We start from the raw sequence: 144,179 nt of genomic DNA on the forward strand, positions 1-144,179 counted from the left end.
AGGCACCCAAGTAACAAACTTTGTCAGGAGAAGGACAAGAGATGCACAGGAGGGATTCAGACTGCGGAATACAAAGTAAGAATGGCTGACAAGGCAGCAGAAAACAAGATAAGCTTCATCAACAGTGCATTCTCCTTTGCAGGAGGAAAAATGTAGTATAAACACATCAAGTGTAAGCAAGGAAAAGGGGAGAACAATGACAACTCATTCCAGTTTGGCCTTTCCTCTTGGATGAGCTCTCCAGAATGTTGGCCTGCACCTCAGCCACCAGCAACAACAGGCACCACGGCCATCAGCACAACAGAGCACTGCCTCCCTGCTCCTTTGTAATCACAGACAGCTTAGAGATTAATTATTAAGACTGTGGCTTTGTGTGCTTAGAGTTAATAGTTGTGCAAAAAAGTGAATGCCAGCCAGGAGTGTGCTGCAAATGAATGAATTTAGTAATCTCTGCTTTGTCAGTTTTTGAAGTACCCCATGACAGTAATCACTGATTGCCTAATTGAAATCTACATATAACAAAAGCTGTTGATCTCTTACCAAAATATTGTACTTGGGAAATATTTTGCACTCAGTCCCTCCCTGCCTCCTTCCTCCTCTGCAAGAGGGGGAGTAAAGAACCTCCAGTTTCACAGCGCTCATACATCTCATCCATTTTGATCTGAACTGTCTCTTACAAAGTGTGTGGCAGCCACAGCGCTTTTGAGTTGAATATGCAAAATTGCCTGGCTGAAGAAGCATCCCAGTGTAATTTCAGTATACCATCGAAATTAGAGTTAATAGACAGTAGGAGTCCTTCTGAGACAGCTTAGAAACTCCATCTCAGAAATGACAATAGGATATTATCATCTCTTGGTAAAGATAAAAGCTGTATTCATGCTGTGGTCATCATAAAATCTTTCTCTCTTTTGGTTTCTGATGTTATTCCACATATTTCTAAAGAAATTTTCTAACAGATTTTCATCTCTCAGTTTCCTCTTGGTTTCCTCTCCAAGTTTTATTTGTCTAAATTTTATCACAGAGGGACATGAATGACATTTCTAGCTGAGTTGCTATCTTTCTGGATATGTGCTACCAGATAAATGAGCACATAAATGTGCTCTCTGGGGCTGCAGAAAATCCAGGTGAATTTCTGATGGGTAATTTGTACATGCATCACACAGTGACATGCTGGAGGTGCATCTAAAGCAGTATTTAAGAGTGAGAAAGGAGCTGGTAGCTTAGCTTCACAAACAGCAGCAAGCAAACCTAAATGCCAGTGCCTGGAGTTTGTTGAGGAAACTTTCGATTAAAACAGTTGTAATAAAATTATGTTCTTTACTTCAAGACTAAATAAGACATCGTACTTAGATTTCCAATATCAGCTGAAGAATGTAGGTCCATGTCATCTGTTTCTTTCAGTGGAAAAGTAATATCTGTATTTGCCTGTATGGTCTGAAAATCCATAGTGGAGCTTGTGCAGAAGTGTGCATCTAGATGCACTCATGGTCTAGAAATCCATACATGAAAGGGAAGGCTATTTGCAAGGAACAATATATAAACACCATCATAGAGAGTTGAGATGTCCTATTTTAAGTCCAACGTGCACCTCACACCAACATTCTGACATCCTTTACAATACATTTACTTGGCTGCAATGCCCAACTCTCCAGTTCTATCTGAATGGCCTGATAGAAAACATCTTTCCCATGCAAACAAAAGAAAGGTCTAATCAACTATTGTATATGAAGTTATGTTTATAATCATAGCATTTTTTAAAGAGGTGGAGGTCTGGGAACTTGTCAAAGACAAACCTGCCTGACAAGGGCAGGTGATTTGTGTAGTGAAAATTGTCACCTGTTATGTTGCACTAATGAGAAGCTGCTAAGTTAAACCACTCTCCAGTGGGGTAAACTGGAGTGATTAGAACAGATTTAATGCCTATTTATACTGATGAAGAATCTGACTCCAGCACTAACTGTCAGAAAAATATATATATATATATATATATATTTTTTTTTAATAAAAGCAGAGGTGGTGGAGTGATGTAATTTCACAAAAAGCAGTTCATTAATAGTGAGGTGCTGAGAGTGAAATATCTAATTATCCGGTGTTGTAGTAACCTCCTTGCTCACAGAGGTCGAAGTGTGAAAGGGAAGCAGTGCATCTGGCACAGTGAAATGTTCCCTGAGCCCCCATCAATGTGGAACGTTATCAGCTGCCTCCAGCAGACAGCATTTTGGTTTGCTCTGAAGGTTGTGCTCTGTAAAAACCCCTGGAAATCTTAACCTGAGGTTTCTGCAGCAAAAAAAAATATGTATTGGCAGAAATATTTTTGAGCAAGTTAAAAACAGGAAGAGCTTCAACTGCTTGACCACAAGTTAGGATAACCCAAAACCCAGTATACCCCAGACTGCTGAGGTGAGGAGGCCCTAACCCAGCTCACCTCTCACATGTCTAGGGTCTGAAATGCTGAATCTTAAGTGCTCTTTTTCTTCCTATTTTCCTGGGGAAAAATAATTACAGTTAGATGCTAAATGTCATTCACAAGAACCCAGATTTACCTTAAGTGGTAAAGACATAGGCCTCGTTGATTTCTTGACTACTAGCAATGTTTCTATAATTCCTATGTTTTAATTGGCATTTGAGGGCAGGACTTGATGTGGGCTATTTTTTATTTTAATTTTTTGTATTTTTATTTTTTAATTAAACAAAGCAGACAATCTGCCCTAAGTCTGTAATTTCTGCCCACTGGCTTTGTATAACAATTGCTTCTTCCAGTTTTCTCCAATTTGCCTGTGAACCCAAAGCTGACTTTCCTTTATTGCTGACAAAGTGAACTTGAGCAATGGGAAGCCAGTAAATCTTTAACAGCAGTGACGTTTCATGTACCTTAAGTACTGCAAGATTAAAAATGCAGTTTTATCACAGTGTAATACCAATGTTAATAACTATTCCAGAGCAAAAATTCAAGAACTCAAAGCTTTCAATATTCTGTAATTGAAAGTAAGTAACGTGGTTGCAGATGGATTCTATCATTGAAGCAGCTCAGACCTTACCCAGTATTTCACATAAGCAGCAAGTCTGAATAGGAAGCAAAGCTTTCCATCCGTCAGCTGTGTGTTATCAGCACTGGCACACAAAATGAGGCTCTTGCATTTGCCAGTGAAGCTACATTCAAGTAAGTCTGACACCAACTGGTTACAAAGGTCAGGCGTGCAGAAAGAATCATTCATGGCACTTGGTGAAAGCAGAGCAAACACTAGAATTCTAGAGTTCCAGCCCTCAAACCATAACTTTACCTAGCGTTACATCACCTGTTGTCATAGTATCAAGCAATTATTTTTCTTTCAGCTTCTTTTTGTTTCTCCTTTCCACTATGTTTTTGTTAAAGACAGTAATTTCATAAATGTTAATTGTTCTTTGATTTTAAATCTTGGCTGAAATCAAGAGCTAATAACATCATGTTATGGATTGCCCATCCCTCACAAGCACCTAAACAGATGCCGTGCTACAGAGCTGGCCTGCTGCTGAATTACCTGCACGTCTAATGCAAAGTGATTGGAGGAACAGGAACAAGGGAGACCTGAAGAACCATACATCAGGGAAAAGGACCACCAGCCCCACATGTGCACACAGCCAGGGAAGTATGAGAAAGAAATACAAGCCTGTGTGCAGACATGGAACTGCAGCATCACAGGAACAAAAGGGACAGGCTGGAACAGTGTGGGAGTTAGACCAGCTTGTCAGTAAAAGGGCAATGAGGAAGGAAAAGAGCTCTGGCCCCACCATGCTGTACAACATCCATCTGAAGAAGCTGCTGTTACTAAATTCAAGACAAAAGATAGAACAGAAGATATAATATGAAATGATTTCCACAAAAACAACACTTCGATTTGTGCCTTTTAGAATTGTAGCCACTTTCAGTGATGGGGACTGCAAGTTAATTTTTTTGTTTTGCTTAATAGGTTGCAGCTAGAAAGCAAGCTGTTCTCTGCATGCCATGTGTGCTGTGCTCAGCAGCATGCAGTGCAGTCTTCTGCTCATGCTACTGTTCCAAAAACATTGTATTGGCCTGGCACATGTTTCTTCCCCAGCATTTCCTGAAGTTCACACTGCTATTACATCTTTTACTTCTTCTTCGTTCTCTAGTTCTTCATTGCTGTAAGAGAAGTGCATCTCCTTTTGCTTTTAAGGGTTAACTGAAACAATCAGGAACCTAAACACTGCTATTTTGCAGCTGCAACCATCTGGAAGCAGTTGCTTCTCTTAAAAAGTCTTCTGGTGCAAACTATCACTATTCTTATTTTGTAAATCATTAATGCTTATAAGCCTGTGTAAACGGCTCTTGTGCTCACACACTCTTTGCTCCCTGCGTGGTTTTTCTGATACTCCATTGCATTTGGTCAGAAAAGGCTGTGTGTGCTCTTGTTGCACAGCAGCCTGCAGAGGACCAGGATGCAGACAAGAGAGCTTCAGCACAGAGGAGAAAAAATGCAATTCAATCCACCCTCATAAATTGTGATGAAATTAGATGTTATAATGAAAAATAAACCCAGACAAATTCCAATATTTCTGATGAAAAAAGCCTAAGGGCGTCAACCAGAAATTCGCCAGATATCCACAGTAATAAAGAAGAAAATAAAAGTCAACTTATGCAGACAATTAGACTTTTTAAACAATTCTGCAGAAATATTTAAATGAAGTGGGCAGAAGTCCTAAGGTGGAATTAGAGGAATATTATCATTCAGCCATTTTGAATAAAAAGACTCTGCTCTCATTTTACAGTTGCTGGAAATACCTTCAAAACAAAATACTACTCACCATTTCTAGATGTATGTGTTTATCTTTTATAGTTACTTTATCCCAAGGAATTGCCATAGATATTAAAAAGAGAAGTACTTTCAATTTCAAAACTGCATAAGAATTTATGCTCATTTTCTGTTAGAAGCATTTGACTTGGTCTGTAAGAATCCAGATGGAAAATTTTCAGTCCTTTATGGGCAGGAAAATATCCTCTTGAGTAGTTTTAGACCATGCTATAGATAGGATTCAAAGCCAAAAATACCTCTTCCATACTAAAGGAACTGACTTGCAGATGGCACTTGCAGTTCTAATATCTAATACTGTTTTACAAGCAGCCTGCAGCAGCCTCACACTTAGGGCAGGTTGGATTAGGAGAGATAAGGTCTCCAGGCCAGGAGAACCCTTTCCTCTTGAGAAGCTCTGTGAGTTTTCAGCTTTCATTGGTTTCCACAGGACTGTTTTGCCCTCAGCCTGATGTCTGATGGTTAATATGTTTTCTGTTGCCCATTTGTGATAACAATTCCCATCAGAGATTTCTATGAAGAGAGGTGAACACTTATTCCAAGCAAAATCTTTCTTCTTTGATAACCCAGACAGTTGTATAGATATTGAAGGCAGCCTCTGTGCATTTAGAAAAAAAAATGCTTCTATGAAACCTTAGAAACATTCTCAGGTATATTTACTACTGTACATCACATTTTAAGATCAGTGTGTTTGCAAAGTAGACATAAAGTAATAACAATCATGGTCACTCCTGCCAAAAGAAAGTGCAAATGATTGTGTGAAGCTCTCACCCGCTGGACTGAAAGGGAAAGCATTTAGTCAGCTTGGCTGAAGCATAGATTTATAGAAAAGCACAGGTACATACGACGAACTTGAATTTAGGTCAAAATCAGTTAGCTCTTTAGCTAAATCCATAGCATGCCTGCTGTTAGTGCAGGTCAGGAGTCTGGAAAAGTTGCAAGGCATTGTCACAAAACAGTTCAGTCTGTGTTATTTTACCATTTTACAGCCTTAAAAGTTAAAAGAATTCAAAGCTCTTTTACTTCTCTTTCCTTTTAAAAGTGTAACAATTAATTAAAGCTTTGAGTAAGTGGAAGAAAGAGCAAAATCTCTTCTGACCATCAATAAAACAGGGTCATGCTGCCAAAATGTTCAAAAATGGCTTCTAATTTCTTCTTCTAGTTAGCTTGTGACCAAGTCCAGGGGTTAGCTACCTGCTGAGAGTGAGAGGCCAGGAGTGCCTGGAACTGTTAGTCTATTCTCCCTCTTTTAAAATACAAGTACAGACAAGCAAATCCAAGAAGCTTCTCCACTACTTAGCAAGCATTGTGATATTATAAAAACAAAAACAACACATGAAAAACAGCTGGATATTTTTATTTGCCCATTGCAATAAATAGGCTCACTATCAAAATTAAACATCAGTCTTATATATAAAAATAAGGGGGGAAATGCTTAAAAATCCATCCCAGCTGCAAGGAGCATTCTCATCTCAGCATTAAATGGAAAAAATAAATAACATAAACCTATCTCAGCACATCCTTAAGTACACAGCTGCGTCAGTAAGGTTACCAACTTTTGCTCTCCCCATCCCAGCCTCCTGCAGGTGGAGAACAATATCCCCAACCCACAGACTTCCCATGATGGAGAATTGTGCTATGGATGTGTCTATGATCCCACATAGAGAACAAGGTCGAAAAGTCACCTCCTCCTGTTTAAGCCATTAACCTGAAAATCAACATCAAAATCAAATGACACATGGCATAATCTGTGATAGTCTACAGGTAGGGAAGGTACTGTCCATGCAGTCAGGAAGAATCCCTCCTAAAATGCTGACAGATAAAAGAATCAGGAAAAATATTCAAAGATTATCTTCTTGCTTGCTTTTTTTTTTTTAGGCAATGAAACTCTACACTATGTTCTGATCATGTAAAAAACTGTGGAGAGAAATAAGGAACTTCACTGCATTGCATGAAAGGGGCAGACTATTTCTCTAAGATTATTCTTTAAATTGCTTGATTTTTAATGCATTGGGCTAAAATTAAAAAGCAAAAACGTATGCTTGGAGAAGTATTTCATGAGCTTGAGGGATCTGCTATTTGACAGGCATAACTCAGCTATTTGGAGAGGGGAGATGAAAAAGCGATGAAGTGAAAAAGTTATTCCGACATTTTCTTCACCCATTTTTGACAGTAGTATTCTTAGAAGATGCAGGAAAAACTCAAATCCATAGTAAAATTGAAAGCCTGCAAGCCTCTGCCAGCAAGCAACAGTTACATAATTTAATATTATGGGTAAACTTTTACCTAGTAGAAATCTGTAGCTCAGTAGGATTTCAAAGGCTATGTTGCACCTAAAGTCAAGGACAAAGTGAGATACCCATGGATTATAGCATTCTCACCAAAAATCCTCCTTTGTTACAAAGTGCAGCCTTCTCCCTTTTCTTTGGCACAGCACTCGACACATATATTCCCACTTCACCAGTTTTGAACTCTCAAATATTATAGCATAAATATGCTGGGGAATAAGACAAGGAAATAACCCCAACACTGAATGACCTGGAGACCTTTGCTTACATAAATGCAGAAATAATTCATTTGGATAGTAAAAAAAAACCTTGTTTTTATTGCTTGCTTTCTGTTGCCATCACTGCCTAGCCAAACCTTCAGGGCTATCACCAACAAAATACATCTCCCAACATTTAATCATAGTCTTGATGATGACTTCGGAAAACATCAAGATTTAAGAGACTAAATCTAACATAAAATAAATTGAAGTAAACATGCAGAAGGTACAGTTTGTCTCTCTATCCTACATGTTTACATTTTTCTGGCATTTTCTGCACTGTTTCAACTCCTGTTCTGTGAGACAAGAAGCCAGCCATTGGAATCATAATGCAATTGCAGAATTTAAATGTTACCATGCAAGTGTATTTTCATTTACCCTATTTATCTTTGAAGGATACCACAAAGCTGCTAATATCTGATAATCCATTTATAGAAGCTGAATGTTATCTGTAAAAATTAAAGTGTTTACAGTAACAGTGTCATAAAGTAAATATAAATACTCATTCATTATTTAAGATGTATGTCTCTTCACGGCATATTTTCATCACTGGAAATTTTATGTTTTCCCTACTCCACTTTGGCTAACCAATGCTGCAGATACATTAGCACCATCTTTTGGTTAAACCGTATCCAAGCCTACATTTACATCTTTTTATTACAAAGCATCTTACAAATAAGATTTTTTGTATGGGGCAGGAGTTAGAGTCTGCATACAAACTGATGCTGCTGAAATAAACATTTATTGAGAGTTGTTGAAAGTTTTGGTAGCAAAGGTCCATGTTGTCTCTTTAAATGAAAGATTTTAACCTAGGCCATGAAATGAGGACTGACACGGAGAACCACTATCCACCACACTACTATACCTGATATTTCCACAGAAAACAACTTTTGAATGTGAAAAAGAGCCAGAATGAATGGTGGAGCTTCTCTCTGTGGCACTGACCATTACAAAGCACTCCAGTGAACTTCAGTGAGAAGCAATCTCCTCTAAGGGGGATCTCCAGAAACACCTAGAACTGTGTAAAGGAGAATTTTTGTATAAATGGAAATCAGGTCCACTTAATCAGATATAGATCCTTCCTTGTATCATATAATTTTCATAAACCACATAATGTGAGCCTACTCTTGTGATTTCCTGTTTCTTTGGCATTCATTTGTACTTTGCATTTCTTATTATCCAGTATGAATCTCTAAATTCACACTAAAGATGACTTATAAAACTATTTTTCCTTCTGCATTTTTTGCATAAAAAAAAGTGTATATTGAAATCAGTTAAAAAGGAAAATGAAAACATTTCCTATTTCAACAGAAAGCTCCTTTCCTAAATTAATACTGTCCTTTTCCCAACTGATATCACATTATGAAAATAATTTATTGTATGCCACATCTCTCTGACGGATCTCTCAACCGCATCATATAACAGGAAGGATACCTACTTGTGCAATGATCAGTACAGAGGGAATTTATGCCAAATAATGCATAATTTCAGGACTTTGGAACACTGCACATGTGGGATTGATGGATTTTGCGAGATTTTTTGATAATATTCTAAAAGTGAGAAAATGAATTACTATTTCTAGAACAATTTTTCCTCTTCCAGATCTGTGTTTTCCCAACACCAAAACTTTGGACTAGTATAGCAAAGGCTGAGAAGCACAATGGACATTGTAGAATGCAAAATCTCCTTTCTGTAATGAGAACAGAAAACCCTCTCAGTCCAATCCTAGGATGTCATCAAAGTGAGATAAAGTTTCTGATTCTGATGTGGTATTTGGAGTTTGCTCAACATGGAAATGTGTGGGCTAATCTGAACCTGCAAAACACATTTATGACTAAGGTCCATAACTACTTAATTAGGCTTTAGGAGTTCTATCCTCTACATATAAATTGAAAAAGTGTCTTATCTGTCACAGCATATCACCACACACACTCAACTAAATGCACCACCATGTATGGGAGGAAGTGCAATTTTGGAGCAAGGCAAAGGCAATAAACTGCAAACATAGTTGATTTCTGGATAGATAAGGACAGAATTTGACTTCATTTTTTGCTGAGTTCATGTCATCTGCAGAGCCATTCATGCCATTAGAATCCCCTTTACCTCACTTGAAAAACAATATTCTCCGAGGGCAAAACAACATTAAGCATCATGTCTTTTTATTATGATGCTTTATATTCTAACTACTGCAATATGTAATCAATTTTGCATTCTGCTTTGCAAAGCAGTCATCATTCATTGCCACGCCGATCTGTGAGTGTAGATACATCATGATTTTCCTATGGCATTGAGTATTGCATCTTTGTTAATTTATAGCAGAAAGATAATATAGTGCATGACAGCAGCAATACCAATGCAAAACTTAAAATGAAAGTAATAACACTTAGAGAGAAAGATGTGCTACTTGTATATTTAACATTAAGCCTATACATTTGCCAGCATCTATCACTGGCACAAGATAAGATTCTGGCAGCAGTACTACTTCGGATTAGTGCCTTACCACACAACTTAGGTAGACTAAGCTAGACTTTTTATGCTGAATCATTTCAATGAAATTGTTCTTTGTATACTACAATTGCAAGTCAGAGCATAGCCTGGTATTCTGGGCAACTTTGCCCCAGTCTGCAACGTGACTATGTTCACAGCAAAGAGGTGTTTTACACAAAACTGTCTGAAGCTGTCCAATCTAAAGGCAACTTACTTTCTTTGACTTCTTCCTCTGGAGTTATTTAGAGACAATACTGCAAGAAAAAACTGTAAATAATTTGGAAAATTATAAGCCATGTGTAAAGTCATGCAATTTGATAATCTCCTTTATCCTTTTTCTAGTTTTATACATGTGCTTGGAGACAGTTGTTGTAACCAAGCACAACAGAATAGGCAGGAGTGCTAGACAAGAGGTATGTACCCTGAAGGAAGTCAAATGAATTTCTGTAAGGAGATTTAATAACTACTGACAATGTTGCTACCACCAAATGCCTATTAAGATCTGAATAAAAAGTACTTAGAAAGGCATTCTATGTATAACAACTCTATATGAAAAGATATTTTATGTCTTTTACTTTAGATATTTTATATCTGTAAAATGCAATATATATATACCAGAAGGCAATCTTTTGCCTCTGTTACGTAATTTCTGGGGCTAGGAGGTCTGCAAGACCTGAAATAAAAATATACCCATGAACAAGAATGGTTTAAGGTCATGTGGAACTACATTTGGAAAATCTAGTAATGTAACCACACCTTAAAATAATATCAATTTGTACTGGAACAATAACATATCAAAATGTGTAGTAAAAAGACAGGCTTTTATGAAAAATACATTGATGGACATTACCTTGAATGGATATGCTACCTGGGAGTCTTCTGTAGCAAACCAGCTACTTGTGTAGGGAATCACATAAGAGCAAATCTGGCACTGCTTCATGAGTCTTAATGTGTACTATGGACTGGAGGACACACATCCCAGGGTCCTGAAGAATGATGTGGTTGCCAAGACACTCTACATCATATTTGAAAAGTTGTGGCTGTCAAGTGAAGTCCCTGCCAACTGGAAAATGGGAAACACCACTCCCACTTTCACTGAATCACAGAATTGTAAAGGGCTGAAAGGAACCTCTAGAGATCGTCAAGTCCAACCCCCCTGCCAAAGCATCTCCGTACACCAGGTTGCACAGGTAGGCATCCAGGTGGGTCTTGAACATCTCCAGAGAAAGAGACTCCACCGCCTCTCTGTGCAGCTGTGCCAGTGCTCTGTCACTGTACTATGAAGAAGTTCCCATGCACATTTGTGCAGAACTTCCTATGCTTCAGTTTGTGGCCATTTCCCCTTGTCCTATCACCACACACCACTGAGAAGAGCCTGACCTCAACCATTTGCCTCCCACCTCCCTTCAGATATTCATCAACATTTATACTTAGGTAAGGTCATTAAATCTGGATGCTACAAGGAACTCTCCCAAGTCTTACCAAAGCCTGTCTGTGGTATCAGCCTTCTGCACTTCAAGAATTATTGTGAATTATCTGCAGGTTGTGATACCAAGAGTGAACCAGAAAGCAGACAAATCAACAAACATTTCATTCTATCTGGTCTCAGTTGAATTAATTGGGAACTGTAAAATACCATAACAGGTGATTAAGAGGATAAAATAAAAGAGTTCAACTTGAAATCCCAAAGGTGGAGGAGTTTTGATCTCCCATTATTCAGCAAATAAGAGCATAGAGCGGTTACAGAGCTACATTGTTTATATGTTTATATTGCTTTTGTTTTCCACCAAAGGAAAAAATCTTCAAGGGACAAGTAACTTTTTGCTTGCCTATTAAAGAACCAACATATTGTAACCTTGCATCATTGACTGTAAAAATACAGTGTTCATAAAATGATTATCAAGGGACCCAAACTAGCTGAATCTCATTCTAGTTTCTTCCAACTACATCTAACAGAAAAGCTGCCCTGAAAACATACACAGATAATAAAATCTACTATGGCAAAATTTTATGTAAGAGAAGAACAAAAGTGAAGAAAAACATTTATCATTATATGTCCAACATCGGGGCAAAATTTGAAATCGCTTAAGGTGAGATAAAGCTGCTAGAACTGAAAAATCAGGTTTTTCTGTGAATTTTGCAGGCCAATAAATCTTTCACAATATATTGGTGAATCCACTTTATTGAAAGGTCTCCTTAAAATTGAAAGGAGTGGCATCTAGCAGTTGAGAGGTAAAGCAGCATAGTGTAAAGTAAAGACTTACTTACATGAGAATGTTTAAGGAGAGATTTTGGAAAGATAAAAGGAGGTATTAAAAACTACATGTTTAAAGGTATTCCAAGTTGTCACAATTAACTTAAAACGATTTAAAAACAGCTTTACAAACACACACACACACACACACAGAAACAAACAAAAACCAACCAAACAAAAAACACATTCCAAGTGGAAATACACTGCAATAAAGAGGAGAAAGAGATTGTGAACTTGCAAGAGGGATTTTTTTTCTTTCTCCATCGCACTAACTTTAATGGTTATTTTTGAAAACTTCTGCAAGGCTTCTGAATCTAGTTTATTAATTTTTTGTGTGAAAATTTTGAAGCTACAAAACATAACCTTTTTTCACCTTCCCAGTTAATATTTTATAATTGGCTGTGAAAGCATATCTTTGAACAGAATCCAGGCAATCTCAAGTACTTTGGGTATCAGTTGTTAAAAGCAGTATTGTTTTGCAACTTAGAAATGGCAATTTTCCAATGCCAACAGCAAACTATTTTTAACAGTCATTTGGCACAGTGTGTGTCAGCTGTATCATTATCATGGTAAATGTTTTGTTTATTGAAAACCCACTCTCTGAGAACAAGAAAGTCAACTAATATCAGGAATTAAATAGCACTCTTCACATTGGTCCCCAAGCATTTGCTTTGCACTAATGTATTCAACTAGATGATTGCAAGCAGCAGAATATTTGCTTCTGCCAAGCAGTTAGGTATTCCTAAACCAGCTATGAGTATCTTGGAGAAGCTACCTTGTCTGAAAAATTCAATGTCACTATACTGTTGAGATGGTGTGTAATTGCCACTGTCTCCTTTGCATGGAGGGTCACAGCCTAGGGAGACAAAGCAAAGGCTGTGACTTGAGGTGCTGCATTTCTCAAAGGCTACACTGCTTTTAGCTGAGAGGCCTTCATACAGAGAACTGACTTCATCCACTGCTTGTCATCATCCTTCCCAGATGCATTCAGCAAGAGAGAAAGATGGGAGAGGGAGCTTATCTTTCTGGGTAAGACAGAAAGTATAACCACATATTTCATATGTGCAGTGAGGGAGAGCTGTAAGAACAGGCTGTCTCTCTACCATGTCCTACTCCATCAAAAAATAAATAAATAAAGAGAGAGAAAGAGAAAAAGGAAAAAATAAATAAATAAGGAATGAATTGGAAAACCTTAAAAAAAAAAAAAAGACACCACAAGAATCTTTGCTTCCCTTCAGCCAAAAAAAAAAAAAAAAAAGGATCACATTCCTAGGCTTAAACATTCCTAGCAGACATGTTTCACTGCTCAACACTGGTTTTCTTACCATATAAAACCATATAAAATAATATAAAATATCTAACACAGTTCAGTGAAGACCCAGGTAAAGATGATATACGAAGTGGGATGAGATCTCCCTGCTTTTAAAAATCAAGTTGAACATGATGAGAGATATCAAACTGCTCACAACTTTCCATTTCACAGGCTAAACGATAAACGTATTCAACCAAGTCAGTCTTTGAAACTTTTCATTTAGCTCTATGAAGATAAAGAGCAGATTAGCATTTTCATTAAAAAAATAAAGTCATGGCTTATTCCTTTCTGTTATTGAAGAGGATGCATCAACATTTTTAAAACTCAAGACAGAAACATATGTTTGCAATAAAAAAATATATAAAAATGTGATTGTTGTTCCATTAAATGTTTCAGTCTGTGATTATAATTACTTCCTCATCAGGAAGAATTCCCATGTTAAAAACCAAAAAAGTTTACTGAAAATAAACTCTTCACATGGTAAATCCAGCTTTTCAGAAAGCAGGACTTGTGAGAATTTGGGAATTCAAAACACACAGAAAATGTCTCAACTTTTCTGTTGTTGAATGGCTGAAACATGAAGGTATCCAATTTCCTGTTCTTGAGAAGTAAGACAGACTCTGATTACTGATCAAACATTGCAAAACTGGGATCATTCAGAGCAATTTAAAGCCAGAAGGAAGTTTCTAAAGTTTATAATTTCTCACTGCTAGCCCAGGCTTCTTGCCCAAGTAGTATTTTTGCAGTTAAAAGCAGAAAACACTAGTAATCTTCAGAAAGCTTCTTTCAGTGGGAGTCAGAGCCCAGATTTGCAAAGCAAAGTGAAGGCATAAAAGAGTTTGGGTTGTTTACAAAGGACTGTCCTCCAGCTCATTAGTACAGTAATGTAGTATATTAGAAATTTAACTGTAATATACAAATGTAAATAAAAAGTATATGTGATGACACTCAAAAAGCATTCAAGAAACAAAAACAAGGTATTGGAAATCTCAGGTGTTGATCATGACTACTTTCTTTGTGTTAGCTTTAAAATAGTAATGATTTTCTTTTATCTTAAATACACGAACAATGAAATAAAACAATGTCAAGTTAGATGAGAAAATCCTGTCACTTCAAACAACTGAGATCTGATGCATACTGCGCAGTTCTACTTTCAACAGTTTAGACTTTAAAGGACTCTCAGATCTATTTTTTGTCCTAGTCAAAGAAAGACACATTGCATAAAACATCAGGGGGCTTTCTTTGATCACATACATATCTTTACATTTCTTGTTAAACAGTTATAAAATAAAAAACTTATAAGGTTTATAAGAATCAGAAGATTCTTATACTTTCAGAATGGCATCTCAGTCATGCTCTGGAATTTAGTATCACTCTCAATACATGAAAATATTTATTTGTACAGTAAGTTTGGAGTTCCATCTCTAGAGGAGATAAAGAACTAATCTACTGCCCTGTGCAAAACAAGGCCCACCTGGAGGGGGTTGTTACCTTCATTGAAATAAACCTCTCAGTATCGCTGGATTCAAATAGTGAGAGTCTCTGAGCAATAATAGAGCATTTTTGTGCCACTCTAGAAGTTCACAGGAATGATAAAACTGCCTTAATTAAGTCTAAAGATTTCCTCAGCATAAGGGATTATCCCTCTGAGAGACAGTCAGATAGTTCTTTGTCTTGTTCAATTAGATCAGATCTTAGCTACGAACAGCAAAGCCCAGAACAGGAGCTTCTAAAAATAAAGCATGACAAGGATGGGGTGGATTTCAGCCTTAGCCTATAGCCTCATTTATCATCTTTTTAAGGTTTTCCAAAACTAAGAATGAATTTGAGCCATCAGGTTTTTTCTACTGATTTTTCTCTGCAGTATGAAAAAAAAAATGTTAATCAGTTGTTAAGAAATTGGAAAGAGATTAACCATAGAAAAGAACTTATAATACAAAGGAAAATGGGGCTGCTAAGACCATAATGCCTAGCCTGAGTTAAAGTATCTTGCTGCTTCATAGACCTCAGCACCCAGAAAATAAATCTAACCACACAATGAAAGACTGCCTTTCCTTGAACTCTATTTGTTTGTCAGAGCACTGAGTTGCATGGAGCACCACAAATGCACCATAACAGTTTTCTTTTTCTCTGTTACCTAGGCAACTCACTTTTAACAGCCAGTGGAAAGCAGAAAGAATCTTCTAAAAACATCAATCAAATAGCATTCTAATAGATTAAAGAACTTTTATCCTCATTTATCTATACTACTTGTCAGTGTACTTAAAGAGATTATGTGGGTCAGCTTGCTTTCCTGTCCTTTATTGAGCCATATCTGAAACCATGACAGGACAGACACTTTGAACAGCATCTTCCCCATGTCTGCTTGCCAGTTCTCCCCCTCATCTTCAGAATTGCAGCTCTTAGCATGTGAGACATTTACATGTTTTTCAGGAGGATCCTGCTTTTGTTTTAAAAGGTGCATTTATTTCTTTTAGCAGCAAGATGTCGACCACCAGTTAACACACCTAAAGGCTCAATTTTTCAAGAAAATGCTTAATCCCTATGCATCTCAAGGGCATATGTTTTGGTTAATGAAAACAGAGAAATATATATGAATAAACAATTTGTTCAGACTGCAGAAAGCAATTTCAATCATGATTTGAAAGACCACAAGTAAGAGCTATGTAGTCTCATTATGCTGGTTCACTCCCTGCATAATTCCCACACCTGTTTTAACACGTGTAAAGACATGATATTAGACCTATATAAATTCCAAACTTACATGTAGAGAAACTACATACACAGAGCACATACATGTAGTACAGCTAAAAATTTCTGGAATTTTCATATTTTCTCAAATTGAGTGCAACATCTGTACTTTGGGTAGGCTTTCTATTAAACTCTTGTAAGAAGTAAGAAATTATTCCATGTGGTTTGCATGTGGCAATTTTTCTCCATATCACTATAGGACTGGAATTTGTATGGTCTACTAATATTCATAGAGATTTTCAGTAGCCATAGGAGGATATTTTTTCTGTGCAGGTGAGGCTTTGAACTATCAGCCAAGACTGAGGGCAAAGTGGTAAATTCATAGCATACACTGCTGTATATTTGTGTGTGTTATGAGGTGAAAATTTCATAAGTGCCCACTGACACTTTTGGTTCATCTTTCAATTGCATTTCAAGCATTCAATCTTAAACAAATGCCTTCAGTAGCACACCTTGGGAAAAAACAGCTTCATCATGACAGCTTCTAATATTAGACATTTTGTCTTGTCCACCTTTGTCCAAAATAACCTGCAAATACCAGGTATAAGGAGTAGAGGTGAATGATGAGAAAACTCTTTTTTGCATTCATAGGCTTCAATGTGTTCTTTTCAAGTAGTTTAACATGACTATGTGTTAAAATGCTAATGGCAACCATTTGCATATTCTTCTCCGAATAATAAATAGCTGAAACTCACTGAATAAGAATCGAAGAGTAAACTCCTTGTCTGCACATACACACCACTGATATTACAGTTTCCTATTACAGTTTCAGGACAAATTGTTGCTTCTTCTCCTTCAGAAACCTTGGTGATATTTTGCTTCTCATTTAATGCTTATATATCATGATTTATTCCTTTCTGCACCAATCCCCACTACTTGTGTGTGCCTTGGAAAACGTCTTTCCACACTCTGTGCCTTGGTTTTCACACTGGGTTTGACAGTTCTTTTATGTATCTGCCTGATTTCATAGAATCACAGAATTGCTCAGGTTGGGAAAGTCCTTAAAGATCATCAAGTTCAACTGCAACCAAACCATACTGCCCTAACTCTAACAACCCACTGCTAAATCATGTCCCCGAGCACCACATCCAGAAGGATTTTAAACACATCTAGGGATAGTGACTCAACCACCTCTCTGGAGATCCTGCTGTTGTGCTTAACAACCGTTTCTGTAAAGTAGTTTTTCCTCATATCCAACCTGAACCTCCTCTGGTGCAACTTGAGGCCATTTCCCCTTGTCCTGTCACCTGTCACCAGTGAGCAGAGACTAACCCCACTCTCACTGCAATCGTTTTTCAGGTAGTTTTAGAGAGCAGTAAGGTCTCCCCTCAGCCTCCTCTTCCCCTGACTAAAAAGCCCCAGTTCCTTCAGTTGCTCCTCATAGGGCATATTCTCCAAGCCTTTTTCCAGCCTTGTTGCCCTCCTTTGGACCTGCGCCATCACCTCAATGTCCTTTCTATATTGAGGTCCCCCAAACTGAACACAGTACTCAAGTGAGGCCTCACCAATGCCAAATACAGTGGAAAGATTACTTCCCCAGTCCTGCTTACCACACCATTCCTGATACAAGCCAGGATGCCATTGGCCTTTTTGGCCAGCTGGTCACACAGCTGGCTCATATTCAGCCCACTGTCCATCAGCACACTAAGGTCTCTTTCCACCAGACAGCTTTCCAGCCATTCCTCCCCAAGCCTGTAGGGTTGTCTGGGATTCTTGTGAACAAAATGTAGGACCCAACACTTGGCCCCATTGAAACTCATACAGTTAACCTTGGCCATCGATCCAGTCTCTCCAGGTCCCTCAGTAGTACCCTTTTACCCTCAGGCAGATCAACACTCCCTCCCAACTTGGTGACATCTGCAAACTTACTGAGAGTGCACTTGATCCCCTCATCAAGACCACGATGATAAAGATGTTGAATGGGAGTGGCCCCAGTACCGAGCCCTGGGGGATGTTGCTCATGACTGACTGCCAACTGGATTTAGCTCCACTGGCCACAGCTCTTTAGGCCCAGCCACCCAGCCAGTGTTTCACCAAGAATAGCATATGCCCATTCACAACATGTGCAGCCAGCTTCCTCATATGTATTATGTGGGGAACAGTGTCAAAGACTTTACTGAAGCCCAAGTAGACCACATTGACAGCCTTACCTTCATCCACGAAGGGGGTCATTTTATCATAGGATGACATCAAGTTTGTCAAAAAGGATCTACCATTCACGAAGCAGGGGCTGATCTCCTGGTTGACCTTTAATTGATCCGCTAACCATTAATTAACCCTTCCATAAACATTCCCTGACACCGAAGTGAGACTGATATGTCTTTAGCTAAAGACTGATAGATCTGTAGCTAAGACTAATAGGTTTGTAGGTAAAGACTTCTGCAGGACTCACAGGATGTGGTCCCTTACTCACCAGGCTCACTCTGCCAGAGGACATGCTGTTTTGCAACATTGGGCTTAACAGATTTCAGGAACACATTTCAGGTGTTAAGAGTATTAGACTTTGACGAGATACAGATTTGGGTCTCAACAGTAAGAACCTCACAGATGCAAACACATAGCATAACCCAGAGCCAATTTAACTGTACTAATTACAGCTAATGAAGCAGTGCAGATAAAAATCACTTAGACAACTGTTAAACAGACAAACCCTTCAGTAAAGCTTTGCATAAAGACTGAAACACAAGTCTACAACTCACCCCTTCATAGATATGAGTAAGCCAGGACAGGATATCATCCTAAATCTTTAGTCTTCACATCAAAAAATCATTACAAAGTTTGTGTCATGCCTTAAAACTATAGGAAGTATTGATGCTCTGGAGGTTTTGTGGCGTGGGAGACTCCTTATTTTCCAAAGACAGTTCATCCATATGTCCACCAGGTTAGAGGAAGATGTGGCCTCTAATCCAGGTTGATCACCTCTCATACCACCAATTACATATCAGAGAGTATGAAAGCACAGAATCAGCATCTAAACTTACATAGAAAAAAAAAAAGGAAAAGGAAGAATGGAAATTTTAAACTGTGAGGTCATTAAGTAGGAAGATATTTTTATTTTTTTGTGAACTGGGAAATGAGACTGGATTCAAGAGGAGGAGTGTCCTGTTCCCATCTGGGCATAGACTTCCCATGCACTCAGACATCTTATTCTCAGTTTCCTCTTACCCAAGTATCAGCTGGCAATATTTATGTGCTCCAAAGGAGTGATGGAAAATGCATTTATAACTGAAGTATCCAGGTATTTCCCTTATCAGAAAGTTTTGATTAAGACCCATGTATGGCTTGACAAATTAACTAGTATGACACAAAAATCACCACAGCAGCTGCTACATCACTACCTGGCAGCTCTTGAAATATGCCTTAAAAGGGGAAGGAAACAGAATAGAGTAGGAATGTTTTCAGCAAAATCCCACAAGGATGAATTCTTACTTTTTATGTTTTTAGTAGTGATAGTGATTAGATTCAACAGTAGTATGAGGAGAAGATCTTACATCAAACCACTGCAAGCATTTTCAGGAGAAATAAAGAATAGGGGTGGGGGAAATCACTTAAGAGGAGCAGTTACAGATAAAGAATGACTTTACAAGGTGAAACTCATAAGAAATGCCATTCTTTCCTATAAAAAAGTGGCATATCTAACCTGAAGGTTGCAAATCTACCATCACCATCTAAAATATTTATATAAAATATTCTCCAATTTTCTCTTTAAAGTATGAGGAGGAATAGCAAGCTAGCCAAGACCATCAAGATACTTCAAAAGTGTTCTAAGTACAGAGCCAAGAATTGCTGAAGTTTGCAGTCAAGGGTTTTAACTTAGCATGATCCCAAGTAGAGGTGTCAGCAAAGCCTGAAGTGCTCATTTCAGGTAGAAAGTGACTTGTTATAAAAGGAAGCAGAAAGAAATATAATAATACTTTGACTGACATTCAGATTGAACCCTAGTTAATTTATGCACAGTGATATTACCTTTCAAAGGATATAAAAGTTATTTCTGACACTGATACATCAGAGCCAAATGTGCACAAATCCCAGAACTGATAGGATGCTCAATATTGCCTGAATGAGGGAGCAGAAATTACAAATGGCCAGAAAATACTCTATTCCTGATTTGGATTCTCCTCTAAGCCTGTGGGAAATATCTGAAATTTCAGTTCAATTTATTCTTGACCAAAATTTTCCATCAAGGCACCATCTTCAGTGATGAAATTCTCATCCAGTTCTAATTTCTAACACAAATGAAAACAAACCAAATAAAAATTATATTTGTAAAGCAGCTAGATTACAGTACACAGCTTCAAAATATTGAAGTCCTTTCTCATAAACAATAACATTATTCATCAGATTATGTTTTTACCCTGAATAAAATGTCCTCTGGGATGGTTTAGGACAGCCACTTGCAGTAAAATAAATAAATAAATAAATTTAACAAGATGATAATAATAATAAAAATTAAAAAAAAAAAAAGCAAAAAAAAAAAACCAGTCTCCCTGACCCATGTTCCCAAGGCATTGTCTCCAAGATATTCAATTTTTACCTTTGGGAGCAATTGTGAATCTGTTGGTCACTTTACCAACTGCAGGTATGCTTCTCTCAGTGGATCTGGGCATGCACATGTACTGTGCAGTCAGATACAGATGAGACAGACAGAAGGATAAGATCAAAAAAATTCTGATACAAATGAGCATCTCTGAATCATTCTCCTTCATTTTCTTCCATGATTTTCTGGAGGAACTAAATGACTTCCAGTGATGGGAATGAAATCCAGGACCTTTGCATGGACTTTTCCTTGGAGCACGCAGAAAGAAACTAGGTTCTCAGCCAGGTGACAAAATCAGAGTAACTATCTTAGAAAAGAAGAAACTGAAGGGCTTTAAGCACTTTTCTTAAATGAAACAGGGTATACCACGGGGTGGTGCCTAAACATAAAATATAAGCAAAGAAACTTGTTCACAATCTTGGTTTTTGCTTATAGAGTGATGGTAGTAAGGAAGGAAAGATGTTTCAACATGCATCTGAGTTCCTGAATGTTGTGCAATGGTTTGCTACAGGGTTGGAACCAGCAGGGTCACACCCAATGCTTCTCTCATCCTAGTAAATATTAAACATTTAGAGCTGGTAGGCCATGTGTATGTGCATTTTTTCTGATGTTTTGAAAAGAATTTAAGAGCTTGAATGCCATTGAAATTGATGTGGTGGTGAGTGCTAGCTGTTATTCATGTTCAGTTTCCAAGCAGAGAAGAGAGAAACAAGACCAGGGAAGGCACTGTTCTTGGAAGCATGAGTTGAAAACCTTTCAGATAGAAGAGGATGCTATACCCAAGTCTCCCACACCAGAGGAGCATGAATGCTGTCACATTTTTACACTGGATGAGTTTTATGGAAAAGAGATTCCACGGGCTTCTCACAACCAAAGACAGTTTAAGGTTAAGGTGCTGCTGTAACCCTTCTCTGCCTAGCACAACCTAAGTGTTCCCAAGATTCTCTGCTTTGCCTTTCACCTCTATCGTGGCCTCCTCTGTCAAAACCAGTCTCTCAAACCATCTGCCAGTTACCTACCCCATTTCAGATATGTCCAGACATTATATTGTTTCTTGTAAATATGTGGTTGACTTGGTCAAGGCAATTTATTGAATTGTTCGTACAAATAGTGAGAATTTATGAACAGCTTTGGATTAATTTCGTACTTTATAGATATAAGGTATTTATGCAAGGCAACACAGTAATAATAATAATAATAATAACAACAACAACAACTAGGAATGGGAAGAAAAACCTCTAGGATATTTTGTGAGAGATAAACAATTTTCCACTGAAAGCATGTACTAGGGACCCCAGGATTTGTACCACGTGTAAGCCATGGCTACTCAGGGAGAGCTTTTGTGACTTTTGTTCTAAGTTCCTCTGAAACAACCACTCTCTCTGAGGTCTCTGAGGGCCTGAATGAAGAATTTGGTGTGCATGCCTTTTTTGTCCTTTGAAAGGAACATTCAAATTTGTGCAGAACCACGTCTTGCACAATATGAGTTGTCTATCAATAATTAACATTGGTACCATGCTCAGTTGAGCCCTCAAGACCGTTTCCCTGGTGATAATGACACAGACAGGCTGATGAAGTGATTAACAAGTGAGTCTGGAGAGGCAGGGCACTATCAGGTCACTGTCTGACACAGGAGTGCAATGCAGTCAGACTGAGGCCAGCATCTATCTACACACTGAGGCCTGGAACAAACTGATAAGCCACTGCTGTGCCTTAGCACTTTGGTTGTGGAGCTAACCTTCGATTTGTGATGCAAATACAGGCAATGCAACATCACGTTCCTGAGTCTGCAGAGAGCCAGAAACCATCTCTGGGCCACTAAACAGGCTACATGGAGAGATGATCTTTCCTAAAACTCAACTGCAGGAGCAAGAATGACTGTAACTGCTCCAGGAGTGACTGCCTGCTATCCCTAGCCACCAGCATTCCTTGAAGGCCAGGGGAGGACAAAATCCCAAAGGAGGTAGAGGAGGTACGAGTTGGGGTTCACTCCCCCACTTCTGAGTGAGCGTTTATCTACCAAAAAGTTCACTTCTTCAATAGAAATAGTGGAATTCCGTTTTATCGTTTTTATTTATTTATTTATTTTAGATTTGTAGAGTATTTTTTGTACTGGGGTTGTTTATGTTTTGTTCTGTTCTGTTTTGTTTTGTTTTTAGCTGCAGTATTAATGACAGCATGAGTGAAGTATTGAAGCTGATGAAGTGTTGAAGCATGTCTGCACTGCAGTAAGTGGATAAGGTAGTGCTAGCCCTACTCATGTGGCCATATTCTTACATGAGGAGAGAAAAGGAGAATAAACACCGTGGAAGAGCTGAAAAGACACAGTAATTTTCTTTAAAACAAATTTTTGTGAGTGTTAATACAACAACAACAACAAAAAACAATGAAACAAACAAACAAAAACAAATAGAAAGTTGGAAACATGACTTTCAAAAGTCAAAAATAATGACAAACTTTACAATTTATTTCTCTAACTCCTGCATTAACAATAGAGAATTTAGTGATTTTCAGCAATCCTTTCCAGGATTGAAGCCACGGAAGAGTTAAAAAAGATATACTTAGTTTTTGTTGTTTTGCTTCTTAAAGTGTTGCCATATACTGGATGCATTTAATGTGCTTAGAAAAAGGGCAAAAGGGGTCTCCACAAGTAGGAGATTTAGAAGGAAATTGCCATTTTCTACTCTTAAGTGACAATTTTGTAAATTCTAGATGTGACAGTAACAATTGGAAAAGTAAATTATGGATGGGGAAGAGGTTGTAGGTGATGGGTAAAGGTTTGGCACAGAAAGAGCTACACATAGAGTTACAGAGGTTGCTCAGGAATTTAGTAACTTACGTACTGTACTTCTACAGTGCAACAGTAGCATCTAGTGGATGTGGGGGAAACTTCAGCAGAATACTGCAGCTCCGCTCTCACAGTCACAAATGGAAACAGATTTAAGAAGCAGCTCAGGCTATGCCTTTCTCAGTTATCCGTTCTTCTTCTTTTCTTTCTTTTCCTTTTATTTCTTCTTTTTATTTTTCCTTTTCTTTTTCCTTTTCTTCTCCTGCAAACCATAGCAGAAGATCATCTGGAGAAAACATTCACATCTGGAGAAAGGATTTTGTGATACTTAGATACTGTATAGAAAATAGATAACATGACAGATACTGGGACAAGCCCCTGCATTTTCTCCAGTCCCTGCAATAGGCCCTGCAGGTGTTCCAGTTCTTCTGATGGACCCTGCTGTTGCTCTAAACCTTCTGATGGGTCCTATCGTTGCTCAAACCCCTGCAACAGGCTCTGTAGGCACTTCAGTCTCTGTGACAAGTCCAGAGATCTCAAAAAACACAGCAAGTGGATTGTGTTGATAGGATTGGAATCAGTCAGGTAGGTCTAGACTGGTAACTCAAGGGTGAATTATTTCTGACTCAGTGGGCCCGTGATACTCCAGGCCATCAAGGAAGAGATGCAACCTATAGCTCAGGGCTCAGGATCAAGGGGTAGACTTGACCATGGATGCCATTGCACAGATTATCCATGACTGTGAAACATGTGCTGCAACTATGCAGGACAAATGGAAAAAGACTCTTTGGCATGGAGGATAATGGCTGAAATATAAATATGGAAATGCCTGGTAGATTGATTATATCACACTCCCACAAATCCTCCACAGCAAGCACCACATGCATACAATGATGGAAGCACCTGTCAGATGGCTGGAAACATATGCTGTGCCCTATGCCACTGCCCAAAACACTGACCTGGGCCCTGAAAGGCAAGTCTTGTGTGGGTATGGCATCCCAGAAATAAATGAGTCAGATAAAATGGGACCCCTTTCCAAAACAGCCTCATAGACACCTGGGCAGAAAAGAATGGCAATGAGTGGATGTATCACACCCCTATCATGTTCTAGCCTCCAGAAAAATCCAAACAATACAATGGACTGTTAAAGACTACAGTGAGAGCAATGGGTGCTGGGATACTCAAACACTGGTACACTCATTTAGCAAAAGTTGCCTGGATCTGCCAAGCTGGGAGGGAGTATTGATCCACCGGAGGGTAGAAAGGTGCTACAGAGGGACCTGGATAAACTGGATTGATGGGCCAAGGTAAACAGCATGAGTTTCAGTCGGGCCAAATGTCGGGTCCTGCATTTTTGGTGACAAGAACCCCAGGCAAACCTACAGACTTGGAGAGGAGTGGCTGATAGAAAGGGATCTCAGTGTGCTGGTGTACAGATGGCTGAACATGAGCCAGAAGTATGTGCAAGTGGACAAGAAGGTCAATGGCCTTTGTCAGGAATGGTGAGGTGATGAGGACTAGGGAAGTAATCCTCCCCCTGTAATTGGCTCTGGTGAGGCCCCACGTTGAGTTCTGTGTACAGTTTTAGGTACCTCAATACAGAAAGGTCATGAAGGTGCTAGAGGAGGTCCAAAAAAGGGCAAGGCTGATGAAGGGCTTGGAGAATATGTCCTACCAGGAGCAAGAAGAAACTGGGGTTGTTTAGTCTGGGGAAGAGGAGGCTGAATGGAGACATTAGTACTCCCTTCAAATACCTAAAATGTAATTGCAATGAGAACAGGATTGGTGTCTTCTCACTGGTGACAGGTGACAGACCAAGGGGAAATGGGCTCAAGTTACACCAGAGGAGGTTTAGGTTGGATATCAGGAAGAAATTCTTTACAGAAAGTGTTGTTAAGAATTGAAATAGGCTCTCCATGGAGGATGTTGAGTCACTGTGCATGAACATGTTTAAAAACCATCTGGATGTGGTGCTCAGTGACATGATTTATTAGTGGGTTGCTTGGGTAGTATGGTTAGGTTGCGGTTGGATTTGATGATCTTGAAGGTCTTTTCCAACTTGAGCAATTCTATGATTCTATGATTCTATGGTTTGAGCTGGCCCTGCCCAGTCAGACTTCTTATGTACTGTAGAAGGGGGCAAAGTACCTGTAATACATATGAAAAACATGCTGGGGAAGACAGTCTGGGTTATTTCTTGACAGTCTAATCTAAGATTTATTATTAGCATAATCACAAGGATATGAACCTTTATAATAAATAAATAAATAAATTACAATGTCTCTTTTACAATAATGATATGATTAAAAATGATACACACAAAGCTTTCAGATATTATGCCTACCCTTCACCGGATATTGTTAAATTTGCATCAGCACTCCATGCTCCTCTCACCAGTACAATTAGAAAGCTGATAATGAGATTTCTTCCTCTTCACTCTTGAGTCTGCATCATTTATTTTTATGGCTTTCTTAGCATGGTTTTCTCTAGAGGAATCACTTAAAGCACATAAATCCCATGTTATAACAAGAGATGGCAGAGATACCTCATGTTGGAAACTTGTTCTTTACTATACCTAAAATCAGCTTTAGCCAGCGTTCAGGGTTACATCCTTTAAGAAACAGCAATGACCTCTTCTGACATGTTTATAACTATTTATCATTCTGTGCCCCTCACTCTCAGGGCCTCCGTAGCACCTTGTGCTTGCATTTTTGTGGCCTTCTGCTGTAGTATCTTATTGTTTTTGTATCATCTAGTCAGTTTTCCTAGCACAGGCTCCATACATATGCAACTTGGTTCACCTCATAAAAATAGTGATCTATCAGAAAGTACATATACAAATGTATACACAAAGTCACAAGTTTTTGAGGAAATATTACATTTCTCTCCTTTACACATTTAACCAAACATCTATAAATTGCCACAAACACATTCTACAATTAGGATCTTCAGTCTTCTGGCAAATTAAGACTTCTTTTCTAATCAATCCAGATCATTCCCCAGACCATTCAACCTACACTAGTTTCTGGCTTTTGACCATTTTAAAGATCTAAAGAAATAAAGCTGAAAAACTCAAGTTGCTTTCTTTGAGAAAACTTCTGCGGGATCAGTAGATTTGGGTTCATTTGTTCATCTTCCTATATATTCATTGTTGTCTGATCTAGGTTTTGCTCTATCTCCTTCTAAATTCCAAAGTTTCTGGCACTGCTAAAAGAAGCATCCAGAAGGATTTGCATTTGTTCCGTATGTTTTAACAAGGTTACTAATTTCTAAGACTTTCTCTTGAAAACTAGATCCCATCCACACTTGTTCGTTCCAGTTCTTAAATACAGATAGGCTTGTCAGCTGATTTTGTCAGGAGACTGTTGGTGGGATGTGTTACTTATTGGTAGTTTCTCATTGGAGAAGTAAGACCTCTGCAGTCTAGTTTTCCCCCACAGGACTTCTAGGCAAGTGGACTATTTAGAAAGGCAACAAAGGACATGCCACACAATCCTTAACTTGTTCTCTCCTTACAATAGCAGTCTGAGGTTTGATGAGCTATTTTGGCTGGTTTTAATTAATGGGTAGTTTTCCCTCCTCAATTTTTCTTTAACTGAAAGCAATGAAATTGAAGACAAAAGGCACTACCCCACATTTTTACCTGACCTGTGACTTAACAACTCCAGAATCCAGATTTTTCTTTTGGAGAGGGGAAATTTCAACTTTTTTTTTTAATATTTTTTGCCTTTCAATTGTGTCACACAATGAACCCATTACCAACATTTTAAATAGTTCACCATATCATCACTCTGATGTTTTCAACATAAATAACATATTAAGTATCATCCCTTTCTCTTTGAACTCTCCCTGCCATTCACATCAATATATTAAACTAGCTCATAATAAGTGATTACTACTTTCTAAATTTCCCGAAGCGAAGAAAAAACCTCATTAAGTTGGTCACAAGGATTTTACCATCAGGATAAATAGGAAATGGCATTCAGAAATAGCAATCAGCTGTGTCAGCAAGCAGGCCTTCAGGGAAAGTCCTGCTGTCAACCCTGGGTAATGTACTTTGTCCCCATGTATCTGGGGACACAAATGTTCCAGGCCTGGCAAGCTCCTGAGTACTGAGCTACCAAAAAAGAGGTCAATAGCAGTGCTAAAGTTAGAGACTACCTGCAGTGAGAGACACCCAGAAGAGTCTGTGCAGTCTTAGTTTCCACAGAAAAATCATGTGTTTCAGTACGTTAGCCAAGGAAATTGCAACTGAATACGTTCCTATCAGGAATTTCTCTACAGCTCCATCCACTGGGAAAGCCTTAAAGCTTTATATTAGCTTGGAGGCAGCCCCAGATACTTCATGAAAGCTTGGGCCTGACTGATAGTACAGCCTTGAAAGTAAATTCCCTAACACTCTATTTGAGCACCATCCAACTTAATATTCAAGGTTCTTCAGCTCACTTTAAATCTCTGACGGTTAACAGTGTGTCACATTTTACTCCTTAAGCTTTAGAGATCTATGTGTTATCTAGGATAGGCTGAATTTTCATGCAGTGCAAGACCAATTTAGCAACCTGAAGGGCTCTGTGCAAATAAAAACTCCAATGGCATCAATATCCCAGTATCCAAGACAGGCTTGAGAGGCCCTGAAGTGACATATTAGCATCATTCCCATCTCAATCCCTCTGCCTCCCTCCCCTCGAGAAATAAAAATTTTAGACAAGATGCTATGAATTGACATTACTGATAAAGGAAATTTCAGTTTGTATGAGGCCCAGGATAAGTATCCAAACTTTTACAATCCTTTATGACATTACTGACTTCTTCAGCCTGAGCTTTGACTTACATTTCTTCCCCCTTTTCCAAACCCCTCCCTCTGCCTCCACCCCCAGAAGAAAAAAAGAAAAAAAAATGGTAGGGAAAAAAAATGAAAACGAGGAGATTTGATGGAATAATTTTAGTGCTTCACCACAGAGGAGCTAAAGAAGGACAAATCAAATACTCAGAAAAATATATGGCAGTTACCATGGCAGAAGCTTTGTGAGTGGGTGGGTGGACAGAGAGAAAAATACCAGCAAACCTAACAGCTTTTGTATTTATCAGCAAGATAATGAGAATAGAAATCCTCAAGACAGTGTATGGAAAATGGGCAATGTCATGTCCCCTAATAGGGGAGGAAACAGGAGTGGTTCTCTAGGACAACACTGCTGAACATGCCCTGATATTAGTTTCTCATAAATATTTTATAATTACATAAACTCCCTGCGCTGTTCAGAAGTATAGCAGTATATATTCATCAATATTCAACAATAAAGAAATTAAATTAATCAAGGTGGACAGTGTTCTCTTTAAATATGTCTGTTTAAATAATGATGAAAACCAGTTTGCATTCCATGCCTCAAAGTTCAACACCAAACATAATCCGTTCTCAACAATTTTACTTTGTACACTGGGACAAGGAAAAAATTTGGTCACTTAAATTATGACCGAACTGCAACAAAATGAATAAGACAATTATAGAGGTTTGCAGAGGGGACAGGGACCCAGATCACTCCTTTTCATTTCTTCAAGAAAAAAAATAAGAGGAAAAAAATCTAATCTTCACTTTATCCCCCAGTGTTTTGATTTAACTGTGTCGGTCTAGCTATCCTAGTTAATTCAGGTTGTACTGAGAACAAATTATCAATAGTCAGACATGTACTGATTTCTAATTTCTTTCTTTCTTAATGGCTGTGCTCTCTGGACATACATTGAAATGGATTCTGCTCAGTGTGTTCTGAAAGAGAAATACCCCCAAAAGCATTGCTGCCACTGCAAGTTATGTATGTAAACAGTGGTCTATATCTGTGACATTCTGGCTCATTCTCAGGTGTGATGGATACTTCTGAGGAGAGTGATGACTGCATGAGGAAGAGGAACAGTTAAACTAGAATTTCACTGGTGGATACTGCCTAAACCCCTTTATTTTTTTTTTATTGGTCTTCATTGCTTGTACTTTCCAACCTACCCTTAAAAAATGTGTAGGTCTTTTTCCCATCATTTAGACGTTTCTGTTGCTTCTTTTCATGTTTCTTTAACACCTTGTTAAGAAAGTCTGATGTGAAGGCATATATGCATGCTTATCCAAATCAACCCACTGTCCTACAGACTCATATGGTTTTTAGTTGAGCAGTTCTCACTGTACCTCTTGGCAATTAATATTGTAGTCCACAGGTAGAGCCAAACTGCAAATAAGGAGTAACCATAAAATGTCAACATCCTATTCATAACAAAATGCAATGTTGGCACCCCTTGTTACTGCAATTTATGTGCTACTTTTTATTTTTATCCTTTCATCTTCCTTTAATGCAAAATCAGTTAATCCTGGGTGACATCATAAAACTCACAAACAGAGGCAGCCCATAAGTCAACAGGTCGTTTCTAGAGCTCTGCAGCACAATTCCCCCACTGTAAAAAGCAGCAGCAGTTAACTCCTTCAATTTCTGTTGCTCTTTCAAGGCTGCAAAACTGTTATTTACCTAATTAGCACTACTGACTGTGCTGCAACTCCTGCTGCTGTGCCCTTCATTGGAGGAAAACTGTCTGAAGGCACGGTTCCCTTAATTAGTAAGGAAAGTATGTTTCACTTTAGAACTTGGAGGTGAACCTGTTTGATGAGAAACTCGATGGCTCTCATCCGGAGACAGCTTGGATGCAGAGTTCTTTTAAAACTAAAATAACTTCATGGCATAACTTCCACTCTGCCATAATTTCACTTGCAGTGCCTCATACAATGCCATGAGAATCACTCAAGCACTCCACAGTATGGAACTAACAAATGTGATTTTCATCCAGATGTTATCATGGGGTCCCATGGGAAAGGACACATCCATCTGCTTTGCATTTACTCTACATGCTACCAGGGTCTCACAGGCAGTTTCAGAAACACTCGAACACACACTGTGATGATGTGTTTCTGTTTTCACAGTTCTGATTCTTCCACAGCTGCTTGAAATGTATAAAGCTTTTCTGAGCACAGATGAAGGACGCAACAAGATTAACCCCAATTAGCAGCACAGAAAATATCCTGTAAAACCACCCCATGATTTTATCAAGGGAAAGGAGCTTAGGTTGAAGCAATTTTTTAATAACTTTATTAAGCTCTTTTTGTTCAAATTCATAGCAGTCTTCCTGACTGCTGTCTCGTGCTGAAATAAATGAATAAATGGAGGTTTCCCCATATTTAAATGTGCTTCTGAGCAAATCCCTGAATTTTCATCCTGTACAGAACCCAGCGGACCATCTCTCTCTTGAAAGAACAAGAGCTCTGGAGGTTTCACACTTTGTACACCTGCTTTAAAGCTGTGTTCCATCTGGAGTGCTATAAGAGCTTTAATTAAGCTGTTTTCGTGGTATAATAGTAAGACAACAGAGCAGTGAAGTCAAATACTGCTTCTCTGTCTTCTTGCTTTTCAGATAATTCATACAATGCCTATAGTTTCTTTACAACTCCCAGCATAATCTTTTTCTCTGCCCACATGACACACTTTTATTTTTCTACCTTTTCCCCTTCTTTTGCTCTCTACTTAACAGCAGGACAGCAAGAGACTCAAAAGCCATTAGCACTCTTGTGACTACGGTAAAAACCAACACAGACATAAGTAGCTGCTTTGCCAGCAAGGTGCTGATTTAACTAGAAATTCTGCAAACAGAAAAGTATATTCATTCTTCCCATGAAGCTGAAAAATACAGTTGAATTATTTAGCTTAAGCAAAGGGAGTCTTTGATGCTTATATTAATACAGTTAAAGCTTTTATACTCTTCCATTCTTTATAGCATACTCCTTAGCTTGTGTTTAAAGTCATCACAAGTTGCCTTCATAATTTGCTTGATCTTCTTACCAGTAAGCAGTAAATGGAAAACAGTTGCTTTTTGTGCCTTCTATGTTTTCTTTCTAAGCATAAATTACTTCAGAAGAGCACTTTTGGTCTTCGCTACGAGATTTTCAAGCACAGGAAAATTAGCCTCTCATACAACATAGTGCATGTTCTGTATTTATTTACACCACTTTTTTTGAGTGCCAAGCAGTGTAGCAGATAAACAAATTTCTTGCAAAAGTGATATTTAAATTTAAATGCTTCGCCTACCAGGATAAAGAGTCTTTAGAGAGGCTTGACTGATGTTTCACACTACATACCCACCCTCATCCATATTACAAGGTCTTCCTTGTTCTTCCTATTACAATGATATGGATGACAACATACAATTGCAGAGCAGAACACTTCTGGAAGGATCAACAAGATGGACTTTGGAGCTACACAGTATGGCTGAATTGTTCTGTTTAAGAGGAAAAGGAGCAAAATGGATGCATTGCTGCAAACACAGGATCTGGTAAAGCTTACAAAGGAAAGAGAGTTAAAAGTTGAACCTCTGGATAGATTTTTATTTCCACAGTTATGAACTACTTCAAGTGGGGCTACATATGGCATGAATAGCTGTTGGAATAGCACCAGTTCCCCCCATGCAGCCCAAAAGAGGAGAAAGATCTGGGGCTCCACTCAGTGATACAGCAGCAGCTCTTGTCTCATGAGACACAGGGCATGGCCCCAATCTCACCATGGATCTAACTCCCCCCAATCTCTTGTTCCATCCTCAACAAAAATAACAAGCAACACTTAGAGAAGCATAGTGACTTCTTTGCTAATCACAGAATCACAGAATGGTAGGAGTTAGAAGGGATCTCTGGAGGCCATTGAATCTGATTTTCCTGCAGACTCCCTACAGTAAGTTGCTCAGGAAAGCATCCAGATGGGTCCCGAATATCTCCAGGGTGGGAGACTCCACAGCCCCTCCAGGCAGCCCGTCCCAGTGCTCTGCGACTCTGACAGTGAAGAAATTCTTCCTCATATTAATATGGAACTTCCTGTGTTCCAGTTTCTGGCCATAGTCCCTTGTTCTATAGTTGCTCACCATCAAAATGAGTTCACCCCCATCGACCTGTCTATCACATTTTAGATGTTTACAGTGATGAGATCCCCTCTTAAACTTCTCCAGCCTGAAAAGTCCCAGGTCCCTCAGCTTTTCCTTGTATGGGAGATGCTCCATGCCTCTATCTCATCTTTGTGGCCTTCTGTTGGACTCTTTCTAGGAGAACTCTACCTTTTTTTTTTTAACCGGGGAGCTCAGAACTGGACATAATAATCCAAATGTGGCCTCACCAGGGCAGAGTAAAGAGAGAGGATCACCTCCCTCAACCTGCTGCCCATGCAGCAGCTCCCCATGAAGCAACTGCATTTCAATATCAGAGGTCAACAGGCAGTGTTGGCCTAGCTCTGGCAGCACCTGTATTCAGCTGGAGAGTAGTCTCCTGCAGGAAGTCCTATATCCAGACAAGCCCTGAAAGCACCAACGTCTGTGGAAATGCTCTCTGATTTCCTCCCTATAGAGCTGGGGCAGGAATTCACCAGACTTAAGTTGCAGACTCCCATTTATACCTATTTCAGAGCTAAAACTGATCATAATGAATACTTTCGCTATTATAGTTATAGTGGATAAACCACTTTAGTACTGACTAAAGCATTTGTAAAAGTAATTCAGGAAAAGCAGTGTAACCTGTCATTGTTCCTTCCAAGTTCACCACTGTATTTGTGTTTGCAGGACATTAAGGACTTGTGGAGCTTTTGAAGGAGGTCCAGAGGAGGGTGGGCCTCAAAGTTAACCCAAGGGCTGGAGCAGATCACCTTTGAAGAAGAAGGCTGAAGGAACTGAGCTTGTTCAGCCTGGGAAAGAGAAGCTGCAGGGAGACCTAATTGCAGCCTTCCAAAATATTACAGGAGTTTATAAACGCAAGGAAAATCATCTTTTTATATGTGTAGATAGTGACAGGACTAGGAATGGTTTTAAACTAAAGGCAGGGAGATTGGATGTTGGGGAAGATTTTACTGAGAAAGTGATGACATGCTAAAACAGGTAGTCCAGAGAAGTTGTGGATGCCCCATCCCTGGAGATGTTTAGGGCCAGGTTGAATGGAGCTCTGGGGTATCCTATTTAGTACTTGATCTAGCAATTGGCAACCCTGTCTGTGGCAGGGGATCTGGAACGTGATGATCCTTGATGATCCTTGGGGTCCCTTCCATCCCAGACTGTTCTATGATTCTATGATTCTATGACTTGAAATTTCAGCACCAAGACTTTCAGCATCTCAATTGACCTATCAGGTCAAACTCTTACCAAGAAACATTACAAGGAATTAAGAAAATGAATTAAAATCCTAATCTTGAAAATGAATTAAAAATTCAGGTGTAAAATTAAATTACATTCACTGGCAAAATCACATGCTTTATTTTTCTGTTAAAAAAAATTATTCTGTTTTAATTCAAAACAATAGAACTGTAGAAGGCATTGTTAAAATCTCACCCTCATAAAATTCATGACCTTTGTAAATATTTCTAGTTATTAAACATTTCTGATTTTTTTCTTAAATTCTGAAGCAATTCTCATCTTTGAATCACAGAATCATAGAATGGGTTGGGTTGGAAGGAACCTTAGAAATCATCTAGTTCCAACCCCCCTGCTATAGGCAGGGTGGCCTCCCTCTACACCAGGTTGCTCACAGCTTCATCCAGCCTAGCCTTGAATACTTCCAGGGAGCACCTCACTGGAAAACATGTTCCAGTATCTCATCACATTCACAGAAAAGAATTTCCTCTGATATCTAGTTTACATCTACCCTCTTACAGTTTAAAATCATTTCCCCTCACCCTGTCACTACTTGCTTTTATAAAAAGTCCCTCCCAAGCTTTCCTGAAGGTCCCCTTCAGGTCCTTGGAAGGATGCTATATTGACTCCCTGGAGCCTTCTCTTCTCCAGCCTGAAGAGCCCCAGCTCTCTCAGCCTGTCCTTGTAGGGAAGGTGCTCCAGCCCTCTGATCATCTCCGTGGTCCTCCTCTGGACCTGCTTCAACACCTCCATGTCCTTCTTGTGTTGTGGACTCCAGAGCTAAATCACAGAACTGTAGGGGTTGGAAGGGACCTCTAGAGATATCTGCCCAACTTGTATCTGTGCTTGAGACCCTGACCCCAGTGCAAAAACTTGGACTTTGCCTTGCGTGAGGTTGGCATGGACCCATTTCTCCAGGCCCTTCTGGATTGCATCCCTTCCTTCTGGTGTGTCGACTGTACCAACAGCTTGGTGTCTGCAAACTTGCTGAGGATGCACTCGATCCCAGTGTCCATGCCTCCTGCAAAGATGTTGCATAACATTATTCCCAACACTGATCCCTGAGGAACACTACTCATCACTGGTCTTCCACTTGGACATTGAGCTGTTGACTGCAACTCTCAGAGTGTGACCAGCGAGTGGTCCATCAATCAAATCCATTTTTCTCCAATTTGATGACCAGGATGTCATGTCAGACAGTATCAAACGCTTTGCACAAATCTAGGAAGATGACATCAGTTGTTCATCCTTTGTCCACGGATGCTGTAATTTCATCATAAAAGGCCACCAAGTTTGTCAGGCATGACTTACCCTTGGTGAAGCCACGTTGGTTACCATCAATCATCTTATCTTTATTTTCCATGTGCCTTAGTAGGGCCTTCAGGAGGATCTGTTCCATGATCTTGCCAGGCACAGATGTGAGACTGACTGGCCCGTAGCTCCCTGGATCTTCATTCTTTCTTCCTCTTCTTAAAAATGAGTGTTACGTTTCCCATTTTTCCAATCAGTGGGAACTCCACCAGTCTGCCATAACTTTTCAAATATGATGGATAGTTGCTTGGCAGTTTCATCCACCAATTCCATCAGAATGTGTGGATGGATCTCATTGGGTCCCATGGACCTGTTTACCATCAAGTTCTTTAGATCATCTTAGTGTATTCCAAAACAAATCAAGCTATTAACCAGAAACAAATTGTTTTGCATACAAATACAGATCCCAGCATGACTATCCTTAAGCAGAAATACAGATGAAAACGAACTACAGTTTGATAGATATTTTACAGTCTTGCAGCCTCAGAATTTTGTAATTCACTGTCAGGAAGATAAAATATAAACAGGAAACAATTTCAAGAAACCCTGGGAAATAATCACTGACTTATTTGCATGGGTAAATATTAACTAAGAAGGAACTGAAAGTTTGTTTGGTTCTGGGTTGGAGACTTAGAACAATGCTATACACACCTGGAAATAGCTTGATGGCAAATCAGTATTCCTGCTTGGCTGACAAATAGGGGATTTTGAAAGTGTTACTAGGTAACAACCAGAAAAATATACCAGGATGACTTTCATTAGACTTTTGGTGGGTACTGTAGATACCTAGGCAGGTACACAGACCAGTGAATATCCAAACACAGCACTTTATACCTCTGTACATACATGCACCCTATCAAGTTTGCATATATGGCTGTAACAGCATTGAGTTAGGATTGCTGCTGAAGGTACTCCTGTTTTGAAAAGGGATTTAAAGAAAATCACAGCAGTCAAATGCAGTCTGAAATGGAGCAGAAATCAGCTCCGTTTGAAGGCAATATTTTCTAAGTTCTTTTATCCTTGTGTATGCCATCATGTTCCAAATCCCTCTCAAGATGTGCCAACAGGCTTATGGCAAAGCCTTGGTCATTTGGCCTACTCTTTCCTCCCCATCCATGTGTGCCACTACTCCGTGATGAAATCCATATCAGTTCCCCTGACTGCTCACATTATCATGGAAACTACTCTTGACAGGCACCACAAGAAGGAAATGCAACACTGGTAGACATTCTTTACAAACAGATCTGGCCACAGTCTGTAACAACAGATAATCCTTAAAGAATTCAGTAACAGTGATGTTGGATCTGAATTATATTTTTTCTCAAAACTACTGGATTTTGTCTGAAATCTATTCTCCTTTGCTTGGTTGACATCCTTTGTTGCAACTCTTCCTCCACCCTTGTATTTGCATGACTTATATCATCGTATATGTGTATATGAAACTAGAGATTCTCAACAATGGCTTACAAAATGTGAATATTTCCAGAGGCCAGGAGGTAGTATATTCAGTTTTCATAGCTCTGATAGAATTGAGAGCAGAAGATACATGTGGGGAAGAGATGGGCAGAGAAACAGTGGAATTTTTATTGCTGGTAAAATATAGGATTGGGATCAAACCTCCCGTTATATTATCAGCATGTGCATTTCATAGAATTATAGAATTGTTTGAGTTGGAAGGGACATTTAAAGGCGATATAGACCAACTCTCCTGTGATAAACTGGGACACCTACAGTTTGGTCAGGTACTCAGAGCCCCACACAGTCTGGTCTCGAATGCCTCCAAGGATAAAGCATCCACCACTTCTCTGGGAAACCAGTGCCAGTGCCTCACCATCATTTAATCTACATTCTAACTGAATCAACTTTCTTTTTATTTATTTTTTTTTACAGCTAACCTATGAATTTCTGGTATGAAAATATGGCATGTCAATGACTGCAGTAGAAGCTGTCACAAGCTGCAGTAAGATCATGCCCAAAAAGCATTGCCTGGGACACGAGCCAAAGTGCATGAAAAGCTGAGGATTTCTCCACCATCTGATATAAAATGTGATACATCTTGAATACAGTGTTTGATCTATCCCTTCTGAAGAACATCTGCTAGATTTATATGATATTGTATGTATATATGCATGTATGTGTATAAACGTATAAAATTGTTATGAGTAAAAATTAACTAGTCCAGCTACCATCTCTTTTTTTTTTTTTTGCCCACTCAAGAAACAGTGATAAATAATAATATATTTGCAATCAGTTAGTCCTTTCCAGATGAAAGACCTAAAAGTTAGAAATATGATAGGACACAAGGCAAAAAATTAGCATGCCTGTGAAGGAAATCCTATTCTACATGGTCTTTTTCCCCATTCCTAACCTTTAAGATCAAATCCTCGTTGGGGACTGATCATAGTCATTGATTCACATGATGTATGGATGTCTTACCTCTTCTTTATTTTGTTGCCTATGGCTTAAGTTCACCCTAAACTACTATCAGCTACTATAACATGACAGTGGCAGTGGCCTAAAACACAAACACAAACACAAACCCCACAAGATATAACTGTCCTTCAATAGCCCACATGCAGATACAGAAGAGCCTTCAGACAAATGTACACTGATGTAGCCCCTATGAAAAAGACATGTGAGTGCCACAGGCTACAGCTATCAACCACATAGCCAAGGCCACACTCTCACATGAACACCAACATATCGTAGAGAAGAAAAACAGCCCACAATTCTCCTCGATTTGTCAGTGCTGTAGAACTATTGCAGTAAAAAAAATCTGATTTATCTACCTTAGTAGGCAAAGGCTAATTCAGGTTTTTGTTTCTTTATTTTTTTTTTCCACACAGTTGTCCTTGTTCATAACATGAGTTATAGGATGACAATGTTTTATCATAGCTACAGACAGGTAATGAAGTAAGTGGATTGAAATGTTCATTACTTGGTAAATAACTATAACTAACTATATAATATAATAAATAACTATATAATTAACAATCACCAGCTGTTTTACAGATGGAAAAACCTGGTTAAACTCAGAGGCTCAGCACGTGGAGGCATTTGAGAGTATCTTCTCCTTAAGCACAATTAGAATTAAAAAAAAAGAAAAAAAAAAAGCAAATACTGTTTAATAATTCATTCATGTGTGTCAGTTCCTACAAGGAGCAACTGAAGGAACTGGGGCTGTTCAGTCTGGGGAAAAGGAGGCTGAGGGGAGACCTTACTGCTCTCTACAAATACCTAGAAGATGACTGCAGTGTGAGTGGGGTTGGACTCTTCTCACTGGTGAGAGGATGAGGGGAAATGGACTTAAGTTGTACCAGGGTAAATTTAGGTTGGATGTCAGGAAACACTTATTTGCAGAAAGGGTTGTTAAGCACTGGAATAGGCTCCCCAGGGAGGTGGTGGAGTCACCTTCCCTGGATGTGTTTAAAATCTGTCTGGATGTGGTGTTCAGGGACATGATTTAGCAATGGGTTGTTAGGGTTAGGGTAGTATGGTTCGGTTGCAGTTGAACTTGATGATCTTGAAGGTCTTTTCCAACCTTAGCAATTCTATGATTCTATGATCTCATAACCATACACATAATCCACCACACAAATAACCGGACTTAAAATTATTTTTATTGTGATAGCACTGAGAAGCAAAAAATTTGAGTGGATAAATTCCTGTAAAGGATTTTAAGACAAACTGGCAGACATCGTGGCCTCCTAGTACTTTAAGATAGCATATAAACAGGAGGGGGAACAACTGGTTACATGGGTTGATACTGGCTGGACAAGGGGAATGGTTTTACATTAAGGCTCGGGAAGTTTCCGTTAGATGTCAGGAGGAAGTTTTTCACTCAGAGGGTGGTGACACACTGGAACAGGCTGTCCAGAGAGGTTGTGGATGCCCCATCCCTGGAGGTATTCAAGGCAAGGCAGGATGTGGCTCTGGGCAGCCTGCTCTAGTGGCTAGTGACCCTGCCCATGGCAGGGAGTTTGAAACTAGATGTTCTTTGAGGTCCTTTTCAACCCAGACCATTCTATGATTCTATAATCCTACGATATGCCCTACCATAGAAAGATGGAAAGCTGTTCATTCTTTATTCAGAAATCATTTCTATTCCAAGAGTAATTTTTCCCAGCTTCCTGGATTGGTTCTGTGGCAGCCTGTCCTGGTGTCACAAGAAGGGGTCCGCTTCAGTACAGCAGGTTACATCCTCAATACCTTAAGTGAACAGATCAATTGGAGGCAGCCAGCTTTAACGACCTGCAAAAGTGTGTTTGTGCACCAAGGAGAAACTAAATCTTCATTTACTTAGCTAATACATGACAGCAGCTCAATCTGCCTGTGGTTCCCTGCTTGGGGAAGGGTTTACCACCTCTATAGGAAGCATGAACCTTGCCCTTGCCCAGGCCTGCTGAGGAGTAACACGTCACTCCTGGGATGTCCTTCCTGTGTCACTTCCCAGGATGACCTCATTGTGCTGAGTGATACTGCTGAAACCTTCAGCCCACAGCTGTGAGGACACAGCACTGTAGAGATACAAACACTGAAGGAGTCAAAGCTGGACTTGCAAAGACACTCGAGCACTGTCTCCTTCTGCTGGGAGCTGAAGACTAGATTTCTATTACTTCATTTTTCCTAAACAGCATTATTTACCAGGCTGTCATCTAGGCATTACCTGTGGCCTTATGAGACAAAGTTTTGTATTTCACAAGAGCTTTCCCCATTGTCCTGGCGCACAGAGAACATAGAAATTATTAGCAAGGGTTATTTTTTGCTGTGGTTTGCCATCAGAAAGTGGTGATTCAGTTGCATCCATTAAGGCAACACATTTTGTTAAGCACATCTTACAACATCACATACAAAGACATTTTAGCGAAGCTGAATTTTTCACTCTGACATCTGTTTAATTACACAACATAGTGGAAAAGCTATCTTTCATCATACTAGAACACATGAATGTTAAATTTCACATTTGAGTGCAATGCTAAAACTTAACCAAAATGAATGATTTAGCAGTTCTGCTCCTGGAATCTGAACTCTCATTCAGATTTGAGAGAAAACCAAATCTAAAATAGCCAATTTCCTTTAGCTCCACATGCAAGGATCAAGTTAGCAGCTGTTTGTGCATAGTTCTAATATTTTTCCTACTTAGCAGTCATATACTTTTGCAAGAACAATTTCACCCCTTTCCATACATGGAAGGAACTGATATGTTTTTATCTTTTTGTTGCTTTAGGTCATTTGTTTGTTTTTGTATTCACTCCTTTGTGTTAACTCTTGTTTGAGGAAATAAATCAATGCGTGGCAAAAATGGTTTAGATGACAAACATTCCCTGTTGACCAAGTTGTGCTGGTTGGTCAATAAAAAGTATGGGCCTAAGATTTCCAGCAAGGATTACTCTCATGCCCATGTCAAAACCCAGGCTGAAGATGAAAAACTATAGAATAAATGCTTTGCTTTTGAGTTGTCATCAAATTGAATGAAATCTGGAGAGGCAGACCATTACTGTTGTTTGTAAGAACAGCTAAGTTACAGCATAAGCTGTATGAAACAGCTGAGGTTGCAGACTCAGTGATGCTTTCTGCCTGCGTTCCTGCATGAAAATAACAAAAGGAAAATCAGTATTTCTGTTTACCTGTTTTTCATGTCATTCCAGTTTTACTCATTTTATTCAAACTAAAGCACAATTTTCATCATGTTTTTCTGCTCACCTCTGCTCTTCTCAGTACTGTGTGGTACCAAATCATGCACAAGCAAAAAGCCAGACCCTGACCTTACCACTGCTGCCTCACAGTTGTGAACACACAACTGAGGCAATGATCATTTTTACATGTAATGTTACTTCTAGCTGAAACGTGCTGTGCTCCATTTATACTTGCTGATGCAAATCACAGTTTCTGCTTCTTCTTTTACTCCTGGATGCAACTTTATCCACTGGTGAGTTAAAAAACCCTATTAATTACACAGATTTCACCAATCTAGCTGTCAATTCTGAATCCAGTCTCAAAAGTTCCTGGAAGAGCAGTGAGGTAGAAAGACCACTAATTTTACCCTTGGGGAACCAAGACCACCCAGCCCTCAGGAACAGCCTCTGTGTCTTGCTGCCCGTAACCCTGGTGCCACTGGCATGCCATCATGCTTCAGCCAATGCCTGCTTCCTGGACTTAGCCTGTGAAACACAGCCCAGGCTCCAGAAGAGCAGTAATGCAGAGCATTATGCAGAGTACACTCAGAAAAAGAGCACCAAGCTCTAGTGCCAAAGTAAAGGAAGAGAAGGAAATAATGGCTGATACAGGTGCACACAGAACACTGGCCACTGAATGATTATCTGCGTGGTGTTTGGCAGCCCCTCAGCACCTGAAAAGAAGAAACACAGAATGGGCACACAGGTGCGGTGGTTACTGAAACCTGCTTGAGGCCTGCAAGAAGTGCACAGACACTGCTGGGTCCTAGCTCCTTGGGTTGGATGGGGCTCAGACACATTCTGCTTCCCAGGGCTGCTGATGGCAGCAATGTGGCCAAACAGCTGGATGTTCGTGTCTGTATCTGCCAACATAGAGGTACTATCTCAGCCATTCAGGCTGTATCAATTTCTGCTGGCATCTAACATCAGTTAGTTAGTGTCATAAACAGTGTTTGTCTGTAAGACATAAACGTTCTGCAGTAAATCCTCAGGATTTGGCAGTACTGGACCAGAAGGAAGCTCTTGTATTAAATCTGAGCAGCTGCAAAGCATCAGTGTTTCTAGATCCCAGCCACACTGGCAAAATACTTCCCTCAATTTCTTTTAATGTCATCATGTTAATTCCTTCTCATGCTTTCCATAACACACCCTAAACAACACATTGGCAAACAAATGCTTGAATGTGTGATGGGGAACATGCCTCTGACATTACCTCCTCGTCCCAAATGCTTGCTGATCTGCCAGCTGGCACTGCCCCAGCAACTGGTCCCAGCAAAAATCAGGTTAGGAACGGATACAGAGATAAGTAAAAAATGAGAAGAAAGAAACTGTATAACTTCTATGTTCTGCAATGGCAGAAATTGTTTCATAGCGAATAAAAGCACTGCCTCCTATTTTTCCCTGCTCAGTCACCTAAATATATACGTATGGTTGGGAATGAGAGGAACATAAAGGCCAAACATCACCCCAAAGAACTCATATTTCCGTTCCTAGCTCAGCCACAAGCTTCAAGGACAAGGCACCAGGGGAGATCTGCTCTGACTAGGGGTGGAAGATTTTTAAGCAGTATGTTGTGTCAGCACCCATTCACCAAGAGAACAGAAGAGCCGAAAGAAAACAAAGGCATAAAAGCTTGATGCAGCTCTTCCCACCTCTTCTGTTCCGCCACCTCTTCTAACCAGACCTAGAGGGAGTAGAAGTCTTTTGGCACAGGCTTCTGGCCCTAAGTTTTGCTTGAGCCAAAGTTGCAGCGTAGCACTCAGGGATTAAACAGTCCATAAGAAATTGCCAATTCTGTTGTACTGAAAATTATCATTTTTTTGCTTAGCTGGAAGGCGGATGGGCCACTCTGCCAACTGCATCTTTTCACTGCCTTCTCTTTGCATGCAAGCAGTTTCGTGTTTTTGTTGTCATGGGGAATTCTTTGCTATGATGATCTTTTACCTAGCGTGAGAAGGGCCCGTGTATAACAACTTAATTGGGTGAGTCAGATTAATACACAAATCTAACGTGCATGTGAATTGAAAAGAGTGATGGGTGAATTTACAGCTTCAGGAAATGTCTACATGCTTTTGGTTTGAGTGAGTTTCAGCGCAAACATGTGGTATGTAAATGTCTGGTTGCACAACCTGCTTCTCCGTGCTGCTAAAATCACATCCATTTGTTTGTGCAGAACACTTGAACCTCAGAAACAAGCCTGCTGGTGCTCCAAAAGCTGTGATCTGTGGGCGATCCAGTCAGTTAGAGAATCCCAGAGTCTGTTTACTCTTCTCAAGTTGCAGCCTAGAGACAAAATAGGCTGGGTCAAAACAGCAAGCTGTGGCCCTGGTTCCCTGCCAAAAGGAATTTTCTCTTCGCTGATGCAAACAATCTTGAGGTCAAAATCTTTGCACTGTCATGCTTTCCAGGTTAATAGGATTTTTTTTCTGAGCATTCTGAGCATTCACTTCCGTTGCTAAAAAATAATAATAAAAAAAGTTTCCAATACCATCCCTCAAAATCACAGAATGGTTTGTGTTGGAAGGGACCTTAGACATCATCTAGATCCAACCCTTTTGCTATAGACAGGAACGCTTCTCACTAGCCCAGGATGCCTAAAGCCCCTTCCAGCCTGGCCTTGAACACCACCAGGTAGGAGGCATTCACAACCTCTCTGGGCAACCTGTTCCATTGTCTTACCACTCTCACAGCAAGAAATCTCTTCCTATATCTAGTCTAAATCTACACTCTTCCAGTTTAAAGCCCTAGTCCTGTCACTACCTGCCCTTATAAAAAGTCCCTCCCAAGCTTTCCTGGAAAGTTGGTAAAATATCTCCCTGCAGCCTTCTCTTCTCTAGTCTGAACAGTCCCAACTCTCTCAGCCTGGGAAAAGTCCTGTTTTTGTCTTTCTACAATCCAACATCTACGATCTTCTCAGTAGATTTTGAGAGAATCTGCCTCCAAACATACATACATTTGAGAAGCACCTCCTCCAAACATATACAGACAGGGGCGGCAAGAACAAGAAAGGCTTCCTGAACCAGAAAAGGAAACTCCAGGAGGGCATACTCCCCCAGTGAGTGACACAGGCAAGTTGGTAACAACAGACAAGGAGAAGGCTGAGGTACTCAACAACTTTTTTTTTGCTTCAGACTTCTCTGTTAACTACTCATACACATTCCTCAAAAGATTGGTTTGGAAGGAGAGGACTGGGGAAGCCACATCCCTCTTGCTGTAAGCAAGCTTGCGTTCATGACCACCCGAGGAACCTGAACATCTACCAGTCTATGGTTCCTGATGAGAGCATCCCAGAGTCCTGAGGGTGATGTAGTCACCAAGGCATTCTAGATAGAAAAAGTCATGGCAATCAGGTGAAGTCCCTGGTGACTGGAAAAAAGGCAGTATCATATCCATCTTTAAGAAGGGTAAAAAGGATGACCCTGGAAACTATCGACCTGTCAGTCTCACTTCTGTGCCAGGAAAGATAATGGAACAGATCCTACTGGAAGTGATACCAAGGCACATGGAAAGCATGGAGGTGAATCAGAAGAGCCAGCCAAGCAGCCTTCTATGATAATGTAACTGCATTAATGGACAAGAAAAGAGCCAGTGATGTCATCTAACTTTACTACAGTAAGGCCTTTGACTCAGTATCCCCAACATCCTTCTCTCCAAATTGATGATATGGATTTGATGGGTGGGCTGTCCAATGGATGAAGAACTGGCTGTAGGATGAAGTCCAGAGAGTGGTGGTCAATGGCTGCATGTCTGGATGGAGATCAGAGACGAGTGTTGTTCCCCAGAGGTCAGTGCTGGGACCGATACTCTTTAATATCTTCACCAATTACATTGACAGTGGAGTGGAGTGCACCTTCAGCGACTTTCCAGATGAAACCAAGCTATGGAATGCAGTCAACATGCCCAAGCAATGGGATGCCATCCAGAGAGACCTAGACAGACTGAGCAGGGGGCCCAGGAGTACCTCATGAAGTTCAATAAAGCCAGGTGAAAGGTCCTGCAACTGGGTTGTGGCAACCCCCACTACTGGCACAAGTTGGGGGATGAAAGAATGGAGAACTGCCCTGCTAAAAAGACCTGGGGTACTGGTGGATGGCAGCTGGACATGAGCCGGCACTGTGTCCTTACAGCTCAGAAAGCCAACCACATCCTGGGCTGCATCAAAAGCAGTGTGGCCAGCAGGGTGAGGGTGGTGATCCTGCCCCTCTGTTCTGCACTGGTGAGACCCCCACCTGGAGCACTGTGTCCAGATGTGCTCAGTGCAGGAGAGACATGGACCTGTTGGAGTGTGTCCAGTGGAGAGCCACAAAACTGATGCCAGGGATGGAACACCTCTTGTAGGAGGACAGGCTGAGAGAGCTGGGGATCTTCATCCTGGAGAAGGCTGCGAGGTGACCTGACAGCAGCCAATCAGTATCTAAAGGGGAGCTATAGGAAAAAAAGGGACAGAATCTTTAGCAGGGTCTGTGGTGACAGGACAAGGGGAAATGGCGTAAGAGGGGAAATTTAGATTGGATATAAGGAAAACTTCTTATACAGTGATGGTGGTGAGGCACTGGCACAGGTTGCCCAGAGATGTGGTGGGTGCCCTGTACCTGGAGACTTTCAAGAATGATAGTCTGGACCACACCCTGAGCACCTGATCTAGTTGTGGATGCTCCTGTTCATTGCAGGGGAGATAGACTAGATGGACCCTGAAAGGTCCCTTCCAGATATCGCAGGGCTAAAACAGATAAAGAAGAGCTAAGAGAAGGAAGGAGAAGTGGAAAACAACTAAATTTTTAGGCTAAACAAAAAGTTGTGTATGTCCTCGGCTTCATATCACTTGTCAGAAGTGGAAAGGTCTTGTATGGTTTATTTTTTCACTTCTATTGCCCTTTGCCATAATCTTTAATGCACTGGGTAAGACTAGAAGTCCTATCTGTCTGCTGTACCAGCTGACCTGAAACAGGTTACTGTCTGTAAATTGTGCATCATATCACAGTGGATTTTTCTTCACAAAGTTTTTGGGCATAAAACTGAGAAGTTTTATTGAGACTGCTGTGAAATTACATTTATGAACTTGGCTGCAAGTTTCTGGGGAGTCAAAGACATTTCAAATGTTTGAAAATGTTGGAACGAGGTTTTGTTCTGACGACTTTTGAGTTCAGCAGAGGCAGAAAAACCCCTATCATTGCAGGCAGACAACATGCTCCCCGGTGAGAAAACAATGGCGTTGTGTCTGTGAAGTACCTACAGGTGAGGGTGCTCTACGCTTGCAATTTGATCGGGACAGGCTTGGATGAATAAACACATTACCTTTTGCCCTCTTTTTCAGGAATCTGAGATTAAAGATAGCATAAATGCAGCACCGAAGCCCATGCACATAATAGCACATAGTATCTGGCATTGTGGTTGTAGCAGAACACAACTGTTGGAACAGAAAATGACTGACATGCTGTCGTCACACATGGGACTTCTCGAGGAAGTTGTGTTTTTAACATTCTAACTGAAAAAAAAAGAGAAAAAGAGTTAACAAGCAAAGCCTTGAATATCCTGTATGTGAGCTGTCCTAAGAGCTTCCAGATACAGAGCCATTCCACAACCCTTCACCAAAGAATAAAGTGAAAGTATTACATAAATGAACAAAGTCAAAACAGCATGTGCCAAATACAGTTACTTTTTGTCTGATAACACTGCAATAACATAAACTGTATCACACTGGCAACGTTTTACAGGCTGCTTCAGCTCAGTTCCATGATGGCTGGGGCATGGGACCCATGGACCCATGGCCCGGGAAAGGGGAAGGGGGAAAGGGAAAAAGGAAAAGGGAGATGGGCCCAAAAACAAAACAGCGGCAGCAATCTGAGGAGGAAAGCTAATTTACTAAATAAGATATCAGAATGCAAAATAACACGATGTAATACTATATAGGAATTGAAGCTAATAAATCAAATAAAATGAGTAAGAGAGTGTCCAATAAAAACGCTGAAGGCGAGATGGCTTCTGGGTTGATCTGAAAAGGGAAGAGCCTGTGTCTTGTGGCACACAGACAGTTTTTATCTTTCCCTCTGAGCGGAAACACGTAAAACTGCAAAGCAACGTGAAGTCCTCTGGGGAATGGAGTTCCTCTTCTCTTCTGGGACAGGTACACCCAGAGCTACTGATGATCCACGGAGCTGGAGCATTGACTCTTTAACTGCAAATGCACTACATGATGTTATGATGTGGAATACCAAGAATGAAAATCACAAAGCCATGACAAATGCATAATAAAACACTGCCAAAAAACAGAGAAAGTACATAGTACAAAACACAAAATATAAAAATTATCATGTTAACAAAAGGAAAAAAAATACAAAGGAAATATTACAATAAAATCATGGTACCAGTTTCTTCCTGTACTGCAAAATTTATTGACAAATGTTTAAATTATGCAGCACTAAGATAAGTTACTTTTATTTTTGTTCTTGATTTTAAACATGCACTAACTCAAACAGAAACAAAACCTATTAATCAATGCAGAAAATGTTATTAATCACAAGGCACCACAGGTAGATTTAAGGAGGGGTGATGCAGTATCTACTACACATTATTATTACTTCCCTTCCCACAGGCTTAGAAATTTTAGCAATTAAAAAATATCTTAGTTATTCACAATAAAATGAGCAGTCACTGAATTAGCACAGATTTTGATAAATGAGTAGTTACTGTAAAAGTTGTTTTCTCAGGAAATTATCAGACACGATCAGACCTGCTTCAACAGTCTTTACTCAAAGTGACACTATTCCTTGTGACCATCTCCTCTGTGTCTGACAGGATAATGAAGGCCCTCTCTGAAAGATAAGAGGGTCTGTTAGTGTCAACTGAAATCTTGAGGGCAAAATCTCCCTTACAGCTCTCGCAAGGAAACAGCTGTGCTTTCTGACCACACTTCTGTAAGTAACTCCAGTTGAGTGCCTTGTTTTCACTACAGTGAAATTCCCAGGGAAGAGTGCTTCTCTTATCCATCTGCTGCTGGTCAAGCAATTCACAGCATAGCTAAGGATGGCTTTTATGCAGATCTCTACAAATATCTTCGCTGATCCTCAGAGACAGTAAGTCCACCTTCAACTACACTTTTCAGTCCCTGCCACCTTTTCCAAACCCCACAGCAGAACAGCTGACAATTACTGGGACTGCCAGGTCATCTGCTGAGCGTTAATCCCACTAAATTAAAGAAATATGAACAAAAGCCAGCCAAGCACTCAAATGTGCAGCTCTCACATCTTGCCACCCAGTATGTGCCACCCAGCGGCCCCATCAGCTCCTTCTTCTCTTTTTCTCTGTTACATACAGGCTGATTGCATTATTTCAAAGGAAGCTGGAAGTGTTCCAAGTACGACTGCACTTTTCTCTATATTTACTTTTTAATTACAATTACTATAAAGACTTTCATCACTTTTTCAGATGGTTATAAAATAATCTGTGTCTAACTTTCAGTCTTTCGTTATTCAAAGTACTAAAAACAGACTTCAAAACACAATCCTCAGCAGATTAACTACTTCACATTCCTACCTAGGAACATCTTATTTATCTCTAGTAAACATTGCCACTGTTCCCTTGCAGAAATGTTAATGCTTTTGATCATGACCAAATGCAAAATCATTTCTAATTTATCAGGAAGCATTTTGTGTAGAAATATGTGAACTAAAAACTATTTAACACATGGGTGCTACCAGCCAAAAAAACTCAGGCAATGTAACTTCGTGGAATAAAAGAGAAAAAGTAAAAGTAAAAAGCTGGCTTTTTTATTTATTTATTTATGCTAGATGGATGTATATATTCTTAAATATCACTTTAAGCAGACTGATTTTTGTGATCACATTTCTGACTCACAGATTCAAGAGCAGATCCATTTTAATAACTGTTACACAAGCTCTACGAACATTGACAACCAGCTGAAGACCCTACTTACAATCTCAAAGTTGTATAGATCTTATTTTTTTTGTAGGCATTTGTTATCAAATTTTTGTTTGTTGTTTATCACTCAGTCAAGAAAAGCAACATGTGAAACATACCTTGATGACAATTTTTACTAGGCCAATATACCCAACGGTTATAGGTAAGAAATCAGTATAAGAAATCAATCCTAACAGCAATAACAAGTAGCTAAGTGACAATATTCAAGAGAGGAGCTACTGAATAGTAGTAGCAATTATTGACTTTTCAAAGTAAAGTTGAAGAAAATCTCACTAATGCAATCTGAATGGAATCAGGACCTATGGTAAGGCATGCACCTGTTTTATCTCTGCTATTAACTTTTATTCTATTTAGTTTCTAATTCCATCTTACATTTCAGGATATGCCAGTTTATATCGATTAAAAATAAGACAATTGTCCTACTAGGAGAGGCCAATGTTTACACTTTCCTAAGATAAAAAAAAAAAAAAAGACAATGAACTCAGTGACCTTGTAGTCATAGCAACTTAAGGACAGAGTTTTTAAAATAAGGATATCAATATACTGAAATGCTTTCAATGTTAAAAAAAAGGAAAATATAAAATAACATTGAAAATTCACAAGAAAATGTTTTCAGGAGTTTTGCACAACCCTTTTTTTCAAGAGCAGCATTGCTCTCATAATGTCTTTGTGAATCCAGTTATATAGAATCAGTTTCTTGAAGCAGTGTACCTATGACATGTTCTCTACGTATGGTTGTTGTTAAGATTGTTCTTATTAAAGAATCTCCTTGCTTCAACACTGCTAAGTGACACAGAGCAGCGAGATGGATTTTCCTTTCTGTATTCAATGCTTTCCATCATTGCCTGCTTGATCACCTGGAAAATATTTAACAACATGTCATTCAGGGAAATAAGTTTTCATGATTTATTAATTGATAAAATTGATAGAAAAGACCCCTTCAGATCTTAATACCTGGTCCTTCTAATTTCATCTCTGCTCCAAAATTGAAGAAAGTAATTGCTTTGTATCATTATGAATTCACTTTCTTTATCGTATAATACACTGATTGAAATGTAACTAATAGATAAAGGCGTAACAGGATACCACCAATGCCAAAGAAGTCACTTAGGACCATAAATCATCTGAGCAGAATGCCAAAACAACAAAATCAAAACAGTAAATCAAAACAGTGCAAAAAATCATAGTTAAATAATGTACAAGATCAAGATTATCCTGAAAGATTGTATCCTCACTTTTGCTTTCTTGGTCCCAAAGTAGCAAGTTTTGCTCATTACACTAAAAAAAATAATCCTTTCTTTATCACAGATGACAATTTAAACCTGTGAGCATGGAAAGCCACCCTACAGATAACGCGGGAACTAGGTTACCAGTCACGGTCCTGTGTTACAGCTACTATCAATTAGAAAGTATAATTAATTGCTGTGGAGTTAACAGGGAAAGAAATTTCCAAAGTTCTTTACAAAAGAAGTTTCATGTCCCCTTTTTTTTCACGTAGAAAATCACCATACATAAAGGCCTGAGTAAAAATCCCTGGATGTAATATTCCACATCCTACACAATCACCTTTGCTCAGTTAACCTGCAGGGCTTTTGATCTTCAAATGACAAAGACATCACAGAAACCTAAGTAGAACAGAATACGAAAGGGTCCTGACAAGCATAGGGTCCTGACAAGCATAGGGTCAAGCACTACGGGAAACGCACAGACTACACTTCAGTAGTTCTACTTGGAAGACAGCCACAATATTAAGCCAATCTCCCTAGCCCTGGAAATATTTAGACCGTTTTATCAGCTTGGAAGCACCCTCTGACCTTTTCAGCTGCATATTTGCCTCGCACTTTATTGACAGAGGATCATATATGGTAATGCTTCCTATAAAACGGATATTACGGTACTTCAGAAATAGAGGTCAGGTAAAAAGATCAAATTCTATGCATTCAGTTCTCACTGTGCATCCCATCCAACTTTCTTCATGTAACTTCAATCACTGGGTTACCTACAGTGACTGGATTCTCCACTTTCCTTCCCATGCTGGAAGGACACAAGTCAGCCATACCACACTTCGTTGTGTGTGTACATATAATCAGCAGACTTCTACACAAGCTCATACAGACTCTATGGTAAGTTTACTCTAGTTCCCATTATCATCAGGTAATTTTTTCCACTGACTATAACAGGCTTTGATCCAGCCTCAGTTTTTAGAATAACAAGGGAAACAACTAAGTAGAGTGAGCACTCTGTACATCAAAATGATCAGGTAAATACTGAAATAAAAGGGCCAACAGCATCCTGGACTGCATCAGAAATAGTGTGGTCAGCAGAAGCAGGGAGGGAATCATCCCCCTGTACTCAGCAGTGTACTCAGAGCAAGTATTGTGTTCAGTTTTGGGCCCCTCACTACAAGAAAGACATTGAGGCCCTGGAACGTGTCCAGAAAAGGGCAATGACACTGGTGAGGGGTCTGGAGCACAAGTCCTATGAGGAGTGGCTGAGGGAGCTGGGATTGTTCAGTGTGGAGAAGAGGAGGCTCAGGAGAGACCTCATTACACTCTACAACTTCCTTAAGGGAGGTTGTGATGAGGAGGGGTTCAGCCTCTTCTCCCAGGCAACAAACATGACCCAAGGAAATGGCCACAAGTTGTACCAGAGGAGGTTTAGATTGGAAATAAGGAAAAACTTTTCCTCTCAGAGAGAGGTCAGGCACTGGAATGGCCTGCCCAGGGAGGTGCTGGAGTCGCCGTCCCAGGCAGTGTTCAAGAGGTGTCTGGATGAGGAACTATGAGATATGGTTTTGTAGCTTGTGGTAGCAATGGTAATGGGTGGACGGTTGAACAAGATGATATTGTAGGTCCTTTCCAAACTTGTGATTCTATGATTCTGTGTTAAAACCTCTGTACCTTCATTATGGCAGATATAGGGCTTTACTCAGACAATCTATTCCTCCCTTTTAACAATCTAGAATCTTTAAGACCCTTCAACTCTGACATACATACATCTATGTTATTGAGGGTATTGAACTCCATTAAATCGTGAAGCCTCTTGAAAGCCTCATTGGGATACTGGAAGTTGAAGGTAGAGAATGGTGTATTTGGATCATCAAAAATATCAAAATCTGCAAAATCTTTCTCTTCCTTTGTCTCTCTTGGAATACCTGCATAAAAAAGCAAAACAAAAACGCAATCTAAGACTCAGCATCTTAATTTTTAATGGTTCTTTTGAAAGTCATAACCATAACAGACTTAAGAGACAGTCTGAGGACAAAAAAAGTCTAGTCTATAATCACTTTGTTATTAAACATTTTTAAAGGAACAGCTAGATACAGCATCACAAAACTGCTTGCTCACCTGGAGCTTTGTACTTCCGGAAGTTGATGTTTGCCAGAACAAAATGGATTATGGTTGGGCAATCCTTCTCTGAAGAGGTATCCTTTGGTTTAAAAACATAGCACTCCTTCAAACCCTCTCGGTCAAATACATTTGGATCTATTTTTGGGAAAGGAAGTTTGTTCATTCTGGCCCATTTTTCAGCAAGTAAAATTTCCTGAAAAGAAACAAGATGCATGCAAGCACTCACTGAAAAGTGGGACTTTTTTAGAAGGATACAGTTCAAACAGATCTCAGTACCAAAAACAATTTGATTAAAATATGCTTCTTTACTGCAGAAGGACTGATCAAGTTGATCTTTGCACAGAAGACACAGTACAGCAAACTGAGCAACTAATTCAGCCTACCCAATCTTCATCACATGGGATGATTCACAGGAAGGAAAGAATTGTTCTGTCAAATAAATCTTTGGGTGAATTTATGGAGTTGACAGGTAGAAAAAAAACATTTGTAATTTTACTTGAAAACTGAGTGTCAGCACTATGGAAACCAATGAGAGTTAATAAACACCAGTCCACACACTGTTATGTTCCCAGTCACACCACAACACAGGGGAGTATTTGAAAGCATGCTAAGCAAAACAGTCTAGAAAACAGTCTTTCTTACCTCATGACAAGTCAGTAAACAAAATAATTTGTAAATAATGACTCAAAAGTATTTAATGAGGGTGTGTGAAAGGGAGGGGAAGGAAGGTCAACATACTCCGTCTTGGTTTTGAATGAAACGGGGCATTTCTTGGGGAGAATGTTTTGGATACACAAGAGATTAAGAGATAGTGGGTAACAAATGATACAACAAGAGTGGAGCCACTGACTTCAGCTGGCTGCTTTTTCTGCATGATGGAATACTAAAAGTGTATTAGAGTGCTACTGTAGATACTACGAGTCCAACTCTTGAACTGACATCTACTCTTTGTAATGCAAGCAGAGCCAAGAGGATTGCAGTAAACTGTTTTCTGTCTTTTAGGCCATTATCATACAACCTTTGGCTATACATGCATTAGTTGAAGGTACATCACTATTTTTATTATACACATATTTGTGTTACAGGAACAAATTAACCATTCCCTTCAATGGTGGCTTTAAAAAATCCAAGGTATTTAATTTTCCATCTTCAGTTTTACCATCTTTTCTTGTGTAAAATGAGTTTGCCTTTCAAAACTTATGATATGTTCACCAAAATGGCATAGAAACTTGCAGCACATTGAGTCAGAAAGCCTGATGAATAGGAAGAGTATTAGAAACAATTACACATAACCTTCTATGTGCAGAACATAAAAAAGTGTGTAATAAGTATTTCAGACAGAACTGCATCACAAAATCCAGCTGATGTGGAAGGCAGTCATGGCAAGTAAGGAAAGAAAATCTTAAATGAATAAAAACTTAGAGGAAGAAAGAAGATTCTGGGATTGAATCAAGGAAAGATGTAAGGGCCTGTCACCACCCCAATTCCTCTCAGAGTTCTACTCTTCCCAGCAGCCCCCAACAGACCTGGAGATTATGGAAGTTACTCTTTTCTAGTCCTCTTGGTTTTGTTTTTTTTTTTTTTGCATTTGAAAACAGCGATCTGGATTTCATTTTGCTACAGCTGTTATATTTTAATGTTGTTTTGAGGTTTTGTTCTTTGACAGTAAGAAGAAGAAAAAAAAAAGCTTTTCTTTGTTCCAACTGTAAACCAACAAAGAACAGCAGGTGTTTCTCAAATAGGCATGCTTTCTCAGTTTCCTTAAAAATTATTTATTAAAACTCACTTGGGTTTCAAATAAATGTTGTCATTTCTTTAAAACCCTCATCTTAAGTGCTATTGTTTCTCGATCAGCTACCAAATCATTCAGTATCAACCTTTTTTGGTCAGCTGGAGCCATCTGGTTGCAGAACTTGTATAGACTGCACAGTTTGACAGCTGTGCTTTCTACACCTGCTACAGAAAGTTAGCATAAAGTTAGGTTATTTAATCTGTATTTTTCCATAATTTTCCTCTGGCATGGACACCTCTAGGAATACTACTTAAAACAGCATGGGGATTATCCTACAGAGATGAAAATGATTGGATAGTTTCAGTTTCAAAATGTTATATATTTGCAATACCAGAGTAGCTGAGTGAAAACACGTTTCTACAAGGCAGTGACAGAAAAGCAGTAGTTTGCATCATGGAGAACAGCTGTTCAGAGCTAGAGTTAGCACAACAGTAAACTTTTAACTATTGATATAAAATCTGCAATTCAGCGTGAAGGCAAGGCTGCCATAAAAAGCAACATAGCCATGACTCCAAATAGTGGTTTACAGAGATGCAAATTATGTTTTCTACTTTGTGTCACTTGTCTTGTGTGAGTCATGTAAACAGGAACTGAAGCAGAGTGGAATATTCTGCCTTGACGTGGAAACAAATTGCTCCAACGCTGTTGACAGGCTGAATGGCCAGCTGGAATCATTAAGTGTACAACCAGTCCAACTGGAAAATTAACATTTAATTTAAATTTATTAATGCAAAGAAAAGAATGGCCTATTTTACTTACTTTGAAAGGAGGACTGGAATCACTAGGCCTTGCTGAAAAGTCAAAAGAGATGATGAGATCAACTCCTCTTTGAGGTCTTAAGATAAGTGGATATGGAAGGTTAAATGTAAGACCGCTGTCCACAATGTGAATCTTTTTGCTCTTCACATCTAGTGGCTCATATATCCTCTCAAACTCATCAGGATCTATGCAGAACAAATGAAAACAAAACAAAATAGGAATACACCAATTGAAAACTAATTTTTATGGAGTTTTCATTATGTTTCCCCAGGTAGTGAAGAACCCATAGACTTTAAAATGCTCAGTACTCCAGTTAATCATTAAATGAATACATATATAACCTTAATTCTCATCTTAACAACTAGAGAAGGAGAAAAAGAAACAACTGGAGAGGGGCTCAGCAAGTCATGTACAGAAACACTGCCTCTCGAGGCAGAAGCAGAGGCAGAGGTGGCTCAAGGTATAACTAAGGAGGACAGAAGCCCAGCTTTAAACCTGACCTTCCCAGCTTTATCTCGTCAGCTGACAACACGAGAGACAAAGGAAAGTGTTATGGAATGCAGATTCCTAACACACATCCCATACCCTATGATCCCTGCCTAACTTTCTCCCCCAGTTTCTCACCTAAACCCTCTGTTCTTCCCAGCTCCTCTTCACCCAAATAACAGGAATTCACCCAGAGCTTGAAGTGGATCTGCTCCAGGGCACTGCTTGTCTATGTCTGTTTCTGACTATTAATATCAGTGCTAACAAGTCAAACAACTTGTTTTTCAACCCACTCTAAACCTCATGACCTCGTTACTATAACTCATATCTGAAATTTAAGCAGTGGACAGAATTATCTACTTACTGTCATTATAAAACAGTTTCTGTGCCTAATGTTTTCAAACTACATCTAATTTAAGATTCCTTCCAAGTCAAGTCAAAGTCAAGTCCAAACTGAGGGCTGAGGAAGATGACATTTTCCCTTCAATCCCAATATTTCCTGGGTGCAACTCAGGAAAAATGAGTTTTGGAGGATATTTTTGTGCTTATCCAATTATCTGGATACTGTTAAACTACCCCTCTAAGTAGTTAAAAATTCTCTCCTGACAATCATTTCTTGCTCTAGAATTTAAAAATATTTCTGATGCTTCTTTTAGCCTTCTGAATAAAAAATGATGACAACATCTATAGAGGGCAGTGTAATCTAAGCAATGCTGAATAGAACACTGCTTCTTCTATAATTGAATTCACTAACATCTTCCTATTAGTGGTAGAAATTATCTGAAAGAAAGATGCCTTAATGTGAAAAAAGACCATCAAAACTGAATCAAATTCTAGTTTGAAACAACAGATTTCTTTTTTCATTTCAGGATCCATGAGAAAAACGTATTGTTATGCGCAGCAAAACATCACAGAATATATATTTTGACTTTTTATTTCTGTTATTATTATTCACTAATGAACACCCTGATAAAAATGATCCACTGGTTTCCTAATATTTGCCCTGATGACTGCTTGGTACTAAAGAGCTAATAAGATATTTATTTTAAAAATAGGTATATCTCATGCCTGTTAATTAGTAGAAAAATCAATGAAAACAAGCTAGCATTTATCAATTTCCTTACAATTCAGAATCTGCCATTAAAAAGATACACCTACTACATATACTTTTAGCACAATTAAAATAGTTCTGATCTCCCCCTCCTTTCTTGAAGACTGTATTTCAAACAATTTATTATTTATTTTAAAAGTTTATTCTTGACAGAATTCCCAAAAACTGCAGAAAAATTTTTGGTCAAATATTTTATTAGTTTACTTCATAAAATTTGAATTTGAAGCCAAAATCAAGTCAACAGCAATCTTTTAAATAAAACTTGTATGGCCTTCTGTATTTTTTATGCTACTGCATATATAAATCTGCTCCCAAAAATAAGACAGCTCTACAGTGACAGTGGTCATGATTCTATCTTCCAATTTATCATAACATTATTGTTAAGATATTTTATAGTATAAAGCATTTTAATATCATCACTGAATTCATGACGACCACATGGATTATTTTTATTATTCATGGACCTTGGTAATAACAGGAGAAATTCCATTTTAGAGTTTTTTCTTTATATCACAATATCTTTTAGAGGTACATTTTTAGTTTTTGAACTGAGAAGACAAGTTCCAAACATCCATATTGTGTGGTCATCTAAAAAAAGCAATGAAGATTATCCAGTTTTTAGTTATTTTAACATCCTGGATTTAAAGGCAGACTCGGTATATAGTTTGGTTGGATTTACACAAGGTCTGGAGACAGAGGCCAGTGAGATGAGATGAACAGCCAGACTGAACCATGCTGAAAGAATCACTGCCTACTTTATGTCCTGTGCTGCAGTTATTTTAAAAGGCTGGGTAAGAAACCTTTGTTCTTTTTATATTTTACAATACATGCTCCCAGGACAATCACACTGCATACTCCAGTCGCCCTGCTGTGTCAGCCCACCATTATGCACCAGAGTGAAGGCTGAAAGGAGTATTTATGCTTTGAGACCCTGGGACATAAACTTCAGATCAGGAAGACTGCTTTACTGAAAAGACGTATCTGTATGAAGAGAAGCTTTTAGTCCACACAACAACCAACAGAGAGAAGCACGAGATGATTGCCTGGTCTGTGGCAAGTGGATACACAACCAGCCTGGAAATAAATAAGAAATGCTTGGAAATAAAAAAGATTGTGCTCAAGAGACCAAATTTTGTCACAGATGGCAGCTTCAATGAAAGTAAGGGGGATGAAAAGGGCATTTGTTATTGACATGCATCTACTATAGCAGAGTTTCCATTAATAATAAGGGAAGGAAGTGGAGATTATGAATTGTTTTCTTCCCTACTGTTATTCATATGGCATTTTCTCAAGGAATTTTGGTGTGTTGTAATATTAAGGCACAGAAATAAAACAACTATGAGCTCACAATGAAACTATTCAAGAGGTGTAAACTTTTAAAGGATATTTGAAATCAGTTAAGAAAACTCTCAGCACAAATGGAATCTACAGCAAAATGATGCCAAGTATTTCCATTATATAAGGGAATGTAAGCATCAGACAGTATTCCAAAACTACAGCTCGCACATGAAAAAGACAACAAAATCACAATACAGTTTCAAATACAGGTGCTCAACTGGCATTTTTGAAGTAAAAACTCTTAACGAGCCCACTGTAAAAACAGCTTTCTTATGTACACTCTTGGCTCCAGCACTGTAAAGAGTTTAATGCTGGTCCACTGACTTAGGCAGTAATAATCCCATGGACTGTCAGAAGAAAAGAATCTGGCCTGTAGGAGTGTTTCTTTCTGAGCAGACAGCACACCCATGCTGAACTCCTAGAGCATGATTTCTGTCTGTGAAAGGTTTGAGGCTACTGGAGATGTAAAACATTACCTATATGCAGTTTGACTCATTTACTTCTCCTTCTGTGGTCCGTTAATGAAAGTGAAATCTAAGCAATCCAGACTTCTCTGTACTCAAGCTGCTAGGAAAATTCTTACTGACAGGAATAAATATGCAGTGCTTAAATGCATCCAGTGCCACAGTAATACACGATATTTCAGATTTACTCTTAAGTTTCCTTTCTATCTATTCCTCCAGATACCACGTTCTAACATCTATTAGCAAAATTCACCAACAGCATTAAAACGTGGATACGCTTTGCACTACTGAATGATTACTTTTTATATTAACTACTGACATTTTGTGTTTTGTTTCGGCTTTTTCAGCTCCTGACTACACTGGGACTACACAGCTGACAGATTTGAGTTGTTAATTCAGGTTTATGAGTGCAGGCTCCCAAAAACACTACAAATTTGCAGTAATAGCAAACTTCTGCCAGACGTTTTAGCCCAAGAATTCTCAGGTGACAGACGGTCAAGTAATTGTCTCAGAGGAACAGGCTCATTCTGTCAAACCTGCTACTTCAACTGAAATTAAAATCCAGGAAACTGATACTTGATATTGAAGATTATCCACGTGTCTTAATTATGCAAAATTCACATCAACTGTCACTTTTTCCAGCCATATTCTTCTACCCGCTTTCCTGCCTCTTTTACAACTACTATAAATATTAAGATTACCCAGTTGTAAACACTTCTGAGATAGTAAAAATATTTAGAAAGTGGAGCCCAGATGGAAATTACCATACAACCACTCAAAGGGATTTGTTACATTAACAAATACACATTAGACAGCGCCTGCTCCTTAAGCTTTTAAACGACATCTGGTATTTACTATTGCTTAATGACTGACTGGAACAATCTATTTCCTCTGGATAGAAAATAGGGGCTGAAGTGACTATTAAAACACTGGATGGTTGACAGTGCTGTGCTGCCACACAAGAACATGGAAGGAACAGTGAATGGCAGCTCCTTGACTTGAAAGACGTCAAGAAAATCCACAAGCACTGCAGTCTGTACCACAGAAACTCTACACAGTACCTTGACTATGACTTAACCCTTCTATAGGGAAAACCACGTTCACATCACAGTGCTGTTGTCTACTAAGAAGAAAAAAGTGCACCAGAGACAAAAAGAAGTCATCAATTCAGAGGCTTTCACTGAGCAGAGTGTAATTAACACTGCCTGGAGGAAATCTACAAAATGCTAATAACACGGAGTACCTAATTCTCTGCACCTAGTGTCCTACCCACCATATAGTTCATGCAGGAGAATGGGGAAAGATATTAAATAACTTCTGTAAATTATTTTTTTTTTGAAATTCATGTTTGCCACCAGCATCCTTGCTTCCTTCCTTATGACAAGACAAAATTGGCTAGGGAGGACCCTGATGAGGTTTAACAAGAACAAGTGTTGAGTCTTGTACCTGGGGAGTAATAACTGCATGCACTGGTAAAGGCTGGGAGATGACCTACTGCAGAGGAGCTCTGAGGAGAGGGATCTGGGTGTCCTGGTGGATGACAGGTCGGCCATGCACAGGTGTGTGCCCTAGTGGGCAAAAAGGCCAATGCTATACTGCAATGCATTAAAAAGAGTGTGGCCAGCAGGTTGAGGGAAGTGATCCTCCATTTCTACTCTGTTCTGGTGAAGTTGCATTTAGAATACGGTGTCCAGTTCTGGGCTTTTCTGTTCAAAAAAGACAGGGATCTACTAGGAATCCAGCGGAGGGCCACAAAAATGATGAAGGGCCTGGAGCACATCTCTTATGAGAGACCTGGGTCTGTTCAGCCTTGAGAAAAGACTCAGAGGGGATCAGGTAAATGTTGATAAATATCTAAAGGGAGGTGGGAGGCAAATGGATGAGGTCAGGCTCTTCTCAGCGGTGTATAGCGACAGGACAAGGAGTAAAACTTGAAAACAGGAAGTTCCATACTAACTCACATTAGAACTTCTTTACAGTTAAGGGTGATGGAGCAGTGGAACAGGCTGCCCAGAGAGGTGATGGAGTCTCCTTTTTAGAAGATATTCATCTGGATGCTGACCTGTGCCACCCATTGTAGGGTGTGTGATTTATCAGGGGGCTTGGGCTAAGGAGGTCCCTTCCAACCTCTGCAATTCTGTGAAATGCAGATGTGTCTGACACATCAGTCACACTGGGAGGAACATGGAGCCAGGAAAGTAAAGATGCACAGCTAACATTGCTTCCACAGGATTTTCAGAGGAAGACCTCAGCATCAGCCAGTGCTTACGACTGCCTCCGGTGAAATGTTGTCCCACCTTAGTTCAACTGCAGCTGTAAGCCTTGTAGTTCAAGTAAATGTTACCACACTGAGGAACTTGCAGTTTAACCAATGAACATGCAGCAACACAGCTTCTCTGTAAACTAACCTGCAACGGCTGCGTCTAGTTCATCTTCTTCCACAGATTCCTGAGTCAGGAGGTCTGCCAGAGGAGACAGTGGGTAACAGCTGTTGAGGTTCAATCCCAGCATGAAGTTGTGCACTTTCCCAGCACGCCCTTCCCTGGTATTGAAAAGGGCACTATCACCCACCAAAGCCATAAGCATTCGCTGCACCCAGCTTTCTTGGCTGCTGTTCTGATACTCTTCATTTGCCTCTGAATTTTCAGTACCTGTAGAGGACAACGAAAAAAATCAGTGGTGAGATAATTAACGTTGTGAAGTATTAAAACAACATTTATGGGAGTTTTGAAATAAAACATTAATTAAAATAAGCAGAACTAGGCCTATGCCTTCTTTCAGAGATGGATGGATTGAATGAAGGAGCTCTGCTGCAACAATTTTTTGGTGATAAGGGATAGAAATCACCCTCTTACCTTCACAAGCAAGCAAATGTTCTCATATGCACAACAGCAGTGTGGATACGTTCAACAGGAAAATATGCTGGGACTATGTTAGATGACCTGAGCTGTATTTTAGCTAATCTGGATGGCAAGGGTAATGAAAATACAACTTCACCTGTCCTGGTCTCAGGTGATAAACATGAGTCACCAGTATCTGTATACTGTCTACTCAAATTCATCTGGATGTATACTCAAAGCCTCTTACACCCTTTGGTGATTGCTAGAAATCCAGCTTTCCTTAAGGAGCCAGAGCTAGCTCTGAATCTTCATAAAATCTTTTTATGGTTCTCCTTAGCATATCCCTTTACAACGTCCTTGGAAAATACCACTCAGGTGGAGATAGAGTATTTATGCTAGCTTTGGGTAGCTTCTGCTCAAGAAGAGGACATTTATATTTTACTTTACTGCAGACAATCACAGACTTAGGTGTATTCTTCACAGCCACAGTGGATTCAGGAGTATAATACAGTTGTAGATATTAAATGTAAATTCTGTGATATCTGAATAAATGAGAATGCTATCACACATATCCTAAAATATAACTACACTAAACTAGAGACAAAAATCAGTATTCAGTTTCAATTAAGTAGTAAAATAAAATGTCCAAACTTAGATCTCTACAACTAGATGTTATAAACACTAAAAAAACTTGGACTGGTGTGACTTGATATTTATAAACCTATCATAACTCGACTTTTCGATTGTTTTATATATGCAGATAACTCAGGCCCAAGCTCTTTACACAAGTAGAGAAAACAAACATCAGACACCATGGAGTTCTGAGGTCCAACATCTATAGAGAAATATCCTATAGAAGATAACCAAGTGCATACAGAACAGAGCTGTAGGTTGCCCTCCACAAACCATGAAGGAAATTTAGTGTTTCTTGCTGGCTTAAACATAGTGTCTAGTACTTAAACAGGAAATCTGCAGCATAAAAAGTGGTATCACTACCTCCCTGTTTTTTCACACATAAGGGGAAATGAAGAATCAATCATTCAGCTCAGCTAATAACCCAATCACAGGCTCATTTCACATGATTTTCTTTTCTTCCCATAGACTTCAAAATTACAAATGAGCACACAGAGCTGCATCCCCATTCTTGCTTAAGTTGTTAAAAAATAATTGAGTTTTTCAGATGAAAGTCACTATTATCCATAGAAGTACAATCACATACAAAAATGTTATTAGGATGAGACTGAGACCCTGACTGAAATCTCAGATATCCTCAGGTGCCTGAATTTTTCAGTAGGATCTTCTCTTACCACATGTGGTAGTGCCTGTTCTGGGAAAGTGGATTTGGGCACTGTTTAAAGCACTACGCCAACCACCAGGAATTTCCTGTACCAGACATTGTTTGTACAGGTGCTGGAAGATATCTATGAATACTGGAAACACAAAGTAAACCATTCTCAAGTAAACATTTGATAAGGAACCCTTCATAACAATGGGTAGTGCTTGTTTGCTATGCTGACAACAATTCAAGCATGCCTCTGAGCTCAGCAGATTGCTGAACATCAGGAGATCACTGGCTCAGAAAGTCTGATTTCTGGATGTATGTGAAAATACAGACCACTGCAAAGCACTGCTGGGTGGATGGTGTGCAAGAGAGTCATTTTACTCACTGACTTGAGCAGGAGGCACAAGGTCAAGCCAAAGGCCTTCTATGGGTTTTCCATCAAGATTTAGTTTTTCCTGATCCACTGGCTCCTTTAAAACTGTCGTACTAAGTAGTTAAGTTTTACCACTGCTACCATTTGCAAGGGACTGGTAAATCTAAGAAAAATGGGATTTGACAACATCCACTAAATTTGAATATGTTACAAGAAAACTGATTAGAAAAGTAAAGTGTGAAATAAATGTGTTGATTTCCTTACCTTTTGGATGCTGTGACTCATCTTCACTGTCTGAGCTGTCATTACTTACAAGGTGCTTCAGCCTAATATTTTCTGATGAAAGAAATACAAAATTACTTGGAAGTATTACAGCTTAATTGTTAGAAATGAATTAACTTCTCTGGCAAAAAATTTTATTTTATTGGGGTTAAATACTTTGTTTCCAAAATAACTCAAAAAGTCACCTATCACTGTTCAGTATTATCTTGAGGAATTATTTCAGCCTTAAAAATGAATACCAAAAAAGTAACACATTACACTCTCAAGACATGAGACTTCTGAAAAAAATAAAATAAAATGGAACAGAGCAGGTAGCCCAGGGCAGCAGGCACAGCCCTGAGCTCAGGGAATGTTGGGACACTGCTCTCAGACATAGGGTTTGGATTTGGGGTGGTCCTGTGTGGAGCCAAGGGTTGGACTCTTGACTCTCAAGATCACAGATCCTTGGGGGCCCCTTCCAAATTGGAATATTCTGTAATAATATCCTATGATGGTACTTTCATCTTTTAGGTTATAATTTCCATCATATGCAATGGTAATATCACTGTTATTTTTGTTCAATATTAAAATCTACTTGCCAGAATGGACTGATTTACCATAATGCCAACTGTAAAAAAATACAGCTTTATTAATCTCTGTAAAGAATGGCAAATACAGAAGACTACCATTGTTGCTTTTTTTTCTTAAGATGATTACACTCTCCTGTAACTATATGAAAACACCTAACAAAAGTGCTCTCGTCATAATGGATTTTTTCTTAAATACTTTTTACTTTTTTTACTTTTTTTTTTTTTTGCCATTTGTATATTAGGAATGGGAACAAAAATCACCAAATTATTATGTGAAGGAACAGATACCAGCAGCTGAATTGTGATTAGGAATAAGTAATCTAACAATCTAGAAATTATAAAATATGTTTACTTGACTAAATTATAGAATAATACAGCACTGTGTCAAGAAATTATAAAAGTAATTACAACACATTCGTCATCTTTCAATCTGCAAAAACTAGCATAAGAAAGGGTGGTAGAATCTTATACCTCTATGAAAATATTAGGTAGTTATATGCATGTAATGTTCAGTGTCTCTGATACTGATCAGAAAAGAAAGTGAAAGTAAGAAAAGTTCTAGTCATCCTTCTCTAACCTCACTAGGATCTAGCAAAGTCATCAGTTCAACTTGCTTGCATTGCACATTCTTACTGCAAACTGCCAACGAAGTGCAACAGAAAGTTCATTGAACCTTGTTAGGAATTGTTCTGCTCAGTAGCATGATTATTTTCTAAAATTACCTAGTTCTTCTTCCATGGTGGGACCTTTATTTTGAGAACTAGAGACGCCAAGCACCCTGTTAAATAATATAGAAAACGCACTGCCCCAGACACCTGCAAAGTAAAAACAGAAAACGTATGGACATCCGTAGAAGAAAAAACGAACAACAAAAACTAACCACACACTACAATACTTAAGTAGTTGCTTTCATTCTGAAAAGACTTTTGATTATGTCATACCTTACCTTAAGTCATACTCAGATTTACCAGCAACCCAAAGCTAGGAAATGACAATCCATGTCTGCGAAATATTCCAAATGTGTGTTTTCTCACCAACTAAAATGGTACTTCCCACTTCCTGTGTTTTGTGCTTGCTTTTATAAGCACCTGCTAATGAACTATTAACATTAGGTTTAAGTTTCCTTCTGTCACATACTTACCCATTAAGAAATGCAAAGGATTTTCACTGTACTTCTTCACCACTGTTCCCATAAAAAATTTGCTTCCAAACAAATCAGGAGACATAAAAGTGCCATACTTTGCCATACCAATCTCATATGGACTGAATTCCACCCAGTCTGCAAAATAAGAAATTTGCACTGTAATTGCACTTTGAATAGAAAAAGAGCATGTTCACACATAAGTGGCTGAGGCTCCCAAACAAGGAAAGAAATATGAATTAAATGGGTTCTGAAACATTTACATTGTGCAGAGTTGAAATTTTTGTTTGCAAATGAAGAACAGCCTTGTGTCACAAGCAAAGGAGGAAGTCTCACTTTCATTCCCTCTCATCACAACAAAATTTGGAGGAGAAATATAAGGTTGGAAAATCAAAAGTAATAAAACAGCAATCACAAACAAGAGAAACAAAACAACATCTGGTTTTCATCCCATGGGCGTGATTCCTCGTTACATAAAGTGCCAATATGGGTCTTAGTTCCAGGTTTCTTTTCGTTCACTGTGATCATACAAAATGTGCTATCCAAATTGTGACAAAGGCAATGGAGGAATTATTCAGCACTGCAAGAAGGACTGATATTGTGAAAGGTTGTCAAAAAGGTTGTCAAAAATGCAGAGGCATTAAGATTACACAAAAAACGGTTTCCATTTAAATGCAACAAGAAAAGTCAAAGCTGAGAGGCTCTCGAGAAGGTTATTAGTACCAAACTATCTTAATATATTTTTTAACGTATGCACCAGCTTTGTGAGTAGAGAGTTCATTCAAACATGAAATATTCGAATGTATTTTCCGATCTCAGAAGAAATTTTCAGAAGTAATTTACATTCTACTGCGTATGTCTTTTTAGAAAATGTATTTTAGTTGGTTTTGAACTATTGTTCTTGTACAAGTGGAATTGCTTCTATCAGAATTGGCTTCATCTTCAAGCAAAAGTGAACACAAATAACATACATTTTCACTATTTTGCTCATCTATTTTATCTTCCAGACTTTTAGTAGTGATCAACTTGGTTGCTTCTATTAACTACAGATTAGAAATAACCCTGAAACAGAAAGTCAAAAGAAAGAGCTTTCAGAAATCCCCACAGGTCACAGGATGCTATTCACTCATCCAGGTATTCAGTGTTTCTGTTGAAACAGTAAGAGGAAAGCTAACCACTTGTCCCAGAATGGAAGGATTTAATCATGACTGCTGTGAGATTCATTCTGTGGGGCAATGCTTAACTATGTGAGTCAAATGCAACATCCTACTTTACAAATAAACCACCCACAAATAAATTTTAACAGTTATTAGAACAGAAGGAAACTCCTTTAAAGATCCAGTCCAGGAACTCAAAGCAATTTGCCTTTAATGTCACCAACGGGCTTTGGCAGATACGTATTTTAGAATCATCCAGATAGTGAAACAATTTAGAATTCGAATTAACTTTAATCTGTGGTAGTCTGCTTTCAGTTTTCTATTTGCACTAATGATGATGACTTCTGAAAACATACCCTGCCCACAGAAACAAGGCATCTGTCTTAAAATAAAGGACTCCTGCCATTCCTGAAGCTCCTTGAGACAGTGGCCATTCAAATCAGTGTCCCAAGAGACAAGCCTCACACTGACAGAGAGTGAGACTGCAACATTATACCATGAGAAACACTTAACTGTTTCTAGGCGTTTCCATCCCAGCCAAGAGGATTAGTTCCTCATCTGCAGCTTATTCCTAAACGTACTTATGTCAGAAGTCACTCCAGTCCTCTTTAACAGTGGATATCAGTATCTTTTATCATTAAGGAAGCTATCTTAACAGAAAAAATAGTAATAAAAAGTAATTTAATTACTGCAGCTCTGGGTATGGCCAGCACTGCCAAGGTCAGGAATACTGGGAAAGCATGCAGAGCCTGGGGTGTGAGAGCAATTAGCAGCTGCAGGAAACCTTGCACCATCACTCCTGAAAGGAATGTTATCTGATGTAATTAATGCACTTCAACTTTGAAACAACATGAAAGATCTCACCTATATCTATAATCTAGTAAATGGGAAAGCATAAATATTTTAGTTCAAAGCCTGCTCAGTTCTAAAAGGAGAAAGAAATCTTAGAATAGAAACAATAATCAAGACAATCCTCTATGATGACAAGGATGATAGCCTCAAAAAAGGAAAAAAAAAAAAGATCCACTGACAGAGGTAGTACTTTTTCTAATCCAATTAGTAAGGCTGGAGAAATCAACCAGCATTCAGCTGCTTCTGGACTTGCTTTGAGAAGGCTGATCTTAATAAAAGACCATTTTATTTTCAGAAACAGTAAAGAAGGAAATACGAGTATTCAACATCCCTTCTCCAAAGCTGCATCATTGATTGACTGTGCCCACCTACTCCCCCAACCAATCAAGCACACACTTAAGGATGAGATTGCTGATCTTGTTAGCAGATTCTACTGTCAGATTCCCAGAAGCCACTGAGCACAAACATGCCTGTTTCCTCATCATCTTTCAAAATAGTCAGAACTGTGCTCATAATGCTTTGCTTTGGTACATTCTTTACCATAGGTTTTTTTTCTTGTTTTAAAAGAAAACACCTTGTAGTTGGTTCATAGCATTGTACATTTTGTTAAACTCAAAAGAATGTTAAGAAGTCAGGTTCTTACCTAGTCCATGCCACAAGAAAAATAAAATGAAGTCACTGAGGCAACTGTAGTCAATAAAAGGTAGTCAATGATGCAATTATTCTCAGAAGTTAAAAAATAATCAAACATGCACTTCTCTTTCTTTTTCAGAAACAATTCCACAGAGAGATTGAAAACATACCAGCAAACATAAGCTCTGAGACATCTGGTTTGACATGGAGACATGTGAAGAGTGGAAGAGCACACTGCGCTTCATTGACTTTCTCTTTCATGTTACTCAGAGTGGTGTCCATTCTCTGTGAAAAGAAGGTTAAGGCCAAAGAGATTGTGTGACAGCCTCCTGATACTTCAGAGACTACAAGTTTCTCTCAAAAATGGACAAAATTTACTTCCAATAGAACAGAAGAACTTGTAAAAGGAAGCAATTTGCTTGAATGCCTTTTATCTGCACAACTCAAGAAGGAAGGAAGGAGTGAAGAGTTGATAGAAAGATGATACAAGCATGAGTTATATAAGGGCTGCTCTGAAAGCAATGCTTCCTATGTTATGATGTTGGCCCACCATGTCAGAGGCAGATGTTACTGGGATGGCAGCAGAGGGGCAGTCTGACAGAATGGTGCCTGACATGGAAATGTGTATCAAACAAAGGACCGGAATTGAATTCCTCCATGAAGAGAAAAATTTCACCTACTGACATTCACTTGATGCCTGTGAACATTTATGGAGACCAAACAGTGGATGGGAGCACAGTGAAGTGGAGGTGACAGAGATGAGAAAGACAAGTCATGTTCCAGACAGCCATGCAGATTTTTACCACTGTAGCACACAGGCATCATTTCACCACTGGTGAAAATGCACAAACAATGGTGGTGACGTACTGAAAAAGGGTGCATTGTAGCTGAGAATTTGCTCTATCAAACAATGGTATTCTGCTCTTTCTATCTATTGTAGATTCCCTGGAATTAAACAGGAGGTATTACTTTCACTGCAATCTATGTAAAATCCAAGATAATCTGACCACAAAGGAAACTGTAGTGTTGGTCAATGCAGGTTCTTCCCCTCAGCTACTTTAAAATGATAAAGGAAAAACCTTATCTTATTCATTACGGCCATTAATGATCATATAATGTTTTTCAGCCTGTGCTGTTCCTAGAAATACAGGAAAGACATTCACTAGGAAAAGCAAATGGACTAGTAAGAGGATAATTAAGGGTATGTATCTCTGCCAGACAGTATTCTGGAGACAGTAATCAAAGAAAGAATGAAAACAGTTGTAGCACAAATAGGACTAAAACTTGTTACCTGCAAAAAAAACCAAGAGCTTTATACTCTTTATTCACTGACAGTGTCAGGTTCAGATTTCAGCTAAACATCTGTGCATTTGTTTAACTCCTTAATATGCAGGGACTTCTAACCAGCCTCACAGGATGATCAACATTCTTTTGTTGCATTGCCTGTTTTTTCGGTATTTTAGTGTTTAAAAACTACCACATATACTTAACGAAACTAACATGTGCTTAAAACAAGTCTATGAATCTATTAACACATTTCAATCTTATGATAAGATCAAATTCAAATTCTGCTTACTTGACTCATTTCAACTTGAAGTCTGTGCCTGATTCAGTCAAATAGTATTTGTCAATAATAAAATACGACAGAATGAAACACCACTATTGTCTCATTTCTCAGAAAAGCAATTAGTATTAGAGATTCAGATTTGGTCTTCCATATTGAAAATAATATTTCGTTAAGTAAATGCTACTTCTGTCATAGCTGAAAATGTGTAAAGATGCTGCAACATTGCATAAATGTTTGTTGAAAATGCTTGAGCAGCAACTTCTATGGATGATCTACAATACTAAGAGCATGCTGCACTTATCCAGCAGATGAGTTCATTTTCGTTGCACATGAATGGATGCCTTCCTACCTCTTAATGTGAGAACCATTCCAAAACACACCGCAGAGCACAGAAGACATTTTGCAAGCTTCTTGCTCAGTATCTCTTCACATATCACTTTAAATATTCCCATTGCTACATATGCTTTCACTACGTTACCAAGATAATTTAAATAAACAAACAAACAAAAAACAGGAAGAGATGTAACTAACAACAGTTGTACAGTTTTAATATTCATTAAAAAAATGCACTTACATTATGAATAAGTGTTTCACCTATTAGCATCCCAAAGATATCTGTGAAGGTGACTGGCTGCCCTGAGCTTTTTTTATTCCACAGTGCCTCAATGTAGCGTTTGACTTTCTGAGGAGTGAGCAGCAGAAGTGGGTTGTGACTGACAGAGTTCATCAATTCCTGATTAATCTCCTTTGGTCCTTTTTCTGGAAAATCCGGGTGTGAATATAAAGTTGACATGTACCTGCAATGGAAAACAGGCTCTGTAAGCCTTGTTCACTTGCTGATTACTTTACTTGCTGTAAATTACAGTACTTTGTAATTTCTTTTTTTTTTCTTTTCTCAAAGTACAGAAAGCTACAAACTTCATTACAAGTGGAAACATACAAGCAAGTACTCAACAAACACTTCCCTTCTATTTACGATGTAAATTCACAATGTGCCTATCATTTACCTTCTTAAGAGATACTGGACAGAACTGTGGAAGGCTGAAAAACAGAAGGACTGGATATTCTATAAGCATACACAGATTCAAAAAGTCCTAAAATATACCAGTATATACTAGCATAGTTTCCAGGACGTAGATGTTTTCATAATAGGACGAAGCATAATAACTACAACCTGAGAGGGGGTTTAACTGGGATTTAGTAAAGGCTTATGGGGCAAACTGTAATTCTGTCATTGAGTAATTCTGGAAACTGAGGTTTTGTTTACTCTAAACAAAGTTTAGATTCACATGTAGAAACTCCAGTTTTCACTCGGTTGGCTTAAGTAAAACTATGGTTGAAGACTCCAGATATGCCATCCTAACCTGCTAGAGGCTCCTTTCACTATTATTCAATTAGCATGCTCAGGCATACATACCATCTGTACGCATAATTCTGCACAGCAGTTCCACACACACTGTGTAATCTTGGCCCTGAGGTCACTACTCTGCAATCTGGTTGATGGCATGATGAACTTCGTCACATGCAAGATGTAAGAACTTGATTCATTAAGCCCTTGTGCAGACTCTAAAGCTCAGCATACACGTCAGCCCGTGGGTGGAACAAATATAGCAGCAAGCTTCCATCCAAGCAGAGAAAGGAAAACGCAGGATGAAGAATTCAGCACAAGGTTGAAGCAAGAAGACAGATGAAACAGTGCACTGCTTCCAAGTTCAGCACGCATTTGAGTAAACAAGCAAAAACATGACTCTCCCTCCAGGAAAGGGATATTCCACCCTTCAAAAAAATATAGAAAGAAAAGAGCATTATTCCCAACTACTAGAATGCAAGGAAAAAAAGAACAGGAAGAGTGTTAAAGTGTCAATTTATTAATTCATCTAGCAAGGAAATTCTGAATAGGTAACACAACAAATACAGCAAAAGCAAGTTTGTTTAAATACAACTGTTTACAAATTTGATTCTGACTAAATCAGTTCAGATAATCTTGCTATTTTAATACACGTTCTATAGGATTATATTAGGTGACCTATGTATTCACACCTGGGTTTTCTAGAGAAAGGACCACATGTTCAGCTGACATATTTTCAGAACAAGGACTGTGTATTACTTCCTACTGACAAGCTTTCATAGAATTACAGAATAACCAAGGTTGGAAAAGACCTACAAGATCATCCAGTCCAACCATCCACCGATCACCAATAGTTCTCTCTAAACCATGCTCCTCAACACAATATCTAAATGTATCCTGAACATCTCCAGTGTCGGTGACTCCACTGCCTCCCTGCACAGCCCATTCCAGTGCCTGACCACTCACTTGGATCAATATTTCCTAACATTCAGTATGAATTTCCCCTGGTGCCACTTACAGCCATCCTCTCTCATCCTATCACCAGTTACAGAAGAGAAGAGGCTGATCTCCAGCTCACTACAATCTCCCTTCAGGTAGTTATAGAGAGCAATAAGGTCTCCTCTGAGCCTCCTCTTCTCCATACTGAACAATCCCAGCTCCCTCAGCCGCTCCTCATAAGGCCTGTGCTCCAGACCCCTCACCAGCTTTGTTGCCCTTCTCTGGACACGCTTCAAGGCCTCCATGTCTTCCTTGAGGGGCGAGGCGACCAAAACTGAACTCAGTATTTGAGGTACCAGTGCTGAGTACAGGGAAACACTATGCCACATAATTCAACTGCTCCTCAGTCAAGACCATCCATTTTTGATGCAAATTGGAAAAAGTAGATCCAGATCATTTATCATTTAACAAAGAGTGGCAATCTGCCACACCAACCAAAAAATACAGCAGAAACATGTTCCAGGGTACTAACCTCTTACAGTTAAATATGAATCAGAAATTCGTAATTTTTAGTTCAGAGATTGTTCTGGCATTTAAAAAAAATCCAGCATTCAGAAACTCTCCATATATTATGGGAGTGGGGATCAACCTTCACCCCAAAGATGAAAATAATTGAAAAAAAATAATGAGGAATAGAACAGATCATTATCTGTTTTAAATAGCAACTCTAAGGAAACACTCTTAGAACATATAACCAAAATTCATGTACTTCCTTAGAGTTTGACCAGTGTGTAAAACTCATCTCAGGCACATTCCCCAATCATGAATATTTCACTACTCCAAAAATAGCAATTTTCCCTCAGTCTTAAATAAACCAGACATTCATATAATCCTGTGATTTAGACTGAGAGGAAGAAACCTTGAGGCCTCTAGTCCAGGGTTCTGCTCAATGCAAAGCCAGCTAAAAAGTCATATCAAGTTGCTCAGGGCTTTGTTCAGTCAAGCCCTGCTTCCATTGCAAGCATCCACTGAGTCAGGCATCCTATCCAGCCCAGTCAAGTAATGATGGAGCAATCCATTACAGTGCTTGACCATTCTCACTGCAAAAGAATTTTCCTAATAGCTAACCAAATTACTCTTGCCATAACTTATGGCCATTATTCCCTTTTCTGTGCATCTCCAAAGAGCCTATTTTCTTTACTTATTAAGTTGTTGAAGTTAGCAGAAAGATCTCCCCATAGCACTACTTTCGCCTTCTCTTCTCAAGGCCAAAGAAGTCTATCCATCTCACCTTTCCACATACTTCACTCCCCTAATTGCCTAGGCAGTACTCCGATGGAATACATTCAAACTGTGACCATCTTTCTTGTACTTGGTAACCCTAAACTGGTTCAGATTCAGCTCCAGTATTTAAAGTGGTACAAAGAAAAAGAACCAGTTACATTGAAAGCATTTGTTGTAACATTTGGGATACTTCCTTGAGAAGTTCAGAATTTTCTTTAGATACAACATCCTCTACTGAAAACTGACTAACTGACATTAAAATACAGTTTTTAAAGTTAGACAATGAAAACTGCAATTTCCACTTAACAAAGAAAACACAGCGCTAAGGAGGGCAAGCAGTTAAGAAATTTGGCTTGTATTTGCCAACTGTCTTTGGCTGATGCAAATTACACAGCTTTTCAAACTGTTACATCATTTCATTTAAGAAATGTGAAAACAAATAGCTTCAACATTTGTAATGAATGTAATTTGGGTGACTTTTATACAAGCCAAGGATTCATAACAGTGGTCAGGGAGAATAGCAACCCTCTTATTCAGAAGACTGATCAAAGCAGATGTAACACCAGGTTTCAAATTACTCTGCTGCCTACATAGCCCTGAGCCCATAACACCCAGAGAGTGCCTTTCACAGTGACATCACACTGATTTTCTCCTGTTACTGGCATGAAGTATTCACTGACTCAGAAGGACATTACAGCTACCTGATGAGGGCATTCTCAAGTTGAGACATCTTGGAAGATCTTTTCTACCTTGATTGACCTATTCTTTAAAATAAAGAAATAAATAAATCTGATACAATGCAATCAGTATCACCTGCAGCATGGCAAACTGTATTCTTTCCTAAAAGGTGAGGTGCATCTGCTCAAATTACCTTATGCTAAGAAATGATTCCCAGTCAGGACCTGGACATCACCAGTAAACCCACTATGAAGAAGACTAGTGAGGTTAAAAATGAAGCAGAAGACCTTTCAGTGACTTTAAGAATTGCTGGGAAGTGTAATCCACTTGGGGTTGAATGAGTCTTCATCTTCAAACTTAATTCATTCAATCAGAAAAGGAAAACAAAACAGAAAATGCTTGGGTTTGTATCAACAGCTTGATATTTTTTTGTTCATCTATCAAGATGATAAAATCAGTTTCACAGCCCTAATACACACAGCATTAACAGAAATGTGGGCGTATTTGTGTAGTGTCACTTTTCATATGTTCCTGCTAGCAAAGCTCCTAGGATGACCACCGAGAGACCAAGCTGACTTCATCCTTCCAGGCATTCTGGAACGTCAGCTCTCATGAAAAATTGTTCTCAAAGTTCCTGAAGAAAAAAGAAAAAGAAAAATCCCTTACCAAGTAGACCCAGAGAGACCAGCGATATAAGTTGCACAGTCTAAAACTCCTGATTCATAAAGCGCTTTCATGACTCCAGCAAATCCAACCATGGCACGAAATCCACCTCCTGAACCCAACACTGCTATCACTGGTACCTGCAGAGGTTAAAAGAATAGTCTGTCATCACATCAGCTATGTTACAGACTTAAGTAGTAAGTAAATGCTATTCATTCATCACTGGCCAAACTTAGTAACCTTGTGCAATTAATCAAGTCACCACGCAGTGAGCCTCACAGCAGATACAAGGCCTACATTTTTCCTCATCCGTGCATAACAAGTTCTAACAGGACAACCTGAAGGTACTTTGCAGTTTCTTAGTGGCACATGTGCAAGAGAATGGAAAATAATTTAATAAAGCACTCTGAGATACAACCTTTAAATAGGATCAGTACCATGAATGCACCATGAGGTTAACTGTCCACCTTAGCATTACCGGGCCCAGGAGTGATGTACAGTGTCTGTCTATCATTTACTCATTCCTTTTTGCTTAACCAAGAACTGGACAGCAGAAGTACTACAGCATGGGACCACAAGCAAGAGCAACCAGGAACCAACCAGCAGCACAAGATTCAAGGTTCTGCCAAGGTGAAAATCTCATGCAAGGATTGACTTCCTTTCAGCTTCCTATTTACCTGGTAACCAAGGGATCACTGGTAACCAGAAGTGTGAATGAAATGGAAGAGAAATAGCTCAGGCTGATCTTGCCACACTCATATGATATCACCAGGAGACTCTTGATTGTGAAGCCTTGACAATGAAAATGGTCCACTGGGAAAATAAATAAACCTCTTCACCAATAGAGTGAGGAGTATCTTCTTGAAGAAACTTTCATCAGGATGAAACCAAAAACTTACTTTTGGGGAGCTTCTGGGTCAAGAACAGAGATGTTGGGGCATTGTGATTTGGACTGGCTAAACAATTGGATCAAGTGGGTAAGGCTTTCTCTAAAATAAACCAACAGAAGTCTCCTAATCTGGCTGTGATCCTTATATAGCACGAAGGGCAACTCTGAGCCAAACCATCAAAGAAGTCTGAAGACTTTACTGGTGATAACGACCTGCTGCAAATGCTAGAGGGACTGACTAGTGGTAATGCTGTACTGCAACTGCTGCTCCAACAGTAAAGAACCAGGGACAAAGGTGGACACCGGGAACTGCCTGGGCTGCAGGCACCGTGAGGTGCCTGAGTTCAGGACCAGGACAACGCTGCAGAGATGAACACCAGAGGCAGGACTCTGCAGTATGCTGATCTTGTCAAATACTTCTGTTATGACCCTTCTTTGCATCCTGCCAACTGAAATAATGCACAGAATTTTTAGTCACTAGTACAGACTCACGATACAATCAGTACATCTACAGACTGCATGAATAAACCAAGGCAGGTCTTGGCAACAGCAAGCTGCTGGATCCACAATATCCTGTTACTCAGAACACTAATTGCCCAATATCTTAATAATTAAAATTTATTTGAAGAAGCCTCCACTTTCAGCAAGACTTCTTAATAAAAATATGCTCTAAATTTCTTTAGATTGTTGTTTCTGATTTTATATAAACCAGGAAATAAACCAAACAAAAAAGGCAATAAATGTAGTTATTCAGTAACTTCTTAGTCACAAAGCCACAGAAATTTTTGAAGCAATCCAAAGACCAGCTCTAATCCAAATGACATCTAAGTGACAGAGACAAAGGCAAGAAGAGTTACTAATAAAAACCAGAATACAAACAATAATATTTTGGCTAGGAGATTAAAACCACATTTGATAATAATAATAATAATAAAAAAAAAGGTACTGCTACGTAGTATTAAGACACTGCTCTCAAATTTACAACAACCTTACAAAAGCTACCAGTGAGAAAAGGAGAATTTACAGGCATCTGTACACATGATTAGCTACTACGAGATAGCAAACCGAGCAAAAGCAGACTCAGTTACAACTCAGAATGTACCTACTGGAGTCTCATATTATTCCAGCCCTGACGTGACATTCCTTTCTACTGCACAGCTTTCCACAGTGAGCACGCCTGCTATTGGTATCAAGAATTTCAGACTAAGCAAGAGTCCCACCTTGCTCCCACTTTCAGAAATCTAGAATATTCCACCATTCAGTGTGATTAGACAACTACTTGGCTGTTGCTAAGTGTAAAAATGTTACACAGCTGCATAGAAAGTCTGTATCTGATCAAACTGGTAATAAGTAAAAAATTTCACTGAAACTCAAGATGCCAATGGATGGGATGAGTTATTAGCAGAACCACATGACTACTGAGTTTGGTTTCTTTCTGTAGACTCCACACTCCAAGCAGTGAAACTTACGCACAGAACAAAACTGTATAGCCCCATGGAAATGATCACACATAGTGACCAGTAAGTTGAGAAATTTCCTGAGGCCTACTTTCTGCAAAAACTACTTATAAAGATGATCAAGTAATCTGGTTGCATCAAGAATAAGTGTTAAGCTTTAGTAATATAAACCACAGGTATTTATTGGCATCGGCATCCATCATGCACACATCCAGAGATAGCTATCTACACAAAAAATGACAAAGCAAAGGTAAAGACTTAGGACATGCCTTGTTTTGTTAAGCCAACACCTCAATAATGGAGCAGTAGCTTTGAACAGAAGAGCCACATTACTAATCACAAATTTAATAACCTAAGTTAGGCTTTGAAAGCTCTTTACAAACACTACCTAATTAATCTACACAGACAAATCCCAACAGGATGAAGAGGGTGGTTTGCAGGTGCAAGGCTGGAAAAAAGTATGCGAGAATACCTCCAAAGCACCACTATTCAACAAATCTATTCATCAGCAAAGCAGCAAGAGCACAAGGGAAAATCTGAGCTTCCTTCAGAATGCAGAGAAGTCTGCATGTAGGATCAACATTCACGTCAAGAAGAGTTACTAGCATCTGACTGCAAATGTTTATGTATACTTAATCCACAGACATACTAAGAATTGGAGATTCCTATACTGGGGAAGGATGGGTGTTCAGAGAAGTATATGTACATATAAGAATCACAGTTTTCACTTGTCGATATGAAAGCAGAACATGAAGAACTGAATTTACTACTTTATTTCCAGAAATGCACTGGAAGAGCTCTAGAGCAGAGGGCAGTAGCTGAAGCAAGGCTCCCACAGTAAGGAACTTCTTCAAGTAATGAAGAAACAACCAGAGAGATGCATCTACTGCACATCTACATCCATTTGTTTTGGCCAATCTAATACTAACTGACATGGAGACATAAGCAAGGTGATGAAAGTACAAGTCTTTTCCTGCTGTGAAGAAGAAGGTATAGAGCTTTTTTACTACTGCCAAGTAAGTAGGTTTGTTAAAGCAGCACGTCAGATGCCATTCAGTTTCTAGCAGATTTAAGGGTAAGAAATGGATAAAATCTGAAATCACATGTACAGCCATCCTACAAGTTCTGTTCTAGAACAAATAGGGCAGAGGCAGGGTCAAAGTAGCTGCAGACAAGAGGGCAAAGGGAAAAGAAGAAGCCATCTCACCACTGAGAAAGAACAGAGGAGACCAAGGCATGCATACACCTCCATGCACCGGGGCTGCTGCTAAGCACCCTGCTCATTTGAGGGACTCTATTCAAGCAGATTAGCAACCTAGACCAAGGGACTCACAAGACTGTCAGTGAGTCAATGGCAACATTGCGAGCTGAATTCAAGAGCCCTGGTTACAAAAGCCTACTCATCTCATCTCTGGCCATACTGTCACACCTACTTAGAATCACAGAATGGCTTGGGTTGAAGGGACCTTAAAGACCACTGAGCTCCAAACCCCCTGTTGTGGGAAGGGTTGTCACTCACCAGATCTGACTGCCCAGGCCCCATCCAACCTGGTCTTCTTCACTACTTCAAAAAGGTTGCATACTTCTCTGAACAAGTAAAATGCCTGGGTTTCTTATTGTTAGGAAAAAAAAAAAAAAAAGCTAGTTCTGAAAAAAAAAATTATATCTTCCAAACAAACTCCAGTGAACAGGATCTTGCAATTTTGATAAAGAGTTTCATCAACATACTTGCACTGCTCCTAGGAACCAAGCAGCACTGTGACACGTGGACAGGCTCAGTGCAGAACAATTCCACTTCAGTTACCAGGCACCTCATTTCAACAAGTGCTGGCTACTTCATCTCTTTAACTGGTCAAGAAAATGAAAAAGATTTGGGAAAGATACAATATCAGAAAAGCAAACTCTAAAAATGACCATCTCAATTGTATTTTTCAGTAACCTGGTTAAAAAAAAGATTAAAAAAAAAAAGCTAAAATATTAAATCCGGTTTTGAGAATGAATGCTGCAGATGTTCTCATTCATCTGCACTGGAAACAGTGCACTAAACCTGGACAAAAACATCCAAAGAGTAAAAATACTTGCTGTGGGGTTCACAGATGATTACTAAAAACTGCTCTGAAAATTTTGTCTCATAGAATCATATACCTCCTCTAAAATAAGTAATAACAGAGAGGTATGAGAAATCTCATCTTCTGTGTTTCCAGAATCTGTTCAAAAGTAACTAAGGAAACTTGGAAGTGCACAATTATCTTCCATGCAGGGAGGTATAATTATTTCAGAGCGTTCAAGTCTCCTAGAATCCCTGCAAAGCACACACTGCCACAGACAGACGAAGAAACTCAAGTGAATTCTGAAGAAGTGACTTGTTTAAAACCATAGGCAACTAAGAATAATCGTGTATCTTGATCTCTGAAGCCATGTGAAGACTTCAAACATGGTATAAATCCTCCTGCTATCTGACATTTCTAGCACTAAAAGGAGAAATAACAAGCTATAAGGATACAACTGTATTTTAATTTGAACAAAAAGGATTTTTCACTGCTGGAAGCAGATAAATAATTTGACATACCAGCTTAGAAATGCACACTTGGCAAATTAAAACGGGGGTGACAGCATTATCTCAGTCCTTCTAGGGCTGATAAGTCCACAAATATTCTCTGGTCTTGGTAGATGCAGCTTAACTGATGAACTTTGAGACAGTGAAGGATACCAAGGAAAGATGATGATAAAAAAAATATGAAAGCTTAGCCAGCTTTTCCAGTAATGAGATTTACTCATGCACATATGCCATCTGCACAGAACTGATACTTCAGGCACTAAGATCTGCTCCAGTTTTACCTGGACCTTGGCAGAACATCTTTGCATCTTTTCTGACAAATATACGTCTGCTATAGAAAACCACACCAATGTCATCCACAGCTATGTATCCTGGTAAGATTTGTATGTATGAACAGTAAAATAATTGCACTGCATTAAGAAAAAAAAACACCCTGAAAATATTCTTACACAACATGTATTGTATATATTACTACAAATAAAATAAATACATAAAAATAAAATAAATAAAATAAACACTATCATATTTTCATCTTACTCAGAAAAATCACGCCATGCACGTTTTACTTAGTAAGATCAAGTTCAAAGATTTACATCAATAATATGGTCACTCCCTACTCAAAACTCCACAGAAATTTAGAAGAAAATTCTGTGTTGGCTCAGGTTCCTGCGAAATAGTCACATTCTGCTTATACTAAAAAGCACAAAAGGAATCAGTATTTTAAAGCCAGATAAGTTCACCAGTTTTGTTCATTGCTATCCCAAGACTGGGAGCAAAAAAGGAGAGGGATCAAGAAGGGAAGAAAGAAGAGTAACTGAACCTGTACTGAGTGTATTAACTCAAAATAAAACACTGTAGTACAAAATCACAGAAAGGAGTGGTAAGGTTCAGCACATATCATATCTTCCACATGACCCAAATCATTATCAATCCATCTTGCTCTGCCCAGTTCACTTTTCTGCTGGGCTCACTAGCACAGAACACTAGTGAGCTGATGAAAGCTGCAGCTTCAGATACTCCCTAAGAATTAAAACTTCATAAGCCCAGTTCTACAAAACAGGCTACAGTAGAAGAAAGAAGCAATTTATAAACCAACTCTAACATTAAAACCTCTCTTCTTCTGCCTGGTCCTTTAGACATAGGCAGAAGGCCATAGAGCAAAAAGCCATCTTAAGAAACAAAATACACTGATAAGTCTACTTCTTTGCCCAATTCTAACTCAGACATTGCTTTCCAAAAAACAAAGAACCAGTTTAGAACTTAATTTTTTGTTTTATTTTAAGGTGCCAGTGTAGATAAAAAGCCCCGTACTCAACACTGTACTCACCTCGAGTTTCATTTCAATACAGAAAGGACACTGAGGTGCTGGAGCAGGTCCAAAGAAGGGCAACAAGGCTGGGGAAGGGCTTGGAGACTATGCCCTATGAGGAGAGACTGAAGGAACTGGGGCTGTTCAGTCTGGGGAAGAGGAGGCTGAGGGGAGACCTTATTGCTCTCTACAAGTACCTGAAAGATGACTGCAGTGAGAGCAGGGTTGGTCTCTTCTCACTGGTGACAGGACGAGGGGAAAAGGACTCAAGTTGCACCAGGGGAAGTTCAGGTTGGATATAAGAAAAACTTATTTACAGAAAGGGTTGTTAAGCACTGGAATAGGCTCTGGAGGGAGGTGGTTGAGTCACCATCCCTGAATGCATTTAAAATGTTTGGATGTGGTGCTCAGGGACATGATTTAGCAGTGGGTTGTTAGGGTTAGCATGGTTTGGTTGCAGTTGGACTTAATGAACTTAAGGTCTTTTTCAACCTGAGCAATTCTATGATTGATTCTGTGATTGCTACCTGTCATTCTACTTAATGTGTCACACTTCTTCAACCTGAGACACAAATGCAGGACTCCACAAGGGAGTTCAAACTTACGTCACGGGAAGTGGTCAAGTTCTTGCTGTTTTCCTCTCCTAGGAAGGACTTCATATTGTGCATGATATTGTCTTTTCGCTGCTGCCGGAATTTCTTCTCCTCATCACACAAAGCCATGCTGAATCGAAGGTCAGTTGAAGAGCTGTTTTCAAGACAGACAGGAATTAGTGAAAGCCCTATTCAAAATAGAACTTTAAAAACCACCTATGCGATCAAAATAAATTAAAACAGAATAAAACTATATTAATGCAACAATTGCATAATGTGATTCAACACAGTGAAGCACAAAACAATGACAAACTGTGTCAGAGAGATACGTATTTCATATAGCAATCCTAACATAAAAGAAACAAAATATGCAGCTCCTAGTCTCAAAAAGTAAAATTAATATATTAAATGATGAAATGACTACAAATTTTTAGCCTAGAAGTTTGAATTCTCTATTTATCCACCAAAAACAACGAAAAAAGGTTCACATGTGCTACTGTATATTCTTAAGGGGAGGTGAGGGCAATTCTGACACCATACCTATTCAGTCTTGCTATCAAAAGCTGTATGGATCTCAGCAGAGATTGCACTGACTGGAGATAAGAAAAACAAAGCCTCTTTCTCCAGCTATTTTCCTGCCCCATGTGATCAGGAGCAAACACAGGGCTGTGAAAGGATCTCAATGCCATATTTAAATAAGAGCCACAGCTCCAGCTCCCACTTCTCATTTGAGATTAACAAGGCAGGAACCGAGTCAGCATGTCACCCCACGGGTCTAAATTCAGCACTGCCAGTTTTCAGAGCCTGACAGACGTTTTCTCCCTTTAGAAAAAGGTCTTCAGAAAAAGTCTCACTATTGCCAGCCCAGAAGTTACCCCCTGCTTAAGATCAATTTTGTGAATGTGATAACTAAGCTCAGCAGGGTCCCTCTCAAACACAGGTGTGCAAGTGAGTGACAGGTACTTGCACAGGAGTGACCTGTTACAGCACTGTCTCTGCCAGGTAGCAGTGAGGACAGGCATACAGATTCTTCCTGGTAACTGCCTCAATAAAATTCCCATTTTTTTGAAAAAAGGACTGCTCACAAGCAATGTTCCATGAAAATATACAATATCATGAACTGCAGAACCCCACAGAACCCCAAATCCATGTGGCCATCAGTACGTAGCAGAGTAGAACTCAACTAGATCCTTCTGCTTTACTACTTTAGTATCTACTGCCAATGCGACAGCCAGACACAGCCAGGCATCTTACAGTCATTTAAAGTCTGAGATATGAAATACTCATAATTAAGAGCTCTGGGTGTTATAGGGGTGGTCTCAAACATCACCCACAAATCTATCTCTACTAGCATCGAATTATGAACAAAAATTACACCTGGGGGCTGTCTGTCAGCCTCCAGAGTCGTACATAGAGCTCTACATTTAGTTACAGAGCTCAGTGCTGTTATTTATAGCTATAGCAAGAAAAAAAAAAGACTCCCTAAATGGCTTGTCCTCAGTAATTCATTTCTAGACTTAAAAGACATTTTTCTGATTATGATTCAAGGTGATTTTTTGTCTTTCAAAGGCTGAGAAAGAGGAAGAAAGATAGTGAAAGAAAGTAGATTAAAAAATAAAAAAAGCAAGTATCTGCTCAGCTTTATAAGAAATCTTGCCCTGAGATCTTCCATTTTGACCTCAATACTACACTCAGGTACACCTCAGGGCAGCTCTGTATTGAGTATACACATATACTAAAAGCTACCAGGAGATGCAAAGTCACTACAGGAGCTAAAATAACAAGGGTAAAAGCTGAAGCTGATGTCTAAGAGTTCATGAGGGAGAGCCCTTGAAAAGGAAAGCACTTAACACAAGCCAAGATGTGAATGTCAAGTACAATAGCCTTGATCCTGCCAACATTTGGAAAAACTATTCAGAAAAGTAATGCTGTTCAAGTTGATAAGACAACTGCTGTGAGGAAATAACCCACAATTTTCAAGTTTGATTTTTTTAGTCCTTGGTATTTCAATGTTAAAACTAAGAATTTTTGTACTCAATATGGCACAATTAAAAAAAAATGTAACAAATGGAATAAAATAAAAAAGGCCTTAGTTGCTAGTAATTTTCTTTTTACTTATTTATTTCTGAGTTTTGATAGGTGATACTTACCACACTTCAAGAGACAACTCCAAAGTCATTTCTGTAACCTACACAAGAGAGTTTTAAACTCAATTACAACACTTTCAGCAAAAAGAGGAAAAAAAAAAGACAACACACAGACAGCTGACTAATGTTACAAGCTTTTTAAAGTCACTTCACTGAAAACAGAAGGAATTGCTAAAATGCGTTAGTGAGTTTATTTTTAGCATAGCCTTTTTTAAAGCATACATGATGCATACCATGTGCACAAGCACCAAAAACCCAAGAAAATGCAGATAGGTGCAGATAGGTGCTGGCTTTCACCGGTTACATGCCATTATCTTCCCTTTTTTCACTGACAATCACTTTTAGACAGTTACTCATGTCTGGTCTGAAGGGATCTGATTGCTTTCATACACTGACGATGTGGCCAGTCTATCTGCTATGCTACCCAGTTCCCTGGACAAATTTCACAGCTTCCAGCTGCAACTTGTGCTCCACACAAGTCACCCGATGCTTTTCACAGGTAAATAAAAATGCTTAAATTGTCAGGAGGAGCTAGAGCTTACAAACACATGAAAGATGCAAGTAAATTAATGAACATCATTACATCGTGATTTCACTTCTATTAAGCACCAGCTGTGCAATACACTGAGAAGACCAAATCAAACATTTCTACCACCTCTTTAGAATAATCAGTGTGACAAAACACTGGTTCATTGTCAGCACCAAAAGGAACAATTCAAGTGTTTTTTAGCAAGTATAACAGCTCTGGTAATAACTAGCTGATCAGCTGCACATGCAGAAGGTACTAGCTACACAGTGAGGGACAGGAATCTCACAGCACTCCTGCAGGCTACGTGGATCTACCTCACCATAGCTACAGCTTGGTCCTCTCTGCCTCCTACATAGAGCACTTAATGGGATTCCCTACAAGCAAAGTTGACAAAAAGATGGTTAAACCACCAATCACCATCGTTAGGCCCAATCCGAGAGTACAAGCTTGCTAGACTAAGGATAGACATGCATGTTTATCTCCTCAAGCTCTCACAGGAAATGGCCACTGACAGGTCAGTACAGCCCTGCAGGTGTGTAACACACAGTGTCTTCCTTCACTCTGCCTCTTACTCGTGTATTCCCTTCCCCACCTGCAGGATGTGATCAGAGGGCACAGGGCTACAAGTGGATGAACGTCTCCTGCTGAGTGCAGAGCAGATGGGGACAGGGCACACTCTGCTGCCTTCCTCACCGGCACTGCACGCAGGGAGGGAGGCACAGCAACAGGACAGAGAAAGGAAAGGCAGAGAAACAAAGGGTGAACACGAAGGAACAAAGCAGAGACGTTTATGGAAACACATCAAAGGCAGGGTAGCAACTATGCTATTCCAGCACCTGACATTATTAATTTAGAATGCACTTCAGAAAACATGCAGTGATTCAGTGGTTGAAGAAATGTATGCACGCAGAACTAAATAAACCCTCGAAGGGAAATGTTCCAGCAGTGAAAGAGCGTGTCTCTTTTTTACCTTACACAGACTGCCCAAGAAGCCTCAAGGATACGGGGCTGTGCATGCAAAATGTCTGCACAGGACTCAGCCTGACTTGACGTCCCGTTCCCATTTGCTTCGGAGTTTACAAAGGCAACCTCAAGTTAAATGCTGAGGCTCATGTACAGAGCTCTCTGCTTCCCAACAAACGTGCTTTAAGCAGTTATCTGCTGTAACAAAGCCTACTTTTGAAGCTGTGTCATGCTGAAAATAGCACAGCAGTCTAGACACAATCAGCAGCTCTGACCATATAATAGATCAGAGCCCCAAGCAGGAATGCATGCAGTATCGATAATACATACAGTATCTGCACATGGTATATACAAAGACAAGCAGATTTGAGGGATATAATCACAACTGATGAACTACGTTCAGAATGGCTCCCAATACAGTACTCTATTACACTTTGATGTTTTAATACACGTAGAACAAATTAAATTATTAACAGATTTAACAACAATTTCCAGGAGTTAACGTGCAGGCAGGCAATCCTTTGTTAAACTGACAACATTTGTTTTGTATATGAGTTTAAAGAAAATAATCAAAGTGGAATTTATCTCTGTTTTTTATTCTTTTTTTTTTTTAACAGCACCACATGCAGTAATGTATCATTAATGTTAACCACAGTTGTACTGCAACAAGCCATTCATACCAATTGCAGTGCATACTAATAAAAGAATTTCTGTTAGCTTTCTGGAAGTCACAAGCTTCAAGTAGTAGAGGTAATATACAGCACAATAAAATCCATATAACAAAGACCATTAAATTGAATTGAACCAATTGGTGCAGAAACCTGTTTGGAGCACATAAGTTTGATGCTGGACTTATAAAGAGGATTCTCTCAGAAAGAAAACCATTCAGTGCTACTGCACTTCTTCATTCTCCTCTCAGCAGGACTGCAAAGAGATAAATACAGTGCCAGTAGGCAGCTCTGTGTTTAACCATGGCCAACACCGAATGCTCAGGAAATCCGCTTCAGGATCGTGCGTGCAACCGTCAGCAGAGATTTCCCCGTCAAAGCCTCCAAATATTTAGCTATTTTCCTGACCAAAAGACTGCTGCCATTACCCAGTGAGGGATATAATCCCCCATTTTGCATTTTAAATGCAAAACCATGTTGATGAAACATAGCCTTAAATAGCAATGAAGATTTGTACTTTTAATCTGGGTTGCAAGTGCAAGCTAAATGTTTTTTCTTATGAAGTGACTTATGAAGGGTAAACTGAGTAACATCAGACTCAGTGAGATTCCTTAGGAAATGTAACTCAGGCTTTCTAGACACTAACATAGCCCAGGCTTTCCAAACACCAACATCTACATGATTTGTGAAGAAGCTGTATCTAACCAGGTATATTCAGATCTACAGGATGGTTTAGGTGCCCTCAGTTCAGGCACCAATTACAAACTTCCAAACACGTTCACAGCCACATAAAAACACAAAGGTACAAATGTTGCAGCTCACATTGTTGAAAGTTAATTGGACCTCCTTCTTCTCTCCCAGCTTCAGAGAGGATATAGGAAACGTGGCCATACCAAGAGTCTCATCCATGACATAGTTGGCATCCATCAAAGTTACCTAAAAAGATAAATGGGCATTCAATTCAACACTGGTAAATCCCTTTTTAGTTCCATATAGATTATGTCTAAAGTAACTTAAAAAGGGATAAGGAAAAGAATGTAACTAACCCAATCTAGTCAACATCCAAGGATATCCACTTGAAGGAAGATAAGCATAGGTAGCTTTTTTAAGGCGTTCAACAGAGTGAGCATGACAGTATCATTCACAAAGCATTTTTCATCTGAGCACCTTTACTATCAGTAAACTGATCACATTTCTAAGTAGATATAATTACTTGAAATTATATGAATTTTATATATATAATTATTTCAATTTCTAGCTAGTACTTCTCCATGGAAAAGTCAATAGTGTTTTAACCATCATATGCCAAAAAACATAATGCAACTTTTCAGCTAAGATGGAACCCATGTGTCCTAACCTTCTTTTCACAGACCAAGAATTTCATATCAACGATTTGGAAAAATGCACAGCATTCCAAACAACAACAAACTTTACTGCACATCAAACTAGACCTCTCAGCTCTCTTCTCATCTTCTATATCAGAGTGTATACCTTCTCAAAATGCAAAACCATCCAAACACTGATGCTGACAGAAGAGAATATATCAGAGTTATACCTCCTCTATATATCAGAGTTCAACCTCCTCTCAGCTATAGAGAATTTGTTTCATCCTGGGCCACAATCAATTCTTTAAAATGAACTGTATTTTAGTTACATCTGTATTTTAATGCCATCTATGTGCTTCTGTTTCCTCACAGAACCTGATGTTCACTGTTGTAACTTCCCCGGGCTGACTTCTGAAACCAACAGCAACAGTAAGATCTTGGAGAGCTTCCTACACTTCAAAGTAAAAACTGTACTTTAGACAGTGTCAAAAATTTAAACAACCTGAGGAGTAGAGGAGGTTGTGGAGACTGCATGAGCCCAGGAATTCAGAAAATAAGCTTTAAGTGGGTTTTGCAGGTTTGACTTCTGACACTGTCCTCCACAGAGAATCCAAAGGCTTCACTATGGACTCTGTGTGTGTATGTACCACAATGTCAGAACAAAAGTACCAGCTTTAACCTAAAGAATATACTTTTCATGGGGAAGAGGGGGTTTACTGTGAATAGTATATGTATGTTTATGGAGATATAAATCAAACAGGTCCAAAAATAACCATTATTACATGGTATTGCTGGCTCTTTGCAGGCAATTTCCACAAAATTTTATAGCACCTGCCTCACAAAACAGCAACAACCTTTAGTTATTGTAAAGATACATTTCCAAATTCCACTTCAAATGAAATCTGCTGTGCTCTCTTACAGCACAGGTGCCCTTTTGGCTTGCCTGGGCCACAGTGAGTGAAAAGGAATTGACTTGGGTTGCAGATACATAGGCCTCCCCAAAAGTAACACCTCCTATTTATTTCCATGGAAACCACAACACATACAAAAAGCACAACAGCACTATTTGATAGAGCAAATTCTCAGCTACAAAAATCTATTTTTCAACACGGCCTTCACTATTAGCTACACATATTCACCTGCAATGAACACAAGCCTGCATGTCGCAGCCCCTGTCACCACTGCTGAAACGCACCACTCACCCCTCACTGTGCTCACACCCACATAAGCATGACTTCCCCCGGTGAACCCATGCTGACTACTGATAACTTCCTTCTCTTCCAGTTGCCTGGAGATGGCATCCAGAACAAACTGTTTTCCATTACCTTTCCAGGGACGAACGTGAAGCTGACTGGCCTGCACTCCCCCAGATCCTTCTTCTTGCTCTTTTTGAAGATCAGAGTGACACTGACTATTCACTAGTCTTCAGGCACACCTCCCATTCTCCAAGACCTCTTGAAGATGATAGAGAGCAGTTCAGCAATCACCTCTGCCAACTCCCTCAGCATATGTGGATGCATCCCATCGGAGCCCACGGATTTATGTACACTGATGAACATAAGCGGCCTCAGTACCAAGCCCTGGGGGACACCACTTGTGTCAGGCCAACTGGATTTAACTCCATTGACCACAACTCTTTGGGCCCAGCCATCCAGTGTTTCACCCAGTGGAGCATATGCCCATCCAAACCATGGGCAGCCAGCTTCTCCACAAGAATGCTGTGTGGGACAGTGTCAAAGGCCTTACTGAAGTCCAGGTAGACCACATCGACAGCCTTACCCTCATCCACTAAGCAAGTCACCTTGTTAGAGAATGAAATATGGTTTGTCAGACAGTATCTACAATTCATAAACCCACGCTGACTGGCCCTGATCCAGTATATAGTATAGTGTGTATATGTATTTCACCCTTGAAAATGGTCACAAATTTACGTACTGCCAAGCAATGGCATGAATCATGTGAAGTGAGGGATATTTCAGAGAGAATCAGAAAAGTCTTGTAAAGAGACAAGATCAAATTTTCAAGTTGAGGATCTGACTGCAACTCTATACATTCCATTTGAAAATCTGCAAGTAATGCATTTATGTCAATTGAAAACAGAGTCACTTATATACAAAAACACTTTTTTTTTTTTTTGCAATCTCGAAACCTATTCCCAAATTCTTATATTAAAACAGAAAGCAAGGCTGCAGATGTTTTTTTCTGTTCACAGGACTCAGTTAATTGTTACTCCTGCAGACCCCAGGAAATACCACATCTACAAAGAGAGCAGGAAACTGTCTGTGCTAAGCATTCTGTTAGAATCCACAAAGAGTATTATCCAGCAAAATTAATTTAATTTTTATTTCCCATTCAGCAACAAAGGCAAGTTGATGAACTCAAATTCTTTTCTTCTTCACATTTCCACAAATGATCACTCAGTTCCTAAGTCCTGGTAACTCTGCACCTATATTTTCATGACAAACTAACAACTAAGTTAGAGATTTCAACCTTTTCTCAGGTTTCACGTGGTCAGGCTGCGTGCATATGACCAAAATAGTGGAAACCAACTCACGTGACTGTTGCACAACATAAAATGTCAGAAGCTGTTTTGCATAATCTCCTTTCTGTGAAACAATTGTGAAGTTACTCTGATTTCTCTGATGTTGCTGTCACATGGGCAGGATGGACGTGAAGGTTCTTCATGCTCCCATAAGCGGCCCACATGATTCTTCTTCTCTGAACTGCAAATCTGATCCTCACCACAGGAGCAGAGGGAGCATTTTTGGAAGCACAATACAATTTTAGGATCTTGAACTATTTAGCCTCAACAGGTTATGGTTACTAGCCCAGAAAATAGCTTCCCAAGCTTTAGCTTCTGCCCTTGCTGTCTGCATGGCAACTGCTGAATCACAGCCTGAGCCACTGATTGAGCATCTTGAGAAAAGACCCAGACAGCCCTGAGAGCACAGGTGAAGACCTGTGCAACTTGAAGGGGTGAAGCCAGGCTCAAACCCTCTTCGACCCCATTTAAGCACAGACTGCCACTGAGGAAGGATCACTCATTAGAGATCTGTCCTTTATGGAGTTTTTCCCTGCAAGCCTCAATCCTTAGAGATGGATGAGCCTACCATTTTCTTCTTTCTTTATAACATCTTCTCACTGCACTGGTCCCGTTGCCATTACACCACTACACTGTCTATTTAATTTAGACTGAAAACCTGTATGCTTGCATCAGAGTGCTTTATGGGTTAGGGCCGTGTCCTTTGAAGAACCAAGCTAACATAGCATCACAGATGAACTTACATTCTAACTGAGTGTACTGATTAAATAATTATACATAATACTCACCTTTTCTTTACAACCCAGGAAAACTTAACAAATGACAAAGATGCACATTTTAAAATGATTATCAAGGCTATTCATTGTATACAACACCTCTTGTCTAGAATCATGACTATAGGCAAAATCCAGCCTTTAATATTAAAAAAAAAAATCTGAAATCTTAACAAAACATTTCCATAAAGTACTGTTATTTTAAACTTCAATTTTCACAGACAGCTCAGTCACTTTATTTACCTCAAGAATATTCTCTTGGTTGGGGTCCAGAATGAACTCGAAGGTCTCATTCCACACAGGATTCACATCATTATTGAAATGCTTAGTTCTCTTCCTGCAGTCAGGAGCAGAAGGGATGAACAGTTCCACATAGGGATCTGGAGTGTCAACTACGGAGCAAAACAATGCAGGATTCCATATTACTCAAATCTGAGTTGTAAAAGTTATGTGAAACCACAGATTATCATATGATCTATGGCAGAAATATATTTAAATTTAACTATACAAATCCTATGAGTATAATGAAATAAGTGATACAACAATATTACCAGTATCTCAAAAGGAAACAGAAGTTATGCTGTTAGGTGGAGAGCCTTGAACAAATGGAAGGGCACTGGAAAAGATTAACATTTATTGGAAATATGTATACTACTACCAAGCAGTGGTAATTATTGCTAAAAGCTCTTACCCCCTCCTTTTTCCAGTGTCGCAGCACTGGCACAAAAACATTCTACAAACACGGTCTTCGATTAAAAATGAAAACAAGGATGTCTAACTTAGGATCCTCTTTCACCTATTTGACTTTGTGGAGGTCACCAGAGAACCAAGACTTTACTATCACTAGTGATATCTGAAAAACTGCAGAACTCTGACTGAAAATACAGTAACATATGCCAACTTTATCTAAGCAGAATTACTAGTGGGAGAAAAAGTACACCCTGAAAAAATTCACTTGATGTTCAATAAAAGCCATTCCCTCCTAAAAGAATGTATTGTTGGCAATCTTACATTTCCAATCCATTAAAGCTAGTAATTTTCTTCTGTCAAATGAGATTTTGCTCTCAAAGGAGAATCTTTTCTGTCTGAGATTAAACCATCACCAATGTCAACATCTCTATTATGAATGACAGTTCATTCCTAAATGAGAAATGTCAGTTGTCATGATCCTTGAATAGTGTTGCATTGTATCTGCAGAAGAGATTCTATCACATTCTCACATTTAAGTTCAACTCTTAAAAGATAGAGAGTTCCATGGAAATTGAACTTCATCAGCCTGCTATATCAACAGAAGAAATCCAGCCAAACTGCTATAGAAAGCACTCGGTAAGATTACAAATACACACACTGTCAGCATCAAAGCTGCACCAACATTTCTCTGACTTATTTTCTTCCTAACTCCATATTAGTTAATTTTGCTTCAAGCTTATATCCAAAAATAGTATGGGGTGTTGGTTGATGCTCGGCTCAACATGAGCCGGCAGTGTGCCCAGATGGCCAAGAAGGCCAACGGCATCCTGGCCTGTATTAGAAATAGTGTAGCCAGCAGGAGCAGGGAGGTGATCATCCCCCTGTACTCAGCTCTGGTACGGCCGCACCTCGAGTACTGTGTTCAGTTTTGGGCCCCTCACTACAAGAAGGACATTGAGGCCCTGGAGCGTGTTCAGAGAAGGGCAGCAAAACTGGTGAGGGGTCTGGAGCACAAGTCTTATGAGGAGCGGCTGAGGGAGCTGGGATTGTTTAGTCTGGAGAAGAGGAGGCTCAGAGGAGACCTTATTGCACTCTACCACTTCCTGAAGGGGGGTTGTGGTGAGGAGGGGGTAGGCCTCTTCTCCCTGATAAATAACGACAGGACGAGAGGGAATGGCCACAAGTTGCGCCGGGGAAGATTGAGATTAGACCTGAGGAAGCATTTCTTTTCTGAAAGAGTGGTCAGGCACTGGAATGGCCTGCCTAGGGAGGTGGGTGAGGCACCATCCCTAGCGCTGTTCAAGAAGCGTTTAGATGAGGTGCTAAAGGATTTAATTTAGTAGTTGGGTAGGGATAGTGATAGGAGGATGGTTGGACTAGATGATCTTGTAGGTCCTTTCCAACCTTATGAACTTATGAACTTATGGATTTCCATTTTGTTTATCTCATCATTGTCAATCAAGGTTTTAGAGAAAATACTTTTTGCAACTATTTCTTATCCTTCAAATATAAGAAACAGGCTGTTGTTGACCTTTCCATACAAAACCACCAGCTGTAACATGGGCAAAGGTTGTCCTCTGCCTTTGGGAAACACTTCCAAGGAAATGCTTTGCTCACTATAAACAAGAATCTTTTCATTAAAGATGTCTTTAGGAAAGAGATTAAAATGCATCACTAGGTAAAACAGGTCTGAACATCCCTTCTTGTATAAACTTCAAGTCTAAAGATATTTTTTTCAACAAAGCCAGATGTGTTCAAAGGCTCCTGATTTCAGTAAAACGTTATCAGAAAGTGCTGAAGCCAAGAGCCATGGGGTCCCTATACCCAGAAGAAAGAGTAAACAAATATATATATCAGGATGTATATATACATCAGTAGTTTCAAACAAGGATTGGTCTTCCTTTGGAAAAAAAGAAAAGAAGGCTTTCTGAAAACACTCAGGAGGTTTCGTGTACCAAGTCAGAATGAAGTCAAAATGTTTTGGCCTCCTGCCACTTCCAGTTGGGAGCATCAGCTGGGGCTAACATGCTTTCTGACACTACCAACAGAGAAGCACTGAACTTGCACAAAAAAGTACTTACAATCTCTGTGGAAAAGCAGAAAAACATGCAAGACTCTGAGGGATTTTTACATTGTGCTCCGTATCTGTGGGTCTCAGCTAATTGCTACAACCTGGCAGGTCGCACTGTTAGCTGTTAATTAATGAGCAGCTATTTAAAGTTGGGGAATGGTGTAGCAAGCCTTTAAATTGCACTCTTCATTAGCTCCAGACAATTTTTGTCTTAGCTTGCCTCTTAGCTGAAGTCAGGGGAAGAGATGGGATCAATCCCCAGGTGTTTTTTACATCTTTTTTCTTTTTCTATGGACAGATGTAACTAATTGCCAACTTCTACTGTCTGCATTACCTCTCTTGAATTACAACACAAATCTGTGCCTGAAGGCAGGGAATTCAAAGCCCCATGAGTCTGCATAGCAAAACACCTACTGCAGTCAGCAATGACAAGATCTCATCTGTAAGTCTGTACATCGAGCAATACTTAGGCAATAAACCCCCGAGATGCGCAGTGCCAACGGGCTGAACGTACCCCCAGAAGCTTCGTTTTTAACAAATAAATCAGCATTAAGCAACATTCTGAGCAAAACTTTGACGCTTCTCTTTCTGTTCAATCTTTATGTGATCATGGATTGGCTCTGACTGTACGTTACGAAACCTCAACTTTTGTTTTAAACACAAAAAGCCAATGGCTCTTCATCCGTATTCCAAACTCCAAAGCATGTGGAAAACTCAACCACAGCACAGCTGGCAGCCAGCTGCCATTACTGACTCCCTACCAGACAGACTCCAAGTGAGTGTTGAAGCAGAAACTAAACCAAGGCAGAGAGCAGATAAACTTAGAAAATCAGCAACTAAAATAAATAAAAGAAATACCTTGGTAACTTAGCAATGCCAAGCCTCCCCCTCACTCCCTGACTTTATGATGTTTTTTAACCTGAGGCTAGGAGTTAATCATCCTTTCATGTTTGAAAGTTTATTTTGTGCTATTTTCAATTAAGAAAATGAAAACCTACTCTTTTCAAACATCCTTCTTCAGCTGAAGAGGAAAAATACTGGAAGACTGTGTGCTCTGATTAAGGTATTGCTACAAGCCAGGCTATATAAATAAAAATTGCACTCCTTTTTATTACTTGAGGATGGCACTCACAAAGTAGCTACCAGCAATCTGGCAAGTAACACAAAGTTGCTTAACATATTTAATGTGCAGGTAAAATAGATGGTGTGTGCATCCTCTTGTACAGATCCATTTGTTCCTGTACGTATTTTTGCCCGTTGATTGCCCAGGTATGTTTCCAAAAGAAAAAAAAAAAAGGAATCTCGAAATACCAATGAAAAACAGCTTGATCATGGCTGTTATCTACATTTTGATGTGAAAAGGAAGCACCTTAATGAAATGGTTCATGGGTCAAAAGCTGACGCTTCAGAAGTGCAATCACTGTAAGTGAATTAAGTTTGCAAATGTAAAGGCAAAGTTGTTACAGAACTGTTCATTGAGTGAAGTAAAAGAAAGCTGCTTGCAAGGGTTGCAAATGACATACAGAGGCACCAGAAATCATTAGTATTAATCAGAGAAAAAAGGAATATGAACTGACATACAAGTGTAGCTAAAGATCCACCTTTACACAAAGTATTATAATTAATTTCAGCACTGATTTCAGTGGGTCCCTCAATTATTAGCTTAGAGATGAATGAATTATAAAGGTAGTTAACAAAATGTTCATAATAAACTTCCTGAAATATTTAAAGCATCTGCTAAATTCCCAAGGGTTGTGCAGAAATCCAGTATCAAAAGCAGAGTCAGCAAAATAAGGTTTTTTTTCTTGTGTGTTTTTTTTTTTAAGCAGCCTTAACAAATGGCCAAGAGGTAGGAAGCAAGGTTTTAATTACTTTTCTTCTATTTCCATGTATATAATTCCTATAGAATCCTACCTCTAAACAATACCATGAATTATAAAGTGAAACACACAATGGACACTAATTACAACCAATCATTTCCACGTGAAAAATGAATAATGCTTAAAACAATCTGTTAAAGAAAACTGTATAACTCTCTACAATGACTGGAATCCATTTTATCTTGTGTTACCCATCTGGTAGGATGGCTGTGACCAGGCCTCCACATTAATATGATTAACAGTATGTATTTCAGCCATACAATTATTTCAATACCACAACACATTCAGAATCTGCAGAAAACTTGTTCAAATTTAAATCAGAAAGGATAAAGCTACCTCTGTCATACACTGACATTTATCTAATTGGTCCATCGAAGCTTGAAAGCAATGCAAAGCTCCTGAAGCATTCAAAAGTCCAATTTGTTACAAAAGAATTCGTCTTTTTATCCCACTTATTATAAGCTTAATATAAACACTTGTTATCATAATGGATTAGTAAATAAGCTATTAATGGATTATTAAATAAAACTGGTAAGGCCACAGTTAGAATACTGCGTTCAGTTCTGGGTTTCCCAGTTTAAAAAAGACAGGGATCTCCTAGGAGTTCTGTGGAGGGCCATAAAGATGATGAAGGGCCTGGAGCACCTCTCATGTGAGGAAAGGCTGACAGACCTGGGTCTCTTCATCCTATGGAAAAGAAGACTGAGGGGAGATCTGATCAATGCTGATCAATATCTAAAAAGAGGTGGAAGGCAAATGGACGAGGCCAGGCTCTCCTCAGTGGTGTGCAGCGATATGAGTAATAGCCTAAAACTTAAACATAGAAAGTTCCATACTAACATGGGAAAGTACTTCATTACAGTCGGGGTGAGAAAGCACTGGAACAGGCTGCCCAGAGTGCTGGTGGAGTCTTCTTCTGTGGAGATATTCAAGACCTACCTGGATGCCCACCTGCACGACATGTTGCAGGGAGCCTGCTTTAGCAGGGGATTGGGGCTCACTTTACAACATGTTTCACTGTGGCATAGAAATGTGATTTGTTACCCCTATCACAGTCAAGTGAAAATGTCTGTTACTCTTTTCATCAGTAAAAGTTGTTTATTAACAATCATCCACCGTGAGTAATTGACAAATAACAAATGCTCCCCAAAGAAAGTATTAACAACTATTTATATCACTAGATTTGTCTTGCACACAAGGCCTGCCAATATATGTCCAGGAGAACAGAGGCACCATTAACTACTTACTTGCAAACAGCCAGGGAGGAATGGAAATGTCAGAACTGCCAGGTCCACCACAAAGTCCCAGCAGTGCTACTTGGGCACATGAGCAGGGGGAGTGAGCAGCCTGACTGGGTTAACTGGTGCTCAGGATAAGATGCCATAGAAACAAAGAATCATAAAATGGCTTGGGTTGGAAGGGACCTCAATGATCATCTAATTCCCCTCCCTGCCATGGTCTGGTCACCACCCACTAGATCAGGTTGCCCAGGGCCCCATCCAACCTGGCATTCAATGCCTCCAGGTATGGGACACCCACAGCATCCCTGGGCAGCCTGCGTCAGTGCATCACCATACTTCGAGTGAAGAATTTCTTCCTAACATTTAACCTACATCTCCTCCCCTTTAGTTGAAAGCCACTCCCCCTTTTCTTATCACTGTCAGACCATGTAAAAAGTTGGTCTCGCTCCAGTTAAGTCTAGTGGAAGTCTACAGTAAGGCTCCTGGGAGCCTTCTCTTCACCAACATGAACAAGCCCAACTCCCTCAACTGCTCTTCGTAAAAAAAGGATCACAGGGCTGGAGCACAGCACTCCACCAGACAAACTCCAACAGCTCCACATCTTTCTTATGCTGGGGACCCTAAGCCTGTATGCAAAACTCCAGATGGGGCCTCAGCAGGGCAGAAGAGAAAGGGGCAATGACCTCCCTCTCCCTGCTGCCACACCTCTTCTGGTGCAGCTCAGGGTACCACTGGCCTTCCAGGCTGCAAGAGCACACTGCTGGTTCATGTCCAGCTTTTTGTTTCACTGGATCCCCAAGTCCTTCTCGGCATGGCCACTCAATGATTTCTTCTCCCAGACTTTACTCATATCTGGGATTGACCCAAACCAAGTGCAGCACCTTGCACTTGGCCTCGTTGAACTTCATTTGATTCACATGGGCTGGACGTGTAACTCTGGAAATCAAACAGTTCTTCTCCTACTTGGGGAGGTGCACCAGGAACACAATGCAGCAGAACAGGCTGTGTCAGGCTGCAACACCAAGAAACATCTCATGACTCTATTGGGTAATCTTTACATTAAAATCTCCTGCAGCCATCACTGAAGAAGCTAAGAGCAAAATCTGAAAAGCAACAAAGACATGATCTGCCTTCTCAAGTTTGCTCTGAATTCTCACTTTTCAAGAGGACTGTGTCTTAGTGCACTCCTCCTATGTTAGCAGTGGGGGCTTCCAACCCCCTGTGCCACCACACTTCAGATGAGACTGTTTCAGCTTTTTTAGCTTTTTTTAATTGGCTGACTTGAACTAATAAAATAAATACAATTATAACCTGCAAAGCATTATTAGCTAAGTTTAATTAAATCCTTGTGTAGGCCCTCTCATAAATCAATTTAACTTCAGTGATGCTAATTCTGAGTGTTCACAATAGGTACTAATGTAGTCTAATTACTACTATTGAAATTCAATCTTCCCATTAATTGGGAGCAGTTGCTTCTGAGAGCCTTCAAACAAATTAATGGTCTATCAGCACGGGGCCACAAGCAGGAGGCATGAGGTTATTTGCTGTGTTGCACGTACAATAAGGACTGCCAAGGCTTCTGGCCTCATCAGACAGAGAGATGTCGCAAAGGGGATGATGCGGGATTGGATTCTATTTGAGAAAGGTGACTGCAAGTGAGGCAGTGCTGCTCTTGAAACAGCAGCTTTGCTCTGAGAAATCCTGTCATTGAGTAACTGATTTGTTAGAGACTATTAATGCCTTGCATTACACTGCTTTTCAGCTCCGACACTCTTTAGGTGAAGGAAAGGATTGCACACCCATCTCAGGGAGTACATGACCTACTTCACTGCCAGGACAGACTCCACCAGCACATTTCCTGATGCAGCCTTGTCAAAAAAAGTAAAATAAAATTGCCACCCGAACCTTTAATAAGTTCACAACAGGTCCACTGAAGTGCCAAGAGACAATATTCCCTTTTTTGGGCTCTCTCCAGCTGCCTTTGTAGAGAGTAGTGAAAAGCAACAAAAACATCAGCTTGTAATGGTCCAGAGAAAAGTCTGTTTTTCTGGTGGTCCAGTAGAATCCAAGGTGTTTGTTCATTTTTTCCTTCTTCAGTTGAAATGCTTAGCTCTTACGAGCACAGGTAGTGTTACGCTTGTGAACCCTTTCCTTCTGTCACTGCCAGCTGCAGCTGTGAGTCCACGCTGATGCCAGGTATGGGCAGCAATAACTGGGATTGGTGTAGGCTTAGGTTTATCATCACATTCCTGGCAAATTACTCAAAGCTCACAGTGTAACTTCTACATGTTGATGAATATAGATTAGTTCTAGTCTGGCATACAGGCTCCTCATGATAACTGAAACTGTCAACATTTTCTGGATCTGCAGAACAAGTTCATACTGGATCCGTGCTTGGCATCCTGGGGCTTTAGAGGTTTTGGTCCTCTACCAGTGGCTACAGGAGCTCCATGGACTATGATGCTGAAACACAGCCTCAGAACCTCTGAGCGACAGAGGCACTTCCTCCAGCTTTCTGATTCTGGCAACTGCTCTCAGTGGGCCTTCAAGACCTTGGAGCTGCCTAAACCAGGCAGGACCACAGATGAGTGCAGGCTGAGGTTGGTTACATAAACTTCATGCCTCAGTAAAACCACAATCATTGCTACTGCAAGCAGTTACAGGAAATTTTAAAATCAAGTGACACCTGTGAACAGTTTCTGCACATCACAGGCATTTCACTTATGGTACAGAGGAGTGGATGTGCTGAGTCAGAACAGCAGACATACATCAACACCATAGGTCCATTGACAGAAAGGGATGAGTGAGTTCGTCTGTCCAGCTAAGCGTGGAACAATCCAGCACTGACTAAGCAGGCATTCCTTCCCAGAATTTCAACAAATTAGCACTTCCTGAGTTCAGACTAGTATGTGGGAAAGATAACAACCAACAAATGCACGAGAGTAATCAGGGGAAGCTTCAAATTTCACTTTTATAGCACAGTTGCAAAACAGATCAAACAGTGATTTTTCAAAGAGTAGATAGTATCCTGCAGAATTCCTTTTCAGAGATGAGAAGACTTAAGAAATGAAGGAAAACTTCTGCAGAAGAAACTTTGTAATTGCATTAAAAGCACATACAGCAGAGGGAAGCCCTTACTGGAAACGGGTGAGACCTTGGAGAGAATCAGAGCAAAGTATCACATACTCATTCTTGTTTTCACACAGAATCGAGCTATGATTTTCTTCCTGGTTTTCTCTTGGGATCAGGCATCAGATCAACCCTAACAAAACTTCAAAGCCTCACCAGGCAGGGAGGATGAGAGGCAGAAGAGAAGAAAGCAGGAAGAAATCAAACTTCTACAGAGGACAAACAAGAAAAGGAGGGAGGCACCTTTCTAAAAGAGAGAGGCTCAAAATGTACCAAGAGTAGTGTCTTCAGTTTCACGGGAGCATCCCACGAGCCCCACCATGAAGTTTCACCAGGAAACATCCATCTGGAATCAATACTGGGATCATGCCCTCCAATATCTTCATCTATGACATCAACAGTAGGATTGAGTGCCCCCTCAGCAGGTTTGCAGATGACATCAAGCTGTGGGGTGCATATGACATGCCCAAGGTACAGGATGCCATCCAGAGAGACCAAGACAGACTGAGCAGTGGGCGCAGGAGAACTTCATGAGGTTCAACAAAGTCAAGTGCAAGGTACTGCAGCTCAGTGATGGCAGATCCCACTATCAGTACAAGTTGGGGGATGGAATGATTGAGCACAGCCCTGAAGAAAAGGACCTGGGAATACTGGTGGATGGCAGCTGGACATAAGCCAGCAACGTGCCCTCACAGAAAGCCAGCCTTATCCTGTGCTGCGTCCAAAGCAGCATGACCAGCAGGTAGAGGGAGGAGATCAGCCCCTCTGCTCTGCACTGGTGAGACATCACCTGGAGCACTGCATCCAGACGTGGAGCACTCGGTACAGGAGAGACAGAGACGTGCTGGAGGCATCCAGAGAAGGGCCACAAAAATGATCCCAGTCAGCTACTGGAGCTTAGCTACAAAGACGCAAGTATGACCTGATTGATCCGATGGCCAGTCTTTGTCAAATCACTCAATAAAGACTTTTTAAAGTTTACAGATACAATGGTAAATCTCAGCAAGAGAAATAAAAACAGAGGGCCTGAAGCTATCCTAGCTCCAAATTTCCCTATTGCTTCAGTCAGCCAGGAAACAAAGCAAACATCTTGAGTCAGCAGAGTTCTGCATGCGCTATTCACATAAGGAAACATAGCCCGTGGAAGTTGTAGTATATATCCATTATGAAGTTTTAAGGATGACACATCCATTTATACTCTTCATTAATGAAGTGTTCAGGACATCTTGAAGTTTGCTTAAAATTCTGCATGTCTCTCCAGCCCAGGCCTGTGAAGATAGAGGAGTAGGTAACATGCCATTTGCTCTCCATGCCTAAGCACAGTCAGAACCCTATATACACCAGACACAAGGCTCTCTGGGCAGAAGCAGACCTCAGATCCTTATGGTGGAAATACAGCAAAATAGTAAATCCTTTCACTAGATCAATAAACTTAGATCTACCCAGATCCTTCAATGCTCTTCCAGAAAGCTATTAGTCTCATAAAAAATGGCAAAGATGTAAACTGAATCACGTGGCTGCAAAGATAAACAGTTTCAAAACATGAAAACAGATATTCTCTCTGGCATTAAATCCTATGTTTGAGATCACAAATCTGATGTAAACATTCAGAACAGAAATCTGATGAAAATGTTCAGAAATTCCTTCAACAGCTAGTTCTGACAAATCAAATGAAAAAAATACTGGCTACCACAAACAACTGAGAAGGCTCTGCAGCACTCATGCCTTCATGCACCTTTCTTTGGTATCAACAAGATTACAGATTTGATCAAATAGCTTCCAGGCTCTAATACACCAGGATATGTATATAAATGGGAAATAGAAACACTTCCAAAACAGAAAGAGAGACAACCATCTGCTTTTCACTGTTTTGTTATTTCACTCTGGGGGATTTGCCAGGACTCCAAGAACAAGCCCTGGGAACATGAAAGCTTGCTGAGGTGCACCAGGTTATAAGTGTTGGAAGGTACCTCAGACAGGAAACCAGGCAGGTTTCAGTAGCCCCTGAAATAGTTCTGCCAGCTGTTATCCAAGTTCTTTCTGAGAAACTATTCCATTTCATTGATTCAGTAAGTTTTCAGAATTACTGGACAGAAATACAACGTTACTGATGGATAATATCTGGAATTTTTACCTTAGGACTATACCCCATTCTGATGGTCTTCTGGCTTTCTTTTTAAGCTTTTCCATACTCCTTTTCATAGTTCAAGCCCATCATTCCTTCTTCCCTTTTCATCTCCCCACTCTCTTGTGCCAGGAACCTGTGTCCTTCCATTGAACCCATCTTCTCCTGCAAGTACACTTGTGAGGCCCCTGTTCTAGTTTTTAGACAATTTCTGCCATACTTCTGTTGTTGTTGTTTTGTTTTTGTTTTCTGTTTTTTGTTTGTTTGTTTTTGTTAAAGATCCTTTCCAAGACCATCAGGATAAACTCTCACAGCATCCTGTGTGTGCTCCTCTCCATCATCCTACCATAGATAACAAAGAGATTCCCAAATATTCCCCTGCCAAGGCTACCTGTCACCCCTCCCTACCTACATGCCATGTTTAATATCAGTGCAAGTAAGTATAGCAGAATCATTCACTTGCCAAAGCAAATCTGTGTAAGAGAGCAGCTGCTGTAGTCTGATCTGAAAGCAGCTTCCAAGAATGTGCTGTGAGAGAAACAACTGCCTCTCAAACAAGCCTGACCAAAGAGCAGAAGCAAAATACCACCATGCTCCTCCTCCTCAGATGCAGTTCCAGACTAAGTAAGGGATGAAGCGTCAGAGAAATGAGAGAGCAAAACATTCATAATAAAGGAAGCAGGAATATTCTACAAACTAAGCCTGTATATTATTCTCTCCTTTCCTCCTTAAGAATGGGCAAGTTTTCATGAGTCCTTCCTGGTGGTTTCCTGTTGAGCTACTAAGTCTGGAGACTCAGAAGTGTAACAGAAAGGGGAAGGAGCAGCAGTGTCTCATGCTGCTCTCCACCGTGAGATCTGCTTATTCTTTCCCCTCCTTTCTTTTTTTATTGCATTGACTCAGCAGAGCTCTAGGCTTCTTTCTTTTCAATTGTTGACAACACCAAACCACAGCCTTTTGAAGATACAAGAGCCAGATTCACTATCCACGGAACAGCACTTCTGACTAAGCCAAAGAACTAAACATAGGTTGTAGGCAAACTGTTTACAACTTCTCTGGATCAATGAAAGAAAGAGAGGCAAATCTGCTTTCTAATTTGAAATGAGCAAGCAACAAAATGGGTATACTGGTCTTGCTTTAACAAGTAAGACTGAAAAAACAAACCAACCAATCTTTTATTAAATGACAAGCATGTTGTGTCATCCCCTCCTGCCTACGGGAACAGTCTCCCAGAAGAAAGAAGCAAAACAGAACGAGATATACTCACGCATGTCACCAATGGCTCCTTTTGTGACATTTGTGGCTTTCCTTACTGTCACAGTGAAAATGTGTGAGTACTGGTGCTCCACCTAGAAGTCAGAGAGTTAAAGATGATTAAACTCCAGAACCAGCAGCTATTAAAAACACTTTTCACTTTGTCCAAGAACGGAGAGAAATCCCCAAGGCAAAATGTTAAAAAAAAAAAAAAAAAAGCATACTGGATAGAGCATCATAAAGCTGAACTGCACCCCGTAGCTTTACTGAAAGGTCAGACCATATACTGGGGTTGCTTGATTTTCCTGCAGCCACACCTACTGATCTCAGTGAATAACACTCCTCCTCTCTACAAATCTGCTTTAAGGCATTTAGTCAGTCAAGGACAACATGGTATGATAAGAAAAAAATAGTGGAGGGTATTATTTTACCACGTGCTTGTGTTTAGAATTACTTTCCTCCAGTAAAAATGGGTGCAAAAAAAAGGATAAAACTCAGTAAAGCACGGCACACCTTTTTAATACACATCAAAACTCAAAGCACAAGCATTCCCAACACTATGGAGTAAAGGTGAAAAGCAAGCTGTTAAAATGCCCACAAGCAAACCACACCGCTTTTGGAGCTTCCTGTTTCCTGCAAAGACTGAGCAACAGGAGGAGCTGCCTTTCTAAGAGCAGCCGGAACATGGATTCCACATGAAATAGGGAAGTAGAAAAGGATGTAAAATTAAGAAACAAAAGTAAAAAACCCCAATGGGAAGAGCTCACATCTACTTCTACTTTATCTACGTAGTTACAAAGTTGACCAACCCGCTGAATGCCACTGAGAACCGTTCTGGCACTGACAGCAGATGCCATGGCCTTCCTTCCACAGGAAGGGCCCTAGGGCACGCAGGCAAGCTGTGAGCACCCTGCAGCCAGGAGCAGGGCACGCCAGCTGCTCCCAGCACTACACCTACGCTGCCTGCTTGAGGCTGAGCCTTACCTGGGCTGTCTGACTGCCTACGTAGCATTGGTTCACCCAGTACCAGCTCAGACTCCTGGCAAGAAATTCAGGCACCTTCTTGTCCCTGAGCTCTGTGGGGCAGACAGCACTGGGTACCAGCTGCTGGGCCCTGCAGCCGCAGGAACGAGGGCTGCACAAGGGTCTGCACCCCACCCCGGGGTCCCAGGTGCTCCCCTGCCATCCAGGCTGACACACCTGTGCCCCAAGTCTCCATCTGGGATTTTTCTGCTATCTCCTCGTCAACACGCACCAGCTTTGTGAAATACAGTAAGATAAATGCTGCTTATGAATCATTAAAAACAGAACAACTAACCAGATTATATTGCAAAAGTTTCCAATCAGAAGTAACAGAGGAACTACAGAAATCAGGAAATTCCTAGAAGATTGTTTTAAACGACAGACAACACCTCTGACATGGGGCTTGCCCATTCAAGCTGTATCTGATGCTTTCCTGCTATGTTTTCTTCTGCACACGTGTAAATACATAAATAAACAAACAAATGCACATTTTTTTTTTAGAGGAATAAGCTGATGAGGAAAAAAAAAATAAAAACCTATATGCAAACAGCCCAGTAACTTCACAATATCCACCTGCTGCATTGCAACTTGCATGAGGTGAGGTGCATGAATGGGAAGGAGGATGGAACCTCTCCCTGCACACACCTTCCTCAACAGGGAAGAGGGGCTGGTTGAGCGACGTGAAGCTTCCTCAGCGTTGTCATTCATGCAGTTCTGTGAATTTTTAGATGCTCTGAATCTGCAGAAAGCAGCATCTCTCATCGCCCCTTGTTTTCCATTTCATTTTACGAGTGCTCAAGGCTGTTTTACTGGTGTGTGCCACATCCACACGCATGTCAGACTGCTGAAGTATTGGTTTCACAACACAGCACTGGCCCAGTGTTTGCTCACACAGTGTTTTTTTTCTTTCCCTATACAACCTTATAATTAAAAAAGAAATGTCCAAAGTGCAAACACACCGCCCTTCCCCTTGTTCTAGCTGTTAGGAAAGATCCTGTCCTCATGTTAAACCAGAGATCACTGAGCATTTAGCAACAGAGAGGAGGATCCAGCTATCATTAAGTTACAAGAACAGGACATCAGAGTGCGAGATTTAGTTCTAAGCTGCCACACAGAGTTTGAGTTCAGTTCTAGTGCCGCACAGTGCTGCAAAGGTGCTCCCTTAGAGACAGCACCTCTGGAAAGCAGCCTGCCTGCACTTTAGTCCTATTCATCAAACTCATATGCCTCAATAAAGTGCCCACTGTCAAATCACAGAACGGCTGTGTTGGAAGGGGCCTTGCAGCCCCAACCCCTGCCCTGTACTGGCTGCCCCCACCAGATCAGGCTGCCTAAGCCCCATCCTAAAAACTGTTAACTGTGGCCTTACGTTTGGTAACCTCCAAAATGAATGTGAACGTTAACAATGGCAAAACAACATGGAAGTATTATCTTCTTAACCCACACCTCACCCAAAATAACACAGTGAGGTTTATAATTATGGAGTTATTAATATCTGGCTATAATCACACGCGTAGAAGAATTTTGCAAAAGCACAGTACTAAAATAAACCATCTCCCTCTTAGTAAAGATATACACAGGGAAGCACAGGAAGCTCCAAAGTCCAGCTCTTTTCTTAGCCCAAAATAAATGTTTTTGATGCAACTCAGCGCAATCAAAAATTAAGGCATTTTTTCCACTTTGGATCCTGTTTCTAAGAGAAATAAACACCCAAATTAACAGCTAGCACATCATTTCTTTGTTGGTTTTTGGAAAGCCTTTCTTCTACAGAAGGGAGAAGCCCTGAAAATACAACATATTGACCCTGAATACCTTTGTAAATCCAGCCCTTAATAATTTAGATGACAAAGCTACATTTTCAAGTGATTTACGTCCATCTTAAGTCTTGATAAAAATCTGTACATTGCCAACTTCTCAATTACTTCTAAAAAAAACAAGACTGTACATAAATCACATAAACATTGCAACACTAAGTGGAGCAACATCTGCATACCTTTAGAAACCCAAGTAGGGTAAAAATTTCAGAAGCTCACAAAACTCAGAAGCCTAAACAGCCTCTCCCAGTGAGGCCTGGCTTTATGCATTTGTTTCACTTTATTTCCTCTTTCTCTATAAATAGGGAGAAGGAAGAAGTTAAAATAAAAATAGCTTTCAATTTGCCTACTCCAAAGACAGGTTTTCTGAATGAAGGACACTTCCATGGACAGCATTTACTCTCTCCTTGTTTGATCTCCCCCTTTGAGATACAAGCACAAGGTTTTCCAAGTATGCTGAACATCCACTGCTCAATATCATTTGCTCTCACACAACTCTCAACTTTTTTTTTTAAACTCCCCCTTCCGCCTTCTTCCTTCCTCTTCCACATTTAGCTGCTTTATCTTCCCCATAAAATTTCCCTTGTTATCTAACTCCCTCTACTTTTTACCTATTTTTGTATTCATATTTGCCTAAAACCATTGCTTTCCCATCATAGACAATGCCCTAAAAATCTGCTGTAAGACAGCCAGGTTTTGCTTATGAACTTTCCACTCTTACTCAGAAAGCAAGGAATTTGCATACATTGAATACAGTATTTTTCATCCCTTACAATGCAGAGTCATGAAATGTAACTCAACCTGGAGATATACACAGAATACAAACCAGGAAGGTCTGGGTCTGGTATACATTGCGCAATAAAGATTTACTGCTTTTACTTCCCTGACTTTAAGCAGAACATTTGAGCTGACAATTGAACTGGACAAAGGAAAATGTTTGCCTATTTTCTTAAATAACAGATTTCCACGAAGCCCATGCTCTTTTACATAAATATTACAAATGAATGCAGGTAGTTCTGCACAAAAATCTTGAAATAATTTTATCCATTATCTTAATATTTAACCCCAATAACGATTTAACCAGATATACTATGTCATAGCTATTTATTTATGTGAGAGTATTTTTGGTACAGTCAGATCTACCTGTACCTGCAGTGACTGCGTGAATGCCTGCTTTTATTCCCACTCAGCTCTCAAAAAACAGGGGAGGAAAAAGATAGAGATCAGAAAATGCACAGTATTTAGTAGGACTTCTGGAAAATGCTAACTTCTGAGTCTTCTAATGTCAACCATTATCAAAGAAGCGTTTAGATGAGGTGCTAAGGGATTTGATTTAGTAGTTGGGTAGGTGACAGGATGATGGCTGGACTTGATGATCTTGTAGGTCCTTTCCAACCTAATGTATCTATGAATCTATGAATCTACCAAAACACACTGGTTTTGCCTGCTGCCCAGTGTTCTAATTTTAGTGCGACTTTCCTTGCAATTTAAATTGACACAAAAAGAGAGGAAAAAAATAGCATCTTGCATTTACAGTGCTCCTGTAACATCATCCCTTAATTAGAATTCAGCACTTCCAGAGAATTAAAATTACTTATACTTCTAACACCTGCACTTTCTTCACCAGTGCATACACTGGTGTCAAGAGAGATCTTTTACGTGAGTGATGGGAATGCCTCAGACTGCTCCTGCACAGCAGAGCAAACATTCCATCCAGGAGAGGGCACTGACGCAGAAAGGAATCAGTTCACGGAAAGTTTTAAACACTGTTAAATACAGGCATCAGACTCGGAAGCTTATCTTTACAGTGGTCTTCACAGAACTACAGAACATGAGTTCTGCATCTGTTGGCTGCTAACTCATCTAAAGGATGTGACTGCGTGGGGTGGAAACCACAAAACTGATAAGCGATCATTTCAAGGAAGCACACGCTACATTTTTAGTAATGTAAAAAGTTCAACTTTATGACAAGTGTATAGTTATCTTTGCGTATGCATCTCTTTTCCTGCCACGAGGCTGTTATGAAAAGTCCTGATAAGAATGGACTTGTTCCAAGATTTCAGTTGGGATAGGAATCGTAGTATTTACTCTGGAAAGCCATTCAAGCAGAGATACACAGCAGCACGCTACAGCCCGTGTCCAGCAAGCTGCCAAGCCATTCTGTTGCCCTGCCCCCACACAGCAGGCAGTGTTGCTCCCATTTCCCATTCTGCACCCTAGCCCCTGCATCTCCATTGACACAGCTTGTGCACATGTGGTTCTGTGCTAACCCTGGGCCAGCTCAGACAACACACAACTAACCAATTCTTATTATTCTAATAACTAACACATCCTAGCTAATTTTTGCATTGAACTGGTTCTCTCCCAGTTCAGCAGGTTCAGGTCTAGCTGTACTTCTGAGCTGCTATGGGGGTGCAGGGAGAACTCTGGGAGGCTGTGGGAAGAAGGGAGCACAGTGGCATCGATGTGTTTTTGAGCAGCACAGGTCATCTCACTGACCCTTACCTGGAGCCTTCAGGCTATATAGTTATGATCCTCTTTGAACGACTATAGACTATTTTCAACTGATAGACACTGCTGCAGGATCTGTGTATCCAAAATTGCCAATTTATCTCTATACCTCATGGGAAGGGGAAAATGTTACTCAGTATATAGAACAGTATAGAAAAATTGTACTGGAAAGGACAAAGCTAGTAACACAACGTGACTTCTGTAGGCTACAGTTCTGACTGACAATCAGTTATGAAAAACAAGTGAAACACACATTTTGATGAAACACTTCCAACAGGCAATTCCCTCAGAACAATACCATCCTGACATCACACCCATTAGTTAAGGTAGGACCCTGTACACTGCTGCAACCTATACATGAAATCACTCTCCAATTCATTTCCTGCTTTTGAGAAGCTGACTGCCTTTCATATTTCATTCAAACCAGTTTCTTCATAAATTTGCTCTAGTCACACTTAACATTACTTAAATAAATTTAAGCTAACTCTAATGCAGTGTGTGTCTTTGGAATAAGTTATTAGAGAATACATGACTCAAGACAGTACACAAGAAATTTATATATAGAAGATTCATAGCTACTTACCACAATGTGTTGATAAGGATCTATGAAGGACATTTCTGTCTCAATTTTTATTCAAGACAACTGCCAAATGTCTTGTGCAATTCCACACCAAAGAGGCTTCTCAGTTATTCAAAGCAGAATTCAGTATGACCTTTAAGAATCAATGAAAAATAAAAGTCAAATATTAAAATCCTTATGTTCCCTTTAAATTGTATTTTTAACAGAACAAACGAGTTCCTTCATTTTAAAAAAGATTCCCACAATTCGTTAAACAAAAACTTAATTTAATACACACTCTAGAGGTATATTTACTTGCCTGAACTAGAGAAATTTCTTGCACCTATTTGTTCTGCCTCAGCGTAAGAGCGCAAACAGACTACCCTGAATTCCAGTCATCCAAGTGTTTCTGTCAGATCTACAGATAAACAGAAGAGTAAAACAATTATAAGTTATTACATTCAAATGTTTAAGTTCCATTCACTGCAGTGCACACAAGTAACAAAAAAACTGCTTCATTAATTGCCCTTTTATTATAAGGATCAATCCTTGGTTCCTGTAGTTTATCTCCACACGAACGCACCCAGACTGTCAGGGCACACAGAGATGAAGTTCCCCTTTGCATTTCCTCCCTGCACGAGGCTATGTCCTGCGTTCACACCGGACTGGACGGCTCAGGCAGGGCAGGCAGCATCCTGCCTCAGACAGCTCGGTCCTTTACTCTGTTAAGCTCTGTTTAGTACCCTCAGCGCGGCTCTGGGTTCTACCTTTGCTCTGAAAGCTTTCTCCTGAAATGCCAAATTCCAGAAGTCACACCTAACTGCACCCAAGAAGGTAGCAGCAAACAAACCCTGCAGTCTAATCAGCAGCAAGGGCAGCTTATCAAGATGCTTTCGTTAAGTGATAAACCAGAAGCAACAGTGCCCTCTGTACACCTGCAGAGGCAGTCCCAGCAGAGTGGTGGCTCGGCCCTGAGCAGCCAGCGGCCTGCAGAGATCTGCAGGCAGGCAAGCTGGGAAGGAGGAGGAGGAATAAAGCACCACTTGGGAGGATCGATCCCAAGGAAAAGCTTCCTTATCATCAACTTCTAAAGGACAGGAAAAGCCCCGAAGAATGATCATTTATGTAATTCCCAGAAAAGTCACTCTCAAGCAACTATGCATGCTTTTTCATACAACTTTTAATAATTAGAATACATAGCATCCCTTCTTTGATCCTTTCAGCTCCAACAAGAGCTGGAGGCTAGAAATTACCCTGACTTCATTAACTTACTAATTGCAGTCTAAGGAAATCTGAATAAAAATTTCACCATGCCTTTAACCCACAGTTTTCATTCAAAGCAGCTCAGTGTCAGGGCACCAGGAACAAGTCACCTTTGTTACACAGAGCAAAACAGATTCTCAGACTTAAAGGAAGCTCCCTAACACACAAATGCCCTACTGTAACACCATTTACCCTACTGTGATCACATCCGCAAAGGCAGATTTTTATTAAAGTTATTTCAGTCAAGTGCTATAAGCATGAAGATGGGAGAGAAGCAGTACTGTAAATATACTGTAGAGTTGATTTGCTACAGTCAAGTTTATTCTGGCTTACATCCCAATTACAGATGGACACTGGAATCTTGATGAGCAAGCTGTGCTGTATCAGCTGCACAGGAATCAAGAAAAGACAATAGTGAGGACCACCCAGTCACTGCGATGCTGAAGAAATCTATAGGTCAATAGAACAGAAAATGTGCCTTTTCCCTAAGCGCACAGCCAAACTTCCAGCAGGTTACCATGCATGTTTTGAGAAGAACCACCAAGCACTGGAGGTGACCGCTGCCTGCAGAAGGGGATGGCTGGACAGGCCGAGCTGAAAGGCTTGCCCTGAAGGCAGGGATCCAGCTCCCTAGATCATTACTCTGCTGTTCATCAGCCTTAGACATGAGATCATCCTCGCTGCTCCTACAACCCCCTGCCTCATTTATTTCAACATCTGCAGAAAACATGTTGGAGATCCAACAAACAGCTTCTTTGACTACTGAGCAACAATGACTCCCCAAGTGCCATCTGCCCTCCATGCTGAATGAGGCAATGATCATACAAACAGACAAATATGCAATCACGTAATTAGAAGCCCTATCAAAAACACAGACGTACGAGAGTTGGGTTCAGGAAAAACAAACGATCTTTAAAAAAGAGAAAGAAAAAACAGCCATGAGCAATCAGAGCCTGATGTGATACACAAAGTGGAAAAACAAACATAGCATCTTGAACAGCCCACCAGTTAGCATGACCACATAAAACACAGACAGCTTTCTGTTCAGCTCCTAAATCTCACTTGCACTCGAAAATTAACTATCATCTTTGCCAGCACAAGAGTAATTGTTAGGCACAGTTTCAGACATCAACAGTAGCAAGCTATTACAGGATAGGTGTTGTCCTGTTTAAAACTAGACTTTTTTGATCTCAGCCCATTTTCATATGAAGTAACAAACTGAAAAGTAGAAGAGAAGCAACTATAAAAGACCAACAACAAACAGAGCCCTTCCCCAAAAAGTTGACACGCACACAGATTATTCCTGGAAATGTTTTACTTCTCAGTGCTGATCCAGTAACGCTGCTTACCGCTAGCTCACAGTTGTACAGGATGAAACACATGAAGGATAATGACGTTTTCCCACTCCATGCTGAGTGTGAGTCTGCACAGACAGACTCACCAAGTAGAAAAAACTCCAAAAATGAGTAAAGTACAACACAGTATCAATATCACCACCACAGTAAGTCCTCAAGATTCTAAGACAAAATGACAAAGGGAGGCAAAGGGAGGCAATTTACATCAAGCTGACCAATGTCTCTTTAAAATCGAAGACTTAATTAAAAGGTAGTAAATAAGTGTGATTCACTAATACAGTTACTAATGCTCATAAACTACACGATAAAAAAACAACAACAGTGCTCTGGTATGAATGTCACCATCCACGTTTATCAGATCAGACTGCATAATTTTATTTGGTTACAGACTGACCCTGTGACTGCTCATTAGAAATAAATAATCTGTTTCTGAATGATTTAGTCAAGCATCCTGGAAAATCACTGAAACATTATTTCTTAATGTAGGTCTTCCCACACAAGAAAGGATTACCATTTACTCTCTGCAGGGTGCTCATCACCCAGTTTTCATCACAAGTGAAAAATGATAATGCTTCAACATTTAATGAGCATTCTTCCCATGCCTTGCTGAGAGTATGGTTGGAAGGAAGGATCCTGAGCAGAAAAGCGAAAAGCTTGACTTCTGTACCACATTTTTGGAGGATGCCGTGGGGTGAAGTTTGGTAAGGAAGTTGACGGTACAAATAGCTGGAGGAGATTTTAAGATTGGGAAACCACATCTGACTTCCTGCTAGAAAGGACAGAGATGAAAGGATCATGGATTTCTCTTTGAAAGATGACACGGTGGCTTGTAAGCAATTACTGACGCTACAGGTAGCACCAAGAGCAAGGTTTCCTCTCGGTGGAATAAGAGAGATACAAACACACTAGAAGGGCTTAAACTCCAGAAACACCTCCAAAAACTTTAGTGAAGTAAATTTACACCTTATCTAGTGCTGGAGGCTACTTGAGAAGAGTGAGAATGGCTGAACTGCTGTCAGGCCAGTTCCTGAGGTACGAGCTATCCAGCATCTCCCAGAGGTCTCCATGCTACAGCAACCTTCCGTAACAGGAGATAGGAACAGTGAGTCAGAGGGAAGCAGATACGCTCTTGTAGCCAACTTAATTGGGCTGGGCTTAGCCCAGCAGAAAAACTTTCTATGTTCTGCAAGTAAATACCTTACCAACAAATAATCACTAGGCTGGCAACACTTCTGCCTGAATACCTGACACGTGTTACACACCAGCACTAGGAGTTCCCAGTACATTTCCTTTCTAGCCAAATATTGCATTTTCGCCATGGTCACTAACTACAGGCCTGAAAGGAAGAGGTGACTGATTCAGTGCACTATGGTTTATCCTACAATTATACCACTTACGCAAGGAAGGGTTAACGAGAAACACTCACTGCAACGGTTCACAAGAGGTTACGAAAAGAGCCACGTCATCATACGTGATTTTACTGTATGTCCAACTTACAGAGAAGTCAGAAAATGGAACAGAACTGGATCTTCCTAGAAGAACTTCAGGAATTAATTCAGTCTAAGAATGAACAACTGCCTTTATACTTTTATGCAACTTTTCTCCACTGCTTTATATTTTAGTTCCAGTGAAATTGTACTACAAATAACAAACGAAAAACAAAACTCAGCCCTGAATATAACAAAGTTCAGCTGACAGAAGCCAAGGAAGTAGAGATCAGTGTCTTTTCCTGCAGAAAGCCATGCCACAAATTCCTTAAATAATTTCAAGAGGACTGTCAATGCAGACTATTTGTTATATGCACATTTCAGATCAATGGAATTGAGATTTAAAACGCCCAGTGTTTCTGTACTTCAGGATTTGGGGATTTAGTTATTCTACAAATAAGCTTTTTACATATGTAACAGTCGTTCATTTACAGGTGTTCTCACTTTCAAAAGCCCAGCACACACATTCCCACTTCAGTTTCCACTTAAGGGGTGCCCCAGCTACACAGTATGTTTGAGATGCCAAGGCAGGTTCTCAGAAATGGAAAATCTGATACCAGTCACAGCTTTGAAAGTATTGCCAAAAATGCAAACACTTAAAAATTAACTTCTAAAATTAATTGATATATAATTCAACTGCAATACTGGAAAACATGGACAGAGTAGTCTGGTTGACTACATCTTTTTTTAAAAGTTACATGGGACAAAAAGAAAAAAAAAGAAAATGAAAAAAAAAACCACCACTCTACCCTTAATTCTTACCTGGATCTTTAACAAAATTTCTGTTTCTCTGCATTTTCCCTTACTGACAGCTGCTGTCTGCCAGAATCCCCACGACTTGTCTGCAAGAAGTCCCACTAGCACTGCAGCAATGACTATTGCTGCACATTTTATAGGGAAAGCACTAGATTTAGACTCCAAGTATTTCAACCAGAGTCCTTGTCATGCTCCAGTATAAAGGAGGGAGATGAGGTTCTTAGATTATGTGTATACCCAGTGTGAGATTAAGAAGCAACGGTTCAGATGTTGGTCCGACCAGTTTATTACCAATACTGACCAGGGAGGTGGGGAAGGCGGACACTGTTAGGGTGATGGGGAACGGAAGGCGAGCCATAGGAAAGGCAGGAAAGACGCAAGGGGTTGTACAACACAGGGAAAGTCACCAGCCAGGATCCTAGGGGCGGTCTGGATGCATGAGGCTCTGACAGGGTCTCTTACAGTCCTTCACTCAGCCTCGGCAACAACAGTAACATCACTCTACTTCCAAATGCTTCCGTCCAATGTCTTTTAAAAAATTCATTGGAATATTGAACTCCAACGATGAACCAGAGTTTGGTTCTTGCATATCTTTAATCTTCCTTCCCTTCCCTGCTGAAAAATAGGGATGCCTCAGTACAAAAAGTTTAATTTTAAAACACTATTCTGATATTCTCTCTAAGTTTTTACATTGCACATCTGGGAGAAAATGCTGCACTCCAGACAAAGCTGTCCAATGCTCTCAGGTTTCAATCGCAAAAGAAAATGCCTCCACACTACAGATATACAGTGGTTACACACAAAAGAGCAACCACAATAACAGCTAAAAATGCAAAGAGCTAGTGAAATTAACAGCTGGTGTCTGTCATGGTCAAACATGCCAGCAACAAAACAAATTTAGCTGAAAGCCAGGTTCCTTTTGAACTTTTTGGTTTCTTTTGTCCAGAGTAAGTCACCCAAATTGCTGGGTTCCCCCCACCACCATTTTTCTGGCATGTGAGTGTAACAAACTGCAGTGCAGCCAGCCAGGCAGGCCAGAGCCCCGCTGGCACAGCACAGCTGGAGAGGAGGCAAGGCGCACTTCGTCACCTCCACTCAACACGGCTGTACTGCGTGACTCAACATTACAACTGCTGCGCTCTGGTTGTGGACCATTCATTGAAAATACAAGCTCTGGCCATTGTCTGCAATAAAGGGGACAACTGTGTGGCATTTCCTCTGGTCTGCACGGTCATCATGTTAAAAGCATGACAAAGTACTCAGGGTGCCTGATGGGTGTGCCCTCACGGAAATTGGTCAGGACTTTCTAGTAAAAGTACTTATGAATAAACTTCTGACGACGGGATTTCTCAGCGTCTTCTAAATTATGTGAGTAAAATTTATACGGAAATATTTTACGACCTCTGCCAAGCAGCAGTCTGAGTATTTAACAGAAATGCAGGTCTTGCACATGAACAAATAGGCAAAGGCATCCCTGCTGCCAATGCTGTACTCTTAAAGTAACAGACACGGTGCTGAATTTATACTGTGAAAGATTTCTTCACCTTTTTCAGTTGTTTTATCAGTAAATAACTGAAATAAAAAATGTATCAGCATCTGTGTTATTGATCTGCATTTGGTGCATGGCTGTCACACAAAGCCAAACAACACAAGTAAAAGCCTGCCTGACCCCATGCAGCTCAAAATGTTGGCCGTCACCAGAGGAGCTCCCAAGTTACCAGCTGGTTTGAAGCCATGCAAAATCACATCATTCATCCTGCAAAAGACCACTAACATCATCTAGTCCAACCATCAATCCATCACCACTATGCCCACCAAACCCCATCTTTATATGCCACATCTCCAAGTTTCTCAAACAATTCAAAGGACAGCAACACTGCCACCTCCCTGGGCAGCCCATTCCAGTGAACTGCCACTCTTTTCTCAGAATATTTTTCAGAATAAACCTTCCCTAATATCCAAATGAGCCTTCCCTGGCACAGTGTAAAGCCGTTACCTCTGATCCTAACACTGTTACGCTGACTCCCACCTCAAGACAACCTCATTTTAGGGAGTTGAGAGCAATAAGGTCTCCCCTGAGCCTCCTCCTCACCGAATAAACTATTTACTCCAAGGTTTCGCTCCTCTGTGCACACTGAAAAGAGCCTGCCCCACAGATGAGAAGCTGCCCACACATCTTCCTCCTAAGCAACTGCACAAGGGAGTAGTGAGTCCTTCTGCCTTTCCTCAGCTTCCTCTTTGTGCTCAGTGTTTCTCAAGCTTTGAGGCTCCTTCTGTTCCCAGGCCATTTACCACCTTCTCTTCCAGCCTCCTCCCAGGGCTCTAGCAGCAGCAGTAGAACTGCTTGGATTTTTTGCCCACTACTAACACCAGGCTCAGAGGAACAACTTGAAGAATACTGATTTAAGAAGAAAGTTTTGAATTAGGTCATGCTTGCTTCACTTTTAGACAACTATCTCAAGTGCTACCATTAACACGCAGACAAATCTGGAGAGGCTGATAAGAAGGTTGTAAGCCACCCCGCACGTGTGCACACCATCATCAACCAGGGCTTGGTACATGGGCTAGAACTAAAAATAATATTTTGTTCTCATATAAATATTGGAATGATTTCTATTCATCATAAGCCATCATGAGATAGGCCAGGCCCTGCTGCAATCTGATTCTATCACTAAGAGGTTAGCTATGCCAAAGGTTCCAAAACAGAGATACAGAACTAACGAAGGAGAGCTAACTGCTAGCTACCCAGACCTTAAAGAGGTCTACAGGAATGAGATACAGCCTAATTCAGTAAGGAGCCACAGATGACTAAAAAAAATAATTAAGAACAATCAAACTCAGGAAGAAATGCCAAACTAACATATCCTCTTGTTAAAACAGCTTTGCAAAATCAGGGACACAAGAGGGACTTTCTTGTCTTCCTCTGATGCATCAAGATTGGTCAGTCAGAGGTAAGTTCAGCTGAACTATGACTACACTCTTACAAATTTGCCTAAACAATTCATTTAATGTTTTCTTGAGACACCAGGGACTTAGAACCTCCCTCACCAGCTCAACTCTCAGCATATTAAAGTGGGCTGACATTCCCATGTTGTACTAAAACAATAGCCACAAACTACACAGTAGGGGAATGAACACAGTGGAGATGTTCAAGCACTTTTCAACGAAGAACATTTTTGGTCAAAAAATGTCAATTTGACAAAGCAAAAAGCTATCATTATCAGACCAGTTTTGGTAATGCTCCTTTTGGCAAGAGAGCATCACGTCAGTCTCCCTGTGGCCATCAGTTACGGATATGGAACAGTGTTAAGAAATGAGATGGTCCCACAGCCAACCAAACAGCATACAAGAACTCCTGTGACAAGTTTTTCAGCAGAACTTCGTAGCAAACAGCCCAGGCACTGCTTTCATCCCACTCATGCCAGCCCTACCCTACTCTCCTGCACGCTGCAAGTTCTCCTCAGCTTCCCTCAGAAGCACCTCTCCGTGTCACAGCTGACCACAGACAGACCTATGCACAAGCGATTTTAATGAGAAGGAACTGGAGGGAAAAGCCAAGGTTGGTTCATCTCACCATCATTTTTCCCCACTGGCAAGTGTGAAGCAAGTTTTGCAAGCAAGAAAACCCATTTTCCTTTACTTCAGCTATATCAAGCATTTTTTTCACACTTCCTACTGTTTCAGTTCCTAAGTCACAAGAGAATCTCAGTAGAACTTAGAATAAAAAAAAGAGAAAAAAGAAACCCATACATCGGTACAATAGTACCAATCCAAACTTGACTTTAACCAGGATTAAGTTATTTTGGTTTTGTATTTCAAAAAATTCCACATAAAAATTAAATCCATGCTCACTTAGCCACAGGAGAGTTGAAGAGCTCATTAAGCTCATAAATCTGGAATCCTTGGACCAAAAGGAATTCAAGTATGAAAAACAAAGTTATTGTGGAAGTATGTCCCAGCCAAGTGCAATCGGACACTTACCAAGAAGGCCTGTGTGACCACGTGCATTTCAAAATGGAAAATGCTAGAAAATCAAGGGATGGACACATCTGCCATTAGAAGAGAACTCTCCAGCTGTCCTTTCAGTCCTGCGAGCACAGACACCACGCCAGCTGCCTACAGGAGCTTTGTACAGCCTGGTAAAAAAAAACGGGACAGCAAGCATCCTCAGTGAACACGCCACACAAACCCATACAAATAAACCAGATGGGAGTAAAGTGAGGGCTTGCTTCCTTGAACCCTCCCCTCAGATGTTGTACAGTCCACTGTTCTCACTTGTCTCCATGTTTTTCATCAGCGCTGCCCTTGATTCATAGTTGCAGGCGTTTGCTTGTGTGAAGAAAAATCATTTCTTCACATAGCAAGATGGCCTTTATCAAAAGATAAAGGGGCAGTGCATTTAGTCTAACGATTAGAAACTCATCAATTCTCTCTACGAGGGGAAAGCAACCAAACAAAACAGCAACATAAGGATGGCTGAACTTACATAGTACAGAAATTGTCTACGTTAAGTACTATTGATATTCCAGATGTTCATTTACAGAGGCATCCATATTTATGAAACAACTAAGAACTGAAGTGCCCTTTACAATTCACCATCGTGGATTATTTTTAAGAGATGGCACACAGGAGCAACAACCAGAAGTGCTCTAATTACTAATATCCCAAGAGTCTGCAGAGCTGCCTTCTCCCAAAGGTACCTCAGGTTCCATGTGATTTTTCCTACACAATGGCATCATTACAGAGTAGCTGCTGATTCTGCATAAACTTTTGCATGTTGAAGCTAGCAGCACAATGCCCCTCACAGAGCATGCAAAGCAATGGCTCAGGCCAAAGTGAGAGTTTCTCTATGTCTGGTAGAAGTCACACAGGAGTGCTGTTTGCTTTCCCACCAGCGTTGAGGCCAAAGACAAACATCCTACTCAAGGGCATTTGTTTTTACTGTGCAACTGACAATACATTAAGATAAATGAATGAGAAATATAGCTCTACTGGTTAAGTTCCGTTTACAATTGACATCCTGGAGACATGCTCTGAACTTTCAAATGCAGAAGCTAAGTTCCTCCTTCATTAATCTGTATTTTTAGGGATGGAAGCTACAGCAATAGAGACGAGAGAAAAAAATGTGCTTTCAGCATCACAAGGTGGTGAAAAGTAACTATGAGCAACATCTGATTTAGTAACTAAGCTTAAAAACGCCTGCCCAACTAGTTTTGTTATCCAAGAGATAAAGAAGCTCTGCATTCTTTGCTCGCAGTCCCAGCATGCACCAGTGGCAGTACAACATCCATTCCAAGGAGCCTGTACACCAAAACTGAGAAACAAGAGCTCACCCTCAGCACTGTGCAGCCTGCACAGCATTCCCCTCACCTAACTCCAAATGCCTGCCATGCACAGGTGTTAATCCATCCTTGGCCCCTGAAGGGAAGCAGGCACTCGTGGCACATGACTTGTGCGGATACCCACTGTAGGATTACACTAATTCTGCCCTGGGATTGCTTGTACTTTCTCCTCCAGGGATTACCTGCAGAGCCTGCACAGCTCACTCACACATCAGCTCCTACATCTGCACGTTTCCATCACAGTGCACGGCAGCACAGGCAGCAGGGCTCCCACTGCTCACAGCTGCTGGGCTCCAGTAGGAAACTCAGGGGAAGCACATACAGCCTGCACATTTTGTTTCAGGCTGTGTATAAAACACACACTATAGCTAATGCACGTAATAAAACTTTCTTGTTCTTCATATTTTTATTGAAGCATTAAAAAAGGGCAACAAAAACATAAGAGCAGCGGGTTGGTCATGCGTGGCACAGAGCTCCTTGCTGATGTTTGCCCCTGCATTGCAGCGCTGTCTGTGCCCCTGAGCCCACCACGCGTTCCTGCGCTGCGGTCTGAGTAATTCCACTCCAGACATTGACACACAGGCTACTGGAAGTCCACACATTCAGGAAATTCCTATCCTTTCTCTGAGGTAAGAAGCAAAGGAAAGCCCTCAGGAAAGTCTGAATAACAGTTTTAAGAAAAAATAAATAAACAAAGAGTTATTTTCAAAGCATTCTGTTATTACATCACATTATTATAAGCCAGATGAGCTCATTTCCATTACTAAAGCAGGTTCTGAAACTTGTTTTTCAGCCTGGAGAGATGGAGTTATACCACCAAGGGATAGGAAGCACAGGGGAAGAGTTCATCATCTCACAGCACGATAGCCAATGCTGCCGTAGGCCAGGAAAGCAGAAAGGATTCCTTCCAAACATGACATGGAGCTCTTACTTAGAAAAAGAAGAACAAAATAACACCAGGACAGTCCAAAAGCCCAGTCTACAAGCAGGTCCAGAGATCAGCCCCGCAGCCTTTGTCTGGAGGCTTAAATGCCACTGTAATCAGAAGTGTAGGAAAACGGACCTGTGTTTTTTGACATTTATCTGTCTTCAGAATAACCACTGAAATGTGGGCTCTCCCATCAGCGTGAAGCAAATGCTTAGACACAACTCTGCTTCTGCTCCCTCAAGGTCAGCCCTGTTCCTCGGACACTGTCCCGAAGGGCAGAGACTGATCCACTGTGCTTTGTATTGGGTAAGAAATAAGACATGAACCCACTCCCATCTCTCAGCTGGGAGTGCAGGCTGCGGGCTCAGACCCAACCTGTGCTAAGGGCATCAGTCATCAGCCTGGCTGCAAGTCACCACAGCCATGAGGCAGCAAGTGGGCTTTAACTCCATGTGGGCTAGGAGAAAGCTAAGCACCATCTGTCATTGTGTGGACAGCTTCCCTATGCCTGCCTGGACAAGTGCAGGATGCACATCCTTTTCCAGGTGGTACATCACCCTGCACCCAGAGCTCTCCAGCCCTTGCTAGGCAGCAACCTGCTCTCAGTGGGATCACCATGAGCAGCTCCAGCCCCACAGCCAAGGCCGTCTCTGTCTGGCCCACACACAGCCATAGCTCTTCCACAGCTGCACACCAACTGGTGCCTTCACACGGAGCCGTGCCCATTATTCCTGAGAGATGTGTGTGGCAGACACGGCCACGCAGGGCTGCACTGGGCAGTCCCCAAAGGAAGGCAGCGGGGCCCGAGGCTGCACGGGCTGCAGGCAGAGCTCAGGACCACTGCATCCCCTCTGTGCTCCACACTGACACGTCCTAAGGCAGCCAGCAGGGCCACAGAGCCTTGCGTGGCAACTTCAGACTGGGTAAAGCTGCTGAAAGCACTAAGAAAATACCAGAGGAGCATCTTAGGATAACTGTGTTAAAAAAAGCCCCGTTCAAGTTCAGAAGCGAAGCATGCAATCTCCGTGAAGCAATACCAATGGAATTCTTTTCGCTGTTTCAACAGGCCGCGGGCAGCACCGCCGCTGGGCGATGGAGTCGCGTGATTCAGGTGTGAGTGAGCGTTTCTGCTACGTGTCTTCAACCACGACCGCAGCAAGACGGCGGTGAAAGGACAACGCAGAGACGGAGAGCTCACACGGCACGCACGCAGCCCCGGCCCCGAACCGAGCCCCGGCCCGGCTGCAGGGGGTGCGGGCAGCTCCGCCGTCATCTCGCAGCGCTCCGCAGCTCGCACGGCCGCAGCCTTCACCCACCCCGCGCCGCGGAGCTGCGTGAGCAACACGCGTGACGCAACTCCCGCGCTCCCTCCTCCCACAGCGCGGCCGCTCTCCCCGCTCCGGGACGCAGGTCGCCCCGCTCCCCCTCCGAGAGCGGCGGACGGCAGCTGCCGCCCCGGGAGGGCCGTCCTCCACCAGCGGATCGCAGCAGCGCTCCCCCCGCCCGGCGAAGCTTACGGCTGCGCGAGGTCCCGCGCGCTCCGCCGTCCCCGCCGCTCCGGCTGCCGCCGCTCCGCACGTTGCGGGCATTGGGCACTTCGCAGCCGCGCGGCGGGGGCGGTGCTGCCGTCAGCTGACCGCCGCTCTTAAGGAGGCGAGCGGAGCGCCGGCGCCGCGCTCGGGGCTGCTGCGTGCTGCGGGACGGCTCGGTCTGTGCTGACCGCTGGCCGCCAGGGGCGGGACATCGGGCCGCGTAGCTCCGTGCCAGGCTGCGTCCGGGCACGCTGCCTGCGTGGCGAGGCGCCCTGAAGTCCTCGGGCTGTGGGTGAGGAGCCCGAGTTTCGCTGCCGCCAGCGCGAAGCTCACGAGGGCGAAGCGGCTCTCGCACGCGGAGACCCTCCTGGTGTTGCCAGCCTGTCATCCTTAGGCTGCAGCTCCTCCTCACGCTTCTGTACTATTAAAAGATTTCAATCTGAAATACGCTGCAGTTGTGCATTACCCAAAGTACGCTACTGGCTCCTCATCAGGTTGAGGATCAGGCTGAAATCTGCACGCTTTGGGTGTGTGGAATTGGTCCTTCGTGGCGGAAGGACGAGTGGGAAGGAAGGGATTCAGGGAAGCAGGAGGCTGCTTAGGGCTGCTTTCCATTGCAGCACGCTGCTTTCCATTAATTCAGTCACTTCTGCAATGATGTGCCGTGTCTTAAAATTTCCTCTTCACATTTGTTCCCGTTTTCTTTAAAGGACATTAAAGTGATATCTTTAAGCATTTGTAATCTGAAGTATTTGCTGCGTCATTATTATGAGATTTTTTTTTAAAAGTCCTACTTGTGTTTGTGGACTCCATGGTGAGTCAGGGGAGAACCTTCAGCTTCAGCTGCTGCTCACCCAGCACAGCCTCTCAGCATACCCAAAGCAGCTAGTTCTTCCTTAGGTACCAAAAGGTGAGATTGAATTTGGCTTTGATGCTGTTGTCACGCTCTTCCCAGCTGTAATTTTTATGATGGGATTTTCTGGGGCTTTGCCATACTAGCCGCATGGCTGCTAACATGACTATTAAAAAAATAAAAAAGGAGAAAAATGCCTTAAATGATTCACAGCACAGAAAAGCAAGGGTAGGCTTCCACAAGTGAGAGGTAAGTAAGCAGCATTCAGATCCCATTAACAAGGTTCCTAAAAGTGTGGTCAGCTGTAGCCACAATTAGGGGAAAATGAGCCACTCCTCCCCGCAAAGCAGTGCCAGCCAGAATTCTCATTTTCTCCATACTCCTAATAGTCTTCTGCTATGATGCACTGCAAGAGCTGAGCAACTCTGACCACTACTTTTAACTTCATTTTCTGTCTCATCTTGTAAAGAAAAAAGGTACTATGGTAAGAAAGTGCTGTCCTGTAAGCACTGTCACAGGGAAGGGCAAGGTTGTGTTTGGAAAGCAGCCCTAGGACTGCCAGCTCAGAAAGCGCTTATTTGATGTGGACAGCCTCTTCACCCATTTCTTCATTGTGCATATTTGAGGGAACATTAACCAGAAAAAGGCAGCAAAACCACTATGGGGTCATTATTTGGGTATTTTTGACTTCCATGTCAACTGCTCTCTGAAGATTCGTGTCAGTAGAACTCAGTAACCGTTTTAAGACACGCAGACATAAATGATAGATGGCATGAATATGATTGCTCTTAGGAAGCCCGATTGCTCTTAGGAAGCCTGCTACTTTGTTCCCTTTTCCCTGCTGGCAAAGCTGAGGGTATGACCAGCTTTCCTCTCACCTACTTGCCCAAATTCTTATTTCGAATTGCTGAAGACATGCACCACATCCTGCAGAGTGCCAGAGAGGCAGTGAGTATTCCCAGAAGCCGTGTTCATCTCAGAGTTCACTGTAAGCACCCTCTGCCTCGGGTGTGACCAGGTCTTGTTCCCAAGGACTCAACTTTCTTCCCCATATCTCCCTGGCACAGTCCTGCTCTGCTTATGCACGTGCTTCTGAAGCCACACACTGTCCACAGGCTTCATTAGCTGTCCCACAGCTGTGCCAAGTCCCACATTTAATCTCCAATCTTGCATTTTAAATATATGCAAAATGTTACTGACAGGGTATGATTCTGGATGTAAACAACAAACGGGGGAACTCCAGTATTTCCATTGAAAATCCCCAATTTACTTCTGAGTAGCAACACTGATTTCTCCCTGCCCAAGGAAGCAACGCAGACTCTTGATAAGGAGCTGACTAATAAGGGGAGAAAAAATTCCTCTTTGCTTCTTCTGACAGACAGAAGAAACAAAAGCCTTCATTTACATTTTGACTGTTCCTGTTATTTCTCATAATATTATGAAAGTTTTTCTTGGTCTTCATCCCATTTCTTCAAGAAAATTACGGGTAGAGTTTGTCTTTTCTTTTTTTTTCCTGTGACCAAACCAGCTGAGCAGATGTCCTCCCTGCTCCCTTGCTCTACCCTCTACACGGAATCCCATTACTCACACCACTATGCCCTTGTAACCTTTTGTGGGTGCCCAGCCAAACAACGTCTGAATGATCTGGGTTAGGAAACCTCCTTCCACTCTCTTTCATGTGAAGGGTTTTGTTGGTTTTTATTTTGTTGTTTCAGACTACTTCAACCCACTAACAACTACCTGCAGATGCTGCCATTCGTTCTAGGCCCCACAGGATCCTACCCTCCAGCCTGACTCGTTTCTGTCTTGGGGAGTTGGGAGGTGTTTGGCCAGAGCCTTCGGACCCAGCGTCACCTCCTCAGCTTCTCCCTGTGACGGTGGCAAATCAGCCCTTGGCGTGGCCTGTAGTGGAAACAAGCCATGAGCTGCAGTGAGGCAATTAGAGGGTGTGGGAATGGCATTGTGAAGTACCAAGCAAAGGTCTTTTCTGAAGCAGACTTGTAAGGGAAGCTATGACAAATTACAGAGGCCATTTTAAGTGTGCTGCTCTTGAGCGTCAAGGTTCAGACAAAACTGTAGGCAAAACCACCCAAAAGCAAGACTGGCCATATCAGGACAAACAATCATCTAAGGGAAAAAAAAAAAAAAAAGGGATGTTTTGCCAGATGCTTAACACAAACCTGGAATTTTCTTTTAGTCACAAACACTTCACAGGGCATCCGAAAAAAAATCACCCTTTGGTTAGGTCTACAGACTCCTGTTCCACCTCCCCGGGACCTCTGTGATGAGCACTTGCCCATGCCGAGACAAGATGTCTCTTTTCTGTGGTAAAAATAGCTTCAACAATTATATAGAACACCAAAGGGGAAAAAAAATGTAACTCTTGCTTTTAATGTTGCCTAAAATGAAAAATAGCCATCTGCTTATCAAACCCATAATCTGAAGAGGTCTAAGTTGCCTCCATCCCAGTGCCTCTTATCACAGACATTTGCAGAAATGCACTCCGAGTTTCCAGTTGGCTCCTCTGGGCAATTTATCAGGCATATCATCACAGTGGAAAATTGAAATTTCTTCACTGCTGTTTCTGCACTCACTCCCCCATATCCACATGCAAATATTCCTCCTCAACACTTAAAAAATAACTTCATTCTGGAGGACTTTCCAGTGCGAATGAGGAAAATTTGCACTCAGGGGATTCTGCTCAGGTGCCCAGTACCTTGGCAGACCCCTGCTTTCTGTCCCTCCTTCCACCTACATGGTGGTTTGCACGGGCTGTGGCCAAGTCACCCATGGCAGTTAGGGAAACAAACATGTCTAAAATAACAGCAGGTCCCAGACACAATGCTAGAATCCCGAAATATCTTCTGAGAGATTGAAGTACAGCATGTCTGAGCTGCTGAGCAGTCATGTCTGCCACAGTGACACGGCACTTGGATTTCCTCCACATTAGTGCCAGCTGAAGGGTGAGCACAATGCTCCCGATAGCTGGTTTGTGAACAACCTTATCAGTTGAAGTAATCTCACAGCAGTTGACATTTCAAGTTACTTTTACATCATTTAAAATTCCTTTATGGAGTTTGCGGCTTCTCTGCAATAAAACAGGAAAATCACATGACTTCCCAACGAAGTACAATAATTATACAACTAAGGCTGATCGTATTTATACTAGGACCGCTTAAGAGCTTTTATTTTTAAAAGAGATTAATAAAGGACTGAACTTGGAATTAAAGAGTACTATTTATATTGTAGAAATCAACAAAGCTGCCTGAGTCTAAACAAAAACCAGTCATAAAAAAGAAGCAGTGGACCAAAAATAATAAAATCAACAGCTTACATCTGAGTGCTGTGGAGTTCATTATTCTAAAGAACTGCTATTCTAGCTGTAATTGTCCACCTTCTTTCTTCAACGTAGCTCATCCCCATCACTGACCAGCAGAAACCTAATGAAAAAAGCACCAAAACCAGAAATCATATAACATGCTCCTCTCTCTGGCAGCAGCACCAGACTGGGACTTCATCCCCTTGGCTAGCACCAGGACCATTTCTGGTTAGCACCATAGACCATTTGTTCTATTTCTGGCTATTATTTGTTCTTTTTCTGGCTATTATTTGTTCTATTTCTGGCTAGCACCATAGACCATTTGTTCTATTTCCCTCCTAACTATTTTTAACTTCTTAGTTGCCTTTTGCATACTGCTGAGCTATCCACAAGATGACCAGCTCTCCTTCCTAAACAGTAATGCCACCTCAGGACAGTGGCTGTGCATATGCTCTGCAGTTGCAGCTCGATGGAATAAATTTGCTAGCTGCAAAGCTTGCTCCTCCACTATTCAGCCTTTTATTTTCCTGTTCATTTATGCATGTAAAAGATAGCACTGCTTCCAGCAAGAGATTCCACTGGTCATTGCTCTCAGTTATGAAAACTGAACACATATTCTACCTTTCCTCCCTAATCCCTTTTAGCCATTTATTAATTCATGAGAGGATTGCAGATATTTTACCTTTTTCAAAAATCCCAGTTTATCAGATTGGATCACTTCCATCTATATGATGGTCGACATCTTCTAAACAGATTTATGAGGCATGATTTCCTCTTGAAAAGAAAATATGTTATCATGGCATATTTCTAGCTCTAATTTAATATTGCTTGCTAAGGTGTAAGCACTGCTCTGGAAGTCTCAGGTGTGCACTGGAACCATCTCTGAAAAAAAATTAGCTGTATATCAGCTAGTGGACTCACAGTGACATCAAATCAAGTGATAGGTTTGAGCTACTCTTAAATTTGTGTTATCCACCTGTCCTTAAACGTTCCTGTGTCCCTAAATGCAGGAGAAAGTGGCAGAAATATTTTTTTTTTTTAGAGAGATTCTTTTATGAAGACTTTCCCTCTAACACTCTCTTGATGAATGACTCCACTGTGGGAATCTAATTGACTTCTGCTGTACAAAGGACAGATGCAATCAGTTTATTTAAGTTTCCCACAATTTGCTGTCATCGTTGAGGGCTCCCGCCACATCTTACTCTCACTGAAAGAAACAGTAAAAGGCAGTGTAAGCAGGAAACCATATGAAATACATTTCTGCATGAAATGTAACCGAAGAAGTCAACCCCATTACTTTACATTAGTGTGGTTCAAAATTCTCAAAGTGAAATAACGAAGAGCTTGGAAGGCCACATCAGTGAAAAGCAGAGGAGCACACAGTGGGGCTGTACTCTGTTCATCACAGCAAGGACTAGAACATGAATATAGGGCATTCAGGGACTTGATCATGACCCACCCTTTACAGTCATGTTCTCTCCAACACACTTTTATTCATGGAAGTGTAAATGTCACTACAAATGGGAGTTAAGTATTTGCAGAACTCAGTAGTTATTCTGTTTTTGCAAGCACTTTGTGACTTATGGAAAACCTTTGCACAATGCAAAAAAAAAAAAGTATTTTTATTAATAACTTTCTAAATGTGACAGCATGGAGCAGCTCAGATACTCACTGTGCTGGAGTCAGTATTCCTGGAGAAAGCGAGGGCTTCAGTGGCACAAATGGAGTTTTCTAGGTAGAACCACACAAGTATCGTAAGAAAAATGAAATAAACCCACATATAATAATATACACAGTTTAAATTCGAAAGTTACTTTTCAGGAGATAAAATATTTTTGTTAAAAAGTTCAGTGTAGTGTTTCAACAACCTTGTTTGCCCTTCTGAAAATTACCACATAAAAACCATTCTCTCCTATTATTTACACTGTAGGTCACTGTTTTTCTGCACCCTTCATTCAAGTTCTTCATTCAGGTTCTTCACTCAAGTTAAAGGGCAACTTGCACATTTCCTTTGCTAAACTAGTGCCTTTCTGCTTTAAATACTTTTTTTTTTTTTTTTTGCCCAATGCATTTTCAATATATTATTTAAGACACAATTTCTACTACTGTACCACAGCAGTGTAAGCAAATCTCCAACCTCTCACTTTTTGCATTTAAATTTCCTTTTGAAATATTGAAAAGGATCTCTCCTTTTTTTTTTTTTTTTTTTTTTTTTTGGTTATGCTCTATTAAATTAAGCATTTCAAATACATCAGAAGTGTCTTTCTTACTCAGATTACCACAGTTCTGTTAGTTGTGCTATTGCAGTAACTCATTGATCAGGCAGCTAAGAAAATGGCAATGCACAGTGATAAAAAGGTTATGCATTTTTTCGACTTCTCTTCAATGAACATTTCACCTTCAGCTTTCCCTGCTCTCTCTGTTCCTCTAGACACATGTTGGAAATTTTTTAAAAAGATGAACTTTAAAAAATATTTGGAAAAACAGATTTGCAAATTACTCTGTGTTGTTTTATTAATAATAATAATTATTGTTGTTATTATTATTATTTTCACTATGTTCATTTTGATTCTGTTTCTCTTTTGACCAAAATCAGTCTGACCTTTGCTATGACCAGAAGAAGAGGTTCAGCACCCAAATCAGAATTATACAAGAAAACCAGATGCAGTGAAAATCCCAGATGCCATTTCCAAAGTCTTTCTCCTGCTGCTACAGAGCAGGGATCTCTCCAGGGAATGCTCCCCAGCCAGGAGTTTAGACAGACCAACACCAAAAAAAGAAAAAAATCCGCTTCAATCTCCTTGAGTCATTTTGCCTACCTTCTCCTGAACGTTATGCCTTTGGTCTCATGTCCATGAGCAAGGTTAGACTTAAAATACCTGCATCAAAGACCATATGAGAAACTATGCGAGGAAGAGAAATGACTCTATGTTTTAGATGTTCTAAGATTTAGCAGTGTTCCTGGATACCATTACAGAGACTCTACGTAACAGGGAACCTTATTCCCCAGTGTCCTAAATCTTTATTATTATGACAAAGTGAAGTGCATAAAATGTCCCCTAACCACAAACAAACATTCTATAAAATAAGTTAAATGCAATATGAATTCATCCTACCAGGAAGGGTTGAGGGCTTGTAGTCCTTTAGCCATTATGAGGAAACTAAGACAGCTCAGTATACTGAACTTAAATTTGCAAAATACTGCCAGAGTAGCTGAACCTGTGTGTACAAATGCTACCATATACCAAGCATCTAGTAATCAAAAAATAAGTCTCCTATTGAATAATCTCTCAGACAACAGTTTCTGAAGTCTAGGAAGAATTAATGTCACATATCCCAAGTACACAAAGTAATTAACAATTTTTACATTTGCAGAATGAAAAAAATTGCATTTTTGTTTTGGCTTTTTTTGTTTGTTTTGCTTTAAGGAATAGATCATTTTGAAGTTAAACATGTCACCCTCTGTTCTAAAATGTTTGAAATAACATAGGGGAAAAAAAAAAAAAAAGAGAAGGGGATCAAGAGCCATCCACAGAGATTATAGGGACTTAAACACCTCACATGGAGAAACCATGCAATCCTTTGTCTTGTAAACGATAAAAGGCATTCAAGAATAAGAGTAAACCTGAAGACCTCTCAGCATTTGAAAGCCGAGCTCTTCAGTTGATACTTATGCAATTTGTTCAGGAGGTTGATGAGATGTATTGCTATGAATACTTCTGTTATTTATTTCTAAAGTGAAGCATTCTAATGATGAAAGATATCTGTTCCCAGAAATGAATGGAACACATTAAGACCAAACAAACACTACTAACACCTCCAAGAGCATCAGTAATGACAAACCAGTGGTCTGCTTGCTGAGGAGAAGCTGAGAAATAGAAGTAAAACCCAGACACATCTGAAATGATCAACACAGACAGATGCTGCTGATAAACAATGCAACAGAAACTTTTTTTTGCTTCTGCAAACAAACCTGGGCAACACAAAACAGTGAGAAAAAATTGCTTTTCATGTCTCTGAGCCTGGGGCTGGAGAATATATTATGATTTGCTTTCTCTGTGAAACAGTTACACACTCCAGGTAATTTTCCTGTACCTTCCCTCATTCTTTTACAATGTCAGGTTGTTTGTCTTATTTATAGAGAGAATCCCAAAAGCAGGATCCTAGAGAGTGAAGGCTATGTCAGACTGCCATAAAGCTGAGAATTGTATGGAATCACATTTATTCCTCCAAAGAGCTTTCATTTCTGTTGTTATAATTATTTACTGTCTTCTTGTTACTCTGTACAGACCCAGAGATTAGAGAAATACAGGAAGGAGGTCCATCTTGAGCCATTAAATGCAGTGTTATGGGCATTATCTCAGCCTCAGCAAGACCAGAAAAACTGCCTTCTTGCCTGGAAAAGAACAGGATCCAAACCCCCTTTTAGTAAATACCGCCTAAAAGCAGCAGAGGATAGTGTTGCAATTTTTGGATCTTCATGGTCATTCTCCCTGCCCCTCAAAGTACTGTTATCTACTGGGAAATAACTGACATAATTTGCCAAGTAAAACTAACTTTATACAGGAATAAGTAGAGGATGTTACTATTATTATCTGACAAGGCATAATCCCTTTCATTAATGACTAAGTGGGTGAAACCTCTTAGTCTCTGGTGAATATGCTTCTTTACAGTCCTGTGTATTCCCAAATTAAATTCTCTTTAAGGGACATAACCCCGTATTTATGATCAGCAAAGCGAGGCTTACTCCTGCAAAGCTGCCAAGTAAAGCAGCTAAAGAATAAACAATTAAAGATGGATGTATAAACAACATTTTTGTTAATATGGGACACTGAGATGTTTCATCAAGACAAACCAGCCCGTTACTTGCAGAAGGACACGGTCTCATGTGAGGGTGCTTGGAGAGCGAGTCAAGTTACATGAACAACAGGCAGACAAAATGAAGAAGGGTTCTGGTAACATGAAATTCAAGTGTGCAAGTTATTAGAAATAGTAAAGAAGCAGAAATTAAAACAGAGTGGAGTGGTACATATACATGAGGCGCCTGTGGAGTTTACCTCACTTTGCAGAGCCCTGCACAGCAGCACTTGTAAAAGCAGCACAACAAAAAACTCCATTGGGTGGAAACCAAACTCTTGACTACAGTTGTACCGTTCTCTTTGGCACTTAAAAAACCTGACCTTCCTTCTTTTGTTCTGACAAGAATTAATGTCTTTCAACAAACAGTCAGTGCACAAACTTTAGCAAGCAGAACTCTTCTTGCTAAACAGCAAACTGGACTCAACAGCAACTTCAGCATCATTTCCATCAGTACCACCTCTAATTTGATGCCAAGAGCACAGAACTTGTTCCAGCATTATGCTTATCAGAATGGAACGGTGTTTCCTTGCTGGCTACCTCTTCTCTCCCCACTCACATGGCAGGAGTACATCTAATTCAGTGAACAGAAAACTTCCCTGCTGCCTCTCCCCATACAGAAATATCTTTCTGAACATCCCAAAACCTCCCTGTGTAGAAGTTGTGAAAAACCTGTATACAAATTTACAATAAATACTCCAGATAGCTCTGGTTCTGAATATGACTTTTCACAGCATTTTTGTTCCGTTGTGCATATACGTGAAAGAGTGGAACATTACCACCACCTGTAATGGCATCTAGGCTTTAAGGCCTCTCGTTAAGGTCCAGTTTTAAATAAGCAGAAGCAGGAAGTGATGGAAGCTTCTCTAAACAGGACACCACTTAAGCCCTGCTGAAGGCACACTGACGTCAAGGAAACATAAGCATATGCATTATCTTAATTGTACGCTTAAAGGCTGCTCTGAAATGGGTCATAGATGGCCAACTTCAACATTCATTAAAAACCTTACAGGGTCTTGCATCTCCCTCAGGGAAATTAATTCTTGTATTCACACATAACTATTATTATGTATTCTGCAAACCATCCTAAACCTAACCAGAAGAAATTTCTAAAGCTTGAATAATAATTCTCAGACATGACATTAAAACACTGTTTTTGTTATAATGAATTGTTGAAAACAAAACATTACTATTGTTAATGATTAATTCAATACGTCTTTGGTTTTAAGCTTTCCCTTAGGCTGCAAGCTGCTCTTTCAGGCCATTAATTGTTTCAAATAACCGATTTCCTCAGTATATTTCCTTAGAATGTATTTTAATACCATCATCAGGTCAAGGTCACCAAACAAATCTGCTGGCCATTAGCCATTTCTCCATTCTCCATCTTCCCAGTTTTGTTCTCACACCTTCTGATTTCTCTTCTGTTTGCCCGTTAGAAATAAAATACATTGCTACAGACCTGGAATACTATCATTTCTGAAATAATTCCTTTATTATTAAGTGCCAGTGCAGACATCTTTTGCTCTGACTGCTCTGGATGGGCATGCGTCCCCTCTGGTCTCTTCATGTTAGAGCATCTTACTGGATCCTTGCTACCAGTCACTTGAGAAAAGTCAATTAAGGCGTGTGCTGCTAACTAAAAGCCCACTGTCATTCATATGGAATGCATGCTCTCAGCAGTAATGAGTGAATTCTCAGTCACTGAGATCAATCACTCAAGCATGCTGGGCCTGGAACGGCTCTTGTAAATGAAGCCAGTGCTGCAGGAGGCTTCTTCTGAAATCCATTCCAGCACAGCAGTGGGAGGACCAGCCGGCCATGGTTATGCAGCAGAGAGAAGGCATTGTTCTTCTTCCTCCTCTCCTGCCCCTCACTTGTGCCTGCTTTGCTTCTTGCTGCTACCTCCTCATCCCTTGTTCAACATCCTCAAGACAGTTTCCACCACTTCCCAGAAAGAGAACATGATGGCCTGCGAGAGATCGCTCTAAAATGAGCTTCTCCTTTCATCTAGATGAAATGTTTCCTCGGTTACTTTGCCTGTTATATTTAAAGACACCTGAAACTTTTCTGTCATCCTCCTGTATATGCCATCCCAATGTCTGCAGACAGTTAGCTGTCCAGCGAGTTGTCATTTAGCCAAGTTATGCAGTATGTTTACCTTTTTTTACATCATCTCATAACCCAAACCTTCCAGCCACTTACCTTTTTTATTTCTGGGCTCTCTCTCAATTTCTGCCAAGTACCTTCTGCTTAGAAGAGCAGAATATATCCATGATCTGATCTTAGAAGAGCAGAATATATCCATGATCTGGATATAATTGCACTAACAACACTATGTCCAACTCTGGCACATGATGGGACCAACCTCAAAATCATACTGCACTGTTCTGGGTAATTCTGACCAACCTGCTGTGAAGTGTTGTACCAGAATTTCAAATGCATAATTCTTTCTCTATTTCTATCTTCTATCTGTTGTTGGTTTTTGTTTGTTTGTTTGTTTGTTTGTTTGTTTGTTTCCAGATCTTTTCCTTTTGTCTGCACATTTCTGCAGTTCCCATCCTGAATTTTGTATATTTTTTCCCCAATTTCTTCAGCTATTTAGGTATTGTATGTTTACTTTGGTGCCTTCTTGTCCTCACAGCTTCCTGCCACTTAGTGTCATTTCACAGACATGTTTGTAACACTTCATCTATCTGAAAATTAAAAACAGCAAAGAATTAAAACATGAAGTTTTACATGAAGTATTACTACGTTTTTAAGTGTATGACTTCTTCATATTGCCACAAATTTAAAGGAATACAGTATCATCTTGTTGAAGCCACCACTAATAATTAGTTTCTTCATTTAAAAATAATCACAATCCTTATTAAAGCATGACTTCTTTTATTTTGCAAATGTCCCAAATTTTATTAGCATTTACTTACAGATAATCAACTAACTTTTTTAATTACAACTGACTGAATACTTACTTTTGTAAGTAAATTATTGCCATCAATTACCTTTTATTTACTACAATACACTGTCCACCTATAGACAGTTCCAAGTAGTTTTGAACTTGAGATGGCAGAATTTCAATTTTATTTCTTTCGACAATGTTTTATTTAAGCTTTGTTTTATGATGTGTTTCTGCCTCTTCAGCCACTAGTTTTGCAAAACTCCCTTAAGAAGGAATGTTGGAATTTTGGAGAGGCAGAGTTGGAAAGGGTGGGAGGAGGCCTACGGTCATATGTGGATTCCTTTTCCTGGGTCTGAAGTGGCGTAAACAACATCTGATTTTTTTTACAATTCGATTCACTACATAGAAGTCATAGAAATAGAGATAGATAAAGACAGAGGCAGAGAGACAACTTGGACTGAGGCCCTTTTCCCCTGATCTCTAGTTTTTACACCTTTCTTCTTTCAGCATATGACATCCAGATGTTTTAACTGCAAAAGAACTGAGCAATGACTCAATAATTGATGCCCCAAATTGTTGCATTTGAAACTCAGGTTAACAATCCTTTCTTTTCTTCTCAGAAAACACTGGTTGCCAAAGTGAACTGGTTCCTGCTCTCACGCTCACTTAAATTGAGGAAAAGCTTGAGTGGAAGTAACCGACTCCTACTGTCCACCCAGCAGCCTTATTTCTCACTGGGAATATGTCTTATCTGCAGATTTATAAGATGTAATGTACAAAGTACATTTTAATCACCTTTCAGATAGGTGTAATGAATCAGAGAAAAAGTGTGCTTAGTTGCCCAGAAGACATGGAAGGTCCTAATAATTAAATGGAAATTATATTTCCAGTTTAAATTTAGCACAGTGGTAAAAGCTCTACAAAATTACAAGAATCTCAACGACACCTCTGTGTTTGCAATGTGTCTTACTTAATAGGGAAGTGTTTGCTCAGCCAGACACATTGTTCCTCTTCAGTGCCAACTTTAACAGCACGGAGCAGCTCTGTGGGCTGCTCTTGGAGTTATGCAATGCCTTAAATTATGCTGCCCACATTGCACACTCAGATAGTACTGAGTTTCCTTCCCTAATTAGAGAAATACCTGTGCCATTTTCTCAGCAACAGATTAAAGTAATTGCACAAAATGCAAGAGGAAAGGATGAGAAGGAAGGCCAGGAAACTCATCTGTAATCACTATTCTTGCTTTTTTTGAGCACAAGTCCCAGGTGCACGTGGGACATCAGCAGGCACCCAGAGTGCCTGAAACCTCTGGCTCCACAGAGCCTCTTCACATCAATCACTTGTTTTAGCCTGAAATAGTGCACATCTAAACTGAGATGGCCCCAGGTTCCACAAACCAGTCATGTAAAGACATTTCATCCCCAGCCGGACTCGTCAGAAGTGACATACTCTAGATTCCTGTCACAGATTACAGTTAGGTCTAGAGTTTCAAATACAGTAAGTGGTGCTTCACCATGAGCATTCAGAAAATCCTGTAAGTGTACGCCTACATGGCCAGATCTGCCACGTGCGTATCCACACAAATACCCTTTGTATTGATGTAAGTACATCCGATTGGTATAATCAGTATGGTGAACAATCTGCATCATTGCATCTACTATCGACAGCAAGAAAAAGAAACAACAAAGCAACATTAAAAGAAAGCAAAAGAGAAATGCTCACCAGCTGAGCTTTCTCCACACAAGTGGATCCGCTGCGTTTAGCAAAATGCTCTTTCTGCAGCAGGAGGACTAAGAATGCCACTCACCCCTCACTGGCAGCCAGTTACACACCAGTATAAAGAGTTATCCCTGTATTCAGCTGACTCATCATTCTGTCTCTTTTTGTTGATTCTGGACTTAATTTTCACCAAATGCTGCAAATGTTGGGTATTATCACAGGATGTAATCCTGTCCAGTTCCTCAAAATGTGGAAAAATGGCTTAACTAGCTTATCAGGTTTAGCCTTGGCTCATCTCTCAGACGACCCACATCATTACTTTCTAGCCATGGCCCTTGCTCAGCCACTCCTTTCTTTGTAAGTCTGAAAGATTGGTAAAATCTGATTTTTATGATAGCAACAGGCACATTGTGTTGGTTTCAGCTGGGACAGAGTTGATATTCTTCAAAGTGTCTGATATGATGCTGTGTTTTGGCTTTAGGAGAATGTCAGTAACACAATGATGTTTTAGTTGTTGCTGAGCAGTGCTGAGCCAAGGATGTTTTGGATCTCAACTGTCCTGCCAGTGAGGGGACTGGGGAGGCATGAGGAACTGGGAGGGGAGAGACTCAGGACAGCTGACCTAAAGTGGCCACAGGGATATTCTATCCCTTATGGCATCAGGCGGAAAAAAAACAACAAAAAACAACCATGTAAAAGGGTGGGGACTTAGCTGGCAGCTGCTGCCTGGGGACTGAGCAGCATCAGTTGGCAGATGGTCAGCAATTGCTTCTGCATCACTTGGCTTAAATAAATATATAAATATGAATTGCACCCATTGACATTCATCAGCACTTGCTTATGCTTATGTAGACCAAGGAGTGGATATGAGCACAGTGAGGGGGGAGTGCTGCGTCTCAGGAGTGGTGACAGCAACAGTGGGTCACCTCCAGTGGTACAGTTTTACAAGCATAGCATGCAGGCTCTTGTTCATCACTGGCAAAAATGTATGGCTAATGGTGGTGGGTTTGCTGACAAAATAGGCTTTTGTAGCTGAAAATGTGCTCTATCAATAGTGTCATTTTGCTCTTTGTGTCTGTTGTAGTTACCATGGAAATAAATAGAAGCAAGCTACAAATGTTCTCATTACTATTATCATTTTTTCCTCTTCCTCTCCTGTCTTAAAAAAAAACTTAGTTTTTATCTCGGTCCACAAGTTCTTCTTTGTTGTTTATTTTCCATTTTCTCTGCAATCCCCTTTATGGTGCTGAGCTGCCCGACAGGTTAAATCACAACACACACGCGAGCCAAAAACATCACTGTGCTATGACTGTAGCTAAAAGGGATACAAGGCATAGCAAAAACATCTGCTTGAAGGGAGCCAGCTCAATAGGTTGGTGGATGTCACTATCATCCAAACTTCGGTGATAACTTCAGGACATATACTGGCCATGTGTCAGAACTGTAACAGAGATCATACTCCGTCAACAAGATGTCAAGCAGTGGAGAGCAAGGAAGAAGAGTCATCCTGGAAGAAGGGATGTCATGTATTCACATCTGGAAAATCATCAAGCTGGGTCTAAGCACTGAAATACCTAAATAAACATTCAGAAACATATTAGTATACATTCATGTGTCAGGAACTCACTTCAGTCTGAAAAACATTTTCAATTCTTCCTATGGCTTTGAACATTTAAATAAAACATGGGAGCACCACATTGTCTTGTTTGTGGACCTGCTTTAAAATTACACCACTGACTATGCACAGCTAGTTTCTCCTTGGATGTATTACTTTGAATTTCATACACTTTTTTCTGACTTTCTGACAAATAATGAAAAATTCTTTACATTCAGCTTTTAGTCCAGTAGACCTGAGTAATCAAAATACCTGCAACTTTTGGTTCCTCACCATCAGGTCCATCCTGCTGTTCATGAGTACTGGAGCTCTCCAGTAGCTGTGTGCATGCCCACCACCCTTCTGCACAGGTAGTGCCAGTGGCAGACTTCCACTGGCACTGCAATCCAGACATGTCACATTTTGGCTAGTGCCTTGTCATAAAAGGCAAGCACGGAAATGTGCAACAAACCAGGAACATGCAAAAAAACACTCACTTCCTATTGCTATGCTTTCTCTGAAATAAAACCTTATTGTTTTCCATGTTGTATCGGAATAAATGAGATTCTTGACCACAAATGACAGAAGCTTTGAGCCTGTGATGAAGTCAAGACTTGAGAATGTGCATATGATTCATATCTATATTCTTATGCTATCAGTGCAGTAGATAGTTATGTTTTTGCTCCTAAGAACACACGTCTTCTGAAGAACTATCTCTACTCCTAAACACAGACCATAAAGATCTACAGCTGGAAATACACAGATGGATCTTTACCCTCCTGTGAATGGAATGGCCACCATTTGGAGAACCATTATCAAAATGGTTTTATGTTAAAAGATAGAGAAATCCTTAACATAATACACACATTTACATTATGGGTTTTGTAGGTTTTGTGTTAGTAGCTCAAGAACAAACAATCTCCAACTCAATTTTTTCCAGTTTATAAAGCTTTCCCATGAGGATGCCACTTGCATTAACTCCTCTTTTGTTACCCTTAGAGAGAATTGTGACTGCTCAGTTGTCTCAGTTAAAGTCAGATTTAATTAATCAGATTCAGCAAAGCAGTATCAAATTCGTGGACTGTATGTACTGTACACACCATCACAATAGTAAGCTCCTGACTAACCACTTTTCCTGATCATAACCCTGTGTACAAAGCCTGGGGATAGTTATAACCCCTCTCAATGGAGATGTTCACAGCATGTTTTTAAATCAAAGTACTCCACAAGATCAGCCTATTTTGGCACCTAGCTTTCCCATTTTTAAGATGTAGCAAGACATCACAAAAAGAATGGCTATTTCACAGAAGCTTGACCTGCACGTAGCTTGACCCTACTCAAAGTAGCTCTCTGTAACTCTGTTCCCTCGAAGCAGATCAGTAGACACGTCAGAGCTTTCAGCTATGACGATAACCTTTGTGGCTATCACTACCACTAAATTTATACTTCAGTATGCATTTCCTGTATAATTTGTACTTCAAGTCAAATTTGCAATCTGATTTGCATAATGGTACTTTATTCAGTAACTGAATAGAACGTTTACTGCTGGTAGGGTTGTTTGCCTTTTTGTTAATTATTATCTTTTGTTTTTAAGGTTAGCAAATTCTGTATTTTAGAGGCTTTCCGCTTAGCTGCCATAGCCCGAAGGTTCATTAGCTCTCAAAACTAGCATTTTTGTCTTTAATTCTCACTAGAAAAAGATGAGGGCAGAAACTAAAAGGAAGAAGAAAAGGAGATTTTGGTTGCCTATTCTTTTTTGTACAGAAGTCAACAGAACGATGCCTGGTGTTCCCTAATTAGCAGGCATAGAGCGAATACCACTTCTGAAGTGGTATTTAATTTAGCAAATAAATCAGCCCTTGTCCAGTGAAACCTAGCAAATTAATTGGGCACAAATAAACATTAAATGAATTGGCAGTTTCTTGTTTCATGACTTTTGTCAGCCCAAGAGGAGCTTCAAAATCTCCTTACACTGCAAAACATAACAAAATTATTTATGTGGGTCCTTACACAAACCTGTGTAAGCCAATTTGGAAGCTCTTCAGCCATGGTTCATTTCATATCAAGAAACCATGCAGTATAACCATACCATGATAGTTCTGCTCTAGGCGTGTTTTTGGGCAAAAAAAAAATAACAAGTTTTCTTCCAGAACTGTCTGCCCACGTTCTCCTTGTCACATTTTCCTCATGGTCCGTTGCCTTCCAAAACCAATTCAAACAGCTGAACAAAACATAAGCCACACTCACAAAAAAAATCTCCAGAGAGCCACAGTCTGATCTATGACAGACACACTGGGTATGCAGAGGAGCACATCCATGCAACGGATGGGGCTGAAACAGTCAGCCCCTGTCACAAGGAAGCACTTTGTGTATATCTGATGAAGGACATTGTGCTGCATTTTAAACCAAAATGCTGCCAATGTGGAACATGTTATTTGAGGCAAGCTTGAAGGTTGCCTTTCCGTGATAGGTATGAATATAAACATAGCAATAAGTGAAAGTTGCTCTGAAAGTAATGCCTCCTATTTCTATGGAAATTATAAAAGATACAAAGAGAGCAGTAACACTACTTGATAGAGCAAATTCTCAGCTACAAACACTATTTTTCAATACAGTCACCACTACTAGTCAATTTGTGCAGATGAGCTGATTGAGATGCTCTTCATTTTGTGGTATGACAGCTGAGTATGGCTGTCCATACGTGGCTTGCCTTTTGCATCTCTGTCACCACTGCTGAAATGGACGACTGACTGCCTCAGTGCGCTCACATCCACTGTTTTGTCACCATAAATGTTCAGCAGGTGTCAGTCAATGTCAGTGGGTGCCATTTTTTCCATGTAGAAATGTAATGACATTCCTTTGTTTCACACACGCTTCCGCATCAGACACCATTTTGTCAAAGTGCCCCTCTGCTGCCATCTGTCGTATGGCAACAACACGAAATAGGATGTTGGTGGCAAGGTGCAGCCTCTAGTGCCAAACCACCAAACTAAGCCTGCTACATCATGGGCTAACTTCATAAAATAGGAGGCATTACATTTGGAGCCCCTGTATTTAAAGCCAGAGAAAGAGATGCACCTTAAGATAAGGACATGGCTATGCCAGGTGACAAAGACTGGTTTTAATTCAAAGTAGGTTAATGGCTCATTAATGTTCTGGTTAAGCATCTAAGCAGCAAAGAATAGTTTAGTAAAATGAAGATTAAAACTGACTAGCTAGAATCAGAACACCCCAAGAAGGGGAGATTTTGAGATTTTCACCTGGATAGAATCCAAACACACTTAGGGTGCAAGAATCTATCTCAATCAATGTTACTTTTAATGATGGCAAACGCACAGATACATGTTTTGTGTAGGAGCTGGTTCCCCAGTTATACATTTAGACAAGTGCTATCCAGCTAACAAGTTGGTACACTGCAAGAAGCCTTATGGTTTTGATCTGAAGGCAGACTTCTGCATATGAGCTTCTTTTTCTCCCGTTTTCCACAACAGTTCAGCAGTCTTACACCGGTTTGTTAAGAGGAGGGCTTCCAGGTAATAGGAGGACATCCCCAGGACAATGCTGGTAGAGTATCCAAAACACTGTCATGTAAATCCCCATGGAGCTGCACAGACTTGTTGGGGAGCGGGTAACCATGAGCCAGCACCGTAGTACTGCTGCATAGCATGGTGCAGCAAAGAATGTTACCCACACCACCTAGAAATTCCTGCTCTGCAAAGTGCTTTGCATTTGCTGGGGATTTTTTTCCCATTCAGTATTGCTCATAGTGTGACAATATGTGACTTCTCACAGTACAGTACCGCTGACATGTCATTTACATTAACTTGTGTTAGACTAGGGGACAGGGAGCCTTGGGTAAGAGGGCGAATCATTTTCACGAGCCAAAGGAAACAACAGTGGTCTACACATAAATATTTCTCCTTGTTGTTCCCTCTGGAAAGACTATAAACATTTCAAATCCCCAGGAGCTAAGTTGTAGCACTCAAGAACTACTTTGCATGTTTAATTGACGGGAATGCTTTAACGAGTACATCAAAAGGAAGTTCACAAAGCCTTGCTTGCCCCCTCCATGTTCCATCTGCAGTGCCCTGAGGTGCCCGTGGGCCTCACCCAGAGCCACCGGAGGGCAGCGAGGGCAGAGTGGGTTGGGACACCGCGAGGTGTCCCGCAGTCAGCGAGGTGGGAGAGCTGTTTGCACAGCAGCTGCAGCCCTACAGAATCAAGTCCAGAGGAGAGGCAAGCACTGCTGAGTGCCAGGCATTCCTCTCCTAGCACAAGCTAAAAGCCCTGAATGCAGTCTGCCCCTCTCCCGATCAAAGGAGCTGCAAGCAAGGAAGAAATGCTCGTAGCTAGTAACCTCCGGCACCAGCAGCTGACCCAGGAACTCAGCAGCTGCATCACAAAATGCTGTCAGCCTCTGCAATAGCTGGAAACATCTGTGACACAAGATATAATATGCTTTGCACTTACTAATGATAATGACATTATCAGCTGGACCTTTAGATTGTGTGCTGACAATTCAGCATCTGGAATCTGGCTACACCTGAAAGAAATAAGCACGGACACTTTCCTGCAAAAATATCCTCTCAGGAGACAGCCGCCTTCTGCTTTGCAAAAGGATTGCACTACAGGCAAAAGGTGCACTTCAGCAGTGGAATTTGCTCTGTTCTGGTTCACTGATGAACAAAAATAGAAATTATAAGTGGATGACATTCCTCTCACAGTAGGCAGGCTGAAACCTCTAGCACAGTTCAAGCAATGACAAATATTTTCCCTGGCAAATACTAGACTAGACAGGCTGTGAGTCTGATCTAATACAGTCATTGCAGTGTTTATATCTCTTCAATTATTTTGTATTTTAATGTAATTTTGATTGTTACACATTTCCCTTAATTGAAAATTCTAGGGAAAAGAAATTAAAGACTTTCAGAGAGTAAACAGTGAGATTTTATTTCCCTCGGAGGCTTGGTTTTCATCCCAGCAAGCAAGTCAGTTGTGCTGCTGCCATTACATAATTGGCCAATTTTTAAAGCATAAAAGCATTTGAACAATTTCTAAATTATTTTTCTTTGGTGAGGATTGTATGCCTGGCAAGACATAACATGATGTGATGTCTCCTTCACAAACATCTTACTTCACTTAGAAAAAGTAGGAGTTCCTCCAGATTTTCTTTCCTGAGCCCCATGTTTTGCTGGCAGAATCATTCTGCATTACAATTCGTGTTCTGACCTAAGCAGTGCGACTCATGGTATTCCCCAGTGCCTTCAGTTCACATGGGTAACTGCAAGAAATCACAGCAAGTTACCCACCTAGCTAGAGTTTCCAAAGGTCTTTAAAGAAAAGGATCACATGGAACAGTTTTTCTCTGGTCCCTAAGGAAGAAAAAGGCTGAAAAAGACAATTATTTATTTATTTATTTTTAAATCGTAAGATGATGTTAGAAGAGAGGCAAAACAACAAGCAATTACCAGGACATTGGAAAACCCTCCTGACTTAAACCTGGAAAGACAGAGCCAGCAAGAAGACAGTTTAGGCAGCCCACACCAGGAACTCTGCCTGGAGCACAACCTCCCCATACACCTCCTGAGACACTGCAATTTGTGCCCGCATGGTCCCTGCCCATTGCAAAGTGCTGCCACCAGGTCTGTGTCATGGAACATTTTTGCCTGACACCCAGTGACTCCTCCAGCCTCTGCAATAGGAAGAGGTAGAGTCAGTTTTAATGAACTCAACATCTTAACACCAACACCTTAATCCACATCCAGTCCTTAATGAGAAGGCACCCTGATGGTACCTGCTCACGAGGGCTCAGTGTAAAGGCTCACAGAAGAGAGGTCATTATATTATACAGACTGGAGGTGCATCCATCTCTGGAGATTCTGCTCTTGTCCCATATTAAACATGTCAGAGCCCTGACCAAAAGCATGCCTTACTGCACTGCACACGTCAAGTGTCCCAATTATTACTCACCCTGGATATTCACACACAGACAGCCTGTTGTGGTAACCTGATGATCCTTGTGGGTCCTTTCTAACTCGGGATACTCTATGATTATGTGATGCATTAGATTAGAGAATGGCAAGTCACAATGAGACATTACACTTGTGCATTTAAGGCAGCAAAAAATAAAATACCCCGGTATTTCCACTAAGCATTGCTTTAGGGACAGAGGCTTGCAGTGAAACAGTCCATCCCTGCACACCCACCGACAACCATGGAGTGTTTAGGACATTGGTGCTGCAGTCCTGCATACCTGCTCGTTATACCTCCAAGCATCAAATTTGGTGTGCTATGATTGGGGTTCGAATGCTCTGTCATGCTATTCTGTTAATTTCAGATTATTCCTAGTTATGTATGGGGAATATTTATATGGCATACATATATGGATAAATGTTTTACACTGAGTTAGACTTGATCTTTTATTCAGGTAACCCTATCACAGTCCATTTTACACAGTTTATGCCAAAGTGCTCCTTTTCTTCCCTTTGGTAGTGATGGAAAATTCCAAATAAAGTACTCAGTGCTGTGACAAATTACTGTTTTTCAGCTGCACAACTGAGCATGTGTACTGTATTCTGTGTTTAGCACTTACACTGAAGCGTTTGATGAACACACCTGTAAATGCTGTACCGATGGGACACGTGGGCTTCATTTTGTGAGTAAAGGCAGCTCACCTTATGAAACCTTATTCAGCCTCCAAAACCCTTACAAAACTTTGCACAGTAGTGGTAACTAGGTGGAACAGGAGTTTCTGCATCGCTACAAACTGATATGCTAAATGTTCTTGTAGAAAAACATATTTCTCTTCTTTGCCAAAGTGTTTACTTCCTCAAAAGGGAATGAGAGAAAGCATTCATGAATAAAACTAAACAAACATTATTACTCAAACCATTTTTGTATTTAAAAAAAAAAGCATTGTGATGAAATGATTTTCTACTCAATAAAACCTACAATAGCTTCCCTTATGTGGTTTAATGTCAGTGTGTCAGTGATGGAAAATTAGAAAATACACCGCTCACTGTGCAACAGCAGAGAAGCTTCCAGCTGCACCATAAAAGCGTGTGAGATTGGGTGAAAGAATTCACTAAAGTTAAGCAGGAAGTAGCTAATAAAAAATCCCAGCATCTGCAATGAGGAAGGGAGCAGCATTTGCAAACGTTCTCTTTTTTTCCACAGAAGGACAACCTTTTGATTGTTTTGATCTAAAATGCTTATTATAAATGGCGTAACATGATCAATTACCCTAATACAATTTACAGCTTTGTGAGATGACAAAGCAGACAAAATGTCAGCTGATGCTTCTTTATGTAAGAAAGTTATAAAATCTCATGACGTATTTGTCACAGCTAATGGATCAGATGTCTACATAGGAAATAGAAAACACATTGAGGCTGCATGGAGGAAAACTGGAAACTACTAAAACAAAAACAACAAAATCACACACAAAAAAATCACAATAGCAGAGAAGTTGGGTGCTGACTGCCAATAACAGAAATCTATTTCCTTTTATTCAAGTAATAATGAAAAATGTTTTGTATCCTCATAGGCACAGTTAAAATAGGAAGAAAATGCCATAGTCAATTTCATGTTCACTTCATCTGAACAAGGCTTCTGAAAAATTATTTGTAATTAAAAATATATATATACATATACATAGATTTGATGCATTTAGGCTGACAAAAAAAAACTGATGGCTTTCATTTCTGGCCTTCTCCTTTAAATTCACCCATAAAAGACATAAAAGTCTTGCGACCTAAACAAAATATGACAGATAGCAATGAGGGTGAAATATCCAGGGCAGCCTCTAGCACCAACTCAAACTAGCCCGTAGGATAAAAATGTTCTGTTTCATCCACCATTGCCTACACTCCTTGGAAAAAGTTCATCCTAGAGTGCTTCCAGCTGAGTTTAAGTCATTTAGGATTTTTACAGGAACTAGTTGGGCAGAACTGAATTTGTGACTACCAAGTTTGCAAATGAGGAAAAGAGCAATACTGTCTAATACACTTCATCTGGAAAACAGGACAGATGGTTCTGGAAGCCATTTTTGCTGAAGAGTCGTGGATTAACTGTCATTTAAAATAACATGAATTCCACATTTAGTCACTTCCCAAAGTAGAGAGCTCACCCTTGCTTTGAACAAGGCAGATACTGCATTTCTCAATTTTTAGCTGTTATTAATAGAGAATTCTTCTTTTCTGTCTGGTTGTGTGACAAACTGCTGTTTATCAAGAAATGCACAGACTCCCAAAAGGTGTGTTATAACACATGTAAATGGCAAATGATTTATGAAGCAAGCAGAAGCACTGGGAAATACCTGGCCAGAACGCCACGCAATGAGGATGTAGTACATGGGTGTTTCATTTCACACCTCATCTCACTAGTTAAATCTGACATTAAGTCATTCTTTTCAACTTAGTTTCAGTCTGGCCTTTCACTCTTTACTGCATCCGTCCAGAATGATTCAGAGGATTAAAACAAGAAATCAGACATTAATAAAACAGAAGCAAGGAAAGAGTTGTTTGAGGAAACGTAAATGTTAGAAACTGCAATCTTCCCATATTGGAAAGCATCACCCAAAATTCCTCCGTGCTTCCAAATAAAACACAAGAAGTGGAATTGTTTCTTTTTCAGTAGATGAAATGCACAGGTAAGTTTCCTTGAACAGGAAACAAAAATTAATTAGGGACCAAACTCACTCAGCTCTTCTCTAAATTAGCAATAGCTTTTTCT

General features: G+C 40.3%; 1 protein-coding gene across 3 annotated transcripts; it reads right to left on the minus strand.

The window, feature by feature from the left end:
* Positions 1–48,464: 48,464 nt before the first annotated feature.
* Positions 48,465–107,687, minus strand: PLA2G4A (phospholipase A2 group IVA). 3 transcript variants are annotated; one of them, XM_065745492.1, is made up of 17 exons: positions 107,570–107,687; positions 101,652–101,733; positions 89,492–89,640; positions 85,431–85,544; positions 82,452–82,489; positions 80,314–80,455; positions 73,500–73,636; positions 69,159–69,381; positions 67,188–67,302; positions 64,376–64,513; positions 63,957–64,049; positions 62,648–62,719; positions 60,297–60,539; positions 54,490–54,674; positions 51,936–52,131; positions 51,585–51,742; positions 48,465–49,445 (listed from the first exon to the last, which is right to left on the minus strand). In XM_065745492.1, exons 1-17 carry the CDS (start codon positions 107,600–107,602, stop codon positions 49,314–49,316), a joined length of 2,250 nt encoding a protein of 749 aa, XP_065601564.1. In that variant the 5' UTR covers positions 107,603–107,687; the 3' UTR covers positions 48,465–49,313. The 3 variants fall into 3 exon arrangements, with proteins under 3 accessions (XP_065601564.1, XP_065601575.1, XP_065601583.1); XM_065745503.1 differs by lacking the exon at positions 89,492–89,640; XM_065745511.1 differs by lacking the exon at positions 107,570–107,687 and having other exon boundaries at positions 89,492–89,585; positions 101,652–101,700.
* Positions 107,688–144,179: the final 36,492 nt, after the last annotated feature.

The sequence above is a fragment of the Cyrtonyx montezumae genome, unplaced genomic scaffold (genome assembly GCF_038088225.1).
Source record: "Cyrtonyx montezumae isolate F1298 unplaced genomic scaffold, pur_monq_1.0 scaffold_1, whole genome shotgun sequence".
NCBI lineage: Eukaryota > Metazoa > Chordata > Aves > Galliformes > Odontophoridae > Cyrtonyx > Cyrtonyx montezumae.

What these genes read in the sequence shown, in the direction of transcription:
- PLA2G4A (XM_065745492.1), bottom strand. Translation starts at nt 107,602, where the DNA reads ATGTCCTTCATAGATCCTTATCAACACATTGTG. An exon ending in GTGAAACACTTATTCATAAT is followed by an intron (nt 67,303 to 69,158) that starts GTAAGTGCATTT and finishes TTCTTTTCACAG; the next exon opens with AGAATGGACACCACTCTGAG. An exon ending in CTCAGAGCTTATGTTTGCTG is followed by an intron (nt 64,514 to 67,187) that starts GTATGTTTTCAA and finishes CTTATTTTGCAG; the next exon opens with ACTGGGTGGAATTCAGTCCA.